This window comes from Clarias gariepinus, chromosome 2, assembly GCF_024256425.1.
Source record: "Clarias gariepinus isolate MV-2021 ecotype Netherlands chromosome 2, CGAR_prim_01v2, whole genome shotgun sequence".
NCBI classification, from domain to species: Eukaryota; Metazoa; Chordata; class Actinopteri; order Siluriformes; family Clariidae; genus Clarias; species Clarias gariepinus.
Window position 1 is genome coordinate 20,581,109 of NC_071101.1, and position 133,892 is coordinate 20,715,000.

A 133,892-nucleotide genomic window follows, 5' to 3' on the forward strand; every position below is an offset into this window, starting at 1 on the left:
AATCTAATGTCTTGCCAGAAAAAGGAGTAAAATTCCACCGTTAACCTTCCTGGTGATTTACCCCTGGACATCTGTTTGATTGCCTCGTCCAGCTCTTAAATCACGAGTTTACCCAGTTAACAGTCACCCAGACGCAGTCAATGTCTTAATGCTGAAGATGGATGAACAGAAGGTGCTGCTGCAAAAGTTTGAAAAGCGCATCAATAGGAACACAGGAAAAAATACAGAAGTATAGCAAAACTTCAGGAGAAAGTTATTGAGCTGCAGAAAGAAAACAAACCCCTGTGCAGCTCCTGTGAGGAAATGCTGAATCACTAAATTCAGACAAGCTTTTTGGTGGTTGATGAACATTATTTATTATACTTAAATGGTGCAGAATTCCCCTATGTAATAAAATAAAATGAACTCTGTAAAAACTTATAACAAAATAATAGCTCTCTTAGACTTTTAAAATAAATAATTAAATATTGTTCTAAATTTGCAATGCAAAAAATAATTTTTCCAATGTCAGAGTCAGGAAATGCCTTTTTAAGCAAAGTACTGTTGTAATCCATGGACCTGTAACTGTTGTGATTCACTGTAGGAAAAGCCATTCACCTTCTGCTGCATTTACATCATCTCTGTTTTTCCTGGTCTGACAAAAAACTCAACTTTGCAGATGAACGCTCACCTCTTCTCGGTGACTATGTGGGCTTTTAGATCCCCAGCATCTTTATTATCTATACCAAGACATATGTACCTTTGTGTATGTATGTACCGGCTTTGTACAAGGTGCACTCTGCCTCCCACTTTTTCTTTGCAGTTCATCAGTGAAGCTGCATTTACGCTTTAGCATTTTTCCTGCTATACTGCTCCACTTTCTGCTCAGATCCCTGTCTGTCTGTGTGTTTGCCCTGTCCACAAGGCAGCCTCCTAGTAATTACGTCGCACAAAAAAGTAGTAGCCTAGTATTGTGTGCAAAACGCCAGTTAACTTATGTACACGTGTAATGGTCCTATGAAAAACCGGACATATTCGTAAATTTATAAAACCCACAAGGACGCCCCAGACAGGACATAAAAATGACCCATTACTAATAGAGAGAGTTCAGCGAAGAATGTGTGTCTGATGAATAACTTTTTACCTACCGAAACGTTACAGACAGCCGTATAAGTGTTGCGACATATGGAACTTCGCTCCCACAGCACAGGGTTATATAACAGCTGTTTATCTGAGGTCAGTCCGAGAGCTGAAGCTGAACCTGCAGCTACAGTATGTGGACATTCACTGTGATTCTCTTCAGTCTATTAGGCGTTAATACTGTAATCTCAGCCACAGCCGACGATGGTAAGAAAACCCTTTAAACCCTTATAAACCATTTATTTTACCAGGACTAAAGCAAGGTGATGCCTTCATGAGTTCATAAATTCTATATTTAAAATGAAACTTATTTGAACTGTAAATTATTCTCTTGTTGTAACTTACTTCCCAGTATAAGTATATTATAAGTTGTATTAGTTTTCTTTGGTTCTTTGCATTGTTCAAGTTCAAGTAGGCTTTATTGTCACTTCAACCATATACAGTGAAACGAAACAACGTTCCTCCAGGACCAAGGTCCTACATGCAACAAAAAATGTACAACATAAATTACCAGAAAAACTAAACTAGCTTACTAAGAGGCATAGTTAGCTGGCTAGTGAAGACAAGACAGATTGACCCGACAACATAAATTAACAACATAAATTAACAAAAACTATCTAGCTAACCCAGAGAGGAAGACTATCTACGTTTTTTATAAAAACTAACAACATAAAGTGCACGTGCAAACGTGCAAACAAGAGCAACAAAGTGACAGTGCGACCAACACAACATAACATAATACTTTGTGGTGTTGAGGTAGTGGAGAAACAGGACATGTCATGCATGTTTTAAATTTTTTTAACAGGTCCAATTGTGCACACGAAATATGGGGCTCTAAAAGGTGAGTTCATGAGAGCTAAAGGAAAGGACACGATCGTCCACAGCTACCTGGGCGTGCCGTTTGCCAAGCCACCTGTGGGCCCTTTGAGACTGTCCGCCCCACAACCTGCAGAACAATGGCAAGGAGTGAGAGACGCCACCAAACAGCCATACATGTAAGGCGATATGAGCAGATGACAGCACTAAGACTGAATGTTAAAATAAATAGGTCTTGTAAAGTTCATGTAAGTAGTTCTTATGTTGATAAGATAAGATTTGGTCAGAACTGTAATCCAAAGAAGCATAACTTGTTAAAATAAATGAGACTGCTCTGGTCACTTTTTTTATGCCGTTTCTTTCTTTGATGCTATTTCCTTCAGGTGTATGCAAAACAGGGAGCTGACTGTATCATTTATAAGTAATAGTCATTCCATGACCGTGGACGTTCCTCAAGTGTCAGAGGACTGCCTTTACCTCAACATTTACACGCCTGCTAAACCAAATAAAGATGCCAAGCTACCTGTAAGTCAGTTTTTAAGTTAACAGGTTTTGCAGTTGCTGTTATCCAGGGTGCATTATATCTTGTTTTCCCATTGTTCTAAACTCTCCAGACTGACTAGACATGCAAACTTTTTTTATTTAATATGCTAGTGAGATTTATAGAGGGTTCTTTTGGCCGGCTTTTGCTACCGCACTTGGAGGTAACTTATGGCTGGTAGGTGGTCACAAGGATATGCCAAAATACTAAATTTAGAAATGGAATGCTTTGAGAAAGAAGCTTTGAGTGATCAGAAGGGATCGCTCAGAAGTGAACAGAGAGCAAATCAACCTGTTTTCATTGAATCTGTTTCTTCTTTAATATTGATAATTATGCATAGATTGTGTGGATGCATAGACTGCATGCCAAAAAGCTTTGCTATGGTGGTATGCCACAGGTTATGGTTTGGATCCATGGTGGAGGCTTCTCCGTAGGCTCGGCTTACATGTTTGACGGACATGCACTGGCAGCCTATCAAAACGTTGTTGTAGTACTAATCCAGTACAGGCTTGGATTATTTGGATTTTTCAGGTAAACACAACTCTTCAACTCTTCAATCATGCACTTTATATACAAAACTCCCAGTGCTGTTATGCTCTATATCTGCAATACTATAACTGTTACTAAAAACAACTACAGTACTATCACTTACTTAAGCACATCATTGAAATAGTGACAGTAACACGAAATGAAACCAAAAAAAATTTTATACAATATTTTGAAAAGCTTGAATCATCTCTCTCTCCATTCTGAACATAATTTAATTTGTTTTAACCCTAATCATAGCACAGGGGATGAACACGCACCAGGAAATTATGGCCTCCTGGATCAAGTGGCGGCTCTTCAGTGGGTTCAGGAGAACATCCACAGTTTTGGAGGTGATCCTGGATTAGTCACGATCTTTGGACAGTCTGCAGGAGGATCCAGTGTGTCCTACCATGTAGGGATGCTAAACATTCTGAGTGGCCACACTTCAGGACATGCAGTGAAACACCATTTAAAAATAATTTCTAATACAAAAGAAAATGCAAAAAGTTTAATTTCCTCTGCTTAAACAGATATTGTCACCTTTGTCTGCTGGACTTTTTCGTTATGCTATAGCAGAGAGTGGTACTGCTGCAATAGATCCTTTCTTTACAGACAGTCCATTATCAGTAGCTCAGGTAAAGAACTTTCTCCTGGCCGCTCATTATTTTCCTAATACAAATCATAAAAATCATACAATAATGCAATTCAAATGTGACATAATAGTCATCAGGATACATAATGTAATAAACACAAAATCAACTGCTTATGAAATCTGTTACATGTATGTGTACAAGTATTTGTAATAAAATCTAGAACATATATTTTTTAATGCATAGCACAGCCTGGTGCATAATATTTACCACTGCAACTTGCTGTAGCATATTATGTATATTGTTTCATATATTTGTATTTTATAAAGTATTTAAATTGATATTTGTTTTGGATCTAACAACTATAACTATAACTGTTAACTAACTATATCATTGCCTTTCTCCTTAGCCTGTGGCTAAAGCGTTTGGCTGTGACACTTCAAGCACAAAGCAGATTGTTGATTGTATTATGCAGTTGTCACAGGAGGATTATTTGTCAGTGAACCAAAAGGTATGTCTTGGATAAACTGCTGGAAAATGAAAGAAATTTTTCATAGTTTAACTTTTGCTTGGTGGCATTAATTACAATGTCATTGTCTGTTGTTAGGAGGAGTTCCATTTTAAAGTAACAAAGGATGGACGATTCCTTTCTAAATCTGTGGATGAACTTCTACAGAACAAAGAGTTCAGCAAAGTGCCGTTTATTACTGGGGTGAATAATGATGAAGGAGGTTTTATTCTTCTTAATGTAAGTTTTTCATTAGGTCATTCATTTATATATCTATTAATCTTTTATTTTATAAATATTGCGTATCTATTTACCTATTTACCTGCCTATCTATGTGGTCCTTTATGTACTTTAAGGAATTTCCCTCTGAGATTAATTACCTTCTTTGAATCTTGAATCTTAACAAACCGTTGTCACAGAGTTAGCATTTAATGATGTCGCTTAAAGATTTCTCTTCACTGGATCTAAACAACCCAGACCTGTTCCAGCATGACAGTGCCCATGTGCATTTTTTCCCCAAAATTTTACCAACGCAATTAAAAGATATATCACATATCAGGAAAACAAATCAAAATAATTTTAAAAATGATAATAAAACCTACAAACAAACAAACAAATTACAATTTAATTATTAAATTGTTACAGCTTATCAGATAACCAAATCTAATCAAAATAAATTAATTATCCCTAACATTACTTTTGTATTTTTAGGGGCAGGACAAGATAATAGCAAATATGAATTTCTATAACTATACCTTTTGTGCAATTATAAAATATAGAAATTTTAGATTGTACAATTACATCATCACATCAGTAAACTAAAAATGTATCCTACAGTTCCTTGTTCCTCAAGGATGGACCGAAGGAGTGGACAGAGAGCAAGTTTCGTCATTACTGCCTAAGATTTTGATGTATCCTGATGTAAGTAAACACTCCAAACGTATTCTGTTACTCATGTAGAAAGCATCCTAAAAACTAAACTATTGTGGACTATGCAGGTATATATCAAAATATACCTAAGTGTGAAAGTTTGCATACCCTAAGTCCAAACCAACAAAGACAAATATATATTAAAATAGCTGTTTATAGACTTTACAGGCTGCTTGGTTTGTTCAAAATCACAAGTATTTCTTTACTGTTATGGTTAACAAAATTTTTTATTTATATATATATATATTAATTTTTATGAGATGAACTCAAAGATCTGAAACATTTTCTACATACACAAAATAACCATATCTCTCAAATATTGTTCACAAATTTGTCAAAATCTGTGATAGTGAGCACTTCTCCTTTGCCGAGATAATCCATCCCACCTCACAGGTGTGCCATATCAAGATGCTGATTAGACAGCATGATTATTGCACAGGTGTGCCTTAGACTGGCCACCTGTAAAAGGCTACTTTGAAAGGTTCAGTTGAATCACACAGCACAATGCCACAGATGTCGCAAGTTTTGAGGGAGCGTGCAATTGGCATGCTGACAGCAGAAATGTCCACCAGAGCTGTTGCTCGTGCATTGAATGTTCATTTCTCTACCATAAGCCGTCTCCAAAGATGTTTCAGAGGATTTGGCAGTACATCCAACCAGCCTCACAACTGCAGACGACGTGTAACCACACTAGCCCAGGTCCTCCACATTCAGCATGTTCACCTCCATGATCGTCTGAGACCAGCCACTCGGACAGCTGCTGAAACAATCGGAGTGCATAACCAAAGAATTTCTGCACAAACTGTCAGAAACAGTCTCAGGGAAGCTTATCTGCATGCTCGTCGTCCTCATTGGGGTCTCGACTTGACTCCAGTTCTTCATCGAAACGGATTTTGACAGATTTGTGAACAATATTTGAGAGATATGTTTATTTTGTTTATGTAGAAAACATTTCAGATCTTTGAGTTCTTCTCATTAAAAATAGGAGCAAAAACAAAAGTGTTGCGTTTATATTTTTGTTCAGTATATATATATATATATATATATATATATATATATATATATATATATATATATATATATATAATTTTTTTTTACATTTTTATATATAAATTTAATTATTTTATATATATATATATATATATATATATATATATATATATATATATATATATATACTGTATATATTTTATCTCTTAAAAGTACATTGGCCTTTATAACAGTTCAAAGTCTTCTAAGCAGCTTTAGACTCTTCTTTTACAAAATATTTTTTAATCTGGTTTTGGGTCCTGCCTTTTTGCAGATCACACATTTTATTTATAACATTTGGTGACCAGTTTGTTGCATTGAGCTTTAAATGTTTTTAAATAAATTTATGAAATAAATATTATTTGTCCTCATCTAGAAACTATTGTGGTTGAACAAATGGTTGAACTCAGCTTTACATGTCCTTTTCTCCAAATACTACACGTATCAATTTCTCTGTTTATGTATTTCCTTCAGCTTGGTGGTAAATGGCTTTATGAAATAGTGGCGAATGAGTACCTGGGCACCACGCACGATCGGATTAAAGTCCGAGATGCTTTAAGAGAGATATGTGGCGACTTTTGGTTTAACATACCTGCTCTTAAAGTAGCAAAACACCACAAAGGTAAAATGCATTCATTATCAGTTTGTAATGATTGTGTATAATTTTTTTTTATTTATCTAATAAAGATTTATATTATTTATATTTTTAATCATAGATTCTGGAGCACCAGTTTACATGTATGAATTCCAGCACACTTTCAACGAGCACCAGAAAAAAAGGCTAAGCTTTGTAGGAAGTGACCACGGGGATGAATTCCTCTTTGTTTTTGGTGGATGTTTTGCAAATGGTCACCTTAAGCCAAATGGTAAATTGAAAATTTTAATTTTTATAACTACAAATTAATGCATTTAGAAAGACCTAAAAAATCTTAAATCTCTTTTCTCTCGGTCAGGTCAGTTTACAGAAGAAGAGGATGAACTGTGTAGAACTATAATGGCCTACTGGGGAAACTTTGCTCGCACTGGGTGGGTAAAAACCTTGTCCCTTAATCTTGTTTAAAAGGGGACTGTTTCTATTTCACATTGCTGAAGTAATGCCCTTATTGGTTTGTTTTTATTATATTTTTTGTTGTTTAAATGTTCATTACAATATAAACTTGCATTCTTTGTTCACAAAATTTCTGGGAAAAATAACCTGCTGTCCTAATGATGCAGTTAATACTTAACCAGTTTTTATGTATCTGATCATGGACAGGTCTCCAAACGGACCAGGCCTGACCCCATGGCCAGAGTTTGGTGCTGAAGCTGAGTATCTGAGCATTGGCCTGGAGCAGAAGCCTGGAAAGAACTTGGAGAGAAAGCACTATGCATTTATAACCCAAACTCTGCCACGATTAAAGCATGAGACAAAAGATGGTAAAGCAGCATTTTAAAGCAACAGTTTTACTGTTCTATCTCAACAGCTTTTTTTTTTTTTTTAAAGATTTGTTACTTTATTATACTTTCTACATTTTTACCAGATCCAATTGTGCAGATCAAATATGGAACTCTAAAAGGTGAGCGTGTGACGGCTATAGGGAAGGACACAGTTGTTTACAGTTATCTGGGTGTACCATTTGCAAAGCCACCAGTGGGACCTTTAAGATTTACTGCACCCCAACCTGCAGAACAATGGCAAGGAATAAAAGATGCTACAAAGCAGCCATACATGTAAGACTTTTTTAAATTCAGTTGACTTTAATTCTAAAGCACATTGAAAACTGCTATAGCTAACCAGAGTGCTGTAATGCAGAGAGGAACCAGAAATAAAAAAGGGATGTTAACATTACCACACAAGACAAAGTAGTTCAGCAATATCAGCATGATTGTGGTGCAGTTATAGGTGCAAGGACCAACAAATAGTGTAATCAACAGGGAATTAAAAAGTAGTTTTAAATTCTTAATTATAGTATGTAGCCAAAACGTGAGAAGAATAAACCATGGTGAAAGGTGAACAGCTAGAGCTTTATAGCCGCCTTTGACATAAAAAGTGCTGCAGCTAAAGATTGTTAGAACACTTGTTCTGCAGAGTTAGCTCAGCCTAAAAATTGTATTAGGGAATGCAAAAGCTTGATGACAGATGTTACTGTATGTCCAAAAATTATGTAGTTGTCTTTTCTAAAAGTAAACTTAAATAATTTCTACAGCCAGAGTGCAGATAATTTTTGAATAACCCGTGTATAAGTACAGATAAAATTGCTGAATATTATTTAACTGTGTGTTATTGTGACGCAGCGTCAGTGTAAATGGGATCCACATGCAACTTTTTTTTATTTTTTTTTATATTTTTCATAAATTTTAGTCCTGTCCAATTCTTTTTTCCCCGATTTTCTCCCCAATCTAGTCGTGGCCAATTACTCCCCGTCACTAGGAGGCTCCCACACACATCAAGGCTACTACAACCACTCAGTCGGGAGGACGAAAGCTATCCCGTGTTTCCTCCGAACCACGTGACGCGAGCCGACCGCATCTTTTCGAACTGCTCGCTCACGCACCGTTAGGGGCGGAGTAACACACTCGGAGGAAAGCGCTAGCCGCTCCTTCCGTGTGCGCGAGCTCACAGACGCCCCTGATTGGCTGTAGAGCCGTGACTAATGTGGGAGCACAAGTACCTCTCATCCCTCCCCCCTGAGAGAGCTCGGCCAATCAGCTCTCTCTGTGCGTCCGCACACACTCACATGCAACTTTATTGGAAACAAACTCATAAACAAACAGATCAGGGTCAAACCAGAGCGTTAACAACAGTGTAGACAAACCAGAATCAGAAAAAAGTCCAGGCAAGAAAGTCGTGGCAGGCGACGGTTCAAGCAAACCCAATAGACAAAGCATGGGTTGAAAAGCAGGAGGCAGGCAGACAGAGTACAAAGACAATCGGGTTGGCAACAAGAGCTCTAACAGGAATAAACGCTCTGAAATGTCAGCAGCAGCAAAACAAGGAGTTGCGAGGTGGTGGGTGTGAGCGTGCTCTTTAAAATCAGTGAGTAGCCTGTGCTGGTGATCAGCCCCAGGCACGGGGTTGTGGGTAATGGAGTCCAAATTGAAACTAGTACTCCGGTGATCGTTCCCTCTGGTGGTGAATCACAGGGGCTAAATTCGTGACAGAGGCAGACAAGGGGAAGAGTGGTGGCTGAAATCCCAGGATGCATTGGAATGGAGTGAGATTGGTTAAGGGGTTACGGAGAGAATTCTGAACGTATTCGGCCCAAAGAAGGTAACGGCTCCACTGTTTCTGGTTCTGTTGGCAGTATGATCTGAGAAATCAGGTAAGGTTTTGATCTTAATCTTTCCTCTTGGCCGTTGGTTTGCGGATAATATCCAGAGGTAAGGCTGATATTAATACTTGGTAGTTTACAGAATACGGCCCAGACTCGGGAGGTAAATTGGGGACTGCGGTCAGAGAGGATATCCTCGGGGAGGAATACCTGGTTGCACAATGCCTCAGCCGTTTCGAATGCAGAAAGTAACTTAGGTAGGGGAATGAAGCGACAGGCCTTTGAGAAGCGGTCGATGACTGTGAGGATTGTGGTATGCCCTGAGAAAGGTGGCAGATATGTGACAAAGTCAATGGAAATATGAGACCAGGGACGTCAAGTTGTGGGCAGCGGTTAAAGAAGGCTGGCAGGAAGTTGGTAAATAGATTTGGAGGTGTTACAAAGGGAACAATCTCTAACAAAGGAGATGGTGTTGGTCTGAAGTGAGGGCCACCAGTAGTGGTTGGCAAGGAGTTAAGTGGTTGCAGTAATGCCAGGGTGACAGAACTGGGTGTGGAATGGACCAACTGAAGGAGTCGTGCGGTTAGGTGGACATTCAGCTGGTGGGGGATCAGTATGATGGGCCTCTGAAATTTCTGTTGTGATGTCCTACTGTACAGGAGCCACAATGATGCTGGGAGAGAATGGGTTCATCGGTAGAAGGAGATGCGCGTGACTCAGGGGGGCATGATAAAGCATCGGCTTTAGTGTTCTGGGAGCCTGGATGGTAGGTGACTGTGAAGTTGGACCGAGTGAAAAACAGCCCACCTGGCCTGCCTGTGGTTGAGCCGTTTGGCTGACCGAAGGTACTCTAGGTTGCGGTGGTCCGTGAGTATGGTAAACAGGTGTTTTGCCCCCTCCAACCAATGGCACTACCTCTCAAAGGCGGCCTTTATGGTGAGTAACTCCCGGTTGCCAACATCATAGTTCTGTTCAGTGGTGGTGAGTTTGTGAGAAAAAAGGCACAGGAATACATTTTAGGAGGGTTGCCCTGTCTTTGTAATAGTACCGCGCCAATGCCCATGTTCGAGGCGTCCACCTTCACTATGAACTCCAGTTCTGAGTCAGGGTGATGTAGGATGGGAGCCAAAGTGAACCTGTTCTTGAGTTCTCGGAACGCTGTGATGACTGGCGATGTCCAGGACAGTCGCTGTTTACCCCCCTTGATCATTGATGTTAAGAGTGCGGAAATAGAACTGAAGTTGCAGATGAAGCGGTGGTAGAAGTTGGTGAATTCTAGAAAGCGCTGAAGTTCCTTGATCGTGGTCGGCTAAGGCCAGTTAACAACAGCACTTACTTTGGAGTCTTCCATGGCGACTCCTCCAGACTGATGATGTAGCCCAGGAACGATATTTTGGTCTGGTGAAACTCACATTTCTCTAATTTTGCATATAGTCGATGCCGCATGAGACAGTGAAGGACTGCCCGGACATGATCCACATGATTTTGGAAGGAGTCTAAATAGATAAGAATATCATCAATGTAGACAATGACCCAGCGGTTAAGCGTGTCCCTTAAGCTGTCATTAATGAGGGCCTGAAACTCAGGCGGTCTATTACATTTACATTTTACATTTAGGCATTTGGCAGATACTCTTATCCAAAGCGACTTAATTTTTTTTATCTCATTACACATTTGAGCAATTGAGGGTTAAGAGCCTTGCTCAAGGGCCCAACAGTGGCCAAAAGAAGAAGGCAGCCGAGCCTTTTCTCAGCTCCTCCTCTATGTAGGCCTTCATGGCGTCGGATCCTGGTTGGGAAAGGGGAAATACACGATCTCTGGGTGGATGAGAGCCTGGCAGCAGGCCAATGGCACAGTCGGTGGAGCGATGAGGAGGAAGTTGTGATGCCTTGGCCTTGCTGAAGGCTTCAGCAAAGTCCCGATATTCCTTGGGTAATTTAGTGAGGTCGGGTGATGTGACACTAGTTCTGTTGCCCTCCGCTTTAGGTGGAATGTGAGTGAGGCAGGATTCTGACCATCGCAGGATCTGTTTCTCAGTCCAGGAAATTACCGGGTTAACCAAGATGATCAGGGTTTGGGACAAACAGGCGAATGGCCTCTGTGAGGAGAGCCCCGGAGCACAGAGTGAGATCATCAGTGGTGTGTTAAATCTGCATGGAGCCCCAGAGGGCGCCCATCTACTGCTGCCAATTTCAAGTGAGCCACACGGTACATGAGGGATGGCATAAGTTCTGGCAAAGTCATGGTCAATGACATTTTCGGCAGCACTGGAATCAACTAGAGCTGTGGTATGAACACTCTTACTCTTGAACCTTAGTATTACTGGAATTTTAATACAAGCATGTAAATGAGAACTTGAACTCACTGCAGCAGATTTGCGAGGAGGGCGTGTGTTGTAGGATGATCTCATGTGCCCGGGTAGACCACAGTAGAGAAAGAGGTTTTTCTGAATTTGCCGTTCCCTCTGCTCCGAGCTGATGTGGGTGACTTGCATGGATTAGTTTTCCGGTTGTTGTAGGCTCATTGAAACGGGGAGTGGTTGCGGGTTTCTTGCCCTGTCGCAGCTGAAGTAGTTGCTCCCCAACCTTCTTGCCATCCGCTAGATGGTCAAAGAAGTCTCTGAAGTTTTGTAGGAAGCCAGCGAAAAAAGGAAACACGACACGATCCTTACTCCACACCACTGTGGCCCAGTTGAGTGTTCTGCCGGACAATAACGATCACACAAAAGCTATGCGGTTGGTGTCAGTAGGGTACAGGGTAGGTTGTTGATTAACAAACATAGAGGATTGTAAAAAAAAAGTCCTTACACTTAGAATGTGTTCCGTCAAACCTATCTGGGAATGCCAGCCATGGACTTGTAGTGGTAGAGGGGATTACTGTGGTGTGAGTTGGCGGGCTAAGATGAAAGATGTATGACTCAGTGGATGGAGTGCTTGCAGCGTTTTAACCAGTTCCTCAGTGAGGGTGGTGAGGCAGTTGAGTTGTAGCTGGTGGGTCGCCAGCACGGATGCTTGGGCAGACAGTTCCGTTGTGAGCTAATACACAGTTGCTGAATCGGTAGATAGTAAAGTCTTCTATGACGCGGAGTCAGCGTGAATGGGATCCATATGCAACTTTATTGGAAACAAACTCATAAACAAACAGATCAGGGTTAAACCGGAGCGATAAGAACAGTGTAGACAAACCAGAATCAGAATCAAAGTCCAGGCAAGAAAGTTGTGGCAGGCAGCGGTCCAATAGAGCAAATTCAATAGACAAAGCGTGTGTCGAAAGGCAGGAGGCGTAAGTGGAAAGACGTAAATGCTTAAAAATGTCAGCAGCAGCAAAACAAGACTTTGCAAGGTAGTGAGTGTGAGCGTGCTCTTTAAATCTGTAAGTGATGATCACCTTTGCTGGTACAGGGTTGTGGGTAATGGAGTCCAAATTGAAACTAGTACTCTGGTGATGGTTCCCTCTGGTGGTGATCGGAGGGAATCATAGGGGCTGAATTTGTAACAGGTATAATGGCAGTTTTTTTTTTTTTTTCACTTACGAAGCAAGTAAGGACATTATTTATATAGTAATTAAAGTTGGATTAAACTCATTTAATTCAAGTGAACAGTCAACAGAATAAAAACAGAAACATTAATTTTGATACTAATTACTCTAACACTATAACTACATTTAAAAAGTAATCACAGTTTCTTTGGCATGCTTTATGGAGCCCTTTGGCAAGTTATATTTGGTCAAAATGTTTACATTGTACATTTCATTCACATGTTGTAAATGTAGTGCTGTATGGATTTTTTTGATATTGATGCTATTAATGTTTTCAGGTGTATACAAAACAGGAAAGCTACTATTGATCTCTTCGCCAATGAAACACTCAATACGGAAGTTCCTGAAGTGTCAGAAGACTGCCTGTACCTCAACATCTACACTCCAGCAAAACCTGGAGAAAATACCAAACTACCTGTAAGTCATTAACCACTGTTTACCTTTTACATAATTAAAAGTAAAATGGGTTTATAATTAAAACACTCTAGCCTGTTCCAGATAAGCCTGAGTATAATAAATGATTGAGTAAGAACCTTTAAACTATGAACAGCTGGCGATATGTGTGTAGTCATGGTTGCATTAACAAAAACTCTTATCATCTGTGTGCTTTAGGTCATGGTTTGGATTCATGGTGGAGGACTAAGCATTGGTTCTGCATCAACGTACGATGGATCTGTTTTGTCTGCCTACCAGAATGTAGTTGTTGTCCTAATTCAGTACAGACTGGGTCTATTCGGCTTCTTTAGGTACGTCTGTGAGGCAGAAATAGTAAAGTAACTGCTCCACACAATACAGGTGAAATGCAGTTACCGAAAAAAGCCTCCAGCTTACTCCTCTGTTAAAAGTACCTATGCCTGGTGGGCTGCATTTTAGGGGCACAAGGCTTAGCTCATTTATTATTTTTAAATTATAATTTAAGTTTTTAAATTATAGTTCTAAGCTTGAAATGAATAATGCTTTGGACCTATTGCATGACAGTACTGCAAAGCAGCATTTATGTAATATCTGTTCGAAATGTTATAGTTAGAAAAATATTTGTCATCATTACATGATATTATGGTATTAAAACTTGTTACTGACAGGACAACCAATTTATTACAGTTCAATAAGCAACATGCATGATGCCATTTCTCATATCCATATGTCTGCTGTCTGTGTACATTCTGTGTTATTCTGTTTTAGCACAGGAGATGAACACGCACCGGGAAACTACGGGCTTCTGGATCAGGTGGCAGCTCTTCAGTGGGTTCAGGAGAACATCCACAGCTTTGGAGGTGATCCTGGCTCAGTCACCATCTTTGGGGAATCTGCAGGAGGAGCCAGTGTGTCCTTTTTGGTGAGGAGCCGATGTTTACATGCGCTTTGTTTAAAGCCTCTTTCTGTCAAATATTTAAAGTTATTTGAAATTGTTGAATTAGAATAAAGGATGGTATAGTGAGCCTACCCAGGTATGTTTTATCTTTAGCAACTGCGGCAAAAAATTTATGTAAAAATAAAAAAAAAAGGATTTTTTCTGTTATTCAGCACATTTGCTTAATGTTAAATTCAAATTGTTGAGAAGTAACTATGTTTAAGTTAAATTGGATGCTTAATGTTTATCTGTTTGTGTTGAAGCTTCTCTCTCCATTGTCTACTGGATTGTTCCATCGTGCCATTGCAGAAAGTGGCACTGCCACAATGAAAGGCATTGTGGGGAATCCTTTACCAGTAGCCCAGGTTAACTGGTGTTCTTTTTCCTTTATATAGTCTATGCTATCATTCTGGCATTTACTAACATTTATTTCTGTATCATTGTAGCTACTGGCTAACAGGTCGGGTTGTGACATAAGTAGCACACAAAAAATTGCTCAGTGCATCAAGCGGTGGTCGACTGAGGATGCGATAGCACTTTCAAAAGAGGTGAGCAATATGGAGAGAAAAAAAATAAGTAGAAGAAATAAAATACACAAAATATTTTCTCTGAGTGGATTTACAATGTTTATAAATAAAAAGCTACTTCTTAAAATGCTTGTTGCAGACCTTGTTTCAACGGTTTGTAGTGACAGTAGATAAGACATTTCTTCCCAAGCCTGTGGAGGAACTCCTTCAGAACCAGGAGTTTCATAAAGTACCACTCATGACTGGTCTGACCAATGATGAGTTTGGTTGGTTGATGCCAAATGTGAGTAAATCCTACAGAATATATTGTACAGATGTAAAATACACATTAGCATATTTCTTAACATATTTTTGTCACTGCCCTGTATTCAGTCTTTCTTATGAAATAAGTTTACTATGTATATAAAAAAAATTCTTGAGTACTGTACATCAATGAAGTGCACTCTGGGCTCTAATCTTGGCATCATTTGTATGCGAATATTTAAAAAAAAAATACTTAACAGTGCAGTGAAGATGTTACAGTAATGTCATTTTCCCACAGTTCCTTGCACCTTCTGGGTGGATGGATGGAATGAATAAAGAACAAATACTTGCATCAATGACTCCTTTCACTTCTGAAGTAAGAATATAATAAATGAACTAATGCATAGCATTACATCTATATATTTCTATCTATCTATCTATGAAGTATAAAGTCTAATGCTTTGTTTCCTTCTTTCCTGTCAAGACACACCCTCAGTGGATTAATGAACTGCTGGTAGAAGAGTACCTGGGTTCTACTGCTGACCCAATTAAAAATCGTGATGGCTACAAAGAGTTGATGGCAGATATGATCTTCCTCATTCCAACTCTGACTCTGGCTAAAGCCCATAAAGGTGCAGAATGCATTTATTTTGTATACGTGTCTTTATAAATCAATTTCTACCATAGCATTTTAAATTTAAAAATACAATTTGATGGTTTGATTCATTTCATCAGTCATTTTGCATCACACCATATCATCTTTTATTCTTTTCTTCTAATAGCATATTATATAATTCCTTATTAAATGTATATTAATTGACTAAATACTTAAGAGTCCTAAATTTTACTCTTACCTTGCAGCTGGTGGTGCTCCAGTTTATTTGTATGAGTTCCAGCAAGCACCCAGCATTTTTCAGGCTAACAGGCCCAGCTTTGTTGGAGCTGATCACACAGATGAACTTGTCTTTGTTTTTGGTTTGTGCTTTGGAAACGCTCACGTCAAGGCAACTAGTAAGGCGGAAATTTGATCTACTTGTTTACACATGTCAGTCGCTCATAAGCAGTCCTTTGTGGTACATCTGAGATTTAATAATCCTTGTAGATTACATTTGATGTTAAGTAGGATTTGTGGTAAAGAGATATATCATGTTTATATATACACACAGTATATATTTATTATGCATAGAGGTAATAAAGATCTAAAAAAAAATAATATACTAGTTATTTAAATTATACTTCAGTGAAAGGTAAAGACAAATGCATTTGAAAGTAAAAAGTTAATTATTTCAATTGAATGAAAAGAAAACTTTACAAAAATTCTCTCACAAAGTTGTAACAATTTGCATACATCAAGCTGTTTGAAAATCTAAAATAAAAACATGGCAAATTAATAATTTCTAGTTTTAATTCCTACAAAGTTTTATTTTTTGCTAAGTTAAAATTCAATACAAAGATCTTTTTTCATGAAAATATAATTTCTTATATAGACATTTAACTGCAAGTGTGAAATTGTTTTATTACTATTTTTAATTACTGTATATACAATAGCGGTATACATTACTAAAATGCGTTCTGCCTTAGACCGTAACATAATTCTCTACTTAACACAGCCTATTTTTAGTTGTGAAAAAATATATCCTTAAAGTAATGAATAAAATACAATTTTAACTATATTTTGCTTGTTTTATTGTTTTAGCCTCATTAACGAAGAAAGAAAATGAACTGTGTAGGACTGTGATGGCATACTGGGGAAACTTTGCTCGCACTGGGTCAGTGAAATGCTCAAAGATTTTCTATTTATTATTATTATTGTTGTTGTTGTTGTTGTTGTTGTTACTATTATCATTGTAGTTATTTTTACTGGGTGTATTTTGCAGGTCTCCAAATGGACCAGGCCTGACACCATGGCCTGAGTTTGGAGCTGAAGCTGAGTACCTGGGCATTGGCCTAGACCAAAAGCCTGGCAAGAACCTGAAGAAGGAGCGTTATATCTTTATGACTGAGAAGCTTCCAGAGTTGGTGGCTGCAGCTCAGACAAACACTGAACATGTTGAGCTGTAGAGGATACTGTGGTTTCTTTATACAATCCATCTTTTAGGGGTTCTGTAAAGTGTATGATTCTATTACAAATACAATGTGGTATTTAAAATTTTATATGGGATCTAAATGTAAGCATGTATTATTTGTTGAGAAGGGATTGTCTTCCTTAGCTTCAGACCAAAGCTGTCACTTGGGGCATTATTTAAAATGTTTACTGACCTGCACTTGGCATCATACTGTAGGTTTGTAAAACTGATCAGCTGATGAAACTCTAAAGTGTAAACTAATAAAAAATCCCTTAACCTGAAGAATAATTCAGAGTCGGACAGGATGACATTTTACTCTAATTTATTGGGAAGAGATGAACATATAAGCTTCAAAGCTCCCTGAAGTCATGTGATGTTTACATGAGACATTTGTTTCTCTGAAAATTAATTTGATGAATATACTCGACTTGAAACAGTTGTGGTGGTCACACAACAAACAGGTGGTATGCTTAACATATGCAGTTATGTTTACAATGACCCAAAAACAAAGTTGAAATATATTAATTAAATACTTTTATCCACTTTACATATAGTTTCTTTTATATTATAATTATTATTTTTTTGCAGTTGAATACAAAAGTACACACACAGATTTAGTCTGTGGTCAATGCCTTTGCTGTCTAGGAAAGAGCACTTTGAGGGGAGTTGCTGCACAGCTTTGTGATCAAACCTCATTAAAACACACGGAAGCGTTAATAAAGTCTGCTGGAGAAAAAATACCTTGGAGATCTCCCATGCTCCAATATATAACGTTATAAAGCATGCCAATATAGATGTTATTAAAGATCATAAACAAATCTTCTGACTAGATATAGGAAAGTGGCACCAGTCAGTCACTCAGACCACCTTCAATCTCTGGATCTTCCGACTGAATCCACTGAAGGCAGGACAAGGGCTGAATTTTTGATTAATGGAAGCTAAGGCAAGCCCAATCCGCCATACAAATGCGCATTTCTAATTTTCAATAACACATTTCATTTCCTGACAGAACAAACCTAACTTCAGAAGACTACAATTAAAACATTCACTACTTGCAGTATATGGTTTAAGTTAGTATGACATTTTTATGTATTTTAGATATATTATTTAAGGGGTTACATACTTCAGTGTGGCACCTGAGATAAAAAGAAATAAAATTAAGGAAACACCCTCAGTTTGCCAATTGAGTAAATTCACCCACGTAAAAGAAATGCATTAGTACATTAGTGCATGCACATTGTTTACAATACACGTTCATACAGTAGCTGCTTAAATCTTTAGATTACATTACCGAGGTTAAATGCTTTCCATTAGATGTGCCAAATAGAAAACCAGACAGTGCTACCATAAAACCTAATCGGCTGCATTCAGATAAGCCAGATCCCAAAGGTGCAGGTTTATTACCGACTTACGATTAAAATGCTGTTGATTTTATGAATCCAGCACAAAGTTCATATACTTACAATGAAATAAACAAATATTTCCTCAATAAATTAAATTTACAGTTCCATCTACCCAAAAAGCAGCTCAGTTACCAGCCAAAATATGTTCACGTGTGTTATATTCTACTTTGCATTGGAGCTACAAGGCTAATGTAGCTAAATAAATAATGTAATTCTGACTTGTATTAGAAACACCCTATATGACCAAATCTTCATGTACTTGCTTAAAATACTTTGTTAAATCACTGCACATCTGCAAAATTTTATATTTTGGAAAAGTTTTGTTTATAATTCAATTCAAAAATTGAAACCTTCATGTATTCTAGATTCATTACACGTTAAGTGAAATATTTAAAGGATTTTTTTTGTTTTAATGTTGATGTTTATGGCTCATAGCCCGTGAAAAAAATCCAGTATCTTAAAATATTAGAATTCCTATGATCAATCAAAGACAGTGAAGAATTGGCTTCATTTATGAACTTAATACTAAGTTGGGGCTTCTTTACCAAAATTACTGCATCAATGTTGCATGGCATTGAGGTGATCAGCCTGTGGCATGGCTGAGGCGTTATTGAAGACCAGGTTGCTACAGTTGTTTTCTGTATTGTTAGGTCAGGTGTTCCTCTCGACCAGGGGTCTCCAATTCCAGTCCTGTAGGGCCAGTGTCCAACACAGTTTGGTGATTCTTCTTCTCAAACACAGCTGATTTAAATAATCTGTCATTTACTAGGTTCAGTGGGTGTGCTTAGGTGTTGGTGAATTACAAACTGTGCTGATCACAAATTCTCTATGGGGTTAGGGTCAAGCGAGTTGTCTAGTCAATCAAGCTCAGTAATATCATGTTCAGCAAACCAGTTGGTGATAGTTTTGGCACTATAAATGGAAATCTGCATCTCCATAAAGCTTGTCACCAGACAGAAGCAAAACGTGCTCTAACATCTGAGCACAGCTCACAGACTTGATCACCAACTTTGGACCACTGAGCAGCAGCCCAGGACCTTTATTCTCAGCCCATGTAAGACACTTAAGATGTCTTTGGTTCAGAAATGGTTTAATACTAGAAATGCCTCAATTGCACCACAGTCCCCTGGCTCTTTATGCACCGACTCCTGGCCCACTTCCCGTTTTTATGAAGCTGTCCCAAGTTCTGCAATTGGCTTTGACTGACAATTTTATTAAGGTTGCAGATATCGCTGTTGCTTGTGGAGTTGTCTTGCACCAACTGTCAAGTCAGCTGTCTTCCCCATGTGTGTTCTGAACTAGACCTGGAGATACTTAATATGAAATATTTAAAATATTTTGAGACATTGGATTCTTGGTTTTCATAAGCTGCAAGTCATAATCATTGGAATTAAAACAACAAAAGGCTTGAAATATTTTACTTGACATGTGATGAATCTAAACTACACAAGAGTTTTACTTTTTAAATTAAAATTTATAAAGCAACTTTTATACAATATTAAATTTTTTAGATGCACTGTAAATAATGTCATATTTAAATTAGTCTTTGCATTAGAAAATAATGCTTAAGTGTCATTCACAGAACCTACAGCTTTTTTCACTAGAACTTTTCAACTTTGGGGTAAAATCATACAAAAAACAAACAAAAAAAAACAACTATTGATTGTCCAAGATTTTCAACCCCATAAAATCACAGTGTTTTGTTTTTTGGAAAAATAAAATACCCAAGTATACACTGGCACACTTGGCAATAGGATTAGATATATGTACATTTAGTAAGGGCATTTCATAAAAGAATATGAATAAAAAATGATCTCACTTCTTGAAAGCTATAGTAGCCTTTTAGCTCTAATGCAAAACTAAAAAAACAAAAACAAATGTGTGACACCACACACACTGGGCCTGAACAATTACAAATTGTATAAGTGAAAATGCTGTAAATCTGCTTGCTTTTGGCTTCAATATGAATTAAATGCTTACCACAGGCTACGGTAGTTATTTGTTAATATTATTTAAATTAAATGAATGCAAAACCTCAAAAGCAAAGAAAAAACAGCAGTGCAGACTTTTAAAAAGAAAAAAAATCAGACAACAATAGTCATTGTAATACCACAATTAAAAGGTACCATCAACCGAACAGCTAAAAACCCATCCTTGTGCCGACAAGCTATTATAATTTAAATTCACTTATAACTTAAATAATTTTACCACTACGGAAAGCTACAATTTTTTAAGACGAGTCATGGGAAAAATAATGCTAATGCTAATGATGCAGAGGCACACTCAGTTTGTTCTCGAGTATATGGGTAAAATGTCGCCTCATCACCAGCTCCAGGTTACAAAAATAAATTAATTAAAAAGATGATAAGAAAGCATCAGTGTATAATACAACCTATATGAACTTACAGCTGCAAACATACCTGTGTGGCAGGTTTCTCTTGTGCATGAATGAGATTACTGGGAGGTTTCTTTAGGTTGTGTGGGGATGTGAGGGGCTGAGAATGTAATCTGGGTTTCAGCATATATAGCACAGGAATGGGCAGTTCCGATCTCATTACACGCTTTTGTGTAACATACCTAGCTTGACTCGTCGGTGGATTGCTTATTAGTGCACAATTTGAGTTAGGCAATGGCCCTGCAGGTCTGGAACTGCCGATTCTTTTTAGTATGTTTGAAATAAGGAACAGGGCTGAAAAGGCTGCCCATCAGGATGTCCAGGACTGCATGTTGCGAAGCATGGCCTCAAAGCGCTCCATGCTGGGGGCCTGAGCGTGTTTCAGCTTGTCTGTCAAGCGGCTGTACAGGCTAAAGGACTTCAGCTCCAGCCAGATGAACCCGAAGCGGTCATCGTCAAAAAGAACAAACAGGCCAGGGGTGCGCTCGGGACTCGTGAAGCCATGACCAGCTATCAGACCTGTTCCATAGAAACTGACACATTTAAAATTTACTGTAAGACTGTGTCATTGTGGTATCATTTCAGTTAGTTCACAAAAGCGAGGCCCAGCTAGATAGTCAGCTTTATGATTTATAACTTTATATCACGTAATAAGCAAATTATGGCATTAAAACAACAACATTTTGGCTTAATTAGTTGTATGAATGCCTAACAAATCATATAATGTTACTTACCATCTCTTACATGAACGTGGGTACACCTCATTACGGGCCATTACCCCTAAAGGCAGGACAAAGGGCTTAGTTTCATCCTGGCTGCTAGAAGCTCCAGCACTCCCTGCATCCTCAGCTCCAGATCCAGAGGCAGCATCAGAGCCCTCTGCCGCTGAAGTACCCTCTTGGGGGGGGACGATTCCTGTGGCACCCCTCTGAATCTCTTCATGTACCCCCATCACCAAGCGAGAAAGCTCCTCAATGTTTCGCTGGTGCTCCAAGTCAGGCAGCTGCACTGGCCGACTCAGGTCTATGTCTAAGGTCAGCTGACCCGCTGGTACATTAGGGTCACCCTGAGCAGCAAGCAGTGATTAGTATAGCAGACTATATAGTGCCCAATTCAATTCTGATTTAAATTACACTATCATAGATACATCTGCATACTTCTACCACATTGCAATGTTAAGATCATTATTGCTATCGGGATCTTCTACACTGGAGGATGATATCAGATAAGAAAAAAGATAGAAGAAGCTAGAAGAATAGGTAGAAGGAGACGTGAGGAGATGAGTAAATGAGTAAACACACCACCTCAGTGATCAATCTAGCCGACTTACTGTAAGTTTGGTGGCTTTGGCCCGAGAGCCATGGAAGCTCAGCATTATGATCTCCAGGCCATGGCTGCCGTATGTGCCTTTAAAGAGGCCCGGCTGCAGTAGGTCTGAAGGGAGGCACGGGGGCAAGTAGATCCGCCGATATGTCAGGCAATTACTGTAAACACATAATATGATAAAGTCACAAAATCGATAAATAAAATTTGCTTAAAATTTCTAGACTAGCCCGCAACATTTATCCTAAAAAATAGTTTTTGAACACCTATTATACAACCTAAAAGTGGACAAACTTAAGGGTACATAGACTGTAAGTAGAGTATATTTACAGCATTTGGCAGATGCCCTTATGCAGAGTGACTTAAATTTTTTTCTCATTACATCTGGCCAGTTAAAGGTTAAGGGCCTTGCTCAAGATTTTAATTTAAATACCAAAAGGGTTAAAGAAATACAAAGTTCTACTGAGAATTGAATGCTAATTGTTATAATACAGTGGATAGTTTAGTTTACTAAACTAATAATACTAAACTATGGACTTACTCATATTGGCTGGTGTAGATAAACTTCATAAGAATCAACTCCTGCATGTGCTCATGAAAAATATCCTCTAGCGTCCGTCCCCATTCCTCCTCCAACCATGTGCGGAACTCCTGCACACACACACACACATATATGCACAAAATAATTATTTTATAGAATTTTTTTCTGCATGGCCTAAAATCCTACCCTCTGGAAGCTGGTACTCAAACCAACATATTATGTAGGTTTTTATTAAAAATTATTATTATTTTTTTTTTTTTTTGCTTTCCATACCTCTTGTCTTCCCCCTGCCATTCGATGGTGATCTGTTTGGTTGCACTTGGTCGAGAACTCATCTTTTTTCACTGTCTGCAAAACACAAGCATAAAAAGTCACATCACTACACCCACTTTTTGTTTTTAGGGGCACATTACAAACTGCTTTTCTGTTGATTATAAGGTAAACCAACCTGAATGTCCCCTTTGTGAGGTCCCTTGTGGCCGTACATACACTCCACAGTGGCTTTGTTACGCTCCCACATATGGATGCGGAAAAGGGGCCGTCGCCGCATGGGATCTTCTACGCGCGGATCATGGGGCGGTAGATACATCCAGCCAATGATAAACAATCCATCCACCTAGCCAAGCCAGTTACAGAACACAGCTGCCTCATGAGTGAAATTATTTCACAGTGAGATACCAACAGTGTAAAAATAGGAGCTGGGTGATTAGGTTTTAAGTGCCATCATGAGACGTGATGAGACTTACCACTACGTTTAGCAGACCTCCATAGGGGCCTATGTCTGGCTGCCAGAGACCCAAAATGTATCGGTATGGATAGAGCACTAGAACACAAAAGCAAGAGACAAACTTATAGAGCTCACAAACAGGAGTGCCACATGTCATGCAACAGCAAAAAAATTAAATAAAGAAATAAAGAAAGAATCGATCACTGCAGGGCTTTCAAGCATGGTGCTGTAGCTGCATATATATGTGTAGTCCAGAGACAGTATACATGTGTAGTTTAGAGATTCTATCCAAATGATAGAAACACCCCTTTAATTCATTAAAAATCATTCAGCAAGTATAGTGTTCATACAAGCAGGAGTTAATACTAAAAGAACCACTTCACACCATTGCATCAGGTTAGGTTCTTGGGACAGCGTGTGTCATTTCCTCACACATGCAAGACACATACTAGGTTTAAGGGCCCTCTCCCCATGGCTTGTACCCGTCCAGCAAACACATCCCCAAACAGCAGCCTTGAAAACACAAGACTTTCTAATAAAGTGCATCCTGATGAACCATCGCATTCAGCACTCACACCTAGCAGTACATACGGTGTGTGTACACGTCCCGGTAGTCCATGTGCTCATAGTCGGGCAGGAGCTTCATAAAACGCCCCGACTTCACCCTAGGGTTCACCCCTGGACATGTGGACAAATGTGGACAGCAGAAGAGGACAAAAGAGGCAAAAAGAGGACCACTGATTCAAGCTGCACACTGTCTATCTGTCTGTGTGTTGCGTCACAAAATGTCACACAGTATACTGTATAAAACATGCTTCTCTAGTACACGATTAAGAGAATTTTAAGAGAAAATGTATTTCTTATTGCTTTTTATTTTTGTTATGATTATCTATCCTTACATACTGTATGTAGCAAATATGTGATTAAAACAGACAAGACTTTTCAAAACAAGGTGTTACTCTGTACTGGGAAAAGAAAAGTATTTTCCTTTAGTTGGCATCAATGTCAGACTGTCAGTCTGTGATCAAAATGCGCGCTCAGATATTTCACCAAACCGAACTAGAAAAGTTTTAGTTTTGTAACAGAGCCAATATACATACAGCACATGCATCATGATTCCATTAATTAATACAAAAAACAAAGACTCAAGCATTGTAGCTTCTTTTATTGGAAATAGATTTGGGCTTGTGGTAGGTCCATTCTCATTCATTATGTAAATGATTTAGCTCATCAGGGAAAAAGAAGGACTTATCAAAGACTTTTCAATTTTCTATTTGCCATTCTGGTCTGATTAGTAAACAAAAGAAAAGGCGTATGTTTTATGAATATTACTGCACTGGAACCTCAGACAAAGTAACTGGAGCAATTTGTTATTGCATACCCTATATAGCGTTTAAGAAAAAAAACTTTGGTAAAACTTTTTCCCATATCTCATCCTGTTGGCATTGTTGGGATTGATGTTGTTGGCCTTTCGGACAACTGTTCCACATGTTCGGGCCCTTAAAGTTATTCCGGGCAGGCCAGCATTTTAGCTATGAAACAAGCAGTCTGATCATGGCTCCAGTGTACTTTCTGCCTTGATTGTATCCATGCACTAGTAAAACACTGGGATAAGTGCGTTAGTGTAGCAGGGGATTATATAGAGAGAGAAAAAAGTTTTTTTTTTCTTTTTTTCGTAACTGTGTTCTGTTATTCTGCACAATCAAAAATCCCGGTTTGACTTGAACACATTTGTATGAAAATGCTTAAATGCAAATCCTCCACAGAATACAATACAAAAATAAGCTAGGCCTTAATCATACAAGCTCAAGGACAGTTGATGCAGTTAGGGGTCATTAGGTGTGGCCCTGCAGCATTAGTGTGCAGCAGAAGGCCATTAAGAGACGAGTGAAAGTGGAAAGCAACTCCAAATAGTCTAGACAATGCTGAAGGCTTACATCATGCAAAAAGAAGTAAGACGCTTACAGAGTGGATGCATCATATAAACTTAGTCATACGGTCAGGTTAATTACTCCAAGTAAGATGGGTTTAACCAAAACCTACAAATCCTTAACCTTTTGACTTTATATTAAAAATATATGAAAAAGTCAGTTAATGTGTAATGAAGTGTACTACCCCTAACTGTGTATTGTTTGTCGGTCACAATCACTGCTGTATCACAGAAGCTTACAAAAAGCAACTAATCCATCTACCAAACTATAACACTGTGGTTGACCTCTGGAAACGATCTTACCTTCCTCACAAGGTTCCTGAGTTTGTTTACGTAAATCATGGCAGTTAAGAAATTAATTTCCTTAATTTTGCAACTTAACGCAGACCAGCATTTTAAACCTCACAAATTAAAGGGTTCTGACTTTGACTTCAAATACAATACATGGCAATATAAGGATTCTTACGTTTGACATAAAGTTCCCGACTGGACATCCCCGCCACCTCCAGCTTCCTCAAGTCATCCTTCATGCCAAACTCTGAAAAAGAGATTAACAACAGGTAAATAAAACTCATAGGTTTATATGTGAAGATTAATACATACAGTTTGTAATTCAAATCATGAAAAAATTCATGATTATAGTGCTAATCCAAACTACTTGTGAATTTTGCAACCTGGTTGCGCACACATTCAAACTCCAAACTCCATAATGCACACAGAGCAAGACTAAGACTAAGGTCTAAGACTAATTAGACCTAGCAGTAATGGTGGATTGTAGTATTCGATCTGTGTGTTTGTGACTCTGAGAATATAATAAAACGCTGTCATCTTCTCAGCAGTACATTAAAGGACCATGAGAATAAAAAAACACATTGTGCACATCGGTGTGACTGTCACAGTTAAGTAGTAGGTGCAACCCGAAAACCTCCTGGCTGCTCCACTGTAATCTCACAATGCGTCTATCTAACTGAAATCAGCGATGGCTCTGTATGCCTGCAAGGCTAATACACATAAAATAACCTTTTATGCCTAGGTAGCTAGGTAAAATAGAGTGTAGAGAAAAATCTAACTTGATCAAATTTGACCACTCAGTGTTTTCCAGCAAGTTACACAACAAAGGTAAACAGAAATTCAAGGTTACTCACTCCCACCTAATATGACCAATTATAAAATATAATTCAATAATTGCTTTGTTTACATTTGTTCATTCTTACTTTTCCCTGAATTCCTGCTAGCTCAACTCTGTCACCATGAACTTATTAATTTTATGCATTTGACATATCCAAGTATTAGGAAAGCTCCCCTTGTGCCTACACTCCTGGGCAACTCTCGCCACTTTGGCATGACTCCATAATACCTCGGGGAGTGTGCTGTGGTGTCTGACACCAGGATGTTAATAATGGAAATTTGGGTGCTTGGATTTCGGGGAGGGCCTCTGTGGATTGGACTTGTTCGTTTGGCGCCTTCCATGGATGCCTGATCGGACCTGGACCGGAAGTTGTGTTGCATTTGGCTCTTGTGTAGAACCAGACCAGGCGAGCCAGTCTTTAATCTCCGCAAGAATCGGTGACCCTTGAGTGCACTTGATCCTATCACTAACTTACTGGTATATAAATTGATAATCAATGATTATGTTATGTAGCATTAAATGTTATGGCTGATTGGTGTATAATGAATGTGCAGAAATGTCCTTTTAATTTCTGTCATTCTTACATTCCTGACACAGATTGCAGACTATTCTTACATCATGTTAAGGGTGACACACAGAAGCTCAGGAACATATTTTTGTCCCCTGACTCAATATCAGCAAATATCCATTAGCTGGACATGTCTGATGTAGGGTTGCCAGGTCTGCTATTTTCTGTAAAAATGTTTTGCAAGTCAAATGGGAAAGCTGGTGTGCTGTTTTTTTTATGTGAATAATATTTGCATTGCCTATTATCCATAAATGTTGGCTCTGGTTATGATTTGAATGAAATGTAACATAGCCAAAGGTAAAATAACTATACAGCCGTATGAATTGAAATAAAGGGTTGCAAATATAGTAAAATGGCATAAAAAGCTATAAACTATAAATAACAGATGCAGTCTAAAAGTGGCACAGTATTACACCTTGCTATCTTACAACTCTAGCATTTGACAACATTACTGTGTGTGGAGTTCTGCATGTTCTTCCCCTGCCCCCAAGGATTTCCTCTGGGTTTTCAGGTTTCCTATCACCTCCCATAAACATGCCAGTATGATGCATTGCCTGTGATGTGAACAACCGTGAATGTGTGTGAATGACAATGTTGGAATAGATCTAGGCATGTATTCTCCCCTCATGTGCAATGTTCTAGGCCTTTGGATCCACCATCACCCTGACCGGGATAAAAACAGGTATTTAAGATCAGTATATCTTTGTATTTGTATATCTACTGTATTAAGTTGGTATTACTACCACTTTTTTGATTGTGTTTTGTAAGGAAAGTTTGGAAATATTATAATATGTTTACCGATAGCAGCCAGTGTGTATATTATAGAGCTAGACTTACAAGCCTTTGTAGTGGATTTGATGCACAGATCTGGCAACTCCGACCAAAGGTTCCTCTTAATGTTTAATTTACGTTGTCTTATACAAAAGGTAATAAATAACCGTATGCAGTTGTAACACATTATGATTGTCGAAATAAAATTAAACACATATAAACTGTTGACACTGCTTGAGACAGATAGGCCAGTGAGGGCAACAGCCAGTCAGCTCAGGATCAAAGCAGTGTACTGTTTATTAATGTGATTGAAGTGATCAGTCAGTGTTTCAGCTTTGATCTCTACAGACAGATCTGTGTATGCGGTTTTTACCTTCTGCACAGCGTCTTCTCCATATCGTCTCCGTGCTGAGGATCTGTCTGAATTTCTTGCACACCAGGGCCAGGCTGGGCAGCGCCGTGCCGGGCAGAGAAGAGAAGATCTCCACCAGCAGCTCTGGGGGTAAATCCAGGAGAGATCGCGGCTGAGGAGGCGCTGCTGCAGCACAGGCCGTGTCTCCTCCTCCTCCTCCTCCTTCTTCATCCTCAGAGCCCGCGGTACTACGGCTGGCCGGAGCGTCTCCGCACACTGCGCCACGGCCTTTAGGACCGCTGCTGAGGACACGCGCTTTGCCTTTACCCACGATCTTCTCTTCCTCCTCTTCCTCGTCCATGTCCAGCTCAGAGTCGCTCTCCTGCTCGCGCTGGCCGTGTCTCTGTCTCCGCCTGCACCTCCGCGACTGTCCCACCCCGCATAACCTGGCACACACCGCCATCTGAGCTCAACGCCAACCGGCCACCATTACTTTACATTACCTTACATCAGCGAGTATCCGAACGACCGGTTACTCCGCTTCCCCCTTACCACTCGCTCTCCTAACCGAAATGTTTCCTTTCCCAGCTGTATTCCGCCAGGCTACGCCCACACACCCATCAGGATTGGCTAACAGGCTCAGCCTCGCGCTCACAGACAGCTCGTATGTGGCTCACACAGCCGCTCATCAACACGAGTCAATCCCGCTACAGGAGGAGCAGTGGGTGCGGACCGAAATTCAATTTCGGTTTTGTTTACTTTCATTTATGTAGCGCCTTTTAAACAAGAAGCATTTTACATTGCAAAAGACATAGAGTTAAATCTCATCTCTAACAAGCAACCGAGGAGGAAACATGCAGAGAAACCAGACTCAAAGAACCCATCCTCATTTTGGCCAAATTTGGGCAATTTGGCATAATCTGCATGTCCTCGGATTGTGGGAGGAAACCGGGGTACCCAGAGGAAACCCACCAAGCACAGGGAGAACATGCAAACTTCAGACACACAGACCCGAGGCGGGAATCAAACCTCCACCCTCAAGGTGCGAGGCAGTTATGCGCAGGCAGTGCAGGGCGGCACTGTTAAGTGTTTTGAAAATATCTCTAGTCGTTTTAATTAAGATCTTTTTTATTATTTTAATCTTCATGACATACATGTGAATTTATGAATTGTATAATAAATGAGACCTGAGCATCGTTTACGTAAAAACACGATTCAAATGTCCAAGGCAATACAAACAGCATATTTAGGGTATCTCTTACATTCACATCATCAGCTGACATCATTTTATTCCACAGAACGTGGCTGAGCCTTGATCTGTTCAGCTGAAGGAACCCCAGATCATAACACTGGCTCCAGAGGCTTGTAGTTCGGCCATTATGCCTCTGTACATCATGCCACCCACAATGCATGGTGGGTGCATCGCTTCATGTGCTTCTTACCCTAGCATACCCATCATTCTGGTATAGGATCAACCTAAACTTATCAAATCACATGACCCTTTTCCATTGCTCAGAGATCAAATCTTCGCGCTAGCTTGTAAATTCAACTGCTATTTTCTCTGATTAGCATCACTAACAAGTGGTTTTTCTCATATTACATGTAACACAGCTGTTTAGTCCCAATCCTGTGAGTTTTCATCACTTGGTAAAGTTGCATGATAAAAATAATTAACAGTAAAAACCATAGCTAAGTACTAAAATGTGGAAATCCTCTTAGTGTCATTATAAAACATTTGATGTTATGTTTAAACTTAAAGACTACCAAAGGGATTGGGACTAAACAGTTGTGTAGCCCTAAGAAAACCACTTATCACTCAGGCCAATTGAGAAAAAAGGCTTAAATTTGCCTTTGCTTCAAAAGAATGGTCATGTGGTCAGAGTGGTCATGTGGTCTAATAAGTCCAGATTTAATTCGTGCATCAGGGTCAGATGAGAGGTGGATAAATTGATGCACCCATCATACCTATTTCCTACCATACAAGCCTAAGGGGCAGTGTTATGACCTGGGGTTGCACCTGTTGCTCAGGTCTAGATTCAGTAACGTAAGGTACCCAAAAGAAAGTTAACAACTTAAATATACAGCATAAGCTTATCGAACTGATGCCACGGTCATAATGAATTCAAAAGGCATATCTGCATTAATGCTCGTCATTAAAGGTAAAGAGATTTTAGAAATAGGTAAAAGATTAAGGCTATCAGCTTTGATGGTATCAATGATATTATTATTTTAGATTCAAGCACATGCACATGTCTGCCTGTTTTTCTGTAGGGCAGTAATTAGTTTTTTAAATAAATTTAAGTTTATGCTAAGTTATACTTCTTTCGCCATCAGACAAATCCACTCCCTCTTTGATAATCAGAGTAAATCACTAATGAGAAATCGAAAAAGGAGATTGGATAAAGATTTTTTTGTCTTAAAATGACTTCATCATGTTAAAATCCACTTATACTATTTCAGCACTGTTATTTCAGCAGTAAAAATCTTAAGTAATTTCAGGGAAAAATATTCAGTTTTGCTTTTCTAATTAATATCTATTGGTGCAGGTGTTTGTTTACATTGCACAAGTAGCTTATTAGTAGATCCCTTTAAAGCATATAATTAATTCTGGCTAATAACTTTCGCTTTTTACTCAACATTTTGATTTCACTTATGGTGCAGGTTAAACATAAGGCAGATATCTAATTATTTAAAAAATGTCAATAAACTCTGTCCAGCGGTCGATTTAAGACGCACCCACAGTTGGACGCATGCGCAGTACGCTGTTAAAACTTGCGGTACATAATCTGCCACTAAACTGGTCATAAATTAATTACTCGACATTTTGGTTTCATTTATGGCGCAAGGTTCGGTTTTCATATTGTACGTCACATTTTTGGAGTAAGCCAGGATGAGTCGCACTGTCGTGTGTGTATTGGTATTGAGGATTGTGGAAATTTGTAAGGTGCATTGCGATATTTTAGTTTCTATGTCTTCCGCATACTTTGTGCATACACGGTTAACTATCGCGTTGATTGGATTTACTCTTTGCTGGTAGTGAAATAAAGCAATTATTTGTGAAAGGGTAACGGGTCGGATACACCTATTGATATCCAAGATGGCCTAAATCAGATTGAATGATAACGTACACGAAAGTTTTTTTCTTTTTTTTTTTATTTATATTGTATGAAATCAAATTTCGATTTGGACGAAAATTTGTTTTCATGGTAAATGCTGATGAGACATATGGTGTGAAAAAGAATCGTCGAGCCAGCCAGGAGTCGAACCTAGAATCTTCTGATCCGTAGTCAGACGCGTTATCCATTGCGCCACTGGCCCGATAGGGAACTTATATGTAATCGGGGCAGTCATATGCCTTACTGTAGCTTAGGGGCAACGGGTTAATTTGTCATCCTTTAAAAATTCGTTTTTAGCACTTATCATACAGATAAGAAGAACCCGGCTTTGCACATACTAGGACTTGTCTACTTAATCGCAGAGATATTTTCCACAAATGCAAAACGATATCATGCAAATTTGGTTTAGGGCATCTTTTATAGCAAATGGTATATTCGACAGTTTTTAAATAATTTCTATATTTTGTTAAAATATTAAACTCTATCACTGGAGGGATTATTTGTTTTCGACCGGCAATCGTACCGATGCGGGATTCGAACCTTTCCTATCGGCGGGTGCTTGTTATTCGCGGCTGGTCGGAAAAGGCGGGGCTTAAATTAACGAGCCAATGAGACAATACCGTACCCGGTTACGAAAGAGGAAGTTAAACTGTAGCTCCTCTGGCGGGAGTTTTCTACTAAAACGAAAAGAGAGGAGCTGCGCAGAAAGGAAATAGATGTTGTGGATGTGATAGGAAGAAACTAATAAGCACTCTCTAGGAAAGGTAATGCTCGTGTTACGGATCTTATAACAAATAATACACGCCTACAGTGGTGTTTGTACAGCTTTGTAGTCGTATTGTACAGTTATTCAGTGTAATAAGGAACCTCAAAATAGGTGAATAAACAAGTGAGCTAATTGGAAAATGTTCCACAGAATGCAATTATTTTACGTGGGAACGTGGTTCATGATGTCAAAGCTGAACCGCTGAAGAACACTCATTGTCATGCTCATGAAATCTGTTTGAGATTATTATTGTCTTGTCTATTATTGACATTTTGCATTATTATGTTGGAAGTAGCCATGTGAGAATAATCAAATATTGTGAGGTATTCAGGCGATGATTGTGAAATGTGCTTAGAAAACAATAAAATTTTGTGTCGAATTCTGACCCTGTGTCTCGTGCAGAACTGAGATTCATTAGACTGGGTACTGTGATGTTTTACCGCTGCAGTCTCAGTTCTCTGTTCTTGTCTGAGAGAAGTGTAACCTGACATGCTCCTTTGCAGTTGTACCCCATCCTCCTCAAGGCTTGATGTGTTCTGAGGGGACCACGAATGTACAGAGTAGTTGGCAGAATTACTGTGGCTTTTCTATTTGCTCAAATTGCCTGGCAACTGCTTTGAGAAATTACATCAACAAAACATTTTTGTCCATACATTGGATGTTTTTCTTTATAGCACCTTTTGAAGTAAACTGTAGACACTGGTGTGTGTGTGTGTGTGTGTAAATATTTTAGGAGAAATCCATAAAACAGCATGCGCAGCATCAACAGTCATGCCATGGTCAAAATCACAGAATTCACATTTTCCTTATGGTAGCGGTAAACATGTAAAGCTGGTGGTCCATTTTGCATTGCACTGTTGCCACATGTCTGACTAATTAGATGAGTGCAGATGTACAGGTGTTCCTAAAAAGTGTTTACTAAGCATACATTTACTGATACAGAGTTTGAGTAAGCAATTTAAAGTCAGTCATTATAAAGTACAGTCATTGTTGTTGAGAACGTTCATAATATGGAGATATTCATTTTTATATTTTATATTACCAGCCCACATTGACAACTTGGGGAATGATGCTAATGTACATTAATTCATCCTTTTTGTTTGTATGTTCACAGACTTTATCAGTCAACCAGTATGAAAGCTGCTGTTGACAGGATTTTGTCCTTGTCAGAGGGAGAAGGTATAAAGGAGCTCCAGCAGCACCTTGCTTCTCAGTCTCATGAACAGGTTTGTACTGTACTGAAAACTTAGAAACATGAAACTACTGGAGATGAACAGAATACTCCTGCTTATTGTCTTAGTGAAACGATTATTGTCGTAGAGGGCACTGATAAAACATTCTCCTCAAGGAGCTTTTTTTTTTTTATCCCAGTGAGCAAGTGCTGGAGACATGTGAGGCTGGATAGAAGATCGTTCCTTCTTAGCTTTAGCTTTAACTATTTAATAAAACATTGTTAAGTGAATGTTGTGAAACTAAAAACATAACAATTCTTACTATTATATATTTCTCACTAAATAGACTTGTGAATTGCATTACTTATTTTTGCATTATTGTGCCAATCAGAAAATAATTAAAAGCCACTTTTAAATTTTTTTTTTTTTAAGTGTACTGCTTTAAATGATTTAAATGTAAAACTTTCTTGTTTTTTCGCAGTTGACTACACTGATCACAAATGCTGCTCTGAAAGGAAAGGATACAGCAGCATTAATTAAAGCTATATTTCGAGGTAATTTTCATAACACCCATTATAACACATTTGCTTTTTCTCAACATCAACGAGCAATTATTTGTGTGTCTCATTTAAGGCTCACCAGTGAATAGTTCAGATGGGGCCAGTCGCAGATTGTGTGTGTATAAGCATTGTATTCCTCTCTGTGAATCGGGAGACCTGCAGACAGAGGTGGCTTCAGATATTATCGGGTTGCTAATGTTGGAGGTAAAAAAAAAAGAAAAAAAGTTGATCTAAATTCTGTTTGGTTCTTTAGTAGAATTCAATGGATATCAGAGTCTCTATTAATGTCCAAAATGTTAAAAGTGTTTGCATGTGTATGTGTTCTGTGGGGATAATTTATTTTCCTTTGCATTCTTTGTTACAGACACATGCTCTTCCTGGCCCTGCACTGGCAGCTATAGCATCCTTATATGTGGATGCAATAAAAGGGGGTGAAATGGGTAGTGGGAAATCACTAGAGCTCTTCCCTACCATCCTCACTGCCCTGGCTGCTACCGAGACTTTAGCTTATGGCAAAGGTGACGGTTTCCTCTCACACCATATCTTTGTGCTCCTTACATTTTCTGTAAACTCAGTAGTGTACTCTGTTCTGTTCCTTTGTATTTAGGAGAGTTAAGTGGAGAAGAATACAAGAAGCAGCTGATCAATAGTCTTTGTTCAAGCAGGTACCAACAAGAAATTAATGAATGGTGTAGTGGCTAGTATGTTGGTTTGGGGTTTAATCGCTCCTCCAGCAGTTCAAAAACATGCAGATTAGGTTAATTGGCATGACAGCCTTGAGGTCTCCTATGACCTTGCACACAGGTTAAGCAGTATAAAAGATGAATGAATGAAAGAAAAAAGATTGAGATATTTTATTAGAAACATATATGGACAGATCCTAATTAAGTAATTAGGCTGTATTTAATTCTAGGTGTCTAACAAAAAAAAAATACTGTAATTGGGTACAACTATAATAAAGGAACAGTAAGAAAAAGTTTATTGTGTCAGAAGAAACCTATATGATTGGCAGCTGTCATTATAATAAACTGGGAACCAGAAAAAATATTATATATGATTAGTATTTGATATATAAGTGTAAACTACATGATGGTGACAGCACAACAAAATATCATGATGTGTTTTATTTGCAGGTGGGACCCGCAGAGTGTGATTCACCTTACCACCATGTTCAGGTTAGAAAGAACCGCAGAGTGATTAAACCATGTACCGGATCTCAGCTGCGGGCATTCAATGATCCTAACATTTATAATGTTTTCTCTCACTTTGTGTACATTAATCTTTACACTGTGACACTTTTAATTTTTTGTGCATCTTTAACTAAACATGTTTTTGGAATTTTCTGTATTTCTGTCTAAGGGATGTGCCGTTGTCTTCAGAGGAGCTGCAGTTTCTGATGGAGAAGGTCCTGAGGATGTTCCTTAAGTTGGACCTGCAAGAAATCCCTCCTCTAATTTACCAGCTGCTGCTTCTGTCTGCCAAGGTCTGTTAAATTTCATATTACACGGTCACAATGTCTATACATGTGTTTGTGGGGTTATAGAGATATCCTCAGAATCTCTTAAAAAATATTAAAAGCACCTTTTATTTAGAGAACAGAGACAAACTGAAGTCCAAACTCCTACTATTTAATGTAGTGTAATGGAATCAGGAGTCATGAGGAATCAGGAATTATATACATATATATATATGTGCAATTTTACACAGAGTAATATCGTGAGCTATCAGTATGAATATAAATTTCTTATATTTGTATTTGTACTGATGGCTCACAATATAATATAATCTAAACTGGCATCAAATAGAAATTTCCTAATACATTTAGCACAGATTATCCTAATGAATACGTAACAGTGTTTACAAATTTCTACATAAAGGTGTGTGTGTGTTTCTTAAGCAGGGCTGTAAAAAGCTCCTGCTAGAAGGAATAATTAAGTACTTTCGAGAGCAGGACCTGTGCCAAAAAGAGGAGCAGAGTAAAGGAGAGTAAGTTTGACTGTTTTTATTATTTGTTCCTATGTGTTTATTGATTCATCTTGGATCTGAATTTTTGTGATGCTGTTTTTTAGTTATGTGATGAAGTTTCAGTTAAATTACTGTTATACTGATCCTGAATGCTTTAATGATGCTGTGTTATCAGGAGTAAGGACGTTGAGGTGCAAACCATCCCGCAGGACCAGCTGAGACATGTGGAAGGAACTGCTATCTTGCACATTGTATTTGCCATTCGGCTTGACCACGAGCTTGGCAGGGAGTTCCTAAAAAGCCTCAAGGTTAACATCTTTTTTAAGTTTTGCTCTCACAGTTTGAAGATTCAGACTGTCTGTACCAGAAATGTGTTCTAATCGCATAATTATACCCACAGACCTAACCCTAGGTTCCGCTCTTTTCTAGAACTATAACGGTCACATTTCCCTCTGTTTCATTGTTCTTGTTTCTGTAGGGATCCACAGGACAGCCACTGTGTCCTTTCAGTATTGCACTGCTGCTTTCTGTGGCTCGTATTCAGCGCTACGAAGAGCAAGTAGGATATATGGCAACTCCAGCAACCTTTAACACTGTATTAATACAATGGGGTTTAATCGTAAAAGGGATTTTTTTTTTACTTTGTTCTCTGATTGATTGTTTAGATGTTTGAGTTCTTGAAAGGAACAATCATTAAGAATTTCAAGGATGAGCAAGCTCAGCAAGGTTCTAAGTTTCTGCAGGATCTGCTACCCTCCTGCTCCAGTATTTCTCAGATGATTATGGAGACGGTCAGAAACAGGTCAGCATGAGCAGAGCTCTTGTCTTGTTGGTACAACAGTAAAGCAATTTATCAGTGTTGTATAGTGTTTTTTTTTTTTTTTTTTAAATTACATGTATTTTTCTGTTGAATCATTTATTAGTTCTTGTGGCTTTTACAGTCCCTGATTTATTTATTTATTTATTTTATTAAAACTGAGTTGTTCTAAATCTGGATGCATAGAAAACTTTTCTTTGGATTTGCTTTTAGCAAAAGGAAAAACGGATTTTGTCTGTCTACAGTGCATTTGGCTGGGATCATGTCACACAGAGCCTAGTGCAGTTAGGCTTCATACTTATGGACTTGTTTGGACCAAAGGCAGGACCTTTTGGGAAAAGCACTGAAATTCCCACTGCCATAGCAAAAACACCTTCCCAGCTAGCTTGCAAACTTGGTGGCCAAGTTCTTCTAGAGAGCTTCAAGGTGAAATTAGTTTTAGTTTTTCTAACAAGATTGGAATTGTGATTTAAAAATGTATTTTAAAAGCCTTTTTTTTCCACTTCAGATGCATGAACCAATCAGGGGAGAAATCCTGGAGCAAGTCTTGAATCGATTGGTTACTAAGACAGCTTCACCTGTTTCACATTTTATTGGTATTGAATTAAGCATCATATACCTCGCCCAAATGGACAAATACTAGCAATATACAGTGTGTGCCATGATTTCTATTTTATAATCGTTACAGTATTATCTATTTCTCTTTTCTGTCCCAGACCTGCTTTCCAACATTGTGACATCCGCTCCCATGATCCTCCTGGAGTCCTCCTCTAAAGTGATAGAGACCTTTGACCAGCTCTCCTTCCTACCTCTTAGCACAGTGCAGGGGCTACTCAAAGCAGTGCAGGTAAACTCTAGAGAGCAATTATGTGTGCTAGCTATTAAAACATGTAAAGTTTGACTTAGCGCCAGCATGAGTTCGCAATGTTACTTCCGAAACCTATTTTTTGACATGATCCATGATTTCTTCTGCTCAGCCACTGCTCAAGGTCAGCATGAGCTTAAAGGATGCCCTAATTTTGGTGCTGAGGAAATCTATGTTCTCCAGGTATTAATCTGATTTACACAAGCATTTTGAATGTTTCTTGGTATTTCTGGCATTTGGAATCTGATTGGAGGATATTTGTACAGTATCAATACCTCTGTATAAACAAATAAAATAAATGAATATTAAGATTTTTATAATCCTATTTATATCATTAACTACAATATAACTAATCACTGTCTGATTCTTTTATTCAATAAGGATGCTTGGTAAAATAGTCATGTATACCGTATGGCTGATATTTCAATCTTGCTCATTACTCTTCCTGCCCTCTCTGTAGCCAACTGGATGGAAGGAAGTCTGCCGTGGCTGGCTTCCTCCTGCTGCTGAAGAACTTTCGGGTCTTGGGCAGTCTGGCTTCCAGTCAGTGCAGCCAGGCATTGACTTCCAGCCAGGTAACCATCCTAACAACCATTCCGTTGCTAATGACCCACATTTGTTGATCTGATTTATTGTGTATAGTGAGTGCTTCTCACTATACACAATTATTTTTTAGTAAATCCGTATCTACTAAGTTGAGTTGAGTTTCATTATGCGCTTGGTAGATTGGTGTGAGTTGAATGGTGTGTATCGTGTTCCTTAGGTCCAGGCAGATGTCCACTCGCGCTATAATGCTGCTGCTAATGAGGCTTTCTGTCTGGAGATTCTGAGCAGCCTACGCCGCTGTCTCAGTCAGCAGGCAGACGTGCGTCTCATGCTGTACGAGGTCAGATACCTTTTTCGCTTGGTGTTCACTGGCACTCTTCTTGTTCTAACAAGCAAAATTGATTTTCATCATTTTGCTTAATTGGTAGACAGACAGACAGATAAACAAAATAAATGAAAAAACAAATTTGTATGTATGTATTTATGTATGCGTCTGTTCATTTTTTAGGGGTTCCATGATGTTCTCCGACGCAACTCACAGCTGGCAGGGTCCATCATGCAGACACTTCTGACACAGGTGGGTGGCGCTACTTTTATTTGTTAGAATAAATCAGGGCCTGTTATTTTTGTGGCTACTTGAAAGTGAAACGTTTATTTAACTAAAAAAAAATCCTTATTGAATTTTTAATTGTTAAACATCTTAAATATGTCTGTGTTCTTTAGCTGAAGCGATACTATGAGCCTGAGCAGGACCTCTTACCTCCTGTGAAGTTGGAGTCATGCATAAGTGCACAGGGAGACCAGGTTTTCCTTCAGGAGCCTCTGGTAGTAAATTAAAACTAAGAATATGAAAATGACATCTTGTGAATCTTATTTTCTTCATTGTCACCAAAAACCATTTAATATTTAATTTAAATAAAGTGTGATCCACAGAGCAGATTCAGGATAACTGATTTTACATTTTAAATTAAATTGTAAAATACTTTTTTTTTTTTTTTTTTTTTTCTTTTCTTCTTCCTGCATTCAGGCTCATTTACTCTCCTGTACCATCCACTGCTTGCTGTGGCACCAGAGCCTGCGAGACCCCTCCGGAGGTGAGAGTGATGATGAAGAGGAAGATGAGGAAGGGTTCCAGGATGAGCTCCATACGGTTCTGGAGAGTGTAACAAGACGCATGATCAAGTGTGAGCTGGAGGACTTTGAGCTGGTATGTAACAAAGAGAGTTGAAAAAGCGTCTACCGATGAGTTCTAGATACAGTACCAATGATGTATGATAGATAAATAGATGCTGCCTTAGGAGGTTTATGTTGCTGTGGTCCATGCAGACTATTTTAGCTGTGAGGCTTGTGTCATCTGTCTCTCTTAGGATAAGTCTGCTGAGTTCTCAATGACATCCAGCGTTGGGGTGAAAAACAGTATCTATGCCGTGCTGGTGATGGGAGTATATGAGGTTCTGATAGAATACAACTTCATCACAGGAAACTACAGGTAATCTGAGGTAATTCTAGGATGGCTTAGCCCTGTTAGTTTATTCTCCAGGGCCAACAAAGCCTAAGTCATTCATGAACTTTTGGAGGTAAATTGGGGATGTTGTGGATGTTATGGTTACGTATGTATGTGAACAGATTTGACCTGTCTTTGTTGTATCTAGATGTAACATTGTTTTTGGTGCACATGATGTTTAAAGGATTGTCTGTGTCTTGTGGTGTGTGTTTGCATTTGTATTGAGCAGCCAAAGTCGTTTTCAGGATGTCCTGGAGCTTTTTAATCGTTATTACAAACTGGCTGAGATCCTAAGGGAGAAGTCAGGAAAGGGCCGAACACCCTCTAGTAAAGCTCCCCGCAGTCTGCTCTCTGTGGGATTCGTATCCTCCCTGCTGACTGCTCTATTCCGGTACGTAACAGTGAGCATGTTTTTAAATATGGTTTTACCATGGATTTTAATAGGACACTTTAAAAATAATATGTGCTAAATTCTGCTTAAAATATCTAATCCCTTGATGGGATTGTGGTAGCATTCTCCTGAACAGACCAACACTGTTTATGTTCTCCTGTGCAGAGACAGTACTCAGAGTCATGAAGAGAGCTTGTCAGTGCTGCGCTCCAGTGGAGAGTTTCTTCGCTACAGTGTGAGCGTAGCCCTGCAGAAGGTTCAGCAGCTGGAGGAAACGGGCCACACTGATGGACCTGATGGCCAGAACTCGGACAAGACTTTCCGCCATCTTTGTGAAATCACCAGGTCTCTGTCCCTGCTAAACAAAAGCAGAATTTAATAATGAAAGAAAGCTTCCTGTCACCATGGCTAGCATATTTTTTGAGATTGTGATTCTGGTTATTGACCATTTAATGACTATAACTATTTTTTTTATTAGTAAGAAAGACACAAGCAGTTTAATGTCTCATCTCCTTTCCTTTCTCAGTGTGCTGATGTGGCGATACACCAACATCCCATCATCTGTTGAGGATGCTGGGAAGAAGGAGAAGAGTAACAGTGTGTCTCTGCTGTGTCTGGAGGGGTTGCTGCGGATCTTTAGCACCGTGCTACAGCAATACCCAAACAAAGTGTCTCACTTCCTGTGTTCTCTTGGTAGGTAACTTTATACAATAGAGAAAAAAATTAGTATTCAGATATATACTTCCAGTGCATGTATCCACTTCTTTAAATTTGTTTTGTGAACATTTCCCTTCTGTCAGCCAAGATCAGGCTTTTGAGACAATCATAGGCACAGACTCTCACCCATGTTTAATGGGCCAGAATTGAACCAAACTGCTGTAAACACCCAATTTTTTTGTCTCTTGTTCCCTTAAAAAAATGATTTTTTTTTATGTATCTTATTTTATATAATTTTTTTATGCTCTTGAAGTCATTCTTGATGTTTGTAAGTACAAATTTAAAAGATGTGCTAGTTTAAAGTTGATGTACTGTATGTTCTGGATATACTGGCTGAATTCTGCCTGCTTGTTATATTGTGTAATTGGGATGGACAATAATGCCGTAGTTTCTAATAACATAATTAATAGTAGTGTATGTCTGCTCATTTCAGATGTTTGCAGACAGGAGGAGGAGGAGAGTGCACCTGAAAATGCAAACTTGACAGAAAAGACTGCCTTTTACATTCGGCAATTTCAGGTAGAAAGCTTTCTTTCTGTTTGTGGCATTAATGAACCTGCAGTGTGTGCGCGCGTGTGTGTGCTGCTAAGACTTGTTTTGTATAGATAGGTAGAAAGTGAGGAAAATAAACCTGGAACATCTAGTATGTGAACTCTACCAGTCAGTTATTCTAATTAGATAGAAAATTTAAGAAAAATGTAAAGTGCCAAATTTATCTGTGTGTGAATGTGTGTGAACAGCGTGCCCTGTTCAGCCAGCTGAGTGGAGGAGAGGAGGACTTCAACAGCAGAGAGGCTCAGTTGCTGGTCAGCATCCTCGGTGTCCTGTCCCGCCTGCTGGAGTCCAGCTCTCAACAGGTTCACATTTATTAAAGTCGCTCCCACTTGTTTTCTGTCTTAATTGAATAGAGGTCCTTTAGTTGATATCGTCTATGTGCATTTCTTGCACAGTTTAATCAGATGATTACCTGGACAGTAAAAATTTGCAAGGAAACCAGCTTTGGTAAGTCTTGATCATTTCTTTGTATGTGCATGATAATTATGATGTAATATCTGTTCTTGTCTTTTACCTGCCGATGGCATGATGGAATGAACAGAATGTGTAATGTTGGTAAAAGTAGACTACTTCTAAAATCTTTATTATGTAGCTTTATAAAAATCCTAAAATTTACATGATTGTTTGAAAGGCCTATTATATCCTGTTTTGTTTATGTTGGGGTATGTTCTCTCTCTCTCTTTCTCACACAGAGGACATATCTTTCAGTAAGGGTCTACTGTCTCTGCTCTTCAATCTGTATGTCCTCTATAAAAGTCCCGTGTCTCTGCTATGGGAGCTCTGTCAGGACATTCACAGTCAGCTAGGGGACATAGACCAGGTTGGTGTTGCTCTGCCTGTTACTAACACACACGCACACACATACATAACTCATAATACCAAACAAATCTGTTCTATGCTTAAAGGGGAACTTCTGCATTTTTTAAAAAGTAATCAGTATCTACAGCATCTAAAGTGGACATATGATTGTCACAGATGAAAACAGTTTCCCGTAAACATTTATAACATGCTCAAACAACTTCCCGTTGGCTTTGATCATAACAAAGGCTTGTGCGTAGGCGTCAAGTGTACATTTGTAGGAGAAAACTCTCAATTTATGCTACATTTTACGGACTATTAATTATGAAGTCCTTTTTTTTCCCCTCTTTGTGCAGGATGTGGAGGTGGAAAAGCAGTCTCACTTTGGCATTGTAAGCATGAAGACAGCAGCCTCCACGACAGTGAGTTTTCTGAGGCTATTTCCCACAAAAAAAAAAGACGCTCTGAGATTTATTTATTTTTAATCCACCTGCTACAATCCAATATACATTAATCTGATTTATGAAATTACTCCCTGTCTAGCTTTCAGTGTTGTCCCAGGTGGGGAGGGTATTGGATGAGGTGGACTGGTTAATTGCCAAGAGAAAAGGCCAGTTGACATCTGATAGAACAACCACAGGTATGGCATTATGTTTATAGTATTAGTATAATCGTTAAAGCGTTTTATTGGTAGTAGTTATGCTATTTAGTATAAACTATTTTATGGGTAGTATTCATTGGCCTGGGTTAGCATTGAGCCTCAGACTATCAGGGTTGATGGTTTGAGTCCTGCCTTTGGATCATGTGTGCATGGAGTTTGCTGGTTCTATCAGTTCCCAGGTTTTATCAGCATGTTTTCAGCACTACATTCTGAAATGTAGTGGATGTGAATGTGATCTGTCAACCCACATTTGTGTCAAACGAAATGCACGTGGCAGAGTTTTAAGCCCACAAAAATGCAATTGATTAGGGTCATACTAACTAGTTTGTACAAGTTACAAGTAGTACATCCTTCATCCAAACATTGGTCCAAATACACCACCATAAATTGGCAGTAAAATTTTATTTTGGTTAACCTTTGCAATTAAACCACGGTTACCCACAGCACGGTGAGGAGCAATCCATACAGAACACATACCAACTACTGTCTGTTATACCACTCCTATTTAGTGTAATTAATATATACTTTACAATTGGTGTCAAACTTGGTAATGCCTTTTAATAAATGAACATAAGTAGCATTGGACTAAGCTGCGTGTATATGTGTGTGACAGGGGGCGCCTCACAGACATTAGTCCAGCAGGACTCTGTGGAAAAAGCCGTGACTCTGCAGTTGGGCACACTGCTGACCGCTCTGAATGAGCTTGTGCAAACAGCTCTGCCTCCTGGTGCCTGCACAGACGCCCTTCTGCGAGAGCTCAGCCGAACCTACGCCATTCTTACCACCCTCATCAAATACGTGAGAGCCACGCCGTGTCACCTTACATAATATTTATCAAGTTAAAGTTATTGAAAGTAGCAAATTCAGAAAATACAATAATATATATTAATAAAACATTAGATTTTAAAATATTCAAAAGAGATTGTCTGACTTTCATTACACTGTCACGCTCCCATTATGACTGTAAAATAATTGGTTGAATGCACTAAGAACTTGTACAATTTGGTAAAAACGAAATAGAAACATCTCCCTTAATGTGAAGCTGCCACACTTTTTTTTTATTATTATTATTTTTTTTTAACTTGGTAAAAAAACAGTAATGAACAGTTAATGGCGTAAAACCTCTTCATGACAATCTCTTAGTCATCAATCTACTTCAAGCATGGTGCAGACAGAAAAGACTGGATGGCTCTTCAGGCTTGTGCTATGACCATGGTAGTCGATCTGACCAGACGTACTAATAACTCGGTTCGATCTCATCGGACCTGGTGTTCATGAGAGAAAATTTGTGACGACGCAATAGACATATTGAGAACCTGACAGGGACGTGGCTAGGAAGTGAATTTAATTTTTTTTAAAAACGGCACTTTTCCCCATTTTGACACAGTTTCCGCTGCATTCTTTGATATTTCCAGTTTACTGGGAACTTCTTGGTCCTGTCACAGTGGACGCAGAATTAACAATAACAATTTACAGATCAGTTGGAGGGAAGGAACTGATATTTCACGTGGATTATAATAAAGGGACTTCTAAATCTGCACACAAGTTTTATATTAATCCTAAATTGTACAAATGGTCAGTTTAAGTATATTATGTCTCTTATTTCTCATGTAGTGTTTTTAGCTTGTGGTAAATGGTGTTTGATATTTGGTGCTGGAAACAGGAACTGGACTTCCTCATATACAATAAAACAATCAAACGTGATGCATTTTTTTTGTTGCAGTATATTCAGTTGTGTGTGGCTTATCCTGGTCAACTGCCTGCTCGTCTGGAGAAACTGGTGAGAATGCTGATTTAAGTGAAGGTTGCTGTGTGCAAGCAAACTCTAATCTTATGCATGGTCACAGACTGTTGCTTTTCCTCATGTTTACATTGTTATTGGGTTTGTGTGTATCCATAAAGGTGAAGCTCTCCGGCTCTCATCTTACACCTCAGTGCTACTCCTTTATCACATACGTACAGGTATGTACGGTTCCCTTACTTTTTTTTCTTCTTATCATGCTAGCTTTTCTTTATTCATTTATTTATCTATTTATTTTTGATGGTGATTTAATTACAGAGTGGTGAGATGAATGGAGGGGTGAATGAGAAGAAGAAAAAAAGAAAAGAAGAGGAAGCAGTTGCAGCTGCGTCTGTAAGGATTTGACTTCTCTAAATTTCTTTCTTTTTCCCAGACGTACTTGGATTTTACCTAACACTCTCTATTAAACCGTATTGCTTTAGGCTAAGGTTCTTCGTGATAGCAAACCTATACCCACTCTGATCTTCAATATTGAACAGTATGAGAAGTTTCTAATTGTTCTCTCTAAGAAGTCAAAGGTAAACTGACATATTTCTCAGCTCATATTTTTAGTAAATAAGTACCTGTTAAAGCAGAATGTGGTTATTGTAAGCAGCACATATCAAAAATTGCACTTTTTTAATAACTGTTTAATAACTCTAAATGCTTTTTAATGTCCTTTAGGTAAATCTGATGCAATATATGAAGCTAAGCACGTCTCGAGACTTTCGGATCAATACTGCCACACTGGAGGCTGCGCTACAAGAGCAGCAGCATGAAAGCCAGCAGGTTTGTTTGCATATGCACTTCTACATTTACAGATTTTTAGGCTTATTGTTAAAAGAAAGGTACGGTGATTAAGTTGGTATTACAAAATAATCAAAAGTGAGGAATGTGGAACCATCCATGATTTTTAGTTAGATGACTTAACATTTACAGGTAACGCCTATAAATACATACATACCAGAGAAGCCTTGATCTCAATTTTCAAACAAAACATTACTTCAGATACATCCAGCTGTTTCTGAACTTTCCTTAACAGTGACATTTCTTTTTTTTTTTTTTAGAATGACACTCAAGTTTCTGAAGAGAATGAGGCTCCCAAAAAGAAACGAAGAAAGCAGTGAAAAAAAAAAATAATCACAGCATTGTGGATTTTTCCTTTGGATTCTCATCACTGAGCTGTGGACTTTTACAGTGTTTTCTCCTTTTTTAAACTGGAGAGACAGGACTATCTTCCTTTGGCCAGAGACCCTTTAGTAATCTCCATAATCTGATAGATATCCAAGGCTTCACCTGTTGGGGAGGAAAATATATTCAATTTGGTTAATGTTTTTTTTCCCCCCAAAGCTTTTCTATGTATTGGTTCTTAATTATAGAGGCCGTTTGTATTAAAGACTAAATGCTCTTTATATTTGATCAACACATTTTTGTTTACAAAAAAAATTCAACTCATGCATTACATAAGCTAATATTTACAAATCTTACTTATAAATGTCTGGTTACAATTTTTTATGAATTTTAAAATGAGAAATGCTAGTGAAATGCTTTTTTTCACTTGCATATGTACCTGGTTAAAACAGGAAAAAGCACCTTTCTAGCCAAGAGTTTTGCCATTTACACTAAACATCCACTTTAATAATGCTATAAACATACAGGTGTTCCTAATAATCAGCCCATCAAATATCAGCAGCGCTTTAGGTAATGATCACATCAAAGAGCGTAAAGAGGAAAATGTGCGATCTCTGTGACTTTGATCATTGCATGGATGGTGGTACCAAAAAGATCTAGTTTAAATATTTCAGGAACTGCTGCTCTTTTGGGAATTTCAGGGGCACAGACTCACTAAATCTGGACTATAGGATTAGCAGTTTATGAAATGCTCAACCTTTCTTGTAACAATATCCATCTAAAGATCAGGCTTTTTACTTTATTCTGATCATTGATGTGAATTTTAACCTGTATCTGCATGATTGTTGAATGTTAAAAATTAAAATATTGTCACATACACCATCATTCACAGTATGAGATGCAGTGAAATGTTTATATGACTTTCCATGATCTTAAAAAAGATTAGATACAATTTAATACAATTCAACCAAAAGCTAAATATTTTAGTTAAGGTAAAATTAAAGACTAGGTTAAAAAAAAAAAATAATAATAATACTAAAAAAAATATATATATATATATATATATATATATATATATAAAAAAAATCCAAGATAATCAAAATAGAAATCTATAAAATGATGAACAGAATTTACAAAATAAAAGTTTAAACTGTGAAGTGTAAAAATACGAAAGCAGCACTATGATTGAAACATGGAATCTGAAATGTCCTAAAGCGCAAGATCACATTCAAATTATGTGCAAACAAGAAATGTGCAACATCATGATGTTCCTACTAAAGTGAATGCTCAGTGTTTATATGATAATTCTACCTTGTGCTAGTCCAAATCTGCGCTCCAATCCGGTAGGATTAGATGGAGTTACGCAGTCCATAATGACCTCTTTCCTTAAGCACTTGTCAATATCTACAGCACTGAAGAAAGCCACAGACTGAGGGAGATCATTCATGCCCAGTTTATAGGCAAACATACATCTGTGGAGACATGGCAAGTAGTTAAGACCATATACATGCTTGCATTACATAAACAAGAGTCTTATGCAACATGCATGAAACTCTAGTTGTAAGAACCAGATACCAAACTAAAGTTAAGGTTAATGTGAATAAGCCTTGTACTAACCGGGTAAGCAGGTTGGTGATCTGTAGTGCGAGTGCTGCTCTGTAGCAGTCCTCACGCTTTACCAAGTAGCGCACCTCATCATGAATGCTGATACAGAAGCGCCCATCTATGTCATACTCCTCCATCAACCACTTCATGGCCACCAGCATCAGGTGAAGGTAGTCCACTGCTGAACTCTGCACCACCCAGTTCACCCTGCTGGTAATGAACTGAAAAAAACGTATATTAATCATTCTATTTATAATCAGGTCCATAAGTATTTGGACAAAGCTGTAAATTTTGGATTTTTTATTAGATTAGATCCATCTATTTGCTATAAGAAGTGTATTAATAAGAAAAGGTATTTGTATGTATTTATAAAATGTTTTAGAGTTTACTTATAATGTTTCAAAGGTATTTTCTCTCATTTTCCCATTAGATCAATAAAATGTGATCTTATCTTACACCTTACACCCTAAAACCTTTTTACTCATCATGGTGTAGGATTAGGGTTAGTATGCCCCATCAAAAGGCTCCAAAAATGATAAAAATAGTGAACCTGCTTCTAGTATCAGAATGAGGTTAATATTGAACAGCCAACTCTATTAACTGGTAAAGGGCTTTGAGGTTTGTGGTTTAGAAATTCCAATACCTCGTCTTTGACAACAGCTGGCTCCAGGGCCCGGGAGATTCTGCAACCTAGTACAGGAGTAGCTGGCTGCTTTGAGTGAGCGATGCTTTCAAGCTTGTTAAACATCTCAGATTCAGTACCTCCGTTCCACACACGTCGTCCAAATATATCCCACTTCTTTTTATTCCGAGATCTTATAAAAAAAAAAATAAAAAAACAAAGGAATTAAAGCTACAAATCAAATTTTCTAGATATGAAAGTTGCTTTGATGGTAAGCAACTACAATCCATCCAAAATCCAAAAAAATTCTACATCAAATCAGAAATAAAGCTCAAATTCTACATTCTGTACTTAAGTAAGAATTAGTAAGCCATTAAACCATATTCACAAAGCTCAAGAATAGGGCCAGTGATCTCACCTCTGGCCCAAAAGTTTTGAAATCCGCCATAACTCCTCTCTGGACACAGTCCCATCTTCATCCCTCTTCACATCCACACCTAGTTCCTTAATTAGCCATTCCCCCTCCTCTGAGAGGTGATACCTGTTTTAAATGAATAATTCCATTTTTAGTTAAACATGTCATTATTACGACTGCTTTAAATAGTCGAGGCTCAAGCTGTTCTACCTGCGCAGTCCTTTGGTGAGAGCATACATCCGCCGTGCTTTGTCGGCTGCCTCAGTTTGGCTGAGTCGATGGTTGAACTGCATGAGTAGGCGCTCGGCAAACGGCTGGCCAGCACCGTAGATGCGGCCATAGTTAAATACTTTAGCGTGCTCCCGGCTGATGCCTACAGCTTCTGCAGTGCGGCTGTGCAGGTCTGTGCCCTGATTCTTTTTCCCCTGCAAGGTCATCCATCCAAACGCTGTGCTGCCTAAAGGTCACAAATCAGGCACTAAGACCTTAATGTGTTTAAATATACAACATGATGCTAAAATAATACAGCTATTTTTTGTGTTCCTTCAGTAATATGATAGTGTATGTTAATGAAACAGGTGGAAAGTTATACAGTATATGGCAATTTATCCACTGAGATTTTCAAGTATAAATGTATATGGTATGAGCACATGCACATTTTCTGCCAGACATTTTTTGGTGTGAAGAAAAATGAAAATCACTGCATTTTGGTGGTTTACTGAAAAAAAAAAAATATTATTAATAATAATAATGTTTGAAAAGAATTGTGTTTCCTTAATAAGACCGGTGCCCTAAAGTAAAAAAAAGTTATTTTAAAAAATTAAATTTATTTCAAATGTAATATACCATTAGAAATAATACCTTGTGTAAAAAAATAAACAAAAAATGCTTACCTGGCCAATCCAATTCTGACAATAATAGTATTTCATATTGATAAACTGCTGAATTAAACACTTGGGCTTGGATATTGGACCTGTATATCATCTTTGACTCTAATGGAACTGGAAACGTAAATCAATAAAAGAATCTAATCTCACCGTGCATGCCAGCAAAGTGAGAATCTCCTAGCACAGCTGCAATCCACAATTCCTGCGAGTCAACATCTGACCCCACCAGGTGATAACCAGGCGGCACCTGCACCATAGCTTTCAGCTCACTGCCTACACGATCCCGCTGCGAAGAGACGGAAACATAAGCTTTCGACGGATCATTCTTAAAAAGTCTCAGTGAAAGCAGCATTTCTCTGTTAATCTTTCTTCAGTGTATTGTAGCTGACTTTGAGTAAGGACATGTTAATGTTGCAGTGTAGACATCCCGGTCTAAACTCTAGACATCCTTGATGTGGTTATTCAAGGACTCTGAAAGCCCCAGGGAACTTAAAATGGTGATTGCTTTGTAATTAGACTCATATTAATTTTGGGGTCATACAATATGCATGCAAAAGTATGAATAATTTGTCGTTCCACGCTCTACATTTATTCCGACACAATTTCCTCCTTTTTGATGCAAGGTCAATGAGACTAGTGAAGAAAACATGCCACTTTGGAAGCCTATACTACAGTTAAAACTTTGGGTGAATAAATTTTTATTATTCCCACTTAGTCCCACTTTATTAAAGCAGCACCAACACAAGTTGAGGGTTGTGTTCATGGGGTAAAAAAAAAGGACACTGTACGTATATATACATATACGTCAGTCTGCACTGGAAATCTAACAAGGGTTTGCTTATATCTTCTAACAATGTTGGTGTAACACGATTGTCCCTTCCTCACCCTTGCATTACTGGCAGTAAGCCAGGTTGGCTCCACAGCTCTGCGTGTAACTGTCCCAGCAGTAATAACCTGCGGTAAAATGGCACCATATTGTTCCTCCTCGCTGTAGTCATCATGTCTGTGTAGGTTAGGAGTGCTTTTAGAGATGCAGCCACAATATAACTACTGAACTAAGTAAAAAAAAAAAATTAATCCTGACATACTTTATAACAGTGCGAGGAAGTTCACCCCTCCGTAGCCAGACAACCATCTGAGAACTACGCAGACAGACAAGAAAATCAATACCAAGAATACACAATAGTCTAAGTCGATAAGATCTGCCATTCCAAGGGGAATTTCACAAGACTGTTACTGGCAGAGCACTCAAAATTGTACCTGATGCGTTTGTGGGCGTTTCTCCAAAATGAGATCATTTTGTTGATCTCCAGTGCATGAGCTGCATTGGTTCCTCCTCTGCCTGCCTGAAGGGTTCCATCCTCCATTTTAGGTAAAAAATCTTTGGAGAACGGGCTGCCCACGTTATTCTCGTTTCCGTCCTGAAAAATAAGATCATTGTCAAGGTCACACTCAGCAGGGATATACATCCACAACAATGTTTTTTTTTTTCTTTAAAGAATGAAATCTGGAAAAGGGGTATCACATGTCACCTTATGAGGTAGCTTAAAGAACCAGCATCCAGGGATGTTGACATCATTGTAAGGTCCATTGCCATGATGATAGGGACACTCATGAGCTGAGCCCATAATCTGTGGTAAACATAAACAGGGGGAAACATTTACTCTTTTATTGACTATTTAAAATATGAATACATTTTTATTTAGACTCTCCTTTTCATGACTTTAACAACTTAATTGAGTTAAATCATGTCAGTGCTATAAATGGAAACCGACCTTGATCTTTTTGGCTCGCGCTGTTCGGGGCACCGCCTCATCTTCAGACGTGACCTCGAGCCGGCTCAACTCCTCCACCTAGAGGACACACACCCACACACAGCTATATTACAAAGTATACCATGGTGCCTTGTTTACGAGGAGTGACAGTTATCAATGATTTAAATCACTTGGATAAGCAATAACCTTCATAGAAATACTTTAATAAAAATGTCAGTAAAAAAAACTTCCGCTTGAAGGCATCTCAAGCACACAACTTTGGTTTTATCCAAACTTGGATCTAGAAACTTTTTATGATGTTTCCTCAGTCATCTTATTATGGGAATTATGGGAAGCCATTAGGGTCAGACTAAGTCATAAGATTAATTTGCATTAAAAATAGTAATGCGATAAATTTTCTAAATGGATTACATGTGTTAATGCATTAATATTAATATTATATATATATTATATTATATACTTGTTACTTTTTATCAGCATACTGTAAATGCCTAAAGTATGTTAAGCTTTGATGTTAAGTAGTTCTATAAACTTTGTACTTAATTTTGAAATACCCAACACGTGACGTTTACCTTAATAAAACCTTAATAAAATAATAATGATGTAAACTAATGCATGTGATAAAGTCTGTAGTTGGCTTAGTGTCTAAAAAGCACAGGTTCTATTCAATAATTAGTTTATTTATCATTGTTAAACCTTGTTTAAGGCTTTTAAGGAAAAGCAGTGGAAAAACTTGAGTGCAATAAATGGTTAATGGTTGAGTGGTTCAAAAAAAAAAAAAAGAAATTGTTTGAGAATTGTGATCTTGATTCCCATGGAGAGAAATTGTGATTTATTTTTTAGCAAACATTGTGTAGCCCTTCTGCTAATGGAAGCCTGAAAACTATCCCTGGACACTTGGGGTCTGGGTCAGAGTACACCCTTGATGAAGTGTCCACACAAACAGATCGAGGGCGGGAGACAAACTCTGCTTTATACTATATCTCCTGGTAGTGTTTCTTAAAGTTAATAAATATTTTGATAAATGCAAGCAGAATTTGGAAAGATGTTCAATGCTACATCAAATTTTAACGTACGTGTAAACGAAGGCTCAGGGCCATGGCTTCCCTGAATGCAAATTTTGGAGCTGCAGACTGTGGCCCGTCATGAAAATAAAATACTTAAATTCATATAATATCTTATTATCATACTATTCATATTATTATTCAAACACAGCTCATGTAAAAATCGAAATCTGGTTCTTACTGTTTGCCACACACTGGTGTCAGTCAGCATAAGATCATCTGAAGGCAGACTGTCCAGACACTGGGGCTGTTCCTTCCCTTTCCGTTCACAGTATTCTTTATAGATGTTCTCAATCGCCCTAGAGATGACAAGAACCAAAACAAAAAATATATATATAGCTTTTACATTTAAATTCCATAAAACTAAAAAGTAATTACATTGCAAACACAATGCTTGGCAAAAACGAAAATGTCGCACAATCCAAGACTTAATATTTTGATTATGGTATACAGTGTAAGGATTGTTCCATCAGTTAAGGAAAAAAAGCCCATTGATGTGATAACCTTGTCATTCAGTACATTTAGGTCATTAACTGAATTAATTTCATAGCAACATAATGTTGCTAAGCCTAGACCTGAACAACTGAAGCAACTCCAGATCATAACACTGTCTCCAGGGCCTTGTACAGTGGGCACTATGCATGATGAGTGCAACGCTGATGCACCAGTCACTCCGTTATAGGGTCAATCTGCACTCATCAGACTGCATGACCATTTTCCATTGCTCCAAAGGCCAAACTTCATAATCCTTAGCACATTTACTGTAAGCCTTTTTTCCTTATTAGTCTTACTAACAAGTGGTTTTCTTATGGCCACACTGCTGTTTAATCCCAATCCCAAGAGTTCCTATCACATTGTGCATATGGATTTGCTCTTACTTTCACTATTAAACAGAGCTGCAATTTATAATTGTTTAAGTCATCTCCATTCATACTTATTTTCTGGCCACATTTCTTCCATGAAGTTGAAGGTTCAGGATAGTTTTAACTCAATTAATCCTTAACTGTTTTCTTTTCTTGATGCATGCCAGTAATTTGACCCTTCTGAAATAGTGACTTTCTATGTAATTTATTCAGCTTTAATGTATTAAAGCTGAATAAATCGTATTTAACAAAGTAATTTTATTACATATGGAAATAATTTTAGCACTAAAAACTTCAAGAAATGTCATTATTCTACTACTAACAGCAAATGTTGTTGTTAGTCTTCGGCTGCCCCCGGCAAGGGGTCGCCACAGCGGAATATCCAGTCCGCACAACAACTTGGCACAGGTTTTACGCTGGATGCCCTTCTTGACGCAACCCTCCCAGTTTATCCGGGCTTGGGACCGGCACTGCATCCAGTGGCTGGGGGGTTTGGGAACTGGCTGGGAATGGAACCCCGGCCTTCCGCATGGGAGGTGAAACACCTACCACTGAGCCACCAGTGCCCTTACTACAAACAGCAAATATGCCCATAAAAAAAAAAAAACTATGTCTAAAGCAAGATTAAGATTATACCTGTAAGGACATATAGGTCCCTCAATATCTTCGATGGTCTCCAGGTTGTCTCTGCGTCCTGGAACAAGGTAGCCCCAGCCATGTTTCTCTGTGTAATGCAAAGGAAAACCGTCCCAGGTCAGGCCCATCAGCTTGGGTGTCACCCTCATTTGCAAACTGATCAGAGTGGCTCCCGGAGACCAGTCCTCCTCCTCAGACATTCTCACACACAGCTTTCGGTACCAGCTAATAAACAAAAATATCAACAGAGGGAAGGGAAATAGCAAGAACAAGTTTAGTGAATGTGTTTATTCAGATACTCACCCTGGGTGGGCAGGCATGTGCTGTCTCCTCTTCGGCAGGCAGCTCACTGTACCCTTTAGCCGCTCCACCAGCTCTCTGCTGGGGTCCTTCGTCCCTTCCTCTTCCTCTGGAGGTCCGGGATCTGCAGAAATTCATAACATCAGGTAATCATGTGCTTTTCAGAAAATAGTATGAAAAATGACTACAGCACAATAGTATCAGTGTTATTAAAGTACTCTTCATATAGAATCACGTTAACATTAACAAAAGAAAAATTTTCGAGTGTTATATAATACAGTGTTTTATCGTTTGTATATATCGTTCTTCATAGCTGTGTCCTACCCTCATCCCAATTTTTCTCCAGGTTGCGAGACGCAGATGCTGCTGCTGCTTTTTCGGCTTCCTGCTTTGCCTTCTTGCTCTTGCTCAGAGTCATTTTCTTCTGCTTAAACTCCTGAACATCCCACTCTAAGTCCCAAAGCCAAGGGTCCTCCTTGTACCTTAGATTACAAGTTATTTAGTTTAGCTAATAACAACAGTTATGTAGACATGTACACATCCCGTTCTTGTACGTTAAATGAAAACTTTTCGGGAAAAACTTATCGAAAGCATAAAGATGGGCAGTACCTCTTGTCCTGCAGTAACTGACAGGCGTCATCTGCAAGAATCATCAAAGATTTTTTCATCTCCCTTTGAAGCTCCTCATACGTGTCCTGGGCATCTTCTAAATACCGGTTCCAGCTGTGATTGACAGGCAAGTAGCAAACACCCATTTCCAGCATGCCTGCAAAAGTCACTGGATGAGGACACCTACAGAAATATATGAACAATAGGATGATTACTTAGTTGAACTCTGACAGTTGGTCCAGGTTGAAAGAAATATGCAGTGTACGTATGTAAAATATCATACCTTTCCATGAAGAGGGACAACTGTCGGATAAACACCTCATAGGTAGCCAGTACATCCATAGCACAATACTGCATCAGCTCCTTCAGGCAGAGAAATAAACATAAATCATCACAACAGCAACGATTATTACTTTTTATTAGCATTCTATAGCATGTTGGTGAATCCATATTAATAATGCTGGCTGCATATAGAATGTGACTGTTCCTTTACCTGGAAATTGCTCCTAATGTCACTCATGCTGCCCTTCACAAAAATATTCCTGGCCTCCTTTTCCAGAGGATCACCACCAACATAAAGAGCATGGACATCAGCCAGGTTATTTATACTGCTTATATTGACCCAGTCCCAAGATCCGATCTAGAAAACAGCAATTTAAAACACATACAAGATAAATTATGTCAAATTGTTATCTGATATATTTAAAGCATTTTCTTCTGAATCACGGATTTTTAAATATGAAATATAATATACAACAGATGCTTTCTGAAAACATAAAATGTTAATGTGAAATACAATTATGTTTCATGGGTGTCTAAAATAAATATGTAAATAAATAAATGATTACTATAATAAATCATTTCAGCATAGTAAATCATTTAACATAAGACATCATTTTAGCAATTGTTGTTCAGTTGCAGAATATAGTAACAGGGCTGACACAAGCAAAATTAAATCAGTACAAAGTGTTTGAATGTTCACAGACCATGGGGCCCTCAGGGCGGCGTCTAAGCTTCTTTATGTGCTGCTTGACTTCTTGAAGTCCTTGTTTCTTGCCATACCTGCTGGCCATCCAGAGGGTTCGCTGAAAACCTGTCAGTCCAGAGATAGCCATGTGGAGGCTCAGTGTATCCAGAAAACGCATCTTGGAGCCCTGATCAGGAGCAACAGTATAAACTATATTATTTCTTAATGCATATTAATAAATCAGTTAAATCCTGCATAGATTATAATTGTAACTCAAGTATGTACAATATGCCCCATGGATGCATGCCAAATTGATCAATCAAGAATAGACTGATAAAGCTGTGATTTTTTTTTTTTATCTAAGTGTGAAGCACTTTGTGGCAATTGTTGCCCCAAATAAGGTTGAAGTCTAAGTGATTAAAAACAAGTACCTTTAAGAGGTATTGCTCTTTAATATGTGCCCGGTCAAAGCTGACATTGTGCCCCACTACAAGTCTCTCCTGCCATTCTCCGCCTGGAGGCTTGCTGGAGGTGGCTGCAGTCTCGAGAGGGATTAGGTCTGCTAGTGTTAGGTGACTGGACCAGCTGTACCTCTCCTCAATCAGCCTTTTACTGCACCATGAGTACCTATGGCATCCATTATCAGTTAAAAGACAATTGTTTAGCGAATACCTTATATTGCACTTCCAAGCAAAATTAATTTAAAAAACTATATTATTTATTTATTTATTTATAGTTTTACAGACATATGTAATATGTTTTCCATGATTAAAGTCTACATCTCACCAAGCGTTTGGAGAAACGGCCACTGCCAGCGTTGGACAGTGGCCCTCAGCCATGCAGATTTCCACGTCAAACACTAGAGCTTTCTCCTCTGGAAATGCCACCTTCGTATGTTCTCCATTCGCTAAGTACTTCACCCAGCCCACTTCCCAAGCCCACGTCTGGGGCATATCAGGTAGCTGTGCTTGCTGGAGCTGGCCGGCAGCCTCCAAATAAGGCAGGCTCTGCTTTTGTGCAAGTTTACAAAAGTGATCATCAATGTTTTGGCCATACAAATTTGGTAACTTCAGTTCCACATCACTTAACACTGATGCCTCCTTTCCCCAAAGGTTATGCTTCTTCAAATGGTTGATGCTTCTCTCTGTGTCCTGACTTGAGTAATCTACATTTAAGGAGCGAAAAATCTGTTCATGCAGGTTCCTGGAGAGCATCTGGATGTTGAGGGGGTTCATACGGGTCTGGGTTGATGGCTCCTGTACTTTGGGTTCACCTGCAGCTGAACACCTTCGCCTCGGCAGGGCAGCTGAGAGGCATCGCCACCTCCGCCACCTCCTCTGAGGGTACACCAGACGAAGCATCTTGTCTCAGTATGATTCAGGATGTTTCATATTCTGCATAAGTCAAAAAAGACACAGATCTAAATATAAATGCATGTGTTTAAAATGATAAAAGTAAATCCAGAAAGTGTACTGCTTTGGAATGTTACTAAAACCCATCAACTTTATTTGTAAAGCAGCAACCCAAGGGGAACAGTTACCAAAAGGAAACAATGTGAACATCAACTGGCTCATACTGACTAGAACCATTAACAGAACATGCTTCTCAAGAACATGTGATGCGCTCACACTTCAGAATGCAGCGAGTTTACGTTTGTTCACACACAACTAGATAAGTCAATATATACATACATATGAATCAAAACATCCATGCGTTTCTCACCAGATTGTTTGTAACCGTACCAGACTCTGGTCGTGGTCAACATTAACCCCAGGATCATGAACATCACAAAACACCGAACAAGAAGCCATTTTTGCCTGACGCTAAACATGCACTGTTTTTTATACAGCGACACCACATGGCAAGATTGGTAGATATACTAAAAACATTTTGCTAGATAATAATAATAATTACATTTATTGTTGTGCTGTTGGTGTTATTACTTGACCAACCTTTACACTGTAACAGCCCCACAAAATTACATTGACTACTTCTGCGTCGTTAACAAGTATTAAGTAACAAACTAAATTTCCGGTGTGTCTATACCTTGGTATGGTTAAAAGAAGAATTTTCAATAGCTACTTGCAGGCCTCGTGGCCTAATGGATAAGGCGTCTGACTTCGGATCAGAAGATTGCAGGTTCGAGTCCTGCCGGGGTCGATTGTTTTATTATTTTTTCCCTTGAATATTTTCATTACATTCTGTTAAACATTTATAAAGTTACACATACAAAGTACGACTTCAATAATAATTATCAAATTGCACATAAATACTGATAGATCGGTAGAAGACCGAAGTATTAATAGAGAAAATGAAAACGCTTCTTCTGTGTAGACTTTATTGCGTTAATACACGATGTATGGGAGCGTTCAATTTCTTGACTTCTCTACTGATTTCTAATGTTACTGTTCCTTCCATTATTCTTAGTTTTGTAGATCAACAACCCTTAAAAAATCTTTAAGGTCCTTGCAGATTTATTTTTGTATATTTGTAATTATCATCGCTGTGCATTCATCTGTTTGCATTTTTACTCCTTTAGTTTTAGATAAGAAGATCTGCCGTAACGTAAATGTAAATAACAATAAACGGAGAAATTTTTTTCTTTAGCCTCTTTTAGTTTAAATCGAAGAGTGCAGTACTCAGATGCCACCGCCAGAGGTCAGGGTGGTCGCACACTTGAACAAAGCAAAGCCTGTACAGCTAATGTGTAGGTGTAACTAATAGCTCTATGGTCAAACATGATCATTTTGTTTATATCACAGGTTATAAGTCACAGTTTATATTTATTTTTGATGAACCAAATACGAATCTTACCAGAATTTACTCACAGCTCGAATCAACACATCAAAAATAAAGTGTGTTTTGTTTGTTACACTAAATATTTAGAGATTATATACCAGAATATACGGATATGGACGTATTTCTGAGAGGTCTTTCAAGAAAAGAATTGACTTAAACCTTAACGATAAAATTGGCAGAAAACATGCTTTAGTCTAAACAATATATAAACTTTTGGTTCTATAAAGGATATATTTAAAAAAAAAAATTGAAAAAAATATATTGAGAAAAAAAGTATTATTCATTTCACAATGAAATTATTAATAAAAAAAGTTCAAGGGCCATCAATAAAAATTTCTTAAAGGAACCAAAATGACTTTCTTTGTCCTCTTTGAGGGCAGTATTATAATGGTCATGCCACTGAAGACTACATAAACTGATTGTCTTCAGACATACAGATTTTCACACCAATTTGGGGAAAATTGAAGCCCCCTTTGACCTATATTAGGATATCACTATGTACACAATGACTGATTCTTGATAATATCTGGAAAAAAAGTCCTAATCTAAGGATCTCATAAGGTTATAATATTGCTTACTCTGGCTTCTGGCACTGTTTTGTGTGTGTGTGTGTGTGTGTGTGTGTGTGTGTGTGTGTGTGTGTGTGTGTACAACCACACCATACACCATTTATATTGTTTAGAATATACACTCATACAGTTTTATTAAATGTTATTTTTTCTTGCAGATGGACGATAGCATTAAACCCTACAGTTTAATGTGGCTTTTGGTACAGAATGGACCATACAGAAAAGCTATAAGCAGACACTACAGCGACATTTCTAGGTAAAAGATATAAATTGCTACCTAAAGCTATAAAAGGTGTGCTCTTGCTGGTTCCACCCCCACACCAAGGAAGATACAGCTCCCCCTTTGTTGCATCCTCTATGATTATATGCATGGTGTAATTTGATATGGTTTAAGAAATATTTTTGTTGTACAGATGAATGAATTTTTCAATATTTCTTTCTCCTTTTTTTATTAGATTCACTGAATGGAGACACTGTTACCAAATTTTCCCCTCAGCTGTACATAACAGAAGCAAAGTACATAGACTCTGCTGTAGCTTTCCCAGTAAATGGGCCCTTGTCTTCGATCAGACCGCCTATTTTCTTTCTGGTCGTGTGTGTCTATGAGATGCTTTAAACAAACCTCTAGCAGTGTGTGCAGCAACAAACCCCGTAACTGAGGACATGTTCATTCGTTAAATCACCATGCTTAGGAGCTTAGGCACGTCTTGGAGCGCATGAAAAGGCTGGCCAGGCCCTGAGCCATGCTATTGATGTCCTCAGAGGGAGAGGTCAAGAGGTCAGAGCAGTTCACAAGCCCCGACACTATTCTTATGCTAACTTATCAACCATACCACATCCTCAGCGGCAGAGAGGCAGCCTGACTTGTAAAAACAAGCAGACCTTGTTCTCTCTCTGCAGCAAGTTGAGGACCCCTTGTGAAATAACCAAACATTTGGTTTAATGCACTGAAGAAAATAGGATTTACAGTCTATAGGGTCTAAATAAACTGTGGAAATGTCCCTTAGCGAAAAATCACTTGAAATTAAAATGTTTTAATACATGTTAAATGTGTTTTTTTTATTTTCACATATAATATTTATGATTAATTCATTTTTGATGGAGGGCAGTCGTTTATTATTCACAAGGTGTCGCATGTGTTTACCTGAATTCCTGGTATAGCATTTTAAACACACTTTTCACATTACTCTCATAATCAGATGTGAAAAACTTACAATCACTTGAGCTATTCTACCACGATAAGAAAGGACAAATAAATAATCTTTTTTGAGAAGATTAAATTTATGAAAATTAATTCTACCTAAGGCATTTCTCCAAAGGGACAGACGTGATGAATGTCCTGTCTTCAACTGAATAGCAGAATTAAAGTATAAAATAATAGTATGAAAAACACGATAAAAGTAGTGTAACATCTATCTATCTATCTATCTATCTATCTATCTATCTATCTATCTATCTATGTATGTATGCTGTGAGGTTATTTATTTATTTATTTTCCCCTTAGAATCTGTGCTGTGCTTCCTTGCTGTGCAGGCCTTAAGGTAGCTTTGTAGAGGTTATTAACTTGTACTCGGACACCACATGTTTATTTAGTGGCCTTGTAAAAGAAGCAACCATACTGGCAGCTCAGTGGTCACGAGGGAATTAAAAGGAAATCACCGTTTAATTAGTGGTCCTTAACCTCTGACTTTAACCTTTGCCCGAAGGAGCCCATTGGCCTGGTTTATTGTCCTCTAGGGGGCTGACCGAGGCCACTGCTACCATCCAGGTCCTGTCCAAAATAACACGAGCATTATTGCAGATTTATTCAGCCCGGGTCAATGTCAAGTATGGTCAATTCATTGTCCGTTTAGCGCGTCAGTCCCTGAGGGAGTCAAGGTCAATACTGGACATTTACTTAACGTGTACCCTAAATCTATTCTCATCTAGCTAAATAAGTTGACATGAACAGGTTTATATTTTTATTCTTTTTTATTAAATTTCTTCTTTTTATTATTATTATTATTATTTAGATAATTAGCCTATACCTTAAGTCAAAACTGAATATAAAAAAATAACATCTTTATGAAATATATCCGTTATTTCAGTGCTGTGTGTAGCTGTGTTTTGACTCTTTGTGCAATTACAAGCCAAACAATTAAAATAAAGCTACAAGATTTTTTTTTTAAAGCAATGTCATCCTTTTTTGTTTTTTTGATCGTAGATAAATTACTAAATGAAGCTTAAGTACTTTGCACAATCAGTTAAATAAAACTTGCATCCTGTTTGAGCTTAATTTGGTATTTAGGCTGTTACAGCTACTAGTTATCAGTAAGCAGCAGCAGCGATGAGGGAAAGGACCTTGACCAGAAGGTTGATCAATGTGCGCTGGAAATAACAGGAACTCATTCAATGCAGTGGTAATAAGCAATTATAAACCACCGTCTCTTTCATATCCTCATATGATTCAGTGGAGAAGCCGAGGTGCAAGCCACTCCTTCCCAGGAGTCGTTGGTGTGGTTAGTGTGTGTTTTACAGATTACTAAAGCTTATTACCTTGTAGTCCAGGTCTCTATTTAGGATGATTAAAAAAAAAAGGAAACCAACATACTGCTGTAAAGAGTGTAGGCATACAGTTTGATGACATGAAACTATTCGTGTGTGCTTAAAGAGAGTTTCTGAGCTCATAATAGCAGTGCTATTGGTTTATCTGCTTGCCTCCACAGCTGAGCAGCCTTTTAGCGGCTAATTAAAGCTTAATTAAAAGCACATACTGTACACACTTTCCAGCATAACTCTGATAAAAAGCGTTTCTTTTCTGCATACCCTTATCAAACAGAGGCAGAAAATTACGTTTAAGCACGACGTAGGCTGCCTCGAGTTGGGTGTATATATATATATATATATATATATATGTGTGTGTGTGTGTGTGTGTGTGTGTTTATTTGCTTTTTTTTTTTTTATTATTATTACGCGCTTTGCAATTGCATGTAAAAAGTCATATATGCAATTTATCCATTTTTGTTCAATGCAAAACATGTAATGCTTTATAAATGGTGTTCCCTGTCCAAGGTGCTGATTCCAGCTCATAAAAAAATCAGATTTTTTTCTGAATCTATAGCCAGCATTATGTGTGATGTGTTCATCTGCACTGAGGTGAGAAGTGATCCTGTTAGTACAAAAACATTAAAACATTTTCACACAACTGTAATAAACATTTGGATCAGGATTTTATGTAAGCTGTTTGCATCATACAGAATTGACAGACTGGTGTTTCTGAAATAGCTTTTAATACATTAAACAGAGTGAACAACATACAAATTATGTAAAATGCTTTTGTTTTCCAGAGCAAACAAATTACAGTCTAATACACAGAATACAAACATTAAATTAAATTAAAACCCTACTGTAGGTCAATAGTTCCTACTAACGCACAGCATGCACTGATGTATACATTTGATTGTCAATATTAGGACATTTTCTCAATACAAATATGGTTGTTGTTTTTTTCAGAAAAAAACAATTCAAAGAGATGCATCGTATTTTCCATTGTCCTCTGCTGCCGTTATCAAGCCAAGAATGCGCAGTTTAATACCCATCCAATTCTGGAAGAAAGAAAGGGAAAAAAGTATAGCATTAATGTCAAAGCGAGATGTAAAAAGCCAAAAATATCTTGTGTATGTAATAAAAAAAATAATAATTAAATAAAATAGTATTGTTTATAAATACTACAGTATAACAGATTGTTGTTCATAAATATTACAGTATAGTAATGATGGTAGTGGCTTAATGTGTCCATCTATTTCTTACATACCCAACCAATCTTTCCTTTCTGTATTACAATAAGCCTTTGTAAATAGTATTTCAACTCTGTCACACTTTTAAACTAATACACAGATGATCCAATTGCTTTCATCACTGTAGGGGAACAGATCAGACTCTTTCAGTCATTTTTACCCCATCTCCCATGCAAACACAACCTTTCTCTTTCCTGTCTACCCAGCACAGGGTTTGTCCTTTTTCTTTCGGTTGGTCTCTGATATCTGTTTTTTTTTTCATCAGCCTTTGGACTCCATGCAGCTTATGCAAATCACTTTTCTTTTATTTCTCTGTCCCTCCCAGTAGCATGCAAGACTAGAATAAAGGGGAAAAAACATGCATGCAGCCTCCATGGACAAAACCCACACAGACACAAAACCCATACACACAAACACTTTGAGAACGTAGTGTGTTCAGAAGATTGGTATTGTTTTGCTTAGCCTTATTTTTCATTTTTATAGTTACATAGTTATTGCATTAGTTTCCACAACATCCATATGAAATTTTTAGGCTTTAAAATGGTAATTTATTAACTACATGCACAAGCTGAGAGAGTGTGTGTGCATGTGTGTGTGCGGGAGAGAGAGATAAAGAGAGCGAGAGAGAGAGAGAATACCTCCCCCTATGAGATGACTGAAAAACATAGATGCTCTAGGGCGACCCTAAAGTACACATTGCACGAGGGATGAGTGCTGCACAAACAGGGGTTCGGATGTGGCTGCAGACAGTCGATTGAGACGATGGCTAGACTCGAGCTGTGGGAGGGGTGCTGTCTCTGGGGGGGTTACTGTGGGTTCGGGGGTGTCTGATGAACCCAAGGCTCTGACATTCCCAGGCTCTCGGGCTGTGCCCAGCTGTGGAGGAGTGGAGGGGGGCACACATCTTGAGATGGCCCTGACAGCACTGCCTTTTCACAGCCACATTATTGAGGCAGCCAGCCTCACTCCCATAGCAACCTCCACACAGGTCAGAGGGTGAACAGCTCTCCCTCGGAGAGGGACGACAGAGAGAGATGGAGAGAGAAAGGAGTATACGACTACAGACAGGCTACAGACAGGATGCCTCTACAGCAATGAACTTGAACTTGATGGATAGCCTAAAGTTTTTTTTTCACATGCATGTCACATGCAGATTTGCAGCGCTACAGATAGCTACAAGAGAGCTTATTTTAGATCCTTTTTTTTTGCAGTAGCAGTGTTGACTTTTTCATGTATTTATTATATTTAATTCTGTATTTTTTATGAAAAAAGGTTAATAAGCAGTTGTTTTGTAAAAAATTGTTAGCTTTTAAATCCTGTTCTAGTAGACTTAACAATAGTAACTGCATACACCATCAAACATATGAATTGATAAAGTGTACAATTTATACTTCTAGAAGCATACAACAGCACATCTAACATACATTAAATAATAATTATAAATTATACATTGAATAATTATATTTCTACATCATTTACAAGGCCAATAAATCATGAACAGCCAAACTTCATTTTGAAGTTTTAAAAGCTGTAAACATCATTTCTTACACTTTATTTCCATCATTCCATACAGTCACATGTGTTATCCAGTACCACAGTATTAAATACTCTGGTTAACACAGACCCTTATTCCCAGTTAAGTCTTAGAGAATAACCTCTGCTCATGTGCTTTTCATGCAGACAACTTCTAATCTGTAAAGCCTCGACTAGAAGAACGTCTCTATCTTCCTTGGAGATACTTAAGACATTCTTTGCAAGAGATTAGTCTCAGCTAAAGATTAAGCTTGACCTACATTGGATGTCATCCAAGGCTCTGAATGGCATGTGAGGTTGGTTTAATACTCCTGCCATTCCTTGTATGTCGCCCTTCTTGTTGTCAATCCATGCTTACACGTAATGAGGAGGCTTGACTTAATGTGAACCGAGGAGTACCACATATGTAAGGATTTCATATTCATTATAAAAAAACATTCCATATTTTGGAGGACCATAAGTGCAAAAGGTTGCCTGTGTGTGTGTGTGTGTGTGTGTGTGTTTGTGTAAAAACATATAATTTTCAGCATCTGCATGTGCAATATGTCTTTACTTGGTATATCTTTGTCAAAATGTAGCTGCTGTGACTAAACATCCAATGCTAAAGATGTATAACACTGATTTGAGTGATCCCTATTGTTGTTCTTGAGCTTTTCCTCTTTTCTCTTTGAGGATTTACTGTACCTCATTAATGAGAGTTTTAAGCTTTGGCCATGTTGTACACAAAGTCTTACTGTACTTAACCTAAATTATAAATAACTTAAATGTGTACATATACTTTATATATGTACTATATATATATATATATATATGTAGTATGTGTGTGTTCATAAACATTATTTCCTGTTGATTCAATTAAAAAGTAAATTATTACATTTATATATTTTTTAAAAAGCATGTCCATTTGTCAGACTGTTACAACACAAAAGGGCATTTTTTATAGAACTAAACATGGCGCTTCATCTCGCCATCAATGTCACATGCCCCCCCCCCCCCTTCATCTCCTTGAACACACCAACCAACTCTTTTTTTTTTATTAACAGTGTCTAAGTCACCTTTTTCTTCCCTTCTCTGCTTTTATTCCAGACTGTTACTTCAGCAGATTATCACCATCCAGTCGACCCTATGTACACACTAATATTTGTTACAGCATCCTGTCCCTGGTTGTTTGCCTTTTTTAATTGGTGAGCGCTTTCCTTTAAATAATTAACACTGCAGAAAAGACCTGGATTTAAAAATGCTGATAATCAGCAGAATGTAGAATAAAACTTACATTAACACAGAATTCTTCACTAACCAGAGTTTATTAATTAATCAATTTTAACATTTTAAATGTATATTTTATATTGATGCAGAATAAATAATTTTTTTTTTTTAAATATAACACCCTAAAGTTTAATCCTAGTGTACAGTATTAATGATATAGACTTCTATTGTAATACATTGACGTTAAAATATTTAAGCTCTGGCTAAATGATTCTACAACACAACATGAAATATAAATAAATGACTGCAATGTGCTATAACAGTGTTGTAAAATAAAAATAAAAAAACGTACTGTAATTGTACAGTAATTTTAAATAGCCTGCATACACTGAATGCTACAGCTGTAGTGTACGTTATAGAGTTTGGACAAAAGGCCTGTTTCACGTATGCCCGCACAACCAACAGCATCTCCATCTGTACCAGACAAGCATTAGCAATGAGTAGACCAATTAACATGATCGGGGGCCTACTGCCTGCTCCTGTTTATTTGCCTGTATGCACACACACACGCAGTCACACACAAAAGCTTTCCAATCTGCATACCAGTCTAATGTCTTTGGCATCTGGTCCTGTCTAGTCTGCTCCGGGCTTTCCCACCCTGCCCCCTTCGAGCGATGGTGGAGAAGTACCAGTCCTGACAATGGTGGGAACGGTGCTTTAGGAGGGAGGGGGTCTCCAATGAGCGGGGAAAGATGCGAGTGGGGCAGAATAATAATGGCAGACACCACGTTCTGTTCATTAAGGCATGCTGCTGCAGCTGCCGACCCCATGGCAGCCCATGGACCCATCTCAGTCTCACATCCATTCAAGATGGAGACTAGAGTGCCAGGGGCATGGGGTGCCATTTTAGCCATTTCAACTGTGACCAGGGAGCAAGAGGAAGAGGCACCAGAAAATGTATCAGAGCATTGCTCACTGTCACTGTAAAGCAGAACATTTAAAAAGTGCACGCAAACACCTGACAAAAGAGAATTATTTATTAATCTTGAGATATTATATGTGCACATAAATGTCATGATCTAACTGATTTGTGCAAGATTAGATTTTTATTTATCTGGCAACAATATTGTTCTTGTGTATTTTGTGATTGAAATTTAAGAAAAGAAAAAGGAAATAGCATTTTGCACAGCCATTCAGTCATTTTGTTAAGTCATTCCTTGGTTCTTTAGTTCACTTATTCAACTAGTTGACATTTCTACAGGCAAAGAAGGTTTGGGATGGAGGAGGGAATGTAGAACAGAATGGCGCAGAGAGCAGAGCCTATGGGAAGTGCCTCCGGGATGCTGCCTCTCTCATTGATACAGACTGAGACTTTGGCCTTTTCTTTCCTTTCAGTGCAACTATGTCAAGAGGATCTTTGCTCAGCCCCACTCATTAGCCGTGCTAGTTGCTTTATTGTTTCCTCTCTATTTTCCTCTCATTATCCATCCCTGACTGCAAACAAAACTATTTACTTTGCTGAAAAAGTGAATTGTTCAACTGTGTACAATATATCCAACTTTCCCACTGCTCTATCACAAAAAAAAAAAGAAAACAAATAAATCAAACAAATAAATCAAATCCGAGTGAAACTAAAAATATAATTCCATCACTCTTGGATGATGTTTCGGTTTCAGGTATTCTCACTTTGTGTGACAGAAATAAAATCTGCGAGATTCAAATATTACATATGTATTAAAGAAATCCAGTAAGATAATTATGCACAAATTATGCGCTTCAGCTGTATTTGAATTTTACCTTTGTATTTTATCTATTTAATAAAAAACATTGCACTAATTAATGGAAAACCTAGTGCATGTTATTTTGCTCAGTAGAAGGTAAATAGAGGCATCCTAATAAAAGTCTCATAGCTAGTCACAGTGTCTTACTCGATTCATAGAATATAAAATGCAATTTTACCACAATGTTATTCAACCACAATATAATGGTAGATGTGTGGTATGAACATAAGTCTTAAAGACCAAAATTCTATGTTCGTTCATATTGCGAGCCAAACAAAAGAAGATGGCAGCCTCTCCTGCAATCGGTGCCAGCTCATTTGTTTTCTTTACCTCCCCTCCTCCACTCTCTTAATTAGTATAGCAAAATCACATAGGCAAAAAGCTGTGTGACTGGTTTAGCTCCTAAATGCATCCATGTACATGTGCATGCAAACACACACACACACACACACACACACACATACACACGCACACACACACACACACACAAGAATAAAAAAGGCTATGATGCAACTCACCTCGTGTGCCAGTCCAGCCATCTTAGCTGTTTCAATGAGATCTCCCTCAAGATGGCCTCCCTGCCTTCCTCATTCATCGTGCCAAAGCTCCAGGGAGATGAAGGGGTTTCATCGCCGGTGGCATGGGCACGGTGCCCCATATCCCCCAGATGGCACTGGAGATCTCTTGGCATGAGGAGAAATATGGCAGTCAGGGACAAAGGCGTTTTCCTCCTGTCACTTCTTCTATATAGCATGGTGTCCAAGTTCATGACACATTACTTCATCATGGTATGTTGCGGATCGGAGCAGGGAGCTGAATGGCAATGCAGAAAAATTGCAAATGAAAATTTAGCATTGCAAAATATTCATTGTTATTATCACCAAGCTGGTACCATGGCAACTACTAACGGGTTTGCTGCACGGACACCATAAAGCACGTCCTGCACGATCTGTAAACGTGTGCTCATGCATTACAGGAGACACTACAACATGTCTCCATTTTATTAAAGGAGGCATACGATTTATTTAAAAAGCAAACAAACAAATAAATCAATAAATAAGCAAAGATTTTAAACACAAAGCCACCAATGATGCTCAACATTTAATGAAAATAAATTGTAAATTTACTGATTTATAATACATCATAAGTGTCATATACAATTGTAATATACAATTTATTTTGTGTTTGGAGTTATGTTGAATAGTGCCAATAGCTGATAATGTAGATTAATAAAATTTCAAAATAACAATTATGTTTACATTGCTAAACAGATCAAATTAAAATTCAGAGACTTCTCACAGACTGATTCACATACGAAAAGGTGCAAAACTGAAACCACTTCCATATTTACTTATACCTTTATTCCTAGCAACAAAAAAAAGGAAAAAAAGGGAACAAATAACAAATCTTTCACATCAAATTCTCACGATTTGTTACTAAAGTTTAATAATAATAATAAAAAAAAGAATCAAGCACAGAATCTTAATTTAGCATTAAAAGATGCAAATAAGAATAAAGGTCCAAGTAACCTATAGCCCAGTCACTCCTTTAGCATCAAGGATCTAGCCTCTGTGTGTAATTTTAACATACGATAATTAAACAGTCATTTTCACATAAAAATAAATATTTCACATGCCATTTTTCTAATGTTCAATTTTCCATTTTTTAAATCAACTCAACAGGAAATGAACAACACTTGTATTACATTTTTTTTTTTTTTGCAGAAAATCCCTTTTTTTTCTAGGCCTACCTTAAATTGGTCCTTAAGTCACACAGTTTGGGAGATTCACAGAGGATGGATGCGAGTTTGAGATTAATTTCTACTTTCGGTTATCTAGCTTTATGACATGACTTTATACTCATACAGCTAGATAACCAAAGACAGAAACCAACCCCTCTCCATGCGTACTGCTGCTTCTGCTTGAGGAAAACAAGATCTCAAGGAGGAGGAGTCATGTGTACACATCTGAAATGAAAATAGAAAAACATGAATAAAGAATGAAAATAATTAGCAACATGATGAAGCACAGGCTAACCTTCAGAATAGTTTCTACATGTTAGCATGCCCAATGTTTTAGGACTCCCCAAAAATCTGTTCTAAAAATATATGCAGGATAGAATCAGTACTAAAAATATTTTTTTTTCTCAGCACACATCCCATTCCAATAATGAATCTTTTTTTTTTATTAGTAAAAATACTTATGGTTGTAAGAAATTTTAGACATTGTGGTATCATATATCTTCACATAACACCTAATCTTGGCATTTTTCTTTTTCAAACAGAAACATACATTTTCAAGTGAGGATATAATCATACATTAAATAATAATAATAATAATAATAATAATAGTTCCAAATTTTAAAAGTTACATTTTTAAATTCATAGCCCTAACCGTCTACCACCATATGTAAAAGACAAAGGTTATGCTCATAATTTTAGAAGTATTACAAACACAAATGCATGAAATCCTGAGATGCAATTACAATATTATCTTAACAAAATTAAAGACATATACCTCTGCTAATGTTAAGACATATGTGCATGGTGTGGTTGATTAATGTGTATGTCGTGTGTCTAGGTTTAGTGTAAGTCCTGGTGCGTACATGGTGCATATAAGCCGCATGTGTACATGGTGTGTGGAAGCCTTGAGCGTACATGGTGTGTGGAAGCCTAGTGTGTTTAAAGTGTGTGTAAGATGGGCATGCCTTACATGTGGGTAGGCCTCTGTTTAGAAAATGGTACACATACTACAGTATGTACACTAATCTGCATATTTGATTCCATCTGTAATATCGTTAAATAATATTTTGCTAAATAATTACCATTCAGCAAAGCCAACTCTTCTATTAGATGTTCCTCTAGAAATTGACTAACACATATTCAACTATTTAAGTGCCAGTCATTTTACCTGCGCTTTGATTGACCATGTAGAAATGTAATCGCATATATCAATTAATAGCTGAAAAACAATCAAGAGGTTGGAAATAGGTATGCATTATTTAAGTCTGATTTGTGTTGCAGGACTAAAGGCGGTGAGTATAGGCCTATGGAGATTGCAGTCAAACTTGTAGGTGACAGTGTATAAGCTTACTGTGAGAATAATTTCAATGAATGTTTTAGTGTATCATTGTAAGTACTATTTATTGTTTAAAAAAATAAATCTAACATAGCAAGAATAAAACATTTATTGATCCATTTACACAGCTAACACATCTACAGGATGATAGTAACCAGGCTAAGCAGTGCCTAAGGAGTGAAAGTGAACAAGTGGAAGTTGCTGAGGACAAAAGACACGCTATAACACACTATAGTCTTGTCCTTATAGTGTCCACCCATTCCTGGTTCACTGCTAAAGAGGTCGGCAGTGGAGTAAAAAAAAAAAGAAAAAAGAATAAAAAAAAATATATATATCCTTCATAAAAATTATCAACCTAATGAAAAATCACAACCAGTACACAAGCGGGTCCTATTTCACACGCTTAGTTTATACAATATTTCAACATTTGGTTATAATAAAAAATAAATAAATATTTGTGTATGTAATGCCGCAAAAGAATGTTTGCAATTAAAGTGACTATTTTTTTTTTTAATTTATAGAAAATAATACCTCAGGACCCCATAGGCAATAAATCGGCTGAGAGTTATAACGCAGCGTCTCCGGCATCCTCCTCTGATGTGGCGATGTGGTGCTGCAGCCAGTCGGTAGCTCCACACGTCTCTCTCTTTTTCTCATTACATGTGTGTGTGTTCTAATCCTGTAGCGTCTAAGCACATAACGACGACTAAGTTTTTGTTTTATATTGACTCAGCTATACAGAAAGCCTACAGCCTTGTCTTCAGGCAGAAATCGATTTTATTGATGATCATCGGATGATGCTAATGTCCGACCCTCCGCTTGCTCTTCTGCACCTCGGGTACCACCGACCACCGCTTTTCTTCCACTGGTCGCTAGCGTCTGCACTGACGTCACCGCGGCTCTGTAAGCGCCAATGCTCAGACCGACCAATCAGAGTGCGGGGACGCGGCTGAGAACCAACGCGCGCGCTTTACGGGGGTAGAGTGGGTGGAGTTAGAAAGCCCAATCAGGATGCGTCGCTGAGGATGACTGAACTACCTGTTACATTTGATCTCCTATGTAACAAATAAATATTTTCCCAATTAAATGGCAAAGCACGTTAATATTATAATATTATACATCTGTTGAAGAAAAGATTCATATCTTAATTCAGCCTTAAATGTCCTTGAAAAATAAAATAAACCATGTTACACGTGTAAATTTGAAAATGTTATAAATGGTCACATCTTTAAATATGCCTAACTCCATTTAAAAGAGGATCTAATTTATTTACTATTCAATTTAAATAGTACTAATTTGTATGTTATTTTCATTTTGTTAAATAAGGAACAATTAAGATTCACAGGTCGTGTGTAATGATAGTAATTCAAACTAATCAAATAATCAAAATCAATATTTTGCAAAAACATCTATTTAAAAGGTGTATCAAAAATAAAAAGTCAGACAATTAAAATAGTGTAATTAATACCCAGAACTGGTATTTTTTGTTATAGGTTGACAAAATCTGCAAAACAAACAAACTAAAGCAAACAAACAAAATGCACAAAAACGGAAAAGGGAAAATTCTATAAATTCTTTATCATTTTTTGCTTTTACCAATTACCAGTTTTATTCAGAGTAGGAAAAAATGCAGCATTTCTATATACCATGGGTTCTATATTCACTGTGCATAATCGTCGACCTGTTTGTTTAAGAAACAAAGTCTCTTTTATTCAGAAAAGCTTAATATGCAGCACGAAACGTGTGAGTTGAAGAGTTTATTAGTTTAAGAGTGCCAACGTTTTCAACTTACTTTTCAACTTTCAAACTCAGTTCTGAAAAAAGGGTTATTAATATTAATGATATGCATTGATTTTTCGAAATATTATTATTATTATTATTATTATTATTGAATAATACTGGGATACACTAAATACAAATTATAATTGATTGCATAGTATTTTTAAGAAAAGTCAGTATGTCAGTAGTAAATATTAAATATCCCAGTCTATAGTGTACTTATTTTTTTCCATTTGAAAGTGGCTGGTTATTTCATTCCTTTCAGTTTTCTAATTAGAGCAAAATGAATAAAGGAAATGCGAAAACTAACGAACATTTAATATACTTTTTGTTTTAATAATTACATGATGATACATTTTTTTTCACGCTTTTTGAGTTCAATGCAATATTTTTCTAAAATTGTATGCATTGTTGTGATATAGTGTTGGGGTGGTTCCGCGTTTATTGTTTCGTTGTAGAATAAAAAATCAGTTACAGTTTATTGTAAATGTGCAAAGGCGTGATTGATTAACATGGCCGAGCTTCCCTAAGCATCGCAGCGAGTATCACACTGATCTCTCACTTAGCAACTTTGCGATGCTTGGGGAAAACGCATAAACTATAGCTAAATAAAACCTGCTGTGATAGGGATGCTTAATTACTGATCCGATGCTCATAACCGAGAATGTAAAGCAGCAATGTTTTCTTTGCAATTTTTAACTGAATCTACAAGCTTAAATTTTTAAGAAAATTCAACACTCCGTGGGAAAAAAAATCCTATATTGTAATTTAGTCACCTTAAAACAATAAGAGCCTTATTAAAGTGAGTATTCTATTTTGTCTGGAAAGAGAGAAGGTAAGACATAATGTTTAGTGGTAAAACCACAGCCTTGACTTGCAGCCTCGTATAATCTGTTACTTTATATTTCTATTTGTTTTAAGCAACTGTTTTAATATAATATTATTATAAAAAATTATTAATATAATAGGTCAAATGAAGTCTAAAAAATATTCTCTCTCTCTCTCTCTCTCTCTATATATATATATATATATATATATATATATATATATAGCCTATATATATATATATATATATATATATATATATATATATATATATATATATATATATAGTGGGTTATATTCAATAAAATTGAAAAACAGTCTATTTTACGCACAGGATTTTACGATACCCCTTGTTTTTTTGTTGTTGCAGAAATCTGTGTGATGATTAAACGGGACCAAATGTTTAATTCTTAGATTATGTTTTACTTTACCTGATAAATAAAATTATTTCTAGAGTTTGATCAATCAATAATGATCACCTGTTTAGTTATAAAATACACATGGTACAACAAACTGAAGGGAAAAAATAGGAATTTATAAATTATTATTATTTTTGAACAAAATATCCATTCTGAATATGACTACAGAAATTTAAACAGACAGTCACGTGTTGTCTGTGGTTTAGGGTGCATAGGAATGCATGTCTGAATTCCATTGAAATGTGAATGTGATTATAATGCAACATTGATTCAGTACTGTGTGACAAAGTGACTGTGGGTGTTGACCTCTGCCCCTGTGGGTAGCTGTTGTGACAGGAGTTCAAGGTCCTCTTAGCTCCTGATGAAGGGGAGGAGTGGGCTGCTGTCTACCACAGCTAGTCCAGACAGACCCCCCAAAATGTCTGGACTGGAAAGACTAAAGGGATGTGGGGTGACGATGGATCCCCCTCTTCCAGTGTCTGACTGAGAGTATCGGTCTGCTATAACCAGCAATGGGGTGTGCGGGCTAGACAGAGTGTGTGTGATCAGCATAAGCAAACACATGAAGAAGGACACACACATGCACTCATTCCCTATGGAATAATGTTAAGCTTTTAAGGGATCCCAGAGGAGATGATTCCCACAAGTATTTCATTTGCAATGTGTAGTGTACAACTATTAAATAATAACACTGTAGCCTGGGTAATTTACTGAGGCATCATTTCTAACTAGAATATAATAATTTAAAAATAATGAATAAATAAGGAAAACAAGCAAACTACTAAAAACCTATGGTGGCATAAAATGTAATAAATATTGTGCTGCAGCCTTCTCAGTCAACGGTCAACTTAAGTGTACAACTATGTGAGGTTTTGAACGATTACTTTCAAACTATTAATTGAAGCAATATCTTTCGGGGACAAACATTTCTTACCACAGTACAGATACAGAGACATGTAGACTATTAGCTGAAGTGAATTAAAGCTGTTGTGGCAGCTTGTATTTGCCCATCACCTTACTGTAAGATTTTATTCAATTATCTATTTATTCATTATGGAAAGTTGTGTATCTACTGTACATTAGCCAACTTAAACAATTTCCATATTTTAGCGATAACAATAGGTATAATATTCACTGTCTTAGTTAAATTCTTTTTCTTTGCATGGATCTTCACAGTAATGTAATGTAATAGAGTTCATTTCTTTTTGACTTAAATGATAATTTATACTTTATCCTGTGGTTTCAGAAATGAAAAAAAATGTTTTTGAGAGATAAAAAATTACTTATTTTATATTGTCCAGTTTAAACAAAATGGAATGGGTTAAGTTGATCTTTTTAAATTGTGCTATTGCTCTAAAATATTTCACTAAATCCTTGCAATTGATAAAACTGATTCCTGGCAATTTCATCACTGTTCCATATTGTCATCTTCTAATACCTATTAATTGGAGAAATAAACCAAAATTAGAAATTAGACATACTTCCTTGCTACAAAAACATTGATGAAATGAAATGAAAGGAGTGATAAGAAGGAGTAATAAAATGGTTATTGTGTGAAGGGTGAATCTCAGGTTTTAACTATACACAAATATAAAACACAGAAAACTTTATAGTAAGATATATTCATGTAGTTTTCATGTTCATAAATTAGTCAATAAGGTTCCTCAGGAAAAGTCCTAGAGTGGTGGCCTGGACATATCAAAATGTCTTAATAGCAAACTTTGGATATTTTTAGAAAAATGTGAAATATATTCTTCCTTGCTAAGGACATAAAAATATACACATGGGATGATCATATTATGACATGAAAGACAATTTATTTATATTTAGTCTGGCTAAATATCTGTCTTTATTTAGACAAGAGTCAAAACGGGTCCAACGCCTTTCTCAAAAAACTGAGCTCATGACAATTAGCCACCATAGATGAGACCATTTACAGAATTCATTACAGAATAACATGCATATGCACATTTGCATTTAACAGTAATTTAGCCTAACCAATCGAACTAACAGCATTCTTTTGTGAGGTAAGATAGAACTGGTGAGATTCAAACCCCCAACCCTGGAAATGCAAGGCTACAGAGATAACTGATGAGTCACCATGCTCCCAATCTAGTTAAAGTAACACTGCAATAGGCCAATTTTTTGGAACCCTGATTTAAAATGAAGTCATGTTGTGCAGTGTGAGGGAACTGTCAGTATACGAGTGCACATATGAAAATATGAATAAATATAGAATATATGCAGTAATAGTAATGCGTATCTGTTTTTAAGCAAGCCTAACAGTATATGGTGCACATGGATTTCATGAAGTTTTAGCATAAAGTTAAGCCAGAGAGCACAAAATTTTGGACAAACTTCACATAAAAGGGCCGTCAAGGTTTAAAAGTTTAAGGCTTATTTGAGCATAAAAAAGTATTTAAATAGTTCTATTGACCCATGCCAGGAATTATATTATCTATTCCATGCCTTGCTCTTCAGATTCTTTCATTGAGCCTGTATGGAATATCTAAAAGTTGGTATATGCACAGGATCAGTGTTCTTCATGTATCATAAGCCCAAATATTGGCAAATTTTTTAGCTTTTTAGGGATAAACCATTAAAATTTTAAAATGCTGTTCAATGCCTGACAGATTAATTCACACATAAACTTGTGCATTTAACTGACATAAACGATCAAAATAATCATATTGATTAATACAATTATATAAGATTTTATTTTGTATGTAGTGATGAAGCTAAAGGTCAAAAGGAATATTAGGAATGAAAATATATTAGAGTATTCGAAATATTATAAGTTTGGTAAAATTAGACCTTTAAAACTTTTTATTACATTCTGATGATTGTATTTATTAATACCCATAAAATATTCTGTCGGTCTACCTGCGATTTAACCTGCATCCAACCTAAATGCAGATATATTGTGATAGTCTTTAAATTTAACTATAATAAAGACATCATTAAAAGAAAATCTCTCAACATGCAATACCCTTCAGCAAATATTTTATATTGTATTCTTAAAAAAAAAAAAAAAAAAGACATGTTTTCATTGTTTTCAGTTGAATCTAAAACCTATTTTAATCATATGTTTGGTGATTTGGGACACATTTTTTGGGGGGGACTTTTATTCTCAATAGCATGTTTACAAATTTTTATTAAGTTTAGCTTACTTATTCATGCAATCATTAACCTGAATTTTAAAAAAAGGTGGCACGGTGTGGTGGTTAGCAATGTCGCCTTGCATCTCCAGGGTCCGTGTTCGATTCCTGTCCCTGTGTGCATGGAGTTCTCCTCGCGCTTGGTGGGTTTCCTCTGGGTACTCTGGTTTCCTCACTGAGTCAAAAGATATGCAGGTTAATTAGCGTTCCCAAATTGCCCGTAATGTGTGAATAGGTGTATGTGTGTGTGCCCTGCGATGGATTGGCACCCTTTCCAGGGTGTACCCTGTCAAATGCTCTAAGCCTCCTGGGATAGGCTCCAGGTCCCTGTGACCCTGAATACTGAATAAAGCAGTATAGAAGATGAGTGAGTGAGTAAACAGTGAAAATTTTTCGTTAGTTTTATGCATATTATTTGTCAAATTAGTACAGCTAATACATGTACACAGTGAAATCCTATTGAATTAACTCTTTCAACTCTTTCAACTGAACCCATTTGAAAACTATGGTGTTAATATAACACTTTCTGTGTTAATTCAACACTGGGAATTTTTCTGTATAAACCTCATGAATATATGCAATATATATGCAAACAGTTGTTATCTATGCCCTAAAAATACCTGAAATGAATTATGGCAGCAGTCTGTAGTATAAGATGTCAGTAGTCACACCATTCTTGTTGCTATAATGTGACCATCAGAAGAGAGACAAAAAAAATGACAGAAGATGTGGTGCACCATAGAAAGAATATCCACTGTGTACACTAAATGATGTGTACAATAAAGGATAGCGTGTCCACATGGATTGCTCTGCATGATTTTAAATTTCTTACCTAGAAAAACATTTTTTAGCCCATTACAGCCTTTTTGATATTGACCATTTCACCTTTATAATGATGTCCCATTGATGAGATCATGTGAGGTTTATCAAAAAGGTTCACAACAAAGAATTAATATACTGTACGTCCTGACTTTTAATTCTTAGGCCAGAGGATTGTAATCACATTCCACCTAATATACCTGAATTTACCCTATAGTTTCTCCAGTATTCTCTAGGAAAATGTGTAATTGTTTAATTTACTGCATCTTTTTTCGTTGGTTTTATGAAGCTATAGGCCGCAGACGTCGCACCGTCGCCCACAGATCGTTTCGCGCAGGTCTCCGGAGTGAAGCGCGTGCGCAGCCACACGTCAGTCCCCGCGTTAACAGAGACGTCTCGCGCTCCCGGCTCCGCCTCTTGCTCGTGCATTCAGACTCGCCTGGCAACCGGCGCGCGCTCACACAGGCGCTTTGTAGCGAGCAACAGGAGACGAGGCTGTGTGAAAAGGTATCCAGCCACTAGAACCAGGCCTTATGTCTGAAGAAAGACTGAGGAGTGTCTGTGTCTGTGTGTGTGTGTGTTTTGCCTCTTTGTCAGCCGCGAATTCCGGCAATGACCCCCGTAAGTCAGAGCTCCTCCTCTGCGCGAAACCGTTAGCTTATCGCAGCTAATCCTCTGTTCGGACAAGAGCGCTTAAAAGAAAGCGCGCGGGTACCTGCAGTGCACAGGCCACAAAGCGCTTCATGTCCAGGGCAGGTGGTGTGGGAGGGCACAGGGAAACAGCACGGCTTCCTTTACACAGACATTACAACAACACGCCGAAGATCAATAAAGCACATAATCACACATTTAAATAATAATAATAATAATAATACAAGACAACGAATCCCAAGAATACGTACTGTAGCTCACCTCTTACCCCAAGGAAAATAATTTTAGACTCAACAACAATAGTAATAATCATAATCTTCGACTTTAAATAATGAAATTACATCTTATCACACATGCTCATGTTTTGCTAACTGAAAATTGCAACACAACATTGCTTTTGGTTAGTCTTAAAATGTGATTTTAATCTTCTGCTTTTTATTTCATTTTTTATTTGTGATATTTAAATATTAGTTTGTGATAGATAGATAGATAGATAGATAGATAGATAGATAGATAGAACTTTACTGTCATTGCACAGTACAGGTCACCTGTAGTATATACTGTATAAACATAATAGAAACTCATATGAAATCATTCAAAAGTTTGGAGAAATTATAGAAAAATACTGGATATTTTTGAAAGTATGAAAGGTGATTAATCCCATACGTGTTATTTCAACAACAACAACAGCAGCAGCAGTTGGGTATTTTTTAAAACAGAAGGTCAGCTGTCCTGAAATAGTTCAAAACTGTTTTTGCAAAAACAACATTGTCAAGTGCATTTGCACCATGATGAAACTGGCTCTCATAAAGTCCATCACAGGAAAGTAAGCAAAGGAGAAGTTCTTTTGTAGTTACCAGCCTCAAAAATCACCAATTCACAGCATCTCAGATTAGAGCAGTTATGACGGATTTACACACATCTTAATATCACCTGTTTAAAGGAGATTATTGCATATTTTGATGCCGTCAGCATTGTTTTACGATTAAGATAAAAAGAAAAATTAGGATAGTCCATGGAATTAGGTGTGTCCACAAATGTAGTGTCTAAGTGATTTAAGTGCTGGGTGCCAATGATGAGCTGAGTGGTTTTCATCACCTTTCGCTGCGCTTTTCTTTTAGACACCATGGACCTGCCTTACCAGATGGTGATAGAGTTGGTCAGGATTTCCTTTTATCCTCTTTCTGTATCGCATTGTTACATCATTTTGTAATAATTTAGTGCTGAAGGTATTTTCAAGTAGACATGCTATTAAGTTAACATTTGCTTCCTGCTACCTGCAGGTTTATGCAAAGTAAATAAAAAAAAGAAAAGAAAAAAGGAAAGGCTGTTCCGACAAGACAATTTACTCTGCCGAAATACATGTATGCTGTAGTTTTAGGCTGCAAGCATTTTCTGATAAAGGTATAGTAATAAAGTAGATAAAGCTGCACAAATACTTCTATTATACAAAATACAACATTTCTAAATGCATGCTATGGTAGGATAGCTGAATCTTGAGATGAATCTGCTTATCTCGGAGCAAGTGTCTAGAGATAAATCTTTTTTAAGAAAGGTGCCATCTTATAACAGCAATTGGTTGTTATCAATTTTTGGTATAAATCATTAAAGCAGCATATGATCATAAAAATACAACTATCTTCCAAAATAGAAAACAGTGTCAGTGTGACATCTTAAAGATATAAACTACAACTGCGAACAGTGTTCTGAAATACAGTACCCACTAAAAGTTTGCATCAGCTACATATATATATATATATATATATATATATATATACAGTACTGTGCAAAAGTCTAAGGCATCATTTTATAAGCTGTACCAATTTTGTTATATATGTTTATCATGTCTGCATAATTATGTACAAAATCATTCAGTATTTCCATATGTAACTTAAAAATTAAAAAATAAATAACATTACAGGAGAATATATGCATGGCTGTAAGGAAAAAAAAAATTGTACAAGACAGACTAGTTTTCAGATGGAAACAAAAAAGCTAATGTACACTCCTGAGATTTGCATAAAAATAGAAAGGAGCGAGTGTGACAGAAGAACTCATATTCTCCATCAAGCTCAGCAAGAGTTAAACATATTGACAACAACATAAAATTATAACATTTTTAATTCAAATCTGGGGTTAGAAACAAATTTCAAATGCAGACCATTTTTGGCAGTCAGGTGAATGAACAAGTGTTTATCTAGACTTTTTTAATTCACTTTTTAAAGGCTATTTACTCATAATATTAAATAAAAAGGCGGCATGAATATAGCATTTATGGCAGATACTGATGAACTCTGTCCAGGTTATAAACAAGTTTATGGACTTCTTTTAGGGTTTATAGGGCAGTTAACATGGGTAGTGTGCAAGGCTTTAAAACTTGCAATATCGTCACAGAATCATGTATTTATATTTGTTTGTGCAGGCTCTGTGTATGGTAAGTATAAAAAGAGATAAAGATAGAAAAAATGTCCAGTTTTACGCACTGTGTAATCAGGATAGTAATAAAGATTTTTAAAAAATGAGTTTACATTTATTCTATTTTGCAGTATATAATTTTTTCATCACCAATGAAACAGCATAATTTCTATTCCTAACAAAATGTTAAGCCGGTGTTAATGTGTGTATTGTAACTAGTTTTTAGCATGCACAATGTACACTGTCCCCCCTCTCCAAAAAACGTTTCTCACACACTAACAACTCCGCCCAAGTGCGCTTTCCCACTTTCCCACCCTTCGTCTCAGCACGGTTGTCAATCAACCCAGAGAGCTGGTCCAGACAGGCAATCAGTCATCAGCCATGAAAAGAGCTCTCACTTCCCTCCTTCCCCTCTTTTAACGCTCTTTGCCTTCTTTATCCCTCCTGTCCCCTCTCCTTCTGAATGGGCGTGACAGGCTTAATCTCCCACACTCCTCCTCTGAGTTCCCGCCGCTGTCTCTCTCCCCACTATTGGCTGCCTTAATCACCAGCAGGGCAGACAGTACTAGCATTTTTTTTTGCAAAACCCAACATCAAGTTGTCCCCCTCCTCCTGGCTCAGTGTCCTCAGGGTCAGACCCCCCTCAGACTGGGGCCTTTTCAGCTTTGGCAAAAGGATCATGTCATGAAAGGGGCTTGATTTAGTTTTAACAGGGTGCTGTGTCCGGCCCTTAAGTGGCAAATGAATAAACATAAGATGAGAGAGGCCCTGCGGGGTGGGGAGCGGAGGGGAAGGACCTGAATACACAGGAGGTGGGGACAGATGTATTGAAGCGTAAAAAAATGGGGTTTGTTCCTTCTCTTCTTCTCTTCTCCACGGTACCCCAGAAGCAGTTAATTAGAGCGCTTTCTCTGCTCACATGGCTCCTGAGACCAGAGTGCTTTACACCCAGACCTCCTGTAGAGATACATTACTGTCTGGTTTCCTTACTGTTCTGTGGGGGGAAATATTCTTCCAGGCTAGGCCATAAGAGAAATTGTTAAATCACAGTTTTTAATCCTGGGAGCTATAAGCCATGTTATCAAATGGCTTGATACTTTTATTAATTAGATTTATATATGATAAATGTGATGTAACTAAACTAAAAAAGAAAAAAAAAGACAGTGATTAAAGTTCATAATTTTGCCCTTGTGTTTGTCATTGTGTTATGTAATTAAAACCTTGACCTTAATGACCTTTGGCCTAGTGCATTAAGAAGCATGATCAAAGAAACATGTGCCATGGTCATCTCTGACATCATCCTGTTAACCTCCACATGCAAGGGTCATGAACTTTCATTCCACTCTGGGGCCAAAGAAACACTGATATTTATCTAAGAATGTTTTAATAAAGTGCTAAGGGATACCACCCTTACCACAGAAACCAATAGGCCTACATGTGTTAATAAATTATTTTTATTGGTTAAATAAAAGCTTGAAGATGTTTTTCCTTTAGTCTTCTTTTTTCACTCTCGCTCAATATACAGATTTGCTTTGATTTGCTTCTATCTGTATATCACACGTAATCTAATAAATATGGGGAAACTGATGCATTTTATTCATGTTAATGATCTTCTTACAAGTACAAGTATAAAGGCACTTAAAAACTGACCTTATCACAAAAGTTCAGGAAGAACTTTTATTTACAAAATCAGGTGTATGAGTAAAGACAAAAACAAGCTGTACTTTGTTGTAAAAAAAATAAAGATAATGTCATGGAAGATGGAAGAAAAATCATTTCTCAAAAAGATTATAGACTGTAACATCTGTTAAAAATTATATTATTAAGGTGTAATGATCCATGAATATATTCTCAGAAATTGATTAAGCATTAAATTGATTATTAACTGAACTAAAATTACATGAAACTATTTGGAAGTTTTAAATAGGGAATGAAAATGTAATAGAATTATTATTGTTGTAATCATGTTGATTTCTTTCACAGTCAAATAACATTTGAAATCATGTAACTGTATAGCTCTATTGCATTTATTTATTAGCTTGAAATATTTTTATTTTTGCTCTCACATGGGCAGCTATAAAACAAAACAAAACAAAACAAAACAAAACAAAACAAAAATTTAATACCCAGTACTGAATTTCTCCTAAAACTTAATTTGGAAGTTGAAATGGAAGTTTAGCTAGGTCAAACATACTAGAGGACAATAGGTCACTTTTCTTGTTTTGTAACTCCAAATGTATTCTATATCAACAAATCCATGGCTACTATTTACTGTGCATGAAAGGGGAATGTCTCACTACCTAATAAGCATTAAAAGGACAAGTCAGATTCAACCTCTAATAATCAGCACCTTAGAAAACAAAAACATTATGCAAATCAGTACAAACATTTGCAATTTGTTAAAACTGGTAAGAAAGACAGAAATTTTGCATCAAACAATAAAAGGGGGCATCACTTCAACTTGGCTGTGATTCTCTGTGTATGAAATAACATTTTAAACCCTTTCCAACATTATTGAACGTCAGTGTTTCACAGGAAAATCTGTGAGTGGTTGTGATGAACTGAACAAGTGATTTACTACACACACACACACACACACACACACACACTGTTTTAACAATAGAGATGACAACAGTCAGCCTATTATGCTACTTGGAGAAAGATGGAGTGATGACAGGATTCACGGTCCTTCAGGATTAGCTCTGGTCCACAGTGAAGCCAGTTTCCGTCCTGTGAAATGCAAACAGACTGTTAGTTGGGCTCTGGCAAATGGGCTCTGGCAAGTTATAGTAGTATTTTTGCGCCACCTTGTGGCTTAAAGCAGTCATTAGGGCCGTATTATAAAATTTTTCTTCAATTAAAATTTTGTTTGGAAAAATACCATTAAAATTAGTTATTAAAATTACCAGACATTTGTCCAAAAAATTAGTAAGATAATTAACAAATTTAAATGTAAGTTTAACAGAAATGAATATTACATAACCCAACTCACTTGAGGCATTTAATAAATAAGACACACTTTATTAAACTAGTTATAAACTATAGTTTATTAAAAATGATTGCAGTTTTTGTATGATCATTATATTTGCTCTTTGATATTTTCCTTAAGTGTTATTCTGGTGTATTTACACTTTACACAAGTGTTGCTAAAATTTAATAATTATTCCATAACATAATTACATTTTCAATTACAAAAAAACATGATTTTTACTCTATATACTTTCATTTAGAGGCCTATAAGTTACAGTTGTTAAAAGTCTCTTCATACCTTATCCAGCTGTTGACTGTACAGTGAGTTATGTATTCAAACAATATTTTTATCTTTTCAATATTTGCAGGCAATTAGAAATGTAATAACTTTTAAACATTAAATTTAAATACTTTGAATTAAGATTTTTACAAATCATTACCTTTGTCCCTTTCCACTTCTGCCTTTGATGCCTTATTGGCCCCCCTATTGCCATTCATACATAATTGCACCACTACAGCTCAGCGGTGCAATTACAAGTTATAAGTTAAATAAATATATAGAATAACTTATAAAGAAATATAAGTTAAATCTTAGTATATTACAGTATAAATAAATATTATGCAATTATTCTTCTAATAAAGCTATTATTAAGTTATTTGCCAACTAGAAAGCAAGCAAGCACAAGAAATACGAATTTAAGTTATAAGTTAAAGCCAACACTGAGGCTTTAGTATAGGACATTATTTTAGAAGATCTTTTAGAAGAAATTTAATGCTATTGCATTTTCCTCCCATCTAGTGTTAGAATAATATCCCTAATAAATTTTCATTTTAATAGTGATTGTCCTAAATTAAATCTTCACCAAAAGTGTCATTTTTAAAATGATAAGAATCTTGCAGTTAAAATGCTTTTGTAATATGTTTTCAGGAATCAACTTTCCCAAATGAGATTACAAAACTTAGAAATTTTAAATCATGTCCACTTCCTGATTCCTTTGCTTAATCAAAGATTTTTTTTTTTTTAACTCACCTGTCTGCATTCTTGTTTGTTGCCATGTGATTGTTATACTCTAGAACAGGCAGTTCAGGCTTCTCCTCATCAGGCACCTAAATGTGACATATATTTTAGTTTAATCTAAAGATACATTCAGTTAGGCAGACATGCGTGTGGTCAAGCAATGAACACACACACACACACACACAGGCGGCACGGTGGTGTGGCGGTTAGCTCTGTCGCCTTGCACTTCCTGGATCCGGGTTTGATTCCTGCCTCTGTCTGCATGGAGTTTGCATGTCCTTCCCTTGCTTGGTGGGTTTTCTCCCACAGTCCAAAGACATGCAGGTTAGGCTAATTGGCATTCCCAAAACTGCCTGTAGTGTGAGAGTGTGTACATGTGTGTCCTGTGATGGATTGGCCCTGTTCAGGTGGCCTTGTTGTGCTCTAAGTCACCTCGGATGGACTCCAGGTCCCCTTGGATACAGGATAGAGCGGTATGACACACACACACAGGTTATAAATTGTGTCTTTTTCGTCAACGTCCTCACCCTCATGTTTCAAGAACTCACAAATATTAATATCACTTTCATTTTCTGTAAGCAATTACAAATAAAAATGCCAGACACATCTCGTGAGGGCCATGTAGCCATATACCCACCTAATACACTGAGCTAACCTTTACCTATCCACTAGCTCACTAAATAACTTGTATTGATTCAGGTAGCTTTTTGTCGTGGTTAAATTGGGTATAGTCTCACCTCCCAGTAGACCCCATCCTGGAAGCAATTGTCATCTGCCACAGAACCCCAGACAGGCAACCTCAGGATCAGACCTGTAAGAACAGTGAACACACTTTCATTATCTACATCATGCCGGAGACTCAGATCAGAGATTTATATCCATATACAACATCATGGTACTTCAAAATAACTGATGTTATAACTTATATTAACTCATGTAACTGTTAAAGAAGTTTAAGTGCAAATTAACTCTTTTTAGAAAAAATATATAAGAGCAAATAAAAGAAGGTAAAAAAAGAGAAGAAATAAGAACAGGAATTTAATTCATAGTGAGAATGCCTTTAACAAAAAATCTACTTTTTATTAATAATCTAACCGTATTTTTATCTGCTGTGTGCTTTGCGAAGGATACATTTTATTTTTTAACTTTGTTGTTAATGAACTGGTAAATACATTATAGTTTACCTTTCTATATATAATAAAACTGTCTTGCTTGGCTGTAATTAAAATCTCCCTAGACGTTTTAATTTCTTTAAACATTCACATAAACACATGTTCATAAAATACATCATAACAACTTCAGTCTGTTTTAACCTTGGCACAGTTGTATATTTGTATGCATGTCTTGACCTTGTTTCTAGTTACAATATTCTGTTATACTTTGACATACCCACAAGCGTTCCACCTCCTATTCCAAAACACACAGCAACACACAGTGCAGCTGCCTGGTAGCCTCCTTGTACAGATGGTGATCTGTTTTTGAATGATCCTGTAAAATCAAATGTGTTTACCAACCTGTAAAGAAGGAACAAAACAATGAGAATGTAGCTGTGTGTGAAACATGAGTTCTTTCATTGCAAAAATGCTGTAATAAATAATAAAGTAGACCATAAGCTGATATCACATGCAAAGAAAAATTAAAAAGATACTTCATTGTGTGTATGCAAGCTTAATTTAGTCAAACTGACCTTCTAAGGACATCTCATTTCCAATTATTAAAGGTTAAAACTTTTCATATGGGAAAAATGTATACTATATAAAATATGTAATCTTCTTCATCATGTGATCTGTACCTACCCTTGGGCACCATATACTGGTTCAGAAGCAGCAGCAGCTGTAATGGCTCCCACAATTCCTCCTATTACGCCAGGCATTGCATGTAGGTTATGAATACCACATGTGTCCTGGATCTTTAGGTTTTTCTCCAAATAGGGCTGAAAGACAAGATAGATTTAATCTCCATTTAAACAGTCCATATGGAGAAATACACACCTTCATCATTAATTAGACTTGTGCTTAGTAATTTCGAAAAGATAAAAGGAGCTCACTGTAATATAAATATAACCCAGTGTGGAGATGAGACCACAGCAGAATCCTACTATTAGAGAGCCATATGGCATTAGCATGAACTCAGCAGCTGTTCCTACAGCAACACCACCGGCCAGGGTGGAATTCTGGATGTGTACCTGATGACAAAACAAAGTTACAACAGTTTTACTCCACAATAAAATTACATTTGATTTTAAAATACCAGACTAAGATCAAGATTGCTATTTTTGTATGAATGCTTAAATACATAAAAAATCCAATAATTTGCCATGGTTCAAACAGTGAAGTAAGCCATTTCTCCAACCAGTGTGGTTTCTCTTAAAACTAGTAAAGATTCTTGTATGTTTTTTTTTTACCCAAATGTAGAATATGAAGACAAATATACTTATAGAAGAGTAGAGGTTGATTAATTTGCAGACTGTCCAAAATGGTTAATTGACGACACGCCCTTAATGGTTATTTGTGTTAATTAGAATGGACAAAAGACCCACAACTTTATTACTTTACTAGGAAACAGAGACAGAGGAACTTCCTGTAATAATTATATTGCCTGACATATACCAAACATTGTCTAGGACCCTCTCATCAAGCTGGCATAGAAAAGGCTGTAGTGCACACCTTGCCCCAGTGGGATATGAACGCTATGAATTTCCGGGTGCTAGTAAAGAGATCCACCATTGCAGGCAACTTGAGAAAGAGTCTTTCAAAGAGAGCATCTTGACCTTGTCGTGTATGATAATTGATACGGTTGACCTTCAATATGTTTTCTGAGTGGACCTGAATTCTGAACTTCAAAGTCAGAGGAAATACCATAATTTCTAGCAGGCTGATGTGTTATGACTGTGAGTCTATAAACAACACCACAGCTATGTCTGTGAATGAGGTGTCTGTGGTAAGTATCACTTGCTCATGGGGCACCAGCAGAGAAGAAACTCTGTTAGGCATGCCTTGTGATTGGGCTTCATTCATGAAGACATGGCAGTAAGGATTTGTTCCTGTCTGTGGCTTGTGGGATCCAGCTGTATACAAACACTTTTGAAGTGTAAAAATGCCTCTCCTTAAAGCAAGGTTAGTGGATGTATTCTGGGTGGCCTGCTACTTGGTGGGGGACAGGGAGAGGCCAAAAAAGCAGGTTGCTATCCATCCATATACATTTTGAAAACATTTTGTGTCACACACATACCCTAAAGTGAACCTGTTCTGTAGGTGTACAGTACAGCTTAAAGTACTGTAGGCTACATCTAGCAAAATAAAAAGAAAACCATTTGTAACTGGTTCAGTTCTCTCAAATCTTAAACTGAACCATGAGATAAGCTGATCAGCTGTAAGTGCCATTCACTAAGCGGTGAGTAAAACCGTACCCAACTGAGACATTATGTACACAATATAACAAACAGTCTGGAGATCCTTTGCATATAATAAAGTAGATAATACGGGGGTGGAAGGCTTACAGAGGCAAAAAAAAGAAAAAGGAATAAGCAGTAACCTTGATTACAGGCAGTGGAGGACAGTTCACTTTACTACTAACCTTGGTCATGAGCTACTCAGTGGATTGCATATTCAGTTACAAATATGTCACAGTGAAAATGATTTTGTGTGCATTGGGGTATTGACAAATTTTAGATCTTTGCCCTGTTTACTAATATCACAATCAGCTGTCACAATTAATGAAGATTCTCCAACCAAAACCTTGGTTTGCGACCAAGTATGCCACAGCTGTACATTGCAAAAGATAAAAGGCCCATTACCATGTCCAGTTTTCCATGCTTCTGATAGAGGCTGGAGATTGCAAAGGTGGTGAGGACAGTGGCAGCCAGAGACAGGTAGGTGTTAATGGCTGCTCTATGCTGACCATCTCCATGGTCAGCAATGGCAGAATTAAAACTGGGCCAGAACATCCACAGAAAGAGAGTTCCTAGGGGAAAAACATAAAGCAAACAATTTTAACTTTAAAAACAACTTTAACAACTGTATATATGTATGTATCTCTGTATATCTATCTACTTATATATACAGTAATATATGCAGTAGTATATATGCAGTGTATATGCAGTATGCTATACATATACACATACAGAGTCAGCCAAAAATCTGATTTTGGCTCACTCTGTATATATCAGTATTACTATGACTATTGTCACAAGAGCTGTAAAGGAAACTTACCAATAATGGCAAACAAATCAGAGTGGTAGATTGAGCCATTCAGGTGACTGCTGTCTTTCAAGTTTGGCCGATAAAGGACCCATGAGATGGCTAGTCCATAATAGGCTCCAAAAGTATGGATCACCATGGAGCCTCCAGCATCTCTAGCCTATTGAATAGAGTACCTCATTTTGTATAGTACTGTACTGTGCAAGTCTTGAGCCTTTATTTCTTCATATTATGCTTTTAAAAAGCCAGATTATTTTCTTATTGTAGACTTGAGGAATAGTTATTTAGGCTTACTGAAGGGCTTTTTTTTTTGGCTTTCATTTCTGGCACGTTTTTGGCCCTTATTTTCAGTCCATTCCCTGTACCTGACCAATTTCAGAGGAATGTTTTTAGTTTGTTAAGCCAAACAGTGGGTATGAATTATTCAATCATAAAACCAGTGACACACAGGTGCAGATGATAACAGATGATCAGGCCGGTGATTAGTTTACTGTTGATGCTGAGTGCTGAGTGGTTGGAACAGATGAGAGGGGAAATGAGATTGCTGCTGATGTTGTTATATTAACAAAAAAAATTTTATTATCTTTAGGCACTTTGCAATCTGTCACAGTAAAACCAAGTTCTTTCATTCAATGTACCTGTACATAATTTAATTCCATTTAATATGAAGAAATAAGTGGTGGCTCAAGACTTTTATTCACTTTCTTTGTTATTTATAATGTTGGTTTTTGTTCTTTTGGATATTATTCATCAAGCTACAGTATAATTTAATTAAATAATTGTTATTTAATCATACAATGTACAGTATTCTAGTAAATGATTAACATCAATAATACCTTAAATATTCATTACTGTCATTTGCTGCATCACACAGAATTTAATGAACACACATCAAATAAATATTTTGCTCAGTACACTTACATGAAAGAGGCTGATTATGATAAATTCATCTACAGCAAACAGGGTGACGCCAAACAGGGTCAACACTAAGAGTTGCACTGGACTGACTTTCCCTAGAACTGCTCCATAGGCAATCAAACAGCCAGCCACACAAAAATCTGCATTGATTATGCTGGACACAGAAAAAAAGACAAAATGTGTCATTAAGATGTATTATATAGTGCATGTCAAAAAATATAATGAAAAAACTTCTCAGATATTCATAAGAATGTACTGTAATGTACAATTAAATTAAAAATGTATGTTAAATCAAGTTAAATGTAAATGTACATTTTTAAAGCCTTTATTTGTCTGTTATGGCTTACAGCTCATAGAGCTTTAAAAAATCCAGTATTTCAAAATCATCACATTTCAAGTTTGAATAAAGTAGTATTCATGAGTATGAATATATTTGGTCTAGTTCAGTACATGCAACCACAATCATGAGGAAGACTGCTGACTTGAAAGTTGTCCAGAAGATAATTACTGAAATCGCTGGCTGTGTACAGAGTGCTATTTCTAAGCATGTTTATGGTAAAGTCAAGAGAAAACATGCATAAAATGGGAGAATGTGAACAAGCAACAAGGATGACTGCAGCCTTAAAAAAATTGTCATGTAAAGCCAATTCAAGAACTTGGGAGAGCTTCACAGGGAGTGGAGTGAAGCCGGAGTCAGTGCATCAACAGCCACTACACACAGTGTTCAGGAAATGTACTTAACTCGTGCATACGTAGTATCAAGCCACTCCTGAACCAGACACAATGACAGAATTGTCCAAAGTCAATGCACTTCATGATTCCATCTGCTGATAAACTTTATGGATATGCCTATTTCCTTTCCGAACAGAACTTAGCAATTGCCCACAGTACCAAAACTACCACTAATGGTGCTGCTGACAGTGATATTAATGTGCTTAATTGGCCAGCCAACTCCCCTGACCTGAACCCCACAGACTTGTCAAGAGAAAGGTGATAAACACAACCACAATCAAAGCAACCCGGTCTCCAATAATACCTCAAAAGTCCCATGTCATGCCATACTAAGCAATAATTCATGCTAAACGACCCCTGAATGACCATGTATTTAGTACATAAATGAACATACCTTTCAGAAGTTAGACATTTCTGTATTGTAAATCTAGTTTTAAATATTCTAATATAATGGTAATGGGATAATATATTTTAAATTTTCATAAATCGTAAGCTGTAATCATCAAGATAAAAAAAATATTGAAATATTTCACTGTACATGTAATTAATCTAAAATCTGTTATTGTTTCACGTATTAAGTTATATGACAACAAAAAAAACTATTTTCTAATTTATTGAGATGTTATGGACGTTATTGTTATAGATGTTATTGAGATTATATGGAAGAAACATTGTAATGTAATTTCTGCATGAGAAAAACACACTATCAAAACTGATTTAATAACAAATGATAAAAATGCTTAAATGACATATAAGCCTACTTTTCTATGCCAATTTTGATGTAGCCATCAGCTGGGTCCAGAGAGTGAAACCAGCCTTGCATTAATAGTGCCCACTGAAGCCCAAAAGCTGCAATGAGGAAGTTGAAACCAACAGCACCAAAACCATAGCGCTTCAAAAATGTCATCAGGAATCCAAAGCCCACAAAAATCATGACATGGACATCCTGAAAACCTAAGGGAACAGAAAGAAGGCATAAAAGTAGATATTTGCTCATAATAAACATTATCACATATTTATATAAAAAATAGTTTAAACAAAAAAACAAACTATTAAAAGATAATTACAAAAAAAAATTAAACTGGAAATTGTAATTTTTTAAATATTAAAAAGCAAGCCAGTAGATAATCTTTGATGCCATTGTAACAAAAAGGTGAGGTTGATTATAAGTAGTCCTACATGACACAGGCTTCCAGTGTAGATTCTTGTAGGAGTGTGGCTCAAATATGTAAAAAAAATATATATAATTTTAATGGAAAGGCACAGTTGGACCTTTTTGCTGAGGTCATGTCAAATCACTGGCAATTATGGTTCTCACTTACAGAGTATGACAGCCTACTGTGAGAGGATACAGAAACTGATGACTCATATTACCATTTACTGTCTGCTCTTCTGTCTTTTCATTGCATCAACTTACTTATGACTGTACTCTGACCTTTTTGAAAGAGACATGGCGCTAATCCCTGCATGAGCCCATGGTAGAATGGGTGTTTCTAAAATCTTCCTTTATGTTAGCGATCACTTTAGAAAAAAGAGTGGGATAACTGTGTGTTTTGGCAGCAAGATCAGCTTTCATTCATTGTTTGCCATACGAGTTCATTGTGACCTTGTGGTTAAGCTTGAGGTTTATGCAAGGTAGTTTTCTTCTTTTTTTTCCTAATTATATACTTGTTGATTTACTTCGCAGCCTTCTATATAGTTAAACCTGCAGAGTATTTTTTGTTGTACGCTTATATTTTGACCCAATGACAGCCATTTCATCTGTCATAGTGGATATATGTTTTGCCTAAACAGAGACTGTCACATTGGTTGGCAGACATCTAGTGCCTATAATGACATGCTACTTCACAGCAAGGGCCTCCTCTTCATTGTCTACATTACTTAGAGGTATATTAGAGTAGACATTAGAGCATGAAATAACAGCAGAACAAGCTATGCAGTTCCTACCAGCGAAAAAAGCTGGTAGGAAGCGTAGGTAGATCTGTGAATTACTGTTAAATACTTTAAAGTTAACACAGGCAAAATCTATCACTCCACAGAAAACACAAATCCTATTATACAAATCTTAGTGGTTTTGAATAAACAAGAATAAAGAAAAGAATAAACAAGAGAATCTTTTCCTAAGTAGAAACAAAAAAGGACATTTTTAATAACTTTACGAAGTGCAATATTTAATTAGATGACATAATTAAAAAAAAAAAAAAAAACAGGTTTCAGGTTTTAAGCCAATTCTAACGGGATAACCTTTAAAACATTCCCACAATTCAGCTCATAAATGTGGGCTATTTATATGTAGACAAAGACATATGTCTAGCAATACCAGAGACATTGTTGATATTTAAACAAGCATAATATGTCTAAACAGTGGTGTACCTTTCAAAGTGTTACTAAATGTCAGTTTGCGTATGCTACTTTTTGGAAGAGACTGTACTGTACACTTCACCAGTATGATTTGTTTATTAAATAGACTCAGTGCCCTTGCTGCTCACATAGAGTTAAACTGAATCAGACAGTATTAATCACTGCTATTTTGAGTGGAGAATGGGTTGACTGTAAAGTCAAGAGAAAACATGCATAAAATGGGAGAATGTGAAACTCCACAGACAGTAACTTGAGCTCAGAACTAAACCCAGAGGCTCTGCACCATCGTCCTGTCTGCAAAGTCAATTATGACTTCCATGAAAGTTTTAGCATGTTCTTAAATGATTTTGATTACAGAATGAATGTATGTGCACTGATTTTAAACAGTAAACATCACCATAGTAGACTGCTTATTTTCCATGAGGCAAAGATTTCTTTTCAGAAAATATATTGCACTTCGGTGAGAACAAATACTTGTTAAACAATAAATATACACGGTTACACTTAAAATATTTTAGAATGATCCCATGTTATGAAAATAAAATTTAATAAAAAGAAGAAGAAAAAGAAGAAAAAGAAGATTGCAAGCTAAAATATGTACTTTTAGGTTTTTATATATAAAACTAAAGAACTATCATCAAAATGAATTAAACCCCTTTAAAAATTGTGTTATTGCACACTTAAATCTAGTGGGGTGCCTAATCCAAGCCTTTTAACTTAAAAAAGGAAATATTTTGCCTTTTTTATATAAAAAACTGTAGTTATTGTAATAACAAAAATATTTTCATGGCAATCATTCAAATGTCCATACAACTGACATATAAAGACCTCTTTTTAAAAAACAAACCAAAATTTGAAACAAATATTTAATATGGCATCAGGTGTTATTTTCCTTACTGGGAGCAACCAATTGTTATACTACGACAATGTAAAAATGTAAATTTTAGTTTAAAATACATATTTGAAAAATATTTATAGAACACTAAGCAGGTCAGATTTTGACATTAACCAAGCACATTTACTTTTAGGATTACAGCAATTACACTTTACAGCATACAGTATCATACAATATATATTATTTGACACTGAGCAACAAATATTGAAAATATAATCAGAAGCATTGTATAATTAAAAAACAGCCTTAAAAACATCCTTCCATAATACTACGGAAGACCTTCTGGCTCATTGACTCATAAGATGGCGAATTTAACTGACTTTGTTTTCGTTATAGAAGTTTGAATTTCTGAGCTAATCCACCTCCTTGCACTTAAAAAGTAATACATTTCCAGTACACACATTTTTTTTTACAATTCTTTAAGAAAAATGAGCACAAACTTTATTCCTTGGGAACTCTTAACTGTTCTTTTTTCTTTCATTTACACAAGGGAACTGTAAAATTCAACTTGCCTGCCCATTTTTTAAAAGTGCAAGTACTACGATAACCCTAAATTTGAAGAACAATTGTTAGGGCCAAGTCACTCCATAAATAAGGTGGATTTGAAAATTTTGGGCACCATAAATGTTTGTAACCTAGCAAGGTATATATATCTGCACCATGATACTGGAAACCTATCATAACCTCATGGACCCATCCTATATAGCAGTTTTCATGAAGTTCTTTTCTCCATAGACGCCAATGTTGAGGGTTGTATTACAACTAAATGCCTTTTAACAATTGGAGTGATATTTGAGCTAGAGTACTGATTAGACATTGGATAATTTTTTGCACTAGTATGGACTTATCACTCTGTTTTGTCTGACATCATGACAACATTCTTTATCTATCTGGGGATCATTTAGAATATTCACTGAGGTGTGAATCTACAATTTGTGGAAAAAACATGGGCAAACATTTTATTCGGTGAGTCTATAATGGAGAATCAGGTGGTTTGATAAAGCTTGTTAACCATGTCTCAAATGTTTGGTGTATGTGAAATGGAACCCCTTTACCACAGCATACAATAGGTGAACAAGAGAGGATATGCTGATTATATCAATCCACTTTTCACATGAAAACAATTAAACAGGCAATCCTTTTCTGCTCCGTCTACTATTTCTGTAATATTAGAAGTGAATAGGTTTGCTGACTATGTTTCATAACTGAAAAGCTACCCATGTTAACTGTCAAAAGTCCTGTTTTTGAGTAATTACATCTACAAGTATAACTTTCCAATTTAAGATCATAAATAATTTGAGTTTTACATTTTTGAAAGACATCCAGAAAAATAGTAATTATAGAAAAGTTCCTTCTAAAATACTAAAATCTTCTTTAAATTTGCATTATTTAGTTCTCATAAACCTGCTTCATTAAGGTGGTTTGACAAAATTGAAATCTCTTGCTTATCAATATTAGTTAAATAATTTATAAAGAATCAAATGTACAATTGACCTTATCAAATGATTAAAGTTTTGGGGACCTTTAGAAAGTAGAACCAAACTACAACAGCAGAAATGTGAAGAACCCTTCAAATACAGCAGACACACTAACATGGGACAGATGGCCCAGCTGTTTTTTTTTATTGTTCAGATGAAAATAACAGATATGATTTAAGAGTAAATTTAAGATTCCTGCCCCTGTTCTGAGACAACAGCCAAATATTGTTAACCATTTTATCTCGTGATCAAATCATATTTTACAGTATTATAGATTGTCAGTCTACATTATCCTGCATGAAAACTTTATCATCATAAAAAAGTAGCTGAGTAATGTTAATATTCCGTACTCTAGACATAGGTAATGTCAGATTAATGGCTTACCAGCCTTGCCTCTTTATTTCTATACTGCGCAATATTGGAAAAAAAAAATCCTAGTTCTTGGAATAGTAAAGGGTTTTTATCGTATTTAAAGAATTTTGCTAAGAATCTTTTCTTCTAAAAAAACTTTTATTTGTATAGTTCTACACTAAAGCCTTAAAGGTCAACCAAATAACCAATCTAATTAAAATGATTAAACTTCATATCTTATATAAAGTGTACTTAATTTTTTTTTATCTTTATTTCGTCTCTTAATTTCGATCTTAAGATCTTGCATCTTGTAAAATGACAGACATCAACTTAATTAAATAAATAAATAAATAAAAACAATCCATTAAATAAATCTGGAAAAAAAAGCATTACGTACTTGGATATCTGAAGTAGAAGTCATTCTCAATGTCGCTTGTTATATTTTCTTCAATTTTAACTTCATACCAGTGAGCGTCCACTTCTTTATCATAGCGCACGAACACCCCGAATAGGATGATCATGGCGCTCTGCCACACGAAGCACACAGCGGGCAGAGAGAATCGGACGTTGGTGCTTTTGGGCCCATCGCAGTAAGGCACGATGCAGTTGCCCATTTTCGCGCGTGCACAGGGAGACCTGTTCGTCTTTGCGCACCTGCTTCTTTTAAAGCGCGAGCGCGGGGTGTGTCCACGCGCGGACTACGTCAGAGACAGCGGATTTTCCCGTTACCGCAAGAGAACCACAGCAGGATCATGCCTCGCGTCAGAGACCACCAACTGTTAAAAATACTACATAACTACATAAAAACTACATCATTTATAGCCTATATTAACTACATAAAAAACTCAATGAGCACTTAAAGAATATTATGAAAAATCATTGTAGTAATCATATAGAGTGCTGTAAAGGTGTACTTTGCCATAGTTTCGATGAGTACCACTAAATTGTTAAGTTTGACTTGTTTAACATTGCCATGGTGCTCTCCGGTGATAGTCTCGAGTGCACACCTTTCTTATCATGTACACATCATTTTCTGGAGCGGTTGATTTTGTGTACTGGGGAACAATACAGCTCAAGGGTACCAATATTTTTAGTTTAGTTTTATTTATTAGTTCATTAGGGTGACATAATTTCTGCTTGGTTTTAAATTAATTGAGGTGTCACAGGCGAATGCCAGTGTATATCTTCCTTATCATCCATGATACAACACACAAACAAAAATATCAGGACTGAAGACAGAACATACTGTAGACAGTGAACAGAAAATATAAGCAGTGATTTATCATCTGGCAGCACGGTAGCGTTGCAGTTAGCACCTCCAGGTTTGGAGTCTGATTTCTGCCTCAAGTCTGTGTGCACAAATTTTCAAGTTCTCGCTGTGCTTGGTGAGTTTCTCCGGTTTCCTCTCACAACAATCAACAAAGACATGTAGATGAGGCTATACTGATGTTTCCAAAGTTCTTATTTTGTGTGTGTTGTGCCCAAAGTCTCCTGGAAGAGGCTCCAGGCCCCCACATCCTTGTACAGAATAAGCGGTATAGAATATGAATGAATATATCACGTTTAAGTATGAGAATACAACATAACACTGGAGGAATACACAGTGCAAAATACTTATTATCGACAAACTCAGAAAAGTGCACAAATTATAGGCATGGGACTGACATGGTGACACAGGGGAAGCCAAGTCCAGGTAGGGTCTTAGACAGTGATTAGAAAATGGAGCATTCAGCCCTGTGAAGCAAGTCAAGAATGTGACCATATCAAAATTAAATCAGGACAAGAAACAGGACAGGGACTCTAAATGGGAACATGGACTATTAACTTAGCAAATATAAACATGCAAAAATAACAACAAGCACAAGACAAAAACATACAAAACTGGAACTTAAATTCATGGAATGTTCAAAGTCGAACTCAGGTACTCAAGAATATAGGTATGTGACAGAGGTTTGCATTAAAGGCATTCAATTTTAATAATGAGTCATTTAAGCCTATGAATAACTTTATAGTTACAACAACATTAATAGTAGCTAATTGTGTCTTCAGAGACTTCTGGTGATCTTCTGGCCCCACTTTGAAAAATATGTCTCCATAATGTGTCTCTTTAATATATTGTTACCTTACAGGAGACTTTAAGGTGAAATAGCACCTAAAGAGAAACAGCCTCAGAGTTCCCTTTTAACTCTTAATGGGTTACTGTCTGTGTAAAGTTTTCCATGTTCTCCTTGTGAATGCACTCTAACCCTGACCAGGATAAAGTAGCAACTGATGATATATGGATGACTGTAAAAATGGCTATTATTGGGTAGTTAAAATATAAAACCCACACAGACTGTATAAACCCGCATTATTTGAATGACCATATTTAGCCATGGGCAAGTTACCTGACTACATACATGACCTTTTCCGGTATATAGCTTCACTGTCACGATACAAGGAGACAGTATACACAAGAGTAAAACCATAAACATTCCAGATGACCTGTAGCGATAGTTTATTTTACCTACAAGTGTAATGTGATAGAGGTATGATATCAAGAGAACAGCAGAAGAAATAGATAAGGATGCTGTTTCACTACAAACAGATGACACATGTCTCTTGTGTGTTCTATAATATACTTTGAATACACCATACCCATAATAAGTATAAAGTGGATATCGACAATATAAAATGAAATGATTGTTATGGTGTTGTTATTTACACTCTAAAATATAAACCTTACATAGACTATATAGACCTGCATTCTTAGTCGCTGCATGTTTAGCCAGAGGTATTTTAAATGACTACATGACATTTACCAATATATAGCTTTATTGTCACAATTGAGTGGGACAGTACCAAAACTGAAGCTTTAAACATATCAGATGCCTTGCAGCAATTCTTTAGAAACATTAACAATTTTTTTCTGTAAAAACACTGTAATGTGATAGATGTAAGATATCGAACAGCAGAAGAAATAGACCAGGATGTTGTTTCACTATAAACAGATGACACGGGTGTCTTTTGATTAAGTTTGCCTTAGTAACAGAAGCCATCACCTGGAAATAATATGCACTGGTGGCCACAAGACCAATTAAATTAGAGAGAGCAATAAGAGAGAGAAAGAAAGAGAGAGAGAGAGAGAGAGAGAGAGAGAGAGAAATAACACAAAAAAAAGCAATAACTAAAATATATTTAGAGGGATATTTTCCTTTACAGTTTAATACATACATTACATTAGTGATGTTTTAAAGCTCTGTATAGCCCGCCAAAACTGACTTTATGCTTAGCTATTTGTTGTAGAAGTTATGAACTGTTTGGTACAGGTTCTCCAAAAAAACCACTGTGTTTTCTTGCTTCATCCCCAGTATTTGCAACTCCAGATCAAGATTGATGTATGCCATGCCAGTGAATAAATAAATGACTTCTTATACTATGGTAAGTAATACTATAATAAAATAATATTTTTGTCATTTATATATGCATGCACTGGTTAGTTATTTAGTATTGTTTACACAGGAATGTATGATATTTGTATTTTTTAATTGTATGGTAGTAAAGTTAAGACTTCTGGAAAAAAGCTACTTTGCAGTCAGGCAAGTTTTCTGCTATGCACATTGAAGAATCCTGATGAGAGACACTGGGTGTGTCGAGAGTAGTCTGACCTGAATAGCAGAAAGTAGCCATTATTGTGTTCAAACACAGAATTTTTTTTGCCTTATTGGAGGAAACAAAATATAACATGAAAAATATTTTGCTAAATATATTTTACATTTTTAAAACAAGTACAGAGAAAAGATTAAGCCCCTTATTCTTTATTTCAGTATTAACATTACTCCAGTATATTTTACCTTGCTATATTACCGTTCCTGTAAAATGTAAAAAATATTACTTGTGCCAATATATCTATATAATTTAAATATTAAGTATTTTATACTTCAACATTGGCAGCTATCTATAAAACTTATCAGTATCACAGGGCCTTAACGTTTAAGCCACTACTGCCCTAATAAGAGTGTCTGTTGCTGTATTACTCTGCTGCATTAAGCTGCATTTTTAATGGTCCAGTGTGCCTTACATAATGTTATGTTCACCATTCTATTCTTAGTTTAGCGTTTTTAATGATGAAATACAGCTGTATCTGTTGGATTTCTAAATTATATGACTGATAATGCCAAACAAAAGAAGCATTTTTGCAGACAGGGCTATTCACTGAACTTTAAGAATTTGTTGTCTTTGTAGATACACCATTTTGCCAAAAGTATTTGCTTGCCTCCTTTCACATGCATATGAACTTCAGTAACATCCAATTCTTAATAAAATAGGATTTAATAAAAGACTGGCCATCCATTTGCAGCTATAACAGCTTCAACTCTTCTGGGAAGGCTTTTCACAAGTTATTGGATATGAATGTTTTTTGTGAATTTTTGACAATTCATCCAGAAGCACATTTGTGAGGTCAGACACTGATAGACGAGAAGGCCTGGCTCGCAGTCTCCGCTCTAATTCATCCCAAAGGTGTTCTATCTGGTTGAAGTTAGAACTGCAGGCAAGTCACATTCTGCCACACCAAACCCCGATCATCCATGTCTTTATGGACCTTGCTTTGTGCAACTGGTCATGTTGGGACAGGAAGGGGCGATCCCAAAACTGTTCCCACAAAGTTAGGAGCATGAGATTTTCCAAAATGTCTTGGGATGCTAAAGCATTACGAGTTCCCCGCATCATTGGAGGTCTGTAGCTATTGACTCTGCAGAAAGTTGGCGACCTCTGTACACTATGTGTCTCAGCATCCGCCGTTCCTGCTCTGTAATTTTACGTAGCCTACCACTTTATGGCTGCGTTGCTGTCGTTTCTAATTGCTTCTACTTTGTTTTAATACCAACAGTTTACTGTGCAATATTTAGTATCAAAGAAATTTCACAACTGAACTCATTGAACAGGAGGCATCCTATTACGGCATCACTCTGGAATTAACTGATCTTCTGAAAGCGAGCCGTTCTTTCACAAATGTTTAAAGAAGCGGTCTGCATGCCTAGATGCTTGTTTTTATACACCTGTAACCATGGATGTGATTGGAACCCTAGAATTGTATGATTTGGATGGGTAAGTTATTACTTTTGGTAATAAATTGTAATTGAAATGCAGAAGATCCCACAAAGACCTTCTTAGTGTCTAAATTCTATCAATGGCAAACAGCGGCCTGAAAAATGTCAAACAGCTTCCTATTGTGGATAAAAAAGGTACTGCATGCTCTCTACTCCCTACACATAAAACATGTAGGAAACATAACCTCTGATTTAAAGGATTTGTTCTCTAAGAACTGCTCCCCATTAATGACAAGACTTAAACAGTATATGAATAGGTCGACCACTTGACCTTTTTTTTTGTTGTTAAAAGAATTAAAACAGTTAAAATGAATGTGTTTATTTCAGTGTATACCCTGGTATTTAAATCATAATATTTGTACAGGTCTGAATCCAGCTTTTAGTAAGTTTATATGGAATAACAAGAAACCCAGGGTCAAATTTGCTCCTCCTTTCAAGCCAAAGGAGTGTGGAGGTGGATTTTTGTCCAATATGCAGCTTTCCCTTTTGGGGTGCTTAGATCAAACAAATGGCTTTTAAATTATACAGACCCATATTGTAGGTCAGTATGGAATTCCTTGCATGTCCCCCAGGGAACACTAACTTCTCTTTCATTGATAAAAATAAATGTAGGGAGATTCTCACAGTAGTTGAAAATGCTTTGTTACTTAACTCAATTTTGGCTCACAAAGATGTCAGAAAACATCTCAATCTCCCTAGAAATTTAGCCGTGCAATCCCTAATTACCTTGAACCCTGATCCCCCTGATCCCTAATGACTGATATTGAGAATCTCCCAGAGACAATAAATCTCCCAGAGACATAATTTAGACATTTGTGTCTAAATGTTTGATATAGGTGTCAGTTGTATATTGGGCTGCCTCTGTTGTTTTGTTATTGTTAAAATTCAATAAAAATATAATTTTCAAAAAAATTGTGTACCATATTAACAAACCATTTATGCTGTTTAACTCATCAAGTTCTTTTAATTTATTTAGGTTTGCCACACATATTTGTCTTTGCCTGGAATGTGAATCTGCTATGTGTCCAACATCTCCTGGACCACATGTGAGACTCTGTGACACAGATACAATAATACAATATGCAGTACATAATATATATTTTAAAAACGTACAACTGAAATCTAACCCAATAAATGCCACTTTTAGATCAAGCTAATAAAGGCAAACGAGGTTGCAGTAGATTAGTGAAATCATTAAATGTAAATCTGGACTGTGACCAGATAAGGAAGGTGAGCTTATTCCTCTAACAAGACAAAGGGCAACATTATTTGGAGATCAGTTAAAGAAGTGAGTCAGAACGCCTCATATTAAAAATAGATTCTGTCCAGTGTTTGTATTCATGACATTCTTTCATTTAGAATTATTACTATATAACACCTTACTGTACTTAATTAAATCATACTGCCTGCATTTAACTGCATGATTGTATTTGTACTTGGCCTTTAAATATTTGAACAGAAATTAGAATCTGAAAATGAAATAATTACTTTTGCAGGTAAGAATTTTTTTTTTAAGAAGTATTGCAAACTGATAGAGAATATTTTGTGTGTTCATGTGGGTCACATGTTTCTCACAATTTTGTCACAATGGATAAATCAGCCAACATTTGTATTTATTACATTTTGCTGTCACTCTGTTAAAATACTTAAATCCTCAATACTACTACAAATACAATCTTACAGTGAAATACAAACTGTAGACTAACTACTCTAACTGATTATCATAAGCATATAATGTCTCAGCTCGTATATACTGTACTGTATAGGCAGGAATTATGTTCCTTTAATTTTATTACATACTTGAGATGTAGATTGCTATTATAGACATATCATCATGGGGCCACTATACCCAACTTATAGACAGGTATATAAGTATGTGGACAGTCAAGTAATAATAATAATAATAATATATTTTATTTGTATCGCACTTCACATTTAAGACAATCTCAAAGTGCCACAAAGTAAGCATTTAGTGTAGAAGTGTAGATTTTCAGTTTAGATCAAGAGATTTAAATAATATTGCATTAAGTGTTTAATATAGCATTAAGCACACAGTTACTCACTTTGTGCAGGGTCAAAAGTTATTAAGCAAACTGACATAATCATACATATTTTTTGAATTATATATAGAACTTATTTTTAATAATTGGATGCTAAAACTTCGCACTCAGTGACTACCAGATGTCTGGACCCCATTGATCAAATGATGAGCTTCCTCCAGTGAGTAGAAAGTATGATTTTATACTCTTCATAATTCAGCTTGTTACTACTATCAGCATTTACATTATTAAAGACACCAGTGATCGAGTTCCACTGGCAGCCATACATGCCCATAACATAACACTGACTGCACCATGTTTGACAGATTATGTGGTATAATTTGGGCAAGCATTTTTTTTGTGTTTTTTTTAACCTACCCCTCTTTTGTTCTTGAGCATTACCATTGATTTGCATCTTGAGCAGGAAGGGTGTGTTTGAACACTGGCTATGAGCAGAGAGCAGAAAGTTGCACAAGCAGGTACTAACCACCTGTGGCTCATTATCCAGCCAGTGATAGCCATTGAACTGAGAGAGCTGACAAGTACAAAAGCTGACTGAATGTGTGCATTTGTGAGAGTGGATAAAGAGATAAAGTCTTCTCTTGACTGAAGACTTCGACAATGATACCTCTACCTTCTCCAGAGTGCCTTTGACTTAGTTAGATTTTTTTTCAAACTTAATGACAACCTCCTTCACTTGCACCACCATCTCCTTGGTCTGACCAAAAATTTGTCATGAAATAGCTACAAAATAGGCCAGTTAACCAGACCACCAAGCAGCTTATCAGTCATTTGTCCAATTACAAATTATAAGTCTGTGAAAAAAAAAAGATTTGTTAAACATAGCTAAATTCCACTGTGCTGAAGAAAAAAATTTTTTTACACTGTTTAGATGCTTATGAATCTTATGATGTGGCAAAACATTGTTTTTTGGTGTGTTCATTTTTAAAATTAATACACTGATGTAATAGTAGTGATAGTAGTGTATACATGAATAGAATATGATTGTAGTAAAACATTAATGCAATACTTTGTATAGTTAGTGGGTTTGTTATTACTCTGAAATGCTGTACTGGTATCAGAATGGATTTTGCATTTTAAAAAATCTGAACGTGTGACATTCTGTGCAGCTCTGTTGTAAAACCTTAATTTCGTTGATTCAAAGGTAATGAGGATAACTAAGGTTGCAAATCTATTGTTTGGGATTACTACAATTTAATTTGCTAATCAATATTCTTTCTGAATATTAGTCAATCTGGGCAATTGAACTATCTCAGCTATTTGTAGTAAGTGACGCAACAGAATCTACCCTTAATCATCTGGCACCTGCAAGTTTGAATCCTGACATTGCACAGCAGAAGTCCAAAAATTCATGATCTGGGTTGACAGGAGGTCATTACTCTGTCCACAGTTGATCACAGTGACTCTAACAAGTCATGGACATCTGTTAGCTTATGCATGTGGAAAAGCACAGTTAGCACTTTCCTCCAAGTGTTTTGAGCTCCCTGGCAACAGAACATCATATGACAGCACTTCTGAATAACTGAATCTGATCTTTAATTTGAATGTCAATATTTTATCATATAATTAGAACAAATGTTTATTTTGTAAGCACAGCCGTATACCACAACAGAGTAAAACACTAAGCAGGTCATATTTTGCCATATACTGTACCAAGTACCAAGTACTTTTATGATTACAGTAGTTATTTTGTACAACATACTGTATCATACAGTATATTGAACTATTTGACAATGAGCTAAAAAAATACTGTAAATATATCCATAAACAATATTTTGATTTACAACAGCCTTTGAGACCATAATTTTTGGGGGTGGTAACTGTGACATTGTGATACATTACATTTACATTACATTTAGGCATTTGGCAGATGCTCTTATCCAGAGCGACTTACATTTTTATCTTATTATACATCTGAGCAGTTGAGGGTTAAGGGCCTTGCTCAAGGGCCCAACAGTGGCAACTTGGTGGTTGTGGGGTTTGAACCTGGGATCTTCCGAGCCGTAGTCCAATGCCTTAACCTGGTAGCTGAGGGTAGCTGAGCTACCCCTGATACTGCTATATAATAATAATAATAATAATGTACCATTCCACCTCCTTACACTATAAATTTTAACATATTTAACCCAGCATCTATTGCACAAATATCTCTGCAGCATTACATTCAAATATAGCAGTATTTTTCATTCAGTGGTTTATGATGGTACTAAAATGAGTGGTTGATATTGTTATCAAAATGACAAATAGATATTAATAGTGTTTAAATAATTATAAATTCAATATTATCTTTTTAATTTTTTTCATCGTCTGTAAAATTCTACCTATTTTACCTCTTAGAGTAAATAATAAAAACAACAAGAAAAAACACAACACTTAATTATGAAAAACTAGAGCTGTATAACGCATACATAACTGAACTTAAGATGTAAGAAAATCATAAACCAGTATCAAGAAACAGCCCTTATGGTAATGCTTACATTCTATTAGGAATGACTTACTCGGATATCTGTAGTAGAACTCATTCTCGCTGTCAAGTGTTATATTCTTTTTAGCTTTATATTCAACCCAGCGAGGGTCTACTTCTTCATTGTTGCGCACGAAAAACCCGAATAGGATGATCATGGCGCTCTGCCACACGAAGCACACAGCCGGTAGAGAGAATCGGATGTTGGTGCTTTGTGGCCCATCGCAGTAAGGCACGATGCAGTTGCCCATGCTTGCGCGTGCACGAAGACACCTGTGCGTCCTTGCGCACCTGTTTCTTATAAAGCGCGAGCGCGGGGTGTGTCCACGGTTTTTCCCGCCACAGCACGAGAGCCCAGCATCACGTCGCTCTAACGGTTTCATCACATCTAAACTATATAAATACATTGGCAAATGTGAATATCATGAGAAATGACGTTTTATTAGTAGAGTGTTAGTTAGTGTGTGGTTTTGCCACGGTTTCGGTGGGTATTACTAAATGTGATTATTATTACTTATTTATTTATTCTAGTTATTAAATAGCCTACATTCTGGAACAATTACAGCTATTTATTTCTCCAGTATGAAACACATACTACATACAAACATGTATGGTCATACAGCAAGACCCTTATACCACCATTTAATATACAGTAGTATAAGCTAACCTAACTTGTTTTTTAAGTCACATAAATATAACAATGTCATCTTCAAACATTAGATCAGTCAGGAAGTGTTACTTGCAATAATGCACTCCACGCATGACCATTAATGCCTTCCTCATGTCAACCACTATGTTGAACAGCACGGTAAGTCGCATCCCCTTGGCTGACTCCAGGCTTGATAGAAAACTGTTTAGATAGTTCAGTTTAGATTCTCAATAACTGGTTGAACTTTTCCCTGGAGGTACTGGATAATTTTCTGGGGCACATGTGATGTTTTCCATAGTGCAGCTCCGCAGGTGCAGTCAAATGCTGATTTGAATTTAACAAGAACTATAGGTTTTTTTTTTTTTTTTTTTTACATCTGATTCTTTCCTCCATCAGTCTGGTCAGGATGTTTCTGTAGCATGGATTGGATGTGCCAATGACTGAGGGGAAGCTGATGCCACACCAGTGCTTGGATTGGCACAATTCATGTTTTGTGCACGAGTTTAGCTGAAGATCAAACTGTTTTAATTGTTTCTGCAGTGTTTTTTGTGTTGCTATCATTGCCTTTTATTGTTGGTTCTTGATTGTTTGATAGAGTCACAAGGGATTTTATAGGCTGCAGAACTTCTGGTAGTCCCTGTGGTGGGGTGCATTTTTATAGTTCTTTTAAGAAGTTCCTTTACTGTTGCAGCTATTCACTTTATGATGCACAAAGGACATTTTCACCTTTATTAAGTTGAGATTGATTAATTTAGTCTTCCTGCTTCCCAAACTCACTCATGTTTGAATGCTGCCCTTTCAAGGTCAGTTTTCACCCTGGTCTTTACACCTCATTTTAAACTTTTATCCTTTGCCTATCAAAGAGAAAAAATATAAAATGGACATGTATGTAAAAAAAAATATGTAGTTGAAAAAAACTCTTTCTGCAAGATGGGTGAATATACAATACAGTATATGGATCAGCGTGAGAAATGTCATTGCTGGACAATTCTTTATATCACATCTAGAGTTTTTAGAAGGACATTTAGCCATTTAGTTATTATTTTTTGCAAGTAAATTCTTAAAAGAACTATTGTAAATTTGTTGGCAAGCTTATCTGGTCTTTTTCTGGCTGGCATCTATCTTAAGGCTGATTAAAATAATTTGTTCCTTAAAAGAATAAGGACCCAATCTTAGAGCATGAAGGTGGGACTCTAGAGCTGTGACTGTGGTTGAGTACTCTCTCCGAAAAAAGATACACAATGGTATAAATAATGTTCTTGGAAAAAAATTTAATTCTGTAAATGTACTGTTAATGGAACTGAAAAGACTTTTGATGATACAGTTTTTTACTTTTTAAGGTACAACTGAATTGAAGGTATATAATTAATTATAATTATATAGTTATTAAATAATCCTTATTCTTTATATGTATGTTATGTAATCCTTATATTACAAGCATATACTAGATTACTGTGCAATATTTACAAGTGCTCCTGGGTCATATTACTGTTCTAGGACTCTTTATATTTATTCTTTTTTTTTGTAGATTATTTATTACTTTTTCTCTAGATACCAACTGTGAGCAACTGTAACACAGCATAAGCAATTTTCCCTCTGGGATTAATAAAGTTCTTTGAATATTGCATCTTTGAATTTTAAATATTCTAATAATATAAAACGGTCCTGATAATAAAAAACTATAAGATGTATTTTTCTCAGGTCTAAGACAGTGTTCAAACATATTTCATATATGTTTATAATGAATTGATTGAATGCCTTATTCAATCGGAAAATTATTTTTTTATGTTTTCCAAAGGAACACATTAGACACCATTAAGGGACAAAAGTGCTTGTCATTGGGGTGGTACCTTCAAGGACAAGTTTTCTACCTTTGATTAAAGTATAATAATGTACCTGCAAGTTTATAAAACATAAGGTACATTTTGGTTTCCCGTGGCACAAAAAATGTCATTGATGGTACAATCAGAATTGGTACAAATTGTTTCTCTAAGGTAAAGTTCTTAATATAAAGAAATATACCTTGAAAGGTACTGCCCCAGTGACAATGGTTTGTACCTTCATTAGTACAAAACTGTACCTTTATTTCTGATAGTGTACAGTATACCTATCGCTCTGTTATGAATAGTTTTACTGCTTAAATCTGAGTATCAGTGTCAGTCTGAAACAGATTTACATATGATTTAAAGATTTTTTTGAAATAAGGTTAAAAGGAGGATGATTTTGCTAGGGTAAGTGTTTTTTCTTTCAAAAGTATATGGATTTTGTGAGATCCTGGGGGTAAGATTCAAAAATAGTCTGTGTACTGTATATGTGTCTATTTAGGAATTTGATGCATAGTTAGTGCCTTGTGATTGCTTGGAGACCCATGCATGATATATTTACCTTAATCTTGTGTGTTCTATAATATACTCTGAATACACCATAACCCTAGTAAGTATAAAGTGGATATCGGCGATGTATAAATAGTGGAAAAAAAATATTTTTATGGTATTGTTATTTACACTCTAAAATATAAACCTTACATAGACTATATAGATCTGCATTCTTTGTATGACCATGTTTAGCCAGAGGTATTTTAAATGACTACATGACATTACCTATATATAGCTTTATTGTCACAATTCAATGGGAAAGTATACAAAACTGAAGCTGTAAAGATATCAGATGCCTTGCAGCAATTCTTTAGAAACATTAACAATTATTTTCTGTAAAAACACTGTAATGTGATATATGTAAGATATCAGAAGAACAGCAGAAGAAATAGACCAGGATGTTGTTTCACTATAAACAGATGACACGGGTGTCTTCTGATTAAGTTTTCCTTGGTAACAGAAGCCATCACCTGGAAATAATATGCACTGGTGGCCACATAACCAATTAAATTAGTTCTTTGATAAAAGAAAGAATAAAGCAATGAGATTGAGTTTTAGAGAAATAAAAGTGAACAATAAACAATGTGAAACATGAACAACGAGAAAAAGCAGTTATGTGTTTTTAAATCCTTGCAGTTCAATCTATCCAATTTCATCCAGTTAATACATACATTACATTAGTAATGTTTTTATAGCTTAACTTTTTAGCTGTTTATACTTTACACTTTATCATGTTAGTTGTGGAAAATATGAGCCACAGACTTCAGCATCCCAATTTTCAGATAAAAATGTTTAATTGAAACAGTAGGAATTTACAGAGAAATCCAGCTCTGAAATACAGTGAAATGGAGGACCAATTCCTTTGGAGATCAAAATACCTGAAAAGCTGCCCATCCATGACATTCCCTTTCCCTTATTTAAATTATCCTAAAAAAATTAATATGTGAGACAAGAATACAAGCACAAAAATAACATGATTTCCTAGAGCTACAATGAAAAAATCAATTTCGGGTACAAAATCCTGCAATAGAGTCAATGACTTAGTCAGCTACAGTATATTTAGTCACCTGTATTTATATCTTAGGCATTATTTAATGAACTAGTTTAAGTACCAGTCATTGATAGAAAAAAAGTTTTTAGAAATAGTAAAAAGGTTAAAGCCAGACATAAGCTGATTAGTGATTTTATTATTTCAGGTTCAAGCCCATGTACATGTCTGCCTGTCTTTCTGTTGGCACAACTCTCTGTCTAACTGATTAATACAAAAAAAATGGTAAGGCTAAGTATCTTAAGCCTTGTTTACTCTTAGTTGTACTTCTTTCGTCGAAAGACAAATACGCTCCCAGAAATCAAAAAAGTAAATTGGATAAAGATTTAATTTTGTCTGAAAACTACTCCAGCATGTTAAAATTCACTTATACCTCAGAATTTCAAATAAATGTTTTTCATTAGTGCCATGGTTTCAGAACATATATAAAAAAATGGTTTTAAACTTCCTGCAGAAAGAATAAACATACATCAGTCCATAGCATATCAGTATAGGAAATGTCGCTGTATATCTAGAGTATGAATATGATGTTTTAAAAAGTAACTTTCCCATTTAGTTATCATTTTTTGTAAATTAATTTTAAAAAAGAACTATTATCAATTTGTTGGCAAGCTTATCTGATCTTTTTCTAGCAGCCATCTGTCCTTTGACTGGTTAAAACCCAACCCTAAAGCATGAAGGTGGGACTTAAACTCTAGTGCTTTAATTGTGGTTGAGTACAGTTTACCTTTTATACCTTTAATGCTTAAATCTCACTATCAGAGTCAGTCCAAAACAGATTTACATATAATTTGAAGACATTTTGAAATAAGATTGTAATTATAGGGGGGATTATTTTACTAGGTTAAGTGTTTTCTATACCAAACATATATGGATTTTATGAGATCCTGTGAGATCCAATTGTCTAAAAAATATCTGTGTATGTGTCTGTTTAGGAAACTTTATGCATGTCTTGTGCCTTGGAGACCCATGCACGATATATTTACTATGCGTGATATATTTAGTCTTGAGTCTTCCAATGATATACTCTGAATACACCATAACCCTGACAAGTATAAAGTGGTAAACTGAAGTACAAAACTGAAAGTGTAAACATATCGGATGCCTTGATGCAATTCTTTTAAAAAAAAGTTTTTCTCTGTTTTGATAGATGTAAGATATCAGAAGAACAGCTCACCGAATAGACCAGGATGCTGTTTGACTATAAACAGATGACACAGGTGTCTTTTGATTAAGTTTGTCTTAGTTACAGGAACCATCACCTGAAAATAATATGCCCTGGTGGCCACATGACCAATTAAATTAGTTCTTTAATAAAGAGAAAAATAAAGAGTGAGACTGTGTTTCAGAGAGGTAAAAAAAAAATTAATAAAAAAAAAAGGGAGACATAAACTCAAACATATGGTAAAATAAACATGATTTCCTAGAGCTGCAATGGAAAATAAAATTTTGGGTACAAAACCCTGCAATAGAGTCGATGACTTAGGCTGGTGTATTTAGTATCTTAACTATTATTACTAGCTGGTTTCTTTTAGCTGGCACTTTAACGACAAAAAAAGAGTATATAGAGTATGTATAAAAAAGAGTTCAAGTTCAAGTTCAAGTAGGCTTTATTGTCACTTCAACCATATACAGTTAGTACACAGTGAAACGAAACAACGTTCCTCCAGGACCAAGGTGCTACATGCAACTTACACTAACAACATAAATTAACAGAGAAGCTAAACTAGTGCTTTAACTGTATCAACATGGTAATTCGCCATGTTCATTTTGGGAACAAAAAATAACATGCAATAAATTGCACATTTTGTTAAAAAATAGTCTCCTTCATTTTGGCATAGTAACGGCAAAGTAGTGGTCACAGTTCTGTTCCTAGGTTAAAACACAATATACACCTACTGGCCACCTTCTTAGGGCTCTTTTACCAATGCAATATTCATTTACTTTTCTTCAGCATTCCACACAAACAGTAACCTAAGCAAAAAAAATCAAAGCAGAAATTGCAGTGCTATTTGCTTTGCCATTGTGCAGCCGATGCAAAAATTATTTAGTTTTAATTAAACCCAGGCATATTATCCCCATTGGTTTCACAGCTTATATACTGTGCATAAAATAAAAAATACAGAAATACAATTTAAATATCAGGCTTAAAGAATTTAAATACATTTATTTATAAAATTAGAAACCTAGTCAATAGGTTGTAGAGAACCCCTAGTGCCAGTTCCAAGCCCAAGTAAAAATAGGAGGAAAGATCACAAGGAAGATCAGGAAGCCAGCGTAAAATCTGTGCCAAATGAAATATGTGATTTTGAAAAGAGCATTTAAACAGTTCGGGTTTTTTTTTATGTAACACAACTGGCATCCTCTTTCAAGGCTTTTTGCTCTCTGACATTTAACACATTCATGAGTGTGGATGAATGGAGGTACTGCACGCCGTGTAAGGAAATATTTGCTACATTTCTTTATTCCCTACATAGAAAGAATTTACTATTACTTTACAGTATTACCGCCTTACAATGAGAAATTGTGTTAAGGCATTCCTGCTGATTAACCCATACAAAATAGTCTTTTTATTTTGGCTTGTCAATGCCTTGGGTCTCTGTGTGTGTAATTTCCATGTTCTCCCTGTGCTTGGTTGGGTTAGTGCTACCAGTAGGATAGGATTACACACATCCTCTATTCATGATTAATCAAGGTGTATGTATCTTAACAGCACAATGAAATTATTTATTATTTTAATTAGAGGAAACTGGGGTCAGAGCACACAGAATCGAGCCTGGCCGGGAATCAAACCGAGACCCTGGAGGTGCAAGGCAACAGTGCTAACCACTACTCCACAAAGGAATGTATTCTTTTTTTCACTTTTAGATATTTTTATTTTTTAGAATAAGAACAGTACCTTTTGTTTAGACTATTGTTAATTTACTAAACATGTCAGTCATTATATGTAATCTTATAATTACTTTACATGTCTAATGAGATCATATAAAATAAGGTACAATGATGGTTTTCAGGCTAACAGCAGTTTCCCTATAGACAAGCCAAACCAGACCAAATATTAAAGGTCTTAGGCAGCAGTTAGTAAGGTATTATCTAACCTATTTTTATTACATGATTGTCCTTTATTAAAGTTAAGGGACTTCTGAAAAAGGATTGTGTATTACCTGTTATGCAGTCAGGTGCAAGTTTTTTGCTATACACATTGAAAGAGCTGAAGTTGAATGTGTGGCAGGGCATTTCTGAGCCTCCAGGGAGAAACAAGATGCGTGAAGAGCAGGTCTGACCTGAATATGCGACAGTAGTCTATATTGCATACTGTACCTCTACTTTATAAACATGCTAATTTGTCATTTTGGGAAACATAAGATAACAATAGACTTCTTAGTTTACTTCCAGAATTACGCCAGTGTACTGTATTTTAAATTTATTGTCTTCCCACATTTGTAACATTTTGTAAACATAATTTGTGCATTGTCAGTACAACTGTGAGTAATAGCATAGTAGTGCTTGTTGTGCAAACGGAATACAGACTTACTGGCTACTTTATTATAGATCTTTTACCTGTGAATGAGTATAAACAAAATTATATGGTGGCAGATCATGTGTGTGTTACCCACATACAGTAGACTATTGCATTAGGTCTCATGCGTAAATGTGCAACAATGCGGTACGGAGTGCAGAATATTCACACAACAAACAAGACAAAAAGAAATCCATATAAACCAAAAAAAAGTTACTTTCTTTGCCATACACAGCTGTGCTGGCCAAAAAGTGATGTAGTCCATAAAGGAAAGCTGAATGACAGTGGATTAGTTTAATATTCACATATCTAGACTATGGTCAGATAAGGTAAACAAGTTCAGCAAGACAAGGTGCACCATTTAGTTGCTTGACAAAACATGACATGTCAATATATGGATTTGTTTTATTATTTTATTATTATGAGTCAGAAAGTGAGAGTCAGAACTCCTCGAGTAAGATCAGGTCTATCACTTTCTCAGGTGCAAGTTTTCCCTAAGTGTGTATTAACAAAGACAGCTAAATTGTTACTTCAGCCGTGTATTTAACTAATTAACATATAATGCCATCCTGCACTTAATTACTTAACTTACTAGAATTAAAAGTCTACATTTTGGGTGGATAATTTTCCTCCTCCTACTACTATTACTAGTACTACTACTAGTACTACTACTAGTACTATTATTATTATTATTATTATTAATAATAATAATAATAATACTTTTCTTAAAAAAAAAGGAAAAGAAAAAACAGGGAAAAAAGCACTACTCTTGAAATCCACTTTATTGCACACTGCTCCAACAAACCACAGTAACGCACACATTTGATTGTAAAAGTTTAAATTTGCATTTTTTTTCTGGTTTATTCTTCAAATGCACCTTACAGAAAAGCTGCTATCAGTGTATTGTATTAACTACCTTACTCAGAATTTTCGGATTTCCAAAAACTGATCATCATCAGCAGACAACTAGATAATTAAAACTTACAAATCATAATTAATGGAGCATTCTGAAGTTTTATAAACAGAAAAGAAACTGACACAAACCTGAGTAGACTCATTAAGTGGAACCAGTAGGTAATTAAATTATTAACTATTCAGTAAACAAAGTATTCAAAGTATTTATCTGGCATTTGATACAAGAGAATGTTATTTGTCCGAAAATGCTTCTATTATTTTAAGCTTCTTTGCTTTTATGTCCTTTTTGTTATTTAGAAATAGAAGGGTACTTAATAGACTTAATAGACTTTTATTTTAGTCCTGTCAGTCATTAAATATAATCCTAAATTTACTGTACATCTCTTATGAAAGCACATACAACAGGGGAGAAACTTAAAAAAAAAACAATATTCAAATAATTGACCTATGGTATAGTTGTGGTTTTCTGACTGCCATGTAGTATTTTTGTTTAAAAAAAAAACAAAAAACAAAAACAAACAACAGTTACCCTACAGACAAAACAAACTAGTTATATTGGAGATATAAATATTGGAAACCCAGATAGTGCAACTGTAGAGCTTGCATCATAGGGCCAATTTACCAAAGTTAGGTGTTGTGGCAAGATGTTTTGTTTGTTAGTTTGGTACTTATTGAAATAATCATGCACCAATCCAATACTGAGCAGCGATACTAGTCTAAAATGTTGAATGTTATTAGAATAGATATTCTGTGCTTCCTTATTGTAAAAGCTTCATTTCATTTTTTTAAAGGTAATGAAAGTAACTGGTGTAAGGTAGAGCACACATTACCTCATTCATTGTGTCGAGCAATTCTGGAGTCAGACACTAATGTTGGACAAGAAGGATAGGCTCGCAATGTATGTTCATCACAAAGGTGCTCAATAGTGTTTTGCGGGCCAGTCAAGTTCTTCCACATCAAACTCATCAAACCATGTCTTTGTCTTAATAATTGTTGCTTTGTGCACTGGGGCACCATCATGTTGGAATATAAAAGGGCCAAAAAACTGTTGCCACAAAGTTGGAGGCATAGCATTGTCCAAGATGTCTTGGCATGCTAACGGCATTACGACTTTACAAGGATACGGGGCCTGATTGAAACACCTGAAATAAATAATAAACAGGTTTGGCAAATATACTTTTGTTGATTAGTGTATTTACAACAAGCCATGTCATTCAAGTAATGTATTTTTTAAAGCTTTCTGCTGCAGAGGATAGATCACCAGGCATCACCCTGACTAAAGTACCTTTGATCAAAAACATCTAGAAACCTAACTACACCTGGCACTTTTAACCCGCATATATATATATATATATATATATATATATATATAAAATAGTCTGGTCAGGCGTTGTTACAAGTTTTCAACAATTTGTTTCTCTACGTCAGCAAACTCTTCGTCACTGAGGAGGTAGCTCTGAACAACTGCCCTGACTCCCTCCTCATCCAGGCTCTCGAAGTCCTCTCTGTTTTTGAACGGAAGGTGTCCGGCTAGTTCACACAGAGCCACGTTGAAAGCCGACTCCTCTTTCGCTCCGAAACACGACACTCTGGGCCAGATGAAAATGCGCACTCCGTGAGGCAATAAGGGCGGGGCTTGGTACTCTCGCTCAGGTCGGCAGCCTCGGGTCATGAAGACATTGTGGGCGATGTTCCTCTCAACCAGGATGTCGGTCAGCTTGCAGGCGGTGGCGGCGACGGCGCGCGCCTCCTCGTGAGCGTCCGTGTAAAACATGAAGGCTCTCGGAAAGTCCACGAGCCGGTACAAGCACTTTGGGGGAACGATCATCTCTGCGCGAGCCCTCTCGATCCTTAAAGAGTGATTCAAGTAATATCCGTGAAGGTGTAAATGGTTAACGGAGGCAAATGCCCCAAGGCTGTTAAAGCCGACTCTGTATCCGGGATCTGCGCTGAGAAACACCGACTCGATCCCGATTTGGAGAGCTAGAGGGGTTAGGATCTGAGGATGGCAGCGGGTGGGCTCGGGTACCAGCAGGCAGTGACCAAACTCTAGTGGACTCGCGTTGATGATCACAACACACAAGGCTCCGGGTTCGAAACCCTTCTCTTCCTGTTTGTGCATTTCGAACAAGATTTCGGCTGCCTTGATTTTATTAAAGTTAAACAGTCTAGGGTCGAACTGCTGCTGAACGCTCAGGATCACCTGAGGTTTTCTCCTCTCGATGCCCCTCTGAATGTTGAGCTGGGCGACGTATCCACACTCGCCGGGTAACCGCCGTGTCTCCAAATCCCCGAGGTGATATCTGAAAAGCCCACGGCTCATCCTGTCCTCCCAGCCGCATCTCAGAGCTTCATCAAACCTGGACATAGTCGTCTTTCCATCACTCCCGCACACGTCAAACACAAAATCATTCTTGGTGTAGGTGAAAATATGACTCGGACCCTCCATGACTGTTCACTAGTCTGGAAAACCGGAAGTCCTTTAAATATAACTATGTGTCAAAAAAAAGTGTACCATTTATGTGACGATGGAACCCATGTCTTGTCCGGTAGCGTTAGTACACATTAGACACTTCAAATTCACAGCACTGATTCTCCCTCCCTGTCCGTTCTTTTCAGTCACATCAAACGATTTTCATGCCCCTCCCTTTAACGTCAGCTACAAGGGTTGCCAGATCTGTATGAAAACCTATGGCCTTCCTGTTTCCGTTTTATGAGGAGTTTAGACCAGCACAGAAAGTGTAGTGTGGGTGGGGCTCCTTATCACTAACTCAAACTGACAGTGGTGTCTCAATGGTGGAAATGCTGAAAACACTATAAGGACAAGTAATTCATAATTCATACACTGGGTAAGAGCAAAAGTAACAAAGTTTTATTAAAAATAACCACAGAAGTATAGAATTGCAGCATGGAAAATGTTATTTATTTTCTCTCAGCTGTTACAAAAACTTCTCTGCTAACCTGATCTGCGCCCAGTTCATGATGTTCCCACATTCAAGGAGCTGATTCTCTTTGTTGCTTCTTTGCTGAATTAATTCTGACCCAGATCAGATATCAATACCATATAATAGGCAGTGGTGGCTCAGTGTGTTGAGGCTCTGCGTTACTGATTAAAAGGTCGATGTTTCTTGGACTTGTCTTTCTCCAATTCAGCAGGCAACTTTTAAAGCTTCTACACTCTATGTGGCACAAGTAATACCTAATTAAAGTGTAATTTTTTTTCATTACAGTAGATACTAATCTTATAAATTGTTTGCTGAAGAATATACCAAGACACTGTGGTATTGAAATTCTAGAAGTTCTGGAAAACATTTGTATCTCACTGCAAAATGTCTATATGGTTCACTTCAAAATGAATTTATGTATTCATTGAAATTACATCCATGAATGTAATAACAATTAAAGTATTTAGCAATTAGTATTTAGGATAAGAAAAAAAAAGAATTCATAAATGAACACCCGCTGGATTAGTGGTTAGCACTTTCACTTCTGGGGTCGAGGGGTCGCTTCCTGCATGATAATTTGCATGTTCTCCCCGTGCTTGGTGGATTTCCTTCTACAGTTCAGAGACATGCAGATTAGGTTAATTGGCGTTGGAAATATGGCGATAAAAGTTGTCGTGGATATATTTAGACATACGGAACATGTACAGTGATTTCGGATCTCCTTATTTGCCGTAAAAACCGAAGACCTGGCAACACAGAGGTTTCCACTTCTTCGTCTCCTATTGGCCAGACTAATTCGGCCCTCTCACGTGGTTTGCCTCAAGAAACCGGACACATGCAGTTTCCCGCAGTAAAAAAAGGCGGTATTTCCACACGATTTAAATCGTTTATTATTTTTTAGTTAAGCAGTGGTCCATCATATTATATAAAAGGTGCAGTATATAAAACTCATTCAAAGGCAATGTGATGCGTGAGAGTGTAGCCCAGGCAAAGGTAGCGTGGAGAACACCTAAAATTAAAATTCTTAAAATTCCTGTCCTTAAAATTCTAACATAAAAAATGTCATCTTCTCTTTGTTCATGATTGGTACATAAATGCCATAAATATGGCTCAGTATATTAAACCCCGGTGTGACAAAGTGATATAATGGTTCACCGGAATGCAGGACGGTAAATCTAAGAAGGCAAACAAAACAAAAACAAACAAATCTTCAGTGCAAGTAAATGGTAGTGAAATACATATTTGGTCTCATTCAGTAAGTCCTTGCTGAAAAGTGCAGCTTTGTCTGACCACCCAATTGAGGCAAAAACAGGCTGAGCTCATGAAGCTGGCGTTCATTCATTCACTCATTCATTCATTCATTCATTCCTTCACACAGCACCACAAGCTCTAGTTTCATCCAGGAGCCATGCCATCCCAATTGTTTTTAATAACTACAACATGATATTTGCAATAATTCAGAAAATGTTAACAGCTGACTGTTAGTTAACAGGTCTGTCAACTCAATCAGGTCAGCCTGTACTTTCATCTGCTGGTAGCTGCTCAGACTAAGATGCATTTTCAGCATATAATAAATAATACATCACTAAGAAACAGGTGGTTGCGACACTGCTGAAATGACTGTCATCGCATAGTAAATCAGCGAATAAAATGTGCTATTAAATAAGTCTGGTGCAAAGAACACTCATCACTCCCCTATCCATTACTACAGTATTTCAATCCTGATATCTGTTCATGAGTCTTCAGTTTGAGCATACGACCACTACTAGAGCTCTAAAGACATAAATGTTTACTATAAATCACATATAACATTTGAAAACAAGGAATGCAAGCTTAAAATTAAGACTTGTAGTGAGCTTCCTATGCATATGCAACCCATCCAATCAGGGTTCAGCTTTCCCACTAGTTTTGCCATCATTGCTCCTGATAAGGCCGTATTCCATCGCCAGGTCGAGGCAGCGTTGGGCTGCTCTAGTGATAGCAGCCTTGCTAGCTTCAGTTGCTTTAGCCAGGACAGAGAGGATCTCAAGCGCCTCACTCTCCATTAGTTTTTCAGCTAGACTTTTCTCGGCTTGCATCAGGTTCATTGTGATGACCACACCACGATGACACAAATCCTGGCTGTCACTCAACAACAGAGCCTGCAGGATCTCCAACCAGTGACTGGTCTAAAGTAAAGAAAAGAAATAAGGAGAGTTAATGTACTGGAGATAAAGTGAAGGGATTCTACAGGCCACTGGATACGAAAATGTCAAAATGTCTTAAATTGTCCTTAACATTGCAATAATTACAATTACACTTGTAAAAACTGGTTATTTATATAATCAATTTAAAAAACACAAATAAAGCTGTAGAAGCAATGTTCCTTGTGATTTTATACGTTTATAGCTAAACACCTGAGACCAAGAAGTTGGTGATGAGTCAACGGACTGGATCTATACTACTAGTCATTATTGAGAGTTATCATCAAGGTAGTGAGGACATATAAATACCCAGAGATTTATATGAACACAGAACAACAATGCAAAAATGTCACATTTTAATGTTGTTTATCAGGAAACTGGCCTCTTAAAAAAAAGCTCTTACAGATGTTTTACCAGTCTAAGCTGTAGTGTGTTAGAGTAAGAAACTCAAAAGCAGAGATACCACATGACAGAATAAAGTAGTTAGGAGAGCGGAATCTATGCTTGGCCTTAAGCTTGATTTGCCGAGGCTAATGCTAGAAAGGACGACATTAAACACAATGCTGTGTTGAAGGTCTTCATCATGGCAAACACCAGTCACCCACTGTATGGAACTTTTGCCAAGCAGAAGAATGTTCAGTGGCAGACCTCTATCACAGAGCTGGTCTACTGACAGACACAGGAAATTCTTTGTACCCAGAACCATAGAATTTTTTATTTAAAATTAAAATATATATTTTTAATTGTTACATACACAACCATATATAGTACTGCATATGTAGCAAAATGCCTAGAAATACTCATTTATTCTTTATTTATACTGACTTATACTTTATTTTATAACTGATTTCACAAAGCTTCATAAATGTTCGATAGGCGCACGGCCTGTGCAATGATGCTGTAGCATATCATGCATAACAATCTCCAGTGCCTCAATTATTCCTTGCACAAGTTCCTCTAGGCTTGTAAGAAGATTTGGGACAAGGGGTCTGTCTCTCTCTCTATCTATCTATGAAGACATGAGACTTCAGTAAATCAGTTTTCATTTACACTGATATTATCTCTAACCAGTGGCCAAAGCTTTAATAATTCTGATTAACACATGGGACAGGCATTAAGTATTTTCCAAGGTTCCATGTCTTTGTTTTGTTAGTTTTGATAATTTTTTTACTCTTAAATATTATATGGTATTTTCAACCTTTTTTTATTATTTTTTTTAATATTACTATATATAACATTTTACTATTGTAAATAACCTTGCGCTCCACCTGCAATACCATGAAGGTCCATCAGGGGGCCGTGTCTGCACTGTATTCAAACAAAATGAATAGTCTAAATTAAATCAAGTCATAAATGTATACTTTTTTTTTTTTTAAAGAAAGTTTATGCTGTGTTTAAAAAAGATTAAGTTCTAAATGATCTTATTGCGTTTTCAATCCCAGTTGTCCAGTTTAGTACTTTTTTAACTGAAATCCTGTAGACATCTTTGCATCCGAGTATATTGAAACAGCTTACTGTGCTGGGGATCTTTGCACACAGCTCAGGCATTTCCCCAGTGAGCACCGCCAGTGTTCCTGAAGCAGCCTTCCTTAGTCTCTCATCATCCTCACCACTGTATAGAACTAAGAGTTTCAATCGGTCGCTGTCTGTGGCCAGATATAGTTTCTGTACCTGAGGAATCAGGAAAACAAAACCTCAGACGGCAACAAAAAAAAGGAAACTAATATAGGAAAATGAGAAAGCTCTTAAGATTTAAACACAACACTTTTTATGAATTTGTTTTAAAACCAGAACATACCTCAGGGCTTAAGATCAAGTTACACATGCACTCAGTAGCTGCTGCTCGCACCAGGTCATGCTCCTCAAACATGTAGCCCTCCACTTTGGGCACAGATTTCTCCTTAATAATCTTCTGTCTGTAAACCGAAACAAGTGTAGATTCATCAGTTCGATCCCTTCCAGCTACAGTACATTTAAAATAGCATGTTTTAACCCAGAGATTTGTACTTTACAACTCTTATGGCCTGTCAGTGCCAGAAATCTCTTGTACTAACCGGAGTCGTTCACTAATACCAGCTAGGTTAGTGAGGGCCATCAGAGCCTCAAAGTTCTGCAGAAGAGAGCAATCCATGGCCAAGAGATTCACAAGTGGACGCACCACCTCATAAACCTGCAAACACAAACAGCTGTTTTAGTAGTGCTTCCATCAAAACATAACCAGCAAATTAAATTATTACAAAAATGCTTTTTAAAAATAGTAATGGCGAAGTCCATTAATTATTTTGTTTGGGCTAAAGGCCATATGTTGAGTCGACAAGAACTGGCTCTAAAAATTGTAATTCATCAGTGGATTTAAACACAATAAATTTGTAAATTGCATTATATAATTTTAACGAGAATCGGAACCCACAGAAACAATTAGGAAAAGACAGTTAGACTACAGTCAGAATAATGCATCTTTGTCTCACCCTCTCTCCAGGAAAGGCAATCTCAGGATTTGAGGTGATGGTAATTTTGGCCAATGCTTGGGCTGCTTTGACTTTACCTACATCTGTGCTTTCTGTCGCCAGTGGCAACAGTGCCTGCATGATGAAAAAAATGCTTTAATACTACAACATAAATAAATAATATAACTGGTATTGTTCGATAATGTTAGAAAGACTTCAGTGTTTTGCTTGTGTTGGGGGATTCTTACTTTTCCTCCACCTTGTGCCACTACCATTCCCCGGTCTTCTTGACGTTCCACTAGAGCCAGAAACACCCTGACACGGAGAAGGAAAGAGAGATGTTATCAGAATTTGCCAAAGATAGCGCTCGGTGAGAGGGAAATTAACTGCTTTCAGAGGTCACAGTGTGGCTAATTGCTTTTTAATTAAATCATACCTGGCAATACATTCTCTGCATGTGTCAGTGAGCGCAGGACTTTCCTGTTTAACCATGCAGACCAAAGCTGAAACCACCCCAGCCTCCAAAAGTTTGACCAAACGCTTCTCCACAAAAGGCTGCGCATCCTGCAGACCAAGACAACCAGTGTTATTTAGTTTTCATTTATGTAGATTTATTAATTAATTTGTTTTGATTAATGTGGTGTTGTATGGTAATACCTTTGGATGCTCCTCTGGCACATGTTGTTTGGCATATTTTGCCAATTCTACCAACTGAGGATCCGGTTTCTCGACATCATAACTATTGGTACAGTTTACCAACGTAGATCCAATGGCAAACAATACTGTTTTATCTTCAGACTACAGTGAAAAAGAGAGAGAGAGAGAGAGATGAGCTGGGAAATTATAAAAGCTCTCCATATTGAACAATATTTTCCTTTCAAACATGTGGCTGACAATGTGTGTGTGAAAGAACAGATGGCCAACAGTCATGAATTCTAAATTTTTTAAAAACTGTTCTGGATAAAATATAACAGCTCAGAGTCTATAAACACTACCAGTCAAAAAGTTTGGACACACCCAACTCCATGGTCTTTCCTGATTTTTATTTTCTTTCTACACTGTAAAACAATACTTAAGGCGTACAAAATATCCAATAATCGCCTTTGAACAGTTGCTATTGAGATGTGTCTGCTACTTATGCTCTGTAAAGCCTTCGTAATGTCTCTACTCTGAGGTGCTATTAATTGTTGATTTCTGAGGCTGGTGACTCTAAATGAACTTCTTTTCTGCAGCAGAGGTCAGTAGTGGTCTTGCTTTCCTGGGATGGTCTTCATCAGAGCTAGATTCATCATGGTATTTAATGGATTTTTTCAAATGCACTCGACAATTTGATTGGTGCTGTGTATATAATGGCACTGAGTTGCTAGTTTAATAGACACACCACCACCTGCTTAATTTCTTATACAGACTTATTTCTTATACAGACTATACAGTTATATGCAATGTGTACAGTGCATAATAAAACTTTGTGAAATGTCACATCCTGTATATAATCACTTAGCAAGGTCACCTAGCAACACTTTCATCAAGTGACTTCACACGGGAAAATCCACAAAGCATTACTGCCAGCTGGCATATAACATACAGCCCTTTGTGCCCTTATGAATACAGACATCTTCCCTTACATCAGACAAATCCAGTCTCCGACTGAATTACACTTGTGTTGTTTTGCAATTTGTGCATTTACCTTAGCCAGCTGAAACATAGCCTGAAGAGCATTTTTATCTTCTACTAAATCCTCCTTCACATCAGCATCAAAGGTCAGGTAGGCCAGACCTTCAACAGCCCAGCGCCGAGAGGTGGGAGGAAGAGAATCATTGCACAGCCACCTGCAAAAAAAAAAGAAAATACAGTGGATCCGGAAAGTATTCACAGCACATCACTTTTTTCACATTTTGTTAGGTCACTGCCTTATTCTAAAATGGATTAAATTCATTTTACACACAACATCCCATAATGACAACTTTTTTTCAGGTTTACTTGAGATTTTTGCAAATTTATTAAAAATAAAAAAAATTAAGAAAGCACATGTACATAAGTATTCACAGCATTTGCAAAATTGAGCCCAGGCGCATCCTGTTTCTCCTGATCATCCTTGAGATGTTTCTGCAGCTTAATTGAAGTCCACCTGTGGACACGATTTAGAAAGGCACACACCTGTCTACATATATAAGGTCCCACAGTTGACAGTTCATGTCACAGCACAAACCAAGCATGAAGTCAAAGGAATTGTCTTTAGACCTCCGAGACAGGATTGTCTTAAGGCACAAATCATTCTGACATCCTGGATGAAAACCTGCTTCAGAGTGCTCTTGACCTTAGACTGGTCAGCAGGACAACGACCCTAAGCACACAGCCAAGATATTAAAGGAGTGGCTTCAGGACAACTTTGTGAATGTCCTTGATCGGCCCAGTCAGAGCCCAGACTTGAATCCAATTGAACATGTCTGGGGAGATCTTAAAATGGCTGGGCACCGACGCTTCCCATTCAACCTGATGGAGCTTGAGGAATGGGCGAAACTGGCCAAGGATAGGTGTGTCAAGCTTGTGGCATCATATTCAAAAAGAATTGAGGCTGTAATTTCTGCCAAAGGTGCACTGACAAAGTATTGAGCAATTAATTATTTTTTAATAAATTTGTTTTTTTAATAAATTTGAAAAACCTCAAGTAAACTTTTTTCACGTTGTCATTAATGTGTGTTGTGTGTAGAATTCTAAAGAAAAAAAATGATTTAATCCACTTTGGAATAAGGCTGTAACATAACAAAATGTGGAAAAGGTAATGTGCTGTAAATACTTTCCGGATGCACTGAATAAAACCACATGGTTATCTACTGATCACTTCTATCCTTATGCATACTTTACTGAGTTAAACCTCAGTTTTAAAATGTAGTGCTGATTCCTGCTCTGTTCTATTTATTATATTGCTTACATCCAAACACAAGCTGAGCTGTACTGCAGATTCTGCACTCACGCATTTCATTTCGCATATTTAATTTTTAGCCAAATATCACAAAACATTTAGTATTCATCTGTGTGCCTATTCTTATCATTTGTGGTATGCCTGGAAATGAGAAACATACTTCCTGCACTGTTTGGCAAGTTTGAGAGTTGACCCCTCCGCAAACTGCTTCATGCTGAAATCTGTGCCTCCAGCTGAGCCAAGTTTACACAATCCCTGTAAAACACCACATAGTTTCCATATTCAAAGTCTAGCAATAACCCGGAGTACTTGGTATCATGTTACATTTAGGTACTCTTTTAAGCACTTCATTTACTGCACATTAATTTGCTAAATTGTATACAGACTCTTCCCTTTAAATGTTTTGGAACTGCAAGGCAAATTATGTCGTTTTTACTATATGCTGAAAGCATTTGGATAATAAATCTAAATTCCATCTTTTATTTCCTTTTATCATTCACTATGACAGAAGTGTGTATATGTGCCTGTGCATAGTACAGTACTATTTAAAAGTCTTGAGCCACTCCTCATTTTTATATTTACCTTCACAAGAGCCAGACATTCTTGTATTATTATTTATTTTTAAGTAGTCTTAAAGAATAGTTCTATAAGCTTTCTAAAGGACTTTTTTTTTGCAAGTTTTTGTCTCTTGTTTTCAGTCCAGTCCTTGACCAGAGATTTTTTCTTTATAGTTGCCCATCAATCAAGCAATAAAAAACATCTAACTTGAGTGAGAAATGGGTGCAGATGATGGCAGCCTGTGACAGTAAAACATTTATTTGCCATTTTTAAATTCAATGTAGATAATTTATTAAGATTTTATTAATATGGAGAAATTAGGGGTGGCTCAAGACATCTGCACAAAACTACACAAAAAGTATAGGAACAAACAGATAAATTTAATTTAATTAAAGCAAATAACACTATTCGACTGGTTGCATATCTGTTGCTTGCAATAACTGGCTCAACCCAGCAATTCACTGACAAGCACTGCAGTCTGCATTTATGTTTCTATCACAGCTTTTTTTTCAACTTCTATTTGTATTGTTTATGTATAAACCATGCTGACTGCACAGTGGTGACCTAAAGCTTATAGTTTAGCCAGTCTTGGCTTTTAGCACCAGTTCAAAACCACATAAGCAGACTTTAGAAATGCTGATTTGTATTACTTGATTTGCTAGTTTGGAGCAATGAAAATATTATTGTAATGTGTGTTCAAAAAGTTCCTCCGCAGTAGCTGAATAGAGTAGGTTATGGGAAAAATTTTTCTTTAAGGAAACTCATTATTATTCTCACATATTTATTTATTAAATCTTGCACAGTATCTCGCTAAGGTATTCTTGTCTCCAGAAAAGCTGCTTGAAATTTCCCACGGACTAAACCTGTGTACCTATCGCCAGCATTAAAAACATGTTCCTTGATGTTTGACATTTTTACACAAAAAGACACGGCAGATGTGTGTGTGCTAAACAACAGTTACTACTAGTCTACAGGGCTGCTGCTGAGAGACTTTCTGAATGCACTGTATATTACTATAAACCTAACCCACCAATGTGGTGTCTTTGAAGACTTACCACAAGCGCTCGCACCCGTATCTGTTCATTTTCACTCTTCTTATAAAGATCCTTCAGCAGTGCGACTCCATTTGCTGTGATAAAGGATGCTCTCTTGGCCTTGCCTGCAGCATGAATTAGTGTCTCTACTGCTACCTGCTGATGGGTGACATTCTCAGAGGCACATAAAGAAATGACAGCATCCATCATGCCTGACATCTCCAGGGTACGATTCCCCACATCGCTGGGCCCCTGCAGCAACACTGACACCGTCTGTATTGCACGCAATTTGCTTTCCAAGCCTGGGCCCCCAAAATGGTACCTACGTAAGATACACCTTGCTGGAAGTTGTACTTTTGTGATGAATAAAAAAACAATATACACATTTTCTTCATCAAATTGACCTCACTGAATATACTCACTGGATATACTCCTCACACAACTTGTTGAAGTTCTCCCTCTCTTTGTCACTCTTTAGATCATCATATAACTTATTAAGCAGGACAGAGCAGTTCATAGGGGTACTGTCAGTAAGGGGTGGCCCTTCCGTTATCCCAGAAACCGTCCCTGCCACTTCCAGAATCTTTTTTAGGCCTGTTGGGAAGATAAATAGGGATAGCTGCACAATAAATAATCCTTTATTCCGGCTTTATCGAGCATTTCCTGGAAAGTGTTACTGATACTGCACTGATTCAAGGCCATAAATTGGCGAGATGTAAACCAGATACCAGATGCTTTTTGCCTCCTCACCTTGATCAATGACCCATAGACTGAGGGAGTTGTCTGGAGTTTTTTGAGATTTCCGGGGCACCTGTTTAACCAGGAGGTTTATAGCACTGTCACGTCCAGGTCCAGACACGCTCGATGCAGGGAGCATGTCAATAAGATGCCGCAGCATTGAACGTAGCTCACGGGATGGCTCTATCTCACAGAAGCAGATGAAAAACATTTTTACATAGACACCTTATTATATATTGTATGTTGTTAACAATACAAGAAAATAATTATTAGGTAATAAATATATAAAAAGGGAAATTCATTATTATATCTCTACAGAGCCCAACATCAGGCCCAGGTTAGTATTCAGTTGTTTTATTTTACACATATATCAAAATTAAAATAATTAAGAAAGTCTGAATACAGTAAAATAATTGCACAGCATTTCTAAATACAAATTAAAAAGTGTATGATAATAATAACAACAAATGCATAATTCACATAAAAACGGAAGAAAAATATTACTACTATATACTTATATATTATGAATTACATTTTTATGAATAGTGAGACCAGAATCAGTTTTATTAGCAAAGTAAAAGTTGAAGATTTCTTTTTACACAGTCACAAGATAATTGCTACTTGTTAAAAGAAATCACATATACAATACATTACAAATAGGAAAGTAAAACTTGGAAAAAATCTGGTGTATATGAAAAATCTATAGATATTATACTGTACATGTCTATTGCATAGTTCAGGACTCTCCCTCACCTGGTAGTATAGCCTCTTCCTTCCCTTTGACTTCCTTATTCATACCCTGGGTGAGAGCCTCGAACATGACCTGAAGGAGGTGACAGGCTGACAAAGACACAGCGGAAACTGCAGAGCCCATGACGCCACACAGCTTATCCATGCCCACGTCATTCACAATGGCCACTGTCTGGAAGCAAAAAGGGATTTGCATCAGCAACTTGTATGCCTACCTACAGGTTATCTGGGGCATGAACGGATTTGAATGAAATAATGTAAAGTTTGGCCAAGCAACTCACCCTGGACTGATGCGCTGTACACAAGCCAACCAGAGTTCTGAGTGCTGAGAGGACAAGGTCCTCTTGCTGAGACTCCAGCAGTTTGTGCAGAAGCTTCACGCCATCATTCCTAAAGATCTGCTCAGCTCCAGCATCTTCCCGTGAGAGCACTACCAGATTTTGAGCTGCCTGGACAAAAAAATAAAAAACTGAAAATTTCGAACCATGGAATCAAGGTCATTTCAATCTATTTGATGAATGACTTATAAATAACATATAATTGTTAGGATTTTAGAACCTTTTGTCTGTCTGAAGCCTGTGCAGTGTTGTCCAAGAGGAGTTTAAACATCTGCTGGACACGGGAGTCTGTGGAAGAGAGCTGCACAGCCTAGAGAAATGAAAACACATGTAGACAGTGTTAGCACAATGTGACCAAACCATAAACAGGAAAGAAAGCTAGAAACATTGGACCATTTGTAGACTGTATTTATGACAAAATAAATACATTTATTGTATGTGTAATATGAATGTAAATGATCTCACCTTCTGTTGGATTTCAGCACTGAGCTGCCTAAGCAACTCTTGAAATGCTTTATTTTTGGGCTCCAACTGTGAACACTTCTGAGAATCAAGGAAGGCCTGATCCAGCTGTCCAAGTTTATGCAAAGCTTGTGCACGCCGGAAACGGGCCTTGATGTCACCTGGGTCTGTTTCAAGTGCTGATTAAAAATACACTGATAGGTTAGGCTCACAGCTTTCAGAAGTAGGAGAAGAAATTTCTAACTTTTTTTCCTACATTTTTGGAGCTTTGGAATTCACCTCTCATTATTTTTACTTGATTGTACATTATGACAATTGCAGTGCTTGTAAACTGTTTGTGTGGTGAGTATTTTAGAGATGTATAACATTGATTCAGAAGGTTACATGGTGATTTTATTGAGCAGATGTCTGCATGCACTAATCAGGCATAACAATCAAATAACATGTCTAATCATTGCGCTGCCAAAACTGTTCTGACCCAATGAAGCATGGGCTCCATGCGACCTCTAAAGATGCACTGTGGCAATACTGTACATTGTAATGTGGGACCTTTATGTTTTTTACTTGTTCATTCAGCACATCCCACAGATCCTCAAATGGATTGAAATCTGGGAACTTTGGAGGCCAACCAACACCACAAACACTTGTTATATCCATCAAACCATTGCAGAACATTTTTGTTCTGACATTACGGAACACCACTGCCATTAAGAGATTGCCTTGGTCTGCAACAGTGTTTAGGTAGGTGGTACATATCACGTAATTAACATAATAATAATAATTAATACGTTTTCAGGCAGAACATTGCTCAGAGCATCACACTGCTGTGGCATAGGACCAAATGGACTAGCCTTTGCCTCCCACACTTGTCACTGAGTCTTGATCAGTCCATTTTGCCAGCTCAACGGTTGTCCTTCCTTGCACCACATTTTGTAAGAACTAACCACTGCATACTGGAAACACACCACAAGACCTTCCACTTTGAAAATACTCAGCCAGCCATCACAATTTGGCTCTTCTCAAACTCAATCAGATCTTTACGCTTGGACATTGGTAGTCTTTGTTTCAACTAGGGATGCACCGAAATGAAAGATAGTATCATGGGCTACACAGAGGAGAAGTTTCTGTAGAAATAAACATGAAGTTTTTTCATTCATTCATCATTTATCTTCTACACCGCTTATCCTGTAATAGGGTCATGTGGAGCCTGGAGCCTATCTCAGGAGACTTTAAACACAAGACAGGATACATCCTGGACAGGATGTAAATCTATTGCAGGGCGCGCACACACACATTTTGAGCAATTTGAGAAAGCCAATTAACCTAATCTGCATGTCTTTGGACTGTGGAAGAAAACAGAGTACCCGGAAGAAACCCACAATGGTGAATAAATGCAGACAGACCCGAGGCGGGAATCGAACCATCAACCCTGGAGATGTGAATACTAGGTGCTAACCACTATGCTACCGCGCATACCCAGTGATTTTAAATTTTATCAAATGGACAGTAAACAAGCTTGGCAGACGTGGCCACAAGTAAATTAATTAATTGCAATGCATTAACAAATCATGTCTAGGTGTTATTTTCACTAAAAAGAAACATCAACACCTATGGGCCCCTGTACCTTTGGTGGCATCATCCTTGGCCTTGGTGTAGTCGTTCAGTTTGAGGTAGCAGGCACATCGGTTTCGGTACAGCACGGCTTTCTCAGACTCGCTCTCGCTCAGCTTTATAGCTTTGCTGTAGCAGCTCAGAGCTCCCTGGACATCACCACTTTTGAACAAGTTGTTGCCTTCTTCTTTTACTGCGAAGGAGTCTTGAGTCATCTACAAGCGTAAAAAAACAGGGCAGAAGATTCAATGGTGATGTAACGTATATGAAGCTGGGATGTTTAATACACAGTGTACAGGTATATCAGTCTAAAATCATTCTCAGAAATAAACGTAAGCCTGATAAACTCTACCTTTTTATCTGTACCTTTACTACCTAGTTATACTTCTCTAATGAAAGCACAAAATGACAGCTGTATGTTAAAACAGATGTATGTTATATAATACACAACCCAAATAAGAGCACATGTTGTTTACACAATGTCACTGTAAATAACGGTGAACAATAACGTTGATTTCTCAACGTTCTCGTTTGATTTGTCTAGAATATATTTATCCACTTTACCTTTCTCTGCGTTATGGTACTGCTTTACACGATGTATCATTCAGCAATGTAACACTACGAGCTTAGTTTAAACTACTAAATATTGAACTATTTATCTTCTCATAACTTAGCCCAACTATGCCTTATGTTGTCGGTTTTCTGGAGTGTTCCGTGATGCTTTTTGTGTTCCCTACCCGCATTACTACAAACACTATGCCTTGTGCCCAGATTGGTTATAATAAGTGAGCGAGTTTCCTACCATCCAATCATAGGACAGAAGTCGATTAAATGAGCCAATAGTAATATAGAAGGCGGGACTGCCTGACTACGGGTCGGAAATTGTTCCTTCCTGGCTTTCCTCCGCGGGTGCACGTTGATGACGTTGCGCTTTAGACCCGCCCGCTTTTTCCTGGATAATCTTACCATAAAAGGTGGAGGATGAAGGGACTCTGCACTGGAGTGTTACACTGGTTTTGTGCAGCAACAACAATCATGTCTCGATAAGGAACGTACACAGTAAATGCTGGTTAAAGTCTCAGATTTATAGGTAGTACTCTTGGAATGGAACTACAATACTGTGCAAAGGTCTTTGGCACATGCAAATAAGTGCTGTAGGGCGAGGATGCCTTAAATAAAAGAAAATTAAATTAAACTAAATTAAAATTTATCCCAGTAAACAGTAATTACTGAAACAAAGTCTGTATGTCGTGTGACACAGCCTTGACTCTTTGGTCTCAGTTTTAAAAGGACAATTGGCTACTACGTTTTATTGAACATCTTACATGATCACCCACAGTTATGAGGGATTTTCTGTTGCACCTGCTTCTTTCTTGCATGCAAAAAAAATCAGCAATTTAGTTTTTGCATTTAAAAATGGTCACTTATGTAATATGCTGCTTTCTTTTCTGGCATACAAATATTTTTCTGTAACTTTTCATTTTATGATGTTTATAGGGTTTTTCACTGACTCAATAATATAGTCATAAAATAAAAAAAATCTATAGCTTTAATAGTATCTGTAGCATAAGTTTGTGATAAAAAAAAAAACAGCTTGCCTAAGAGTCTTGCACAATACTGTAAAAGTCTTATCATCATCAGCAGCAGCATCTTCTATACCGCTTATCCTGTATACACGGTTGTGGTGGCATGGACGCCTATCCCAGGAGACTTTAGGCACGAGGCGGAGTACACCCTGGACAGGGGGCCAGTCCATCGAAGGGCAAACACACACATTTACATTTTGCATTTACATTTAGGTATTTGGCAGATGCTCTTCTACAGAGCACCCTGGAGGTGTGAGGCCACATTGCTAAGCGCTATGCCATTGTGACACGCCCTGAACTGTAAAAGTGTTAGTTTTAGAGCACAGTCGTTAATGTTCACATATTACGAAATAATAAACCAATAAAATGTTTAATAAAATGGTTACATTTTAAAGATATTTCCATAGTTATTACAACTAAGAAAAACTATTTAAATAATGACTGAATATAATGACTTAAATATGTTTGTCAGTTTTAATTAATCAGCAGTATTGGTTTTCTATAACTGCATGGCTGAACTGTTATAGCAAGGCAAATCACAAGCGTATTTATGTACTTGTTCCAATATGTTGTTTGTAGAGGCGTTTATTAATTTTATTATTTTAAGAAGTAGCCTACAGTGTCAGTGCTTTGTAACAGGTAAAGCTAGACCATCTATTCTTCTTGTCTGACACAGGGTCACTATTGATCAATATTAAGTCCTCTTGCAATGTATCATCTTTTATTTTTGAGACAGGTCTAAAGGATCATGAGTCCCATTTCTAAGCTGTTAAGTGTTGTGCATGATCGACCATAGACTAGGTTTCTTGATTGTGTCCCTGGGCTGCTGCTATCTGACCCCTGAGCCGAAGAAACCCAGATGAAAAAAAATTGCTTGTGCTAATCAATAGAAACAATATTCTCAGTGTATTATTGTGACCCAGTTGCAACACAGAACACAGGTCTCTAAGACAGTCGTTATTAATTTCTTCCTACTTAAGTAAAAAAAAAAAAACATGGTATGACCCCAAATGATCAAATGAGAGTATACTTAATGGCTCTAGATTATTTCTCCACACAGCATATTAAGCTAGTTTTTCTCATGAACTGTATCTGTAGCAGCAGAGAGATATGTCTAAGATGTTTAACTTTGTTTGACCTATTTGAGGTAATATATTTTGAGCGTACACTAAACGAGCATAAAGGCACAGTCTCCAAATGTGTTGTTAAATCTTTTCATAGGCATCATTATTTATCTTTGTAATGAATGTAATTTTCAAAGAATGACTTAAAAAAAGAAGTGTTCTAAAATCAATACATTGCCAGTCAGATGGAGTCTGCAGCAAGTTTAAATGACAATTATCATCTTCAGTGTGCTGCCAAACCCAGGCACTACTGCATGGGAGCAGAGCTGAAACACATTCTATTTATGCAAACAGCAAAACTTTACCTCTTCCTCTCTCTCTCTCTCTCTCTCTCTCTCTTAGGGCACAAGGCAGGGAACACCCTGGACAGGGTCCCAATCCATCGCAGGGCTTACACACATATACATACCCACATGCTCATTCACACACTATGGGAAATTTGGGAATGCCAAATAGTCTAATCTGCATGTCTTTGGACTGTGGGAGGAAAACAGAGTACCTGGAGAAAACCCACCAAGCACGGGGAGAACATGCAAATTCCATGCACACAGACCCCGAAGGGTTCACGACGACAGTGCTAACCACTAAGCAGCGTTACCTTTAGTAATATAAATGAATTGAAATATAAATTATTGGATGTCAGAATAGTAATAATAATGATTTTATAATTCAATTTCATTATATTTTATACAGAAATGCTTAGATTTCAAAAGTCTAAAACTGTCAAGATAGCTAGTGTATTTATACATTTAACAATTTATGAATTTTATTATTAGTACACTCTTTAGGGTCATCATGGATCAAAACTTATCCAGCTTAGGGGCAATTCATAAAAGCCATTCCAACTAGTGGCAGTTTTTGGATGGAGAAAGCTAGAAGGATACCAATGTCAATGTGGGGAGAATATGATCAAAATTAAGAATCAATGTAGGGACTCTGGTAAGAGCCAATGTGCTGAGCCAATGTGCCATTTTACAATTTTTAATGCAAACTTTGGTCATTTTCCTAGTTTTAATGCATATAAGTTTGGATGTTCTCCTTGTGCTCCTCCTGATGAATTGTCACCCCATCCAGGGTGTACCCCTACTTGTGCCCTGAGTCCCTTGATGTATGTGAGTGTTTTATATTTTAAAATATAAATTCACCCTCTTTAGTGTTATAGTTAATTAAACCAAAATAATAAAAACATGACACTTAATGACGTGTCCAAATCATCAGTGACGAGAACATACTGTGTACCTGGGCAGAAACTGGACTTGTGACAGAATTACAGTACCCAGTAAAATCCCTAGTGTTCAACTAAAACTTCCAGAGTTTATATAAGACCATCTGGACCTATATAAACACTGAAGGGTGTTAATTTAACACTAGAAAATTTGCTGTGATATAGGACCCTCTACCTTCTAAATGCTAATGTAACCCCAGATTATGACTTAACCTCTGGTCATTTCGTTGTTAAAATGGGGATTTCTTTTAAGCCAGTGTACCTACTTTCAACTGTTTAAAAGTGCTAGTGCTTTGTTTTTTAACTAGACAAATTTTGCCTATGGCACATGCAAACGCCCCAGTACAATCCTTAGATGTGTTTTCCATAAGCAAATAAAAAAACTTTGTTTTTATTTTGTCTTGGTTCACAGATTGTTTGAGGGTGTATTCATGGAAATTGGTGTTTATAAGTGTCTAATTTGTTTGGACAAAATTTTATGTAGGTGTGACGGAGTGGGTGCAGGATGTCCTGCATTGGACATACTGGCATCCCCATCAAGGTTCATTAAATAGTATGTGTTAAGCTTTATATATATATAGGCCTATATATATATATATATATATATATATATATAGGCCTAAAGTGTGCCAAAAAAAACATCCCCCACACCATTACACCACCAGCACCAGCCTGCAGAGTGGTGGTAACAAGGCATGATGGATCCATGTTCTCATTCTGTTTACACCAAATTCTGACTCTACCATTTAAATGTCTCAACAGAAATCGAGACTCATCAGACCAGGCAACATTTTTCCAGTCTTCAACTGTCTATATAAATATATAACATTTGTGCTTAATCAGAGGACTAGGGATC

The 133,892-nt window shown here is 37.0% G+C and overlaps 7 protein-coding genes, 1 long non-coding RNA gene and 2 other non-coding genes across 13 annotated transcripts; 3 read left to right on the forward strand and 7 right to left on the reverse strand.

Moving 5' to 3' along the window:
• The first annotated feature begins 1,210 nt into the window (after nucleotides 1–1,210).
• LOC128515450 (liver carboxylesterase-like) lies at nucleotides 1,211–17,470 on the forward strand. Its single transcript, XM_053489573.1, has 25 exons — nucleotides 1,211–1,326; nucleotides 1,925–2,114; nucleotides 2,319–2,460; nucleotides 2,874–3,007; nucleotides 3,263–3,416; nucleotides 3,535–3,639; nucleotides 4,004–4,105; nucleotides 4,202–4,342; nucleotides 4,940–5,023; nucleotides 6,536–6,683; nucleotides 6,778–6,927; nucleotides 7,015–7,087; nucleotides 7,317–7,477; nucleotides 7,582–7,771; nucleotides 13,128–13,266; nucleotides 13,462–13,595; nucleotides 14,032–14,185; nucleotides 14,464–14,565; nucleotides 14,647–14,748; nucleotides 14,867–15,010; nucleotides 15,269–15,346; nucleotides 15,455–15,602; nucleotides 15,832–15,981; nucleotides 16,667–16,739; nucleotides 16,848–17,470. Exons 1-25 carry the CDS (start codon nucleotides 1,254–1,256, stop codon nucleotides 17,029–17,031), a joined length of 3,255 nt encoding a protein of 1,084 aa, XP_053345548.1. The 5' UTR covers nucleotides 1,211–1,253; the 3' UTR covers nucleotides 17,032–17,470.
• On the reverse strand, nucleotides 17,344–28,784 carry fbxo31 (F-box protein 31). Of its 2 annotated transcripts, XM_053489576.1 has the most exons (10): nucleotides 28,197–28,784; nucleotides 25,822–25,893; nucleotides 24,017–24,103; nucleotides 23,445–23,521; nucleotides 23,147–23,314; nucleotides 22,972–23,046; nucleotides 22,699–22,808; nucleotides 22,165–22,318; nucleotides 21,569–21,900; nucleotides 17,344–21,367 (listed from the first exon to the last, which is right to left on the reverse strand). In XM_053489576.1, the coding sequence occupies exons 1-10, from the start codon at nucleotides 28,636–28,638 to the stop codon at nucleotides 21,145–21,147; spliced, it is 1,740 nt and encodes a 579-aa protein (XP_053345551.1). In that variant the 5' UTR covers nucleotides 28,639–28,784; the 3' UTR covers nucleotides 17,344–21,144. The 2 variants fall into 2 exon arrangements, with proteins under 2 accessions (XP_053345551.1, XP_053345552.1); XM_053489577.1 differs by lacking the exon at nucleotides 24,017–24,103 and having other exon boundaries at nucleotides 28,197–28,782.
• A 2,636-nt stretch (nucleotides 28,785–31,420) lies between these two features.
• Nucleotides 31,421–31,493, reverse strand: trnar-acg (transfer RNA arginine (anticodon ACG)). Its single transcript has one exon. It is a non-coding gene; the product is annotated as a tRNA-Arg (tRNA).
• A 432-nt stretch (nucleotides 31,494–31,925) lies between these two features.
• fanci (FA complementation group I) lies at nucleotides 31,926–45,577 on the forward strand. 2 transcript variants are annotated; one of them, XM_053478818.1, is made up of 38 exons: nucleotides 31,926–32,055; nucleotides 33,172–33,283; nucleotides 33,711–33,783; nucleotides 33,863–33,993; nucleotides 34,154–34,307; nucleotides 34,397–34,454; nucleotides 34,923–34,964; nucleotides 35,149–35,272; nucleotides 35,690–35,775; nucleotides 35,930–36,062; nucleotides 36,233–36,313; nucleotides 36,420–36,556; nucleotides 36,817–36,997; nucleotides 37,080–37,167; nucleotides 37,288–37,418; nucleotides 37,549–37,619; nucleotides 37,897–38,011; nucleotides 38,200–38,322; nucleotides 38,491–38,559; nucleotides 38,706–38,807; nucleotides 39,010–39,189; nucleotides 39,350–39,471; nucleotides 39,716–39,877; nucleotides 40,043–40,222; nucleotides 40,404–40,570; nucleotides 41,028–41,113; nucleotides 41,335–41,451; nucleotides 41,545–41,596; nucleotides 41,842–41,969; nucleotides 42,304–42,369; nucleotides 42,491–42,587; nucleotides 43,222–43,406; nucleotides 44,332–44,388; nucleotides 44,511–44,570; nucleotides 44,668–44,742; nucleotides 44,832–44,927; nucleotides 45,073–45,177; nucleotides 45,456–45,577. In XM_053478818.1, the coding sequence occupies exons 2-38, from the start codon at nucleotides 33,191–33,193 to the stop codon at nucleotides 45,513–45,515; spliced, it is 3,987 nt and encodes a 1,328-aa protein (XP_053334793.1). In that variant the 5' UTR covers nucleotides 31,926–32,055; nucleotides 33,172–33,190; the 3' UTR covers nucleotides 45,516–45,577. The 2 variants fall into 2 exon arrangements, with proteins under 2 accessions (XP_053334793.1, XP_053334800.1); XM_053478825.1 differs by lacking the exons at nucleotides 31,926–32,055; nucleotides 33,172–33,283; nucleotides 33,711–33,783; nucleotides 33,863–33,993; nucleotides 34,397–34,454 and having other exon boundaries at nucleotides 34,177–34,307.
• Nucleotides 44,949–57,098, reverse strand: polg (polymerase (DNA directed), gamma). Of its 2 annotated transcripts, none has more exons than XM_053478837.1 (23): nucleotides 56,985–57,098; nucleotides 56,049–56,656; nucleotides 55,694–55,889; nucleotides 55,282–55,449; nucleotides 54,789–54,935; nucleotides 54,579–54,658; nucleotides 54,296–54,478; nucleotides 54,011–54,168; nucleotides 53,690–53,810; nucleotides 53,387–53,611; nucleotides 52,069–52,186; nucleotides 50,824–50,901; nucleotides 50,581–50,679; nucleotides 50,309–50,469; nucleotides 50,137–50,190; nucleotides 49,934–50,051; nucleotides 49,199–49,334; nucleotides 48,372–48,618; nucleotides 48,165–48,287; nucleotides 47,768–47,939; nucleotides 47,137–47,345; nucleotides 46,831–46,991; nucleotides 44,949–45,684 (listed from the first exon to the last, which is right to left on the reverse strand). In XM_053478837.1, exons 2-23 carry the CDS (start codon nucleotides 56,621–56,623, stop codon nucleotides 45,620–45,622), a joined length of 3,594 nt encoding a protein of 1,197 aa, XP_053334812.1. In that variant the 5' UTR covers nucleotides 56,624–56,656; nucleotides 56,985–57,098; the 3' UTR covers nucleotides 44,949–45,619. The 2 variants fall into 2 exon arrangements, with proteins under 2 accessions (XP_053334812.1, XP_053334819.1); XM_053478844.1 differs by having other exon boundaries at nucleotides 57,005–57,089.
• Nucleotides 57,099–57,349: 251 nt separating this feature from the next.
• Nucleotides 57,350–57,422, forward strand: trnar-ucg (transfer RNA arginine (anticodon UCG)). The gene has a single exon. It is a non-coding gene; the product is annotated as a tRNA-Arg (tRNA).
• A 4,460-nt stretch (nucleotides 57,423–61,882) lies between these two features.
• On the reverse strand, nucleotides 61,883–68,756 carry LOC128514171 (uncharacterized). Its single transcript, XR_008356440.1, has 3 exons — nucleotides 68,677–68,756; nucleotides 67,445–67,739; nucleotides 61,883–62,214 (listed from the first exon to the last, which is right to left on the reverse strand). It is a non-coding gene; the product is annotated as an uncharacterized LOC128514171 (long non-coding RNA).
• A 13,084-nt stretch (nucleotides 68,757–81,840) lies between these two features.
• On the reverse strand, nucleotides 81,841–95,611 carry rhcgb (Rh family, C glycoprotein b). Its single transcript, XM_053487006.1, has 11 exons — nucleotides 95,389–95,611; nucleotides 90,668–90,860; nucleotides 89,178–89,328; nucleotides 88,269–88,416; nucleotides 87,854–88,020; nucleotides 86,105–86,242; nucleotides 85,854–85,990; nucleotides 85,447–85,571; nucleotides 84,795–84,868; nucleotides 84,070–84,146; nucleotides 81,841–82,799 (listed from the first exon to the last, which is right to left on the reverse strand). The coding sequence occupies exons 1-11, from the start codon at nucleotides 95,603–95,605 to the stop codon at nucleotides 82,766–82,768; spliced, it is 1,461 nt and encodes a 486-aa protein (XP_053342981.1). The 5' UTR covers nucleotides 95,606–95,611; the 3' UTR covers nucleotides 81,841–82,765.
• Nucleotides 95,612–112,961: 17,350 nt separating this feature from the next.
• On the reverse strand, nucleotides 112,962–115,714 carry gdpgp1 (GDP-D-glucose phosphorylase 1). The gene has a single exon (XM_053484811.1). The coding sequence runs from the start codon at nucleotides 115,559–115,561 to the stop codon at nucleotides 114,506–114,508; it is 1,056 nt and encodes a 351-aa protein (XP_053340786.1). The 5' UTR covers nucleotides 115,562–115,714; the 3' UTR covers nucleotides 112,962–114,505.
• A 1,215-nt stretch (nucleotides 115,715–116,929) lies between these two features.
• On the reverse strand, nucleotides 116,930–129,823 carry unc45a (unc-45 myosin chaperone A). Its single transcript, XM_053488698.1, has 19 exons — nucleotides 129,666–129,823; nucleotides 129,115–129,316; nucleotides 127,494–127,669; nucleotides 127,249–127,338; nucleotides 126,972–127,139; nucleotides 126,694–126,862; nucleotides 125,953–126,123; nucleotides 125,625–125,796; nucleotides 125,224–125,524; nucleotides 123,771–123,865; nucleotides 122,375–122,516; nucleotides 121,345–121,485; nucleotides 121,124–121,251; nucleotides 120,936–121,002; nucleotides 120,709–120,822; nucleotides 120,295–120,410; nucleotides 120,039–120,156; nucleotides 119,756–119,911; nucleotides 116,930–118,225 (listed from the first exon to the last, which is right to left on the reverse strand). The coding sequence occupies exons 2-19, from the start codon at nucleotides 129,314–129,316 to the stop codon at nucleotides 117,941–117,943; spliced, it is 2,811 nt and encodes a 936-aa protein (XP_053344673.1). The 5' UTR covers nucleotides 129,666–129,823; the 3' UTR covers nucleotides 116,930–117,940.
• Between the last annotated feature and the right edge of the window lie 4,069 nt (nucleotides 129,824–133,892).

Bases quoted from the DNA above. Each gene is read 5' to 3' on its own strand.
- polg (XM_053478837.1), bottom strand. From the start codon at position 56,623: ATGCTTCGTCTGGTGTACCCTCAGAGGAGGTGGCGGAGGTGGCGATGC. The intron at 50,680-50,823 runs GTCGGTTTCCAT...TGTTTACCACAG, and splicing joins CGCGAGCCAAAAAGATCAAG to ATTATGGGCTCAGCTCATGA. The intron at 50,470-50,580 runs GTGACATGTGAT...CTTATTTTTCAG, and splicing joins TCTTTAAGCTACCTCATAAG to GACGGAAACGAGAATAACGT.
- LOC128515450 (XM_053489573.1), top strand. From the start codon at position 1,254: ATGTGGACATTCACTGTGATTCTCTTCAGTCTATTAGGCGTTAATACT. The intron at 2,461-2,873 runs GTAAGTCAGTTT...GGTATGCCACAG, and splicing joins ATAAAGATGCCAAGCTACCT to GTTATGGTTTGGATCCATGG. The intron at 6,684-6,777 runs GTAAAATGCATT...TTTTAATCATAG, and splicing joins AGTAGCAAAACACCACAAAG to ATTCTGGAGCACCAGTTTAC.
- gdpgp1 (XM_053484811.1), bottom strand. From the start codon at position 115,561: ATGGAGGGTCCGAGTCATATTTTCACCTACACCAAGAATGATTTTGTG.
- fanci (XM_053478818.1), top strand. From the start codon at position 33,191: ATGAAAGCTGCTGTTGACAGGATTTTGTCCTTGTCAGAGGGAGAAGGT. The intron at 41,114-41,334 runs GTAGAAAGCTTT...GTGTGTGAACAG, and splicing joins TTTACATTCGGCAATTTCAG to CGTGCCCTGTTCAGCCAGCT. The intron at 41,597-41,841 runs GTAAGTCTTGAT...TTTCTCACACAG, and splicing joins TTGCAAGGAAACCAGCTTTG to AGGACATATCTTTCAGTAAG.
- fbxo31 (XM_053489576.1), bottom strand. From the start codon at position 28,638: ATGGCGGTGTGTGCCAGGTTATGCGGGGTGGGACAGTCGCGGAGGTGC. The intron at 23,522-24,016 runs GTATGTACTGCT...TTTGTGTTCTAG, and splicing joins CCGGGACGTGTACACACACC to TGCTCTATCCATACCGATAC. The intron at 23,315-23,444 runs GTAAGTCTCATC...TGGCTTGGCTAG, and splicing joins GAGGTCTGCTAAACGTAGTG to GTGGATGGATTGTTTATCAT.
- rhcgb (XM_053487006.1), bottom strand. From the start codon at position 95,605: ATGGGCAACTGCATCGTGCCTTACTGCGATGGGCCCAAAAGCACCAAC. The intron at 88,021-88,268 runs GTAAGTTTCCTT...TTTTTCCCCTAG, and splicing joins TGATTTGTTTGCCATTATTG to GAACTCTCTTTCTGTGGATG. The intron at 85,991-86,104 runs GTGAGCTCCTTT...CTTGTCTTTCAG, and splicing joins TGGGTTATATTTATATTACA to CCCTATTTGGAGAAAAACCT.
- unc45a (XM_053488698.1), bottom strand. From the start codon at position 129,316: ATGACTCAAGACTCCTTCGCAGTAAAAGAAGAAGGCAACAACTTGTTC. The intron at 126,124-126,693 runs GTGAGGGAGAGT...TCTGTGAGATAG, and splicing joins GGAAGAGGCTATACTACCAG to AGCCATCCCGTGAGCTACGT. The intron at 120,411-120,708 runs GTGAGACAAAGA...TTGTGTTTGCAG, and splicing joins TTGCCTTTCCTGGAGAGAGG to GTTTATGAGGTGGTGCGTCC.